Source organism: Tamandua tetradactyla, chromosome 5 (genome assembly GCF_023851605.1).
Source record: "Tamandua tetradactyla isolate mTamTet1 chromosome 5, mTamTet1.pri, whole genome shotgun sequence".
NCBI classification, from domain to species: Eukaryota; Metazoa; Chordata; class Mammalia; order Pilosa; family Myrmecophagidae; genus Tamandua; species Tamandua tetradactyla.
In genome coordinates this window covers 62,661,683-62,787,002 of record NC_135331.1, presented here as the reverse complement: position 1 = coordinate 62,787,002, position 125,320 = coordinate 62,661,683, and the positions used below count along the sequence as shown (strand labels likewise).

At 36.1% G+C, this 125,320-nt stretch overlaps 2 pseudogenes; one reads left to right on the top strand and one right to left on the bottom strand.

Annotated features, from left to right (window-relative positions):
* Positions 1-8,399: 8,399 nt before the first annotated feature.
* Positions 8,400-102,730, top strand: LOC143683118 (large ribosomal subunit protein eL21 pseudogene; annotated as a pseudogene).
* A 19,995-nt stretch (positions 102,731-122,725) lies between these two features.
* LOC143682470 (glyceraldehyde-3-phosphate dehydrogenase pseudogene) lies at positions 122,726-123,705 on the bottom strand (annotated as a pseudogene).
* Between the last annotated feature and the right edge of the window lie 1,615 nt (positions 123,706-125,320).

The window sequence follows — 125,320 nt, the reverse complement described above, 5'->3', positions numbered from 1 at the left end:
ATCAAAACAGAAAAATCCTTTGCTCTCATGGAGCTCACATTCAGTGGGATGGGCTATGGACAAAACAATAAAGAAAGAACATAATGTTAGGGCCATAAGGAAAATACAGCAAGGTAAGGAGACGGGGGTTGTGTAATGGGGCAAGCATTTCTGGTAAGGCTCCAGATGACATGTGAGAGGACCCTGAAGGAAGTGAGAAAGTGAGCCAGTGAACCTTCCAAGTACTGGGGGAAGATCAGTTCTGGCTGAGGGAACAACTAACAAGGCCTTGGAGAGGGCTTCTTCCCCATAATAGTATTTAGGGTTCAGCAAGGAGGCCTATGTTATTGGAGGAAATAAGGGAAAATGGTAGGATATTTAGTCAGAAAGTGACAGGAGTTGGAAGCTATAGCCAGGGTTCCCTCCCCGCCCCCCACCGCCCCGTGAGCAGGCATCAGGAATCGAATCCCAGATGTCCCACCCTATAGGAAGGGTTTTCACCAGACCAATAAACATGATCAAGCTGTATATTAGAAGGCTCACTCTGGCTTTTGGGAACTAGATTAAAAGTGGACTAAAGTAGGTTAAGAAAAATCAGAAGGAAGCTAATTATTCCAGTCAAGGGAGAATGATGGCTAGAGCTTGGTAGAAGTTGTAGAGGAATTAGACATTTTTTATATTCTGGGTATATTTACATTTAATAGCAAAAAGACAGGAACTGACAATGAATTCATGATTTTCTGCCTAAATACTGGTTGAATGCAGTTACTATTTTCTAAGACAGGTAAATCTAAAGGTTAACATGTCTAAAGGGAGAAATAAGAGTTTGATTTGGGGAATACTAACTTTAAGATGTTAATTTGATATCTAAGAAAGAAGTAGAGAAAGCTCTTTGTTAAATGTGTGTAGGGTTGAGGGGAAAAGCACTAGATCTAAAGATATAAATTTGGGAGATTTCAGCATAAAGATTGCATGTAAAGTCTTAGGACAGAAGGAGAGTACCTTAAAGCTGGGTGTAAATCTGGGCTGAGCAGAGGCAGGACATGCCAGCACTGAGACATAATCTGATGTGTAAATCTGTTAAGCTTTTGGGTGCTTATCACCAGACCTTTATAAAACAACTTCCCTCTTCTTAAGATTTTAACCTTGACTCACCTCCCATTCAGCCATAATTCAACTTTTTTTTTTTACTTCAGGACAAAATACAGCAAGCTTTTTCATAGCTGAGAAAATATTTTGGTTGTCTTCACACATAAATGAGTACTTGGTGAAATTTGCAACATTTCTATTAAAATATATGACCCTTAAACTGCAGAATTCTCTCCAGAAAGCAGCCTAGGGGTAATGCGATTATTGTCCCCCTGAGTAAAATATATATCTTCTGTTTGGATGCTTCCAGGATTTTATATATAAAATATATGGATATGTATTTATGGATATGAATATGGATGTGGGTATCAATAGGTATAGCTATGGCTTTGGATATAGAGGTAGATACATACTTCATAATGTGCACATTTATATAAAAATTACTTCCTCATACAAAAAAAAAAAATATATATATATATAGTGGTAGGCTGAATAAAGACCAACTCTTCCCAAATGATATTCAAATCCTAATTCCTGGAACCTGTGAATGTTACTTTATATGAAAAAAAGGATTGTGAAGATCTGATTAATTTAAAGATCTTGAGATGAAGATATTATCCTAGATTATCCAAGTAGGCACTAAATGAAATGATTTATTCTTATAAGAGGGAGGTAGAAAAAAATTTGACAAGAGAAAAGGAAAAGGAATGTGATCACAGAGGCAAAGATTGGAGGACTGTAGGCACAAGCCAAGGACTGTTGGCAGCCCCAGAGGCTGAAGAAGGCAAAGAATGGACTCTCTCCTAAAGCCTCCAGAGGGAACATGGCCCTGCAAACTTCTTGATTTAGGTTCAGTGAAATTGTCTCTAGAAAGGTGAGAGAATAAATTTCCATAGTTTGTGCCACTAAGTTTGTGGCAATTTCTTACAGAAAACATAGGAAACTAAAATATATATAATTTAACCAAAATATATCTAAATCTTTATTTATTTACCTAATTTTGCATGGACATTTTTCAGTCTCCAGGTTCAAATTATATTCCCATTTCAGTAACATTATGGACCTAGAGAACAAAATAACTCATACATTGGTCTGTGTCTTAAGAAAAATTCCTGTCTCACACAAAATTTTTTAAAAGTCTTGGTTCTGGAACTCATTTAAATAAAAAAAAAACATTACAGTATCTACAGGAAAATGCTAGAACACAAAAAGAAAAAAGTGCAGGAAAATAAAAGACAGACAGAAAACACTCTTCAAAAAAAAAGAGCTCAGGTATCAGATAAAAATTATGACCAAATTTCAAATTCATTTCCATTAAATAACAATTTTAACAGTGAAGCAAGAAAAGACATAAATCAATAGTTCAAAGCAGAGAGTCAAGAGCGCAGTGAAAATATGGGAGATGACAACGAGAGACAACCATGAATTACCAGAACATAGATATTGGAGATTGAATTATGTCCCCCACCAAACACATGCTCAAATTTTATTTGTGTTTCTTTGGGTATTAACCTATTGGTAAATAGGACCTTTTGCAGATGTTATTATTAGTTCAGGTGTGACCAAATTGAATCAAAGGAAGTCTTAATCCATATGATGGGAGCCCTTACACAGAGAGGGAATACATAGTCAATAGAAACCAGAAGTCAGAGGATGCCAGAGAGCAAAGAAGGATTGCCATGTGATGAAGGCTACCATCGCCAGAAAGGCAACTGACCTTGCCAACATCTTAATTTTGGACATCTAGCTTCAAACCGTAACCCATAAAATCTTGTTTGAGCCAATCCATTATGTGGTATTTGTCATAGCATCTCTGGCAATCTAAGAGCATAGGAAACAAGTAGAAGGAAAAAAACAAATCGCAGAAACAAAGCCTATGTTTGGAGCAAGAGAAAGAGAACAATCAGGACTGAAAACAGAACAAAAGTACGACGGAATTGAAAAGTAATCAAAATAAAATGAAAATAAAGAATAAAAAATTATATTTAGATAAAATGAATGCGTAAGTTTAAAAAGGAGATCCAGTATGACCAGGTTGCTAGGTCTGAAACTGAAGTAGCAGGACCAAATTATCTTCATTGTAATCCAAGGAAAATTATATGAAATAAAACTTTTGATCTGTCATTTAAAAAACAGCACCATTTATCAGGAAACAAATGTCACATAGGATAATGCACGTTTCCTAGGAATATCAGTAGACTTTAAGGAAACGTCTTTTTTATTAGAAAGATTTTAAAAGAACCTATATATTAACCAAGAAGAAAATATTGAAGTTACTTTGCTTTTGTTTTTTTCATAAAATGGAAAGTTTGGTGAAGTGTATCTTTATGTACTCATATGGAACAAATTATAAGAATTTTCTTTTTTAATTTGAAAACATCAATGTGCATATTATTAAAGAAGATATATTATGATTTATATTTTTTAAAAGACTGTATATATATTATACATGTATATTATACACGTTGCATGTATGTTTGTATATACATAGACTAACTTAGGAGAAACATATTGTAACAATATAATAATGAACACCTCTGGAGAGGGATCTAAATGTCTGTGATACAGATGTAAGACTGAGAATTATTTTTTATTTCCTGTATTTGAATGCATTTTATACTTTGCAACATATGTGTATATTACCCATACAAAATAAATAAAATGCAATTTTAAAAAGACAGACAAACCTGTTGTTCATTTACTGTCGGGTAAAAAAGCATCATCAACAAATGAATACGCATACCGTTTTATTTTCTTTTTTTGGCAGACATTGTTCAGCATTATAACAGATAATGGTAAATAACTCTATCCAAGAGATTAATGTTTTCAACTACGTGGGCAGCATTTTGCTGATAAATAATCCTGGAGGATAAATGAAGGCAGTGCTACTCAAAATTATATATTTCGCAAGAGTTCTACTAAAGTTACTCAATGTCTAAGGACAATGTCAACACCTGCCCCTAACATTTCCAAGCCAAAATGACTCTTTCATGCTCTGTTGTACAAAACTCTGGGATCTCAGTCAAGGTCCTGTTTCTTTCACGGGGAAAATAAATACCCAATAGGACCTCTTAATAGAAAATGCACTGTATATTTCTTCATTTCTGTAATGAAATGTGAAAATGGCCACTAAGAGCTTGCTTCAATCAATATCAGGATTTATCTGTATTCTATGCTGTTGGAAAAGATATCATAGATGGAGACCTGCCTAAAGCCCAGGCTACTTCTCCCTCTCATAAGATAAAGGAAAAGAAGCATCAAAAAGTTGGTATTATATACATACTCATACAGAATTCCTTTGACCAACATGCTAACAGTGCATATTTCTTTCCATCTTTTTCCCACTGATAAGATGTAAGAGAAGGGGATAACCAAGGGCAAAATGTCAGAATTATACGCACAAAAAGGCCTTCTACCAGATTATTAAATGTTTTCTAATCAAGAGAGACCTACCTCACTGAAGAATTTTCACTTTACTGGCTTCTGTAGCATCTGAATAAAGTAAGTGCGCCTCTTACACATAAGATATGATAGTTGACATTTTTTGTTTGTTTGCTTCATAACAAGACTTTCTCAATGATGGAAGCAGTGCATTATTTTACATTCTGGCTCGAGTTCCTTATTTCCATTCCTTGCCACTCAGAATATCTCACTTAGAAGTGAGCATTCTGACCGTGTACTCCTGGGGGATGTCCTTAGATTGAATAGTCATACTAATTCCTTGAAGCATTTATAAGTAAATCAGAGTTGAAAAGGCAAGAAAAAGACTTTCATACAAAGATTAAAGGAAGAGCGTTCTAGGCTAGTGCAAAGACACCAAGGCATAAATAAACTTCAACTTTTCTCAGTTCTCACTCTTTTGTTGGTAGTAGACATTGCATGAAAGAACACTTATTGTTTTTGTATTACATTGCACATTTTGTAATTACTAATTATTTCCTTCCATGTTGCAGATATAGGTCAAGAATCTGACAGTGATTCAGGGTATAAGCGGCAATGATAGCAGTGGATCTGGCTCAACCTTTAGGCCCTTTGTGGAGAAGGAAGGAAGCCAGCTAACTAAGTATATAGGCACTCTCTCCCTCCCTTCCTCTCTCTCTCTCTCTGCTTCTTTTTACAAGAACAGTTTGCCAAAATCTGTATATTGCTGGCAGACAAGCAAAGCCAATCAAAGCACCTGTGTTGGAAAACTCAGCAATTGTGTGATTGCCATTACTGATCCACCTGTGTGGCTGGTACTTGCCACATGCCATTTGACTTACATGAGGTAGGTTGGAAGGGAAATTCCATCGGAAAGGAGAATAACAGAATTAATGTATCACTTGCTCTTCTTTTTGACTGAAAAAAAAAAAAAGCAAGCAGGGATGGAAAGCAAGACTAAATGCTTTGCACAGATTAGTAATTGTTCTTGCATAATAATTAAGAAACCCTTAGTTCAAAAATAAAAATGAATTAATTTCACATGATTTGAGGAACAAAGCCTTTACTTTCTTTAATGACCTATTAAGTGCAAATGAGTTCCAGTCATTGGTTCAGTGTAGAGGTAAAAGAATGATAAATAACCAAAGAATACAAAACATCAGGTAAATGTCCATAATCTTAGATTAAGTAACAAAATTTCATCAACTGAGATTCAAAAAAAAAATTAGATTTCATGATATCAGATGTTACCTAAGTTCATGATATGGTTTCAAAATCAATGAAACAGAGCTTAATAAAAACATTCAATAATGTGAAACATATTTATGGAAAATGTTGAAATTTCTTTTGTGGGCAAAGTGTTTTTCACACATCTTAGTTCTGTCAATATGCTAACGATGTGCAAATCAAAAGTAACAATTATAACAAGTAATATTTATGGTGCAAGTGCAATGCACTAGATGACATGCTGCAAGTTTATTAATTTGAATCCTAAAACTTTCAAAGTGACAAAACTGAGACTAGAGAAGTTATCTGCTCATTTAAAGATGCTAATGGGATTTCTATTACTAATACTTCATTGGTCTATTTTTTTATGTGCAGTTTGTACTTGACCATTTCTGACTGTTCTCTATGTAAAATTGACTTGTCTTGAAGTAGGTATTGTCCAAAATATAGACAATACAACCATGGAAATTTTGCTCATTTATTTAGTCTCAGTTTTGCCTCTCTTTCCTATGGTAGGTAGTGGATATTTTTCATCATTCTGGAATACAATTTTTAGTGTATCTTAACTATTCAATATAGCTTCCTGTTCAATAGTTCTTAAAGTAAGTTCTATTTCCATTTTATTGTTTTTATAGCACTATTCACAGTGGTGCCCATTAGGCAATGCTTGATAAACATCTCAGTCCCTAAGCTATTGAGATAGTACAATCCAATAATATTGTATCATGAATTACATATACAATACTGCAACAGCTGAGAAAATCAATAGAACATAAAATACCCAATGAGAAATCCGAAAGATAAAAGCGAGTATTTGTCATGATAAGATTCAGATGGGAAATTATAGATGTGGACTCTAAGAAACAGGTTTCTTGCCAGATTACCAAATGACAAAAGATAATATATGCATCTCTTGTGTTTGCCTTAGCTTCTTCAACTTTTCAAAGGGCATTTATAAAAACAAAATCTGAAAGACAACACAACAAACTACCTCTGAGTAGTGAGGGTACAGGTGATTTATATTCTCATAATTTTGCTCTTCTCTATTTCAAAAACATCTATCTATTCATTGTAGAATTAAAAACTTAATAAAGGAATTTATAAGATGATTCACCGTAAAACAGTGAGATCATACACTATGAACACAAAATTGAGTTTAAAGCAATGTAAAATATGAATGGCCCTTATTTATACCTGGTGGCATCCTCTATTGTGAAGTCTACTTTGATATTAATATGGTCACAGATCAGTGTCTGCATAGTATATATTTTCTTGTCGTTTTATTTTTAAGTTCCCTGTGTTTACAATGCATCTCTTATAAACTGCATATAGGTTTTATATATTTATCTACATTAGCATTTAGCATTTAATCTACTCATTTGACAAATTACTGATATGATTGGGTTTAATTCTAATCATGCAGGAAGAGACATTCTTCTAGATTCTCCAGAACATAGAAATATTAACTGAGAAGGCATCCTTCATGTTAGGTGGTACTGATGTACTTTCTTTTTTAACATTTTATTAGGAAAATTTTCAAATATATAGAAAAATTGAAATAATTTTATAGTAAACATTCACACACCTACCACATCATTTTGCAGTGAGCATTACACTATAGTGGCTTTATCATGTATTATTCATTTAACCATTTGGATTCATCTATCTTACTTATTGATGCATTTTGAAGAAAGTTACAGACATCAGTATATATTCCCACAAATACTTCAGCATGCAGATTATTAACTAGGGATCAATAATTGTTTCTGATACTTTTGTTGTTGTTTTTCTGAAGTAAAATTCACACATAATTAAATGCATAAATCTTTAGTGTAGCTATCAATGAATTCTGACAAATACATCTAGAAGTTCATTTTAAAATGATGCAGACTCATATTAACTCTTCTTCTTAGTGTTTTCTCAATGTCTTTCCAAGTTTGTGGAATTAGGGCTGATGTATGTATGTTATAAGCATAGTCACAATTTATATTCTAGTTTTAAGTTGCAAGCAATAGCAACCAACTCAGGGGGATCTAAATCTTTTCTGCTTAGGTAGTAAAGAAATGTCTTGAACACACATTAAGTTTATGTCTCAATTGAAAAGCACAGAAGAAAGCACCAGTGAACTTGGAGAACTAGGCTTTGAAACATATGGAAACAAGGGAACAAAATATTAAATATCTAGGATCATTAAGCTATATGGAGGAAGATACAGTGAACCAGACACTGCACAGTGCCAGAAGCACTGCCATGCCACTGAGACAAGGAGCTGCTGTGGCCCACCACCAAAATGGGTATGCACAATTTCTATTTCTTGCAACTTCATGTTGCAATTCAAAGTCACTTCTGAGTGGCCCTATGGCCTGCCCAGGTCACATGTACATGCCTGAGGTGTTTTAGCTTGTGTTGTATGAGGGGAGCTTAGTTTCCAAATAACAATCATAAAAGAGAGGAATTCTCTAAATATAGAAAGAGAGTTCATTTGATTGGCAGTAAGAAAATGGCAAATAGCCAAAACATACAAAGTTTTATTTTCATCTGCTCAACAATCCTGTAGGGTAGTTAACCAGGGGCAGACAAAGTCTACTTGTTTTATGGATGAGGAGATTTTTTTAGAAAACTTGTATTTTGTTAAGTTTTCTGTGTTACCATATTTTCTAGGGGATGCCCTGCATTCTGCCTACATGGTTTCGCTTGCAAGTTCCCGTCAGATTAGAACAGAGACCCCTCCTCCTCTGGACCCAGTAATAGGGCTGCAGACACCTGAGGTAAGTGACTGACCCAGACTGGGCCAAACAATTTTTTATCAAGAAATCTAGACATTTGATCTACACTCTGTCAGTCCTCTACAATAAAGGAGCCTAAATTTGAAAGCTAAAGGCAGACTTTGTCAGCTAGGAGATAAAACTGGTCAATAGCAAGACTGAACAAGGAAATAGCCTTAAGTGATAATTGAAGTGAGAGCCCTGACAGCAATTATGGTTGGTGGTTCCAGTTATTTTCCTGGGGCCTGGTCACATGAGGCCTCTGTGAACTGCGAATTACCCTGTGTTCCATTCTAATAATAGATTTTCCTTTTAGAATAAGCAATTCCCAATGGGTTTATTATTTTCCACCAAGATTTATAATCATTATACTAATTATAGGTAGATGATCCTGATAGGAAACCTTTCTAATTCAAATTTCATCCCATGTTGCAGAAATATATCAGAATTTAATGTATGGGCCTCAAAAAAATTTTAACTATAATCTTTTATATAATTAACACTGAACTTAATCCTTCCTAAAGAATGCCTGCTTGTATTCTTAGAAACAAATGGAAAACAAAACAAAAGGATCAAAAAGTATAGAAGAGCTTTCTAATCTCCATTTAAATTATTGCTCATTTTATCTTCTCCACCCTGTTTCTATAAAACATTAATAAGGTTGTAAGTCTAGGCTCTTATGTCAGCGTAACTGTGTAGAGCTTTTGGATCTCCAAGAGATTGACTCCAAATATAGTATTTTCTTGCTACAAGTAATGTGCATAGGAGAGGCAATAACTCATCCCTGCAAGCTCTAATTCCATAATAATTTATTCCTGGGCCTTGGCAGCTAATGTTTCACTCACTATTAATAGAAAACTGTGCAAGTGTGTAGGTGGTACTTTCAGTTTAGTGATGCTGTACTTAATTTCTTTAATTTATAAAGTATTTATAAATCTCATCTATGCAATGCTGCTGAAACTGCGTAGGTAGAAACCAGTTATCTCTTCATCTCACAGCTTTACAAATTATAACCACTCTTGTACCCTACAGAATCACATATACTCCTTTCACTAATTCTGTTGTGTGACTCCCCATCTGTTACTGTGCATCCTGTGAAATAGCTGATTATTTGTATGCCTCGTGATTTTTTTTCACTACAATTTCTCTACAGCAGGTTGTGTTACAGAGAATTTAAGGGTTCTTTTGCAGTCCAGGTTCCTGGGTTCCCTCTCAGGACTGAAAGCATCACATTCAACTTTCACCTTTCTGAATTGCCCTTATTTTTATCTGGTAACACTCATGTCCTGAAGCCTACTTATCTGATGTCAGGGCAGCCATAGCAGCTTGTTTTGCTCAATGTTTGTATGGAACATCTTCTCTTATGCTCTTACTTTCAACTTTCCTGTGTTTGAATAAAACTTTACTTAAGGATGAAAGATTTTAACTTTATATAATTTTCCATGTGTCACACAATGTTTTGTTCTTCGGATATTTTCCCCAACCATTTCAAATGTAAAAAAACATTCTTAGCTTGTAGGCTCTTCAGAAACAAGCAGTGGGCTGAATTTTTGTCTGTGGGCCATAATTTGTCAATCTCTGCTCTATAAGAGAAAACAAATTCAATTGTTTTAAAAACTATGGATTCTATAATTGAAGTTCATTTTTATTTGGTTGTTGATATTTATGAATTATCTAAATTGGGTAAAGCACTGCACAATTGCAATGGTAAATAAATAATTCAGGACCATAAAATTCCAAGAGAGGAAATAATATGTATAAATATATAGACAACCCAATAATAAATGTGTTTAATGATAAAATAGCATTATGTAGAATATTAGACAGTGCGTTGAAGTTTTGTTCAACTTAGATGTGTATGCAGTAAAATGCACAGGTTTTAAGTGGAGATTTACAAATGAACATACCTGTGAAACCACCAAAAACAGACAAAAAATTTTTCATCACCCTGTAATAAAACAAAAAATACTACGTGTCCTTTTACAGTAAAATTCACACTAAGAGCAATCACTTTTCATATTTCCCTCAGATTAGATTAGTATTTGCTGCTCTGGAAATTTACATAAATGAGATCTTACAGCATGTACTCCAAGAAAAATAGTTGATTTCTCTACTCCTCCTTATGTTATCAATCAGTTATCAATCCACGATTTTTTGAACCTCTTTTATTAAGTATGTAGAAACTTAAGATTTTAAGGCTCTATTGTTAATTGACTTTTTTGTCTTTATGAATCATTCGTATTTATATCTGGTGATACCCCATATCCTGAAGTCTACTTTATCTAATACTACTATAGCCACAGCTCAGTGTTTGCATGGTATGTTTTCTCATCCTGTTACTTTCAACTTCCCTGTGTTTACAACGCACCTTTTATAAACTGCATAGACATAAATCTTGATTATTTATCTGCCTTAGTATTTAGCATTTAGTCTACTTACATTTGACACAATTATTGATATGATTTGGGTTTAATTCTACCTTCTTACTATTTGTCTTCTATTCGCCATCACCTGTTATTTTTATCATTGTTCTTTCACTGCCTTTGTTTAGGTAAATCGAATGTTTTTAGTATTCCATTTTGATATATTACTTTTAATGTTTGAAATAGTTTAACAGTGTTTATTTTAGGATTTCAAAATGCTTTCTTAATTTTTCATCTACCTTGAATTAATATCATACGATTTCACATATCATGCAAGAACTTACAGACCAGAATTATCTTCTAGTTTCATTTTCTTCAACCTGGATCACTCCCTGTAGTGACTCTTGTAGTGCTGTTCAAGTTAATGACTAATTCTTTTTTATTCTGTTTATCTGAAAGTTTTTTTTTAATTATTATTTTTCCTTCATGTGACATATAAAATTCTAGGAAAGTGAGTTGTTAGTCTTTTCCAAACTACTTTTAAAATGCCATTTTACTGCTTTTTGACCGCCACTGTTTCTGCTAAGAAGTCAAGTATCATACTTATTCTTTCTCCACCATTTGTAATGTGCCTCCCTCCCTGTTCTACTTTGCTAGCTGCCAGAATGCAACACACCAGAGGTGGATTGGTTTTTAGTAAAAGGGGATTTATTTCGTTAGTTCTTCAGGGGAAAGGCAGCTAACTTTCATCTGAGGTTCTTTCTTACATGGGAAAGCACAGGATGGTCTCTGCTGGCCTTCTCTCCAGGCCTCTGGGTTCCAACAACTTTCCCCAGGGTGATTTCTTTCTGCATCTCCAAAGGTCTGGACTGAGCTGTGAGTACTGAGATGAGGTATGCTGAGCTTCTTGGGTTGTGCTACGTTGCGCTCTCTCATTTAAGAACCAGCCGATTAAGTCAAACGTCATTCATTGCAGCAGACACGCCTCCTAACCGACTGCGGATGTAATCAGCGACAGATGAGGTTCATGTACCATTGACTTAAATCCACAGCAACAAACTAGGCACCTTCACTTGGCCAAGTTGACAACTGAATCTAACTACCACACTCCCCCACCCTTTTTTTTCTTTTTTCATTTTTTTTTAAAACTGGCTGATTTCAAGATATTCTCTTTATTTCAAGTTTTTAATAGTTTGACTTTGCTATGACCTGATGTGCTTTTTCTTGTACTTATCCTATTGGGAGTTTTTCATGCTTCTTGGATGCATGGGTTAATGTTTTAAAGAACTTTTGGAAATGTTAGCCAGTATTAAAGTTTTGTTTTTTTTTTCTCATGCTTTCTATCTTCTCCTTCCAGGACACCAACCACATAAATTTTAGGCCTTTTGTTACTATCCCATAGGTCATTGTGTCTTTCTTACTTTCTTTCATTTTTCCTGTGTATGCTTCAGAGTTCTTACTAACTGGTTTTCAAGTACACTGATTCTTTTCTTTTAAGTATTCTATATGCTATTAATATCATCCAATAATTTTATTTCAAATACTGTGCCATTTTGGTTCTAAGTTTTCTAAGATTTCTCTGTGTGTTTTTTTTTTTCGAGATTTCATATCTTTCCTGATATGATTTATAATGGCTATTTTCAAGTCCTTTTCTGATAATCCCAAAACAAATGTGCCACCTGGATATCTTTTTCTAGTCACTTTTTTTGTTGTTCTCAGTTATGGACCACATTTTCTTCCTTCTTGGTGCATCCTGTAAGATTAATTATATACTGAACTTTATAATTATACATTGTAGGAAGTCTTGATTTTCTTATCTTCATCTGAAAAATGTGAATTTTTCTACCTGGTAGTTAAATTGCTGGTGGATCTCCTTTATCTTGTAAAGGTTTTGGTTTTAGGCTTCCCAAGGGCAAACTTACAACTGTTACTATAATTTCTAGCATGGAACTTCATAACTTGAGACAGACCATTACTCCTGGAACAATGGTCTTTCCATATGTCATTGAATTCCTGAAGTGTTTATAAGCTGTTTCCATAGTACAGAACTTAAAATTCAAACTCTTAAGTCTCTGTCCAACTAAGCAGCATTCTTATTGTCGCTCTCCAATGGGTTCCTTAAGTTTGATCACTTGAATAAGATGGTTTCATCAAATTTTTGTTTTAGATTTTTTCTCCTTTGTAATTAATTACTTATCTGTGTATTCTGTTCCCCTTCTCCCAGATTTCTTTTAATGATTTTAGTTCTCTTGCTATTTCTTAATTGGAGGATTACAATGATTATAAAAGGGGTAGAAAACTGGTGATATTTTAATTCTATGGTTCTTTTTACAGTTTAACTAGTCATTCTCCTATAAAGAAGATCTTTGGAATCTCACCACCATATTTTAAATCATTGTATATAGCCATGAGGAAGATCTTTTCCCCAATAAAATGTACTAAAATTTTGTTATTATTTTTTGATAAAATTTATAGGCACCTGTAAAAAAATGATTTCTTCAATTTTGAGCATCAGTCAACGTTTCAGGGAATTCAGAGGATGGAAGAACCTTTCAAAGGTTGTCTAGTTAGGTCAGAATACCAAACCTTTGGACCCTGACATTGATTCATCATGGTAAATGGTCCCCTAAGTAAGAAGGGATGACCTTGACAAACTATATTTTCCAGCTAAGGCAATCCCGAGTGGGAGTTGGAAATTCAAAAATGTCTTACTGCAGCATCTTCAGGAGCTGGTCTTGCATTCATGAAGGAGCATCTAAGCAATTCATTGCACTAAACACTGCGACTCTGTGTAGAATGCTATCGTGACATTTATTTTCTATCAGCATATAGAAGTATAAAATCAGTACATAATAATGTCCAAAATTAAATTTTAAAATGATTGTGAGAATATGAAACATTTGATAAAGAAATTCAAAATTTTCAGAATAACATCTGTCTTTCAAGAATTATATATTTGCTCTAAGGTGAAATGTAGGGAATTCACACTGAGCTATCTAATAAAAAATAATTAATAGTTTCAAACATCAAAATTTAGTAAATTTTTTAAAGCTCTGTGAATGGAGATTTATCATGTTTATGCTTATATTTTTAAAAAATGAGTAGCAATAGAAGAAAAGTTCAAGCAAACATTTTGTATTTAAAGCAATTTTCACTCAGTTTCAGTTCAGGGAAGTTCATAGAAGCACGTGTATAGGCAGTGGCATTAGTAAATTATAATAGCACAGGGATGGAATTCAAAAAAAGACTCTAGTCTCTGGAAGGGAACAGAGGTAGAGCTTAACCATTGCAACTGGTAATGGGATGATTTATGCTGCAAATAAAGAAATCTCCTCTCACAATGAGTAAACAATAAAGAATCATACTGAGTCACATAACAATGTCTGACTCCATTTCTCTGGGATTCTCTTGAATTTACCCTTCCTCTTGTCTTGACTTTATCTTCGGTAATTTCCTTTATGGTTGTACGATGGCTACTTAATAGCAAATGTCCCTGGCATTCATATCTAGGTAGAGAGAGAAACTGTGACTCCAACAGCAAATCAAAGCACAACTGGCAAAAGTCTCTATACATTTTATTGGCTGCCAGTGGCTTAAATCAGCATGAGTCTGAGCCAAATACAGGCAAGAGGGTTGAATAGACCAAGTAGTTCACACTAATGAGTGCAAAAGAGCCAGCTCCCAAAATTTCCTTGCTACTATATCATGTACAATGTGCAAAACAAAGGTTGGGATGAGCAGGATTGTTCCCTGCACAGTAAAGCAGGTAACCCCTCGTCGATGTGCTCAGCCCTTCGTTCTGCTCTAAACCTGCTGTGAATGTTTAGGTAAAAGTGACATCTGTATCCTAGAAGTTCTGAAGCCATCTCTGAAGAGGGGAACCTCCTTCTATACAGACCAGTGCCATGTTTGACATCAGATACATTATTTTTTAGTTGGGTTCATCGATCAGCTTTCTGGACCCATATTATCCATGCCAAAAGTTGCTCCCCTGTCCTATTTGTAGAGAACAAATAAATCTCACTTTTCACATCAGGATCAAAATAATTATTTAAGAAGTTATCCATGTAATAAAATTAAACAAATATTTACTGAATAACTTCTGAGTCTAAAACACTGCTTCAGCACTTGGTTCTGACTCATCTCTGTTTATACTGCATTAATAGATTTATATGTTGCACTTAATTGGTTGCTTGCTGAGAAAATAGTTTCTTCATTTTTATTTGGATGTGTATTTGTAGATTTTTTGTCTTCAACTTAGATTTAATCAGACTTAGTGAATACAATTCAACAATATCTTTATCACAGTATCCCTCCTCTAATAAAAGATATTCACCAATATCTTTATCACAGTATCACTCCTCTAATAAAAATGCAGAAATCTTACTGAGTACATGGAAATATAGCATTAAAGTGGCTGTATGCATGATCAAAAGAGGTGGGTTTCAGAGTAAAAATTGCCTAAAACCTTTTTCTTTACACATCTCTTGTCAGAGCTCTCACTTTTCTGCATGTTAAATCTAAGCTCGATCAAAGTTCCCACATGTCAATGTTAATAGTCTTTCCTTACAGAATTAAACTGGTCCTTTTCTTTTTTTTCCTGGAAGGAATGAGATCGTGCTTTTTTCTTTTTTTTGTATTATTACTGAAGCATCTTTATTGCCCTTTCTCTCTGCCACCTAGTCCAGGCCTGCCTTAGTTCTTTGGAAAGAAAGGTGGAAAATGGTAATTTCATTGCATGTGTAAGAGGGATTTTATTAGGATTCTTCAGTTTTAGCATAATTGATGGTGGAGATTTATAAATCTTCAGAAAGGTAATGCACATGACATTTTTGGTTTCCTTGTGAGGAGCAGGCTATAATTATTGCATGTTGCCCAAATATTTCTGAACATTCAGTTTTTTAAAAACAGTAAGTAAAGATAACCCCAAAACATTCGAAAAGTAAGGAGTTAAATATGTTGGTTGTTGTTTTGAATTAGAGGTTCTAACAGTAATATAATTAAAATAATACTGGATTTTCTACATTGTTTTAAATATAATAAAAAATTAAAATAGACATTCATTTTCTTAGGAGACCTATCCCTTTTTATACAGAAACATTCTTTGTTGACTTAATAACCTGGAAGTCGCTAGTGGTCTGGTAGCAAACACAACCCTCCCCCAGGAGCATGTTAGAGGATAATAAATTGTCTATACAATGATGAGCTTTAGACATTTTTTGGCTAAGATATGGGTGTGGAAGGGAAGATCCAATTTATAAGAATCATTTCAAGAGATGGTTTTAATATCTGTAAAGGAACATAAGAGGAGAGAAGTTGCTTGCAGAGAGTGGAACTTAATGGAGAAGTGAGCCATGAAATAGGCAATTCAATTAAACCTTTTCTGTATATTGAATGTAACATGGAAACCTCACCCCTCTCCCCCACAGCATCTTCAGTAAAATATGCAATTCCAGTTAAGGCATGGTAGAAATGGATCCATTTGTTAAAGAGAATAAAAGCAGCTGATAGTAAATTTTTTTTCTGAGCCAAAGCAATGATTTCATTCGTTCCTCAAATATTATATTTTAATGTTTTTTTTCTGTCCCCATTTTAAATGAGGAATTTGAGTAATTACAGGTTACCTTATTAACCCAGGATAATCGTAAAAACATGTTTTGGGAGCAGTACATAGTTATAAGCACCATACTACTGCCGAATTCTCATAGTGCAATTGCCAATATTGTATGAAAAATCTCTCCATATACTCACACCGATTGCTCAAGGTTTCAAGATTGAAACCAGGAAGTGTAGGCATTTCATTTTCAGAGCATGAGTCTACTCTCTGCACTCTACTTACCCACAAAGCAGGGTGAAGTTTAAACTGGCATCTTTTGATTTAAGTCCTTCCCAGAAAGACTTGCACAACTGGGGATAAGCTGAAAGCACAAATGTTTCTCTGATTCTTGGTGACATAAAAATATGCTACCACAGCATATCGCTTCTATTCTTCCTTTTTCATGGCAACACTATTTCTAAGTGAGCAGCATTTCTTCCCTTCTTCGTTCTGTTTTCTTGAGGCTATCCTATTAGGGTAAACCACCTTTACTACTACTTTTTTATTCTTCATTAGATTTTCCTTTCCTTCCTATCCCCAAATAAAGACATTTCTCAATGTCTTTCCCTTTCATTTCCCTCTTCCATAGAGTCATCTTTACAGCCTCAATTCTTGCCTATAGGGATGGTACTAAACCTATGTTTCTTTTTTTTTATGTATGCTGTATGATTGGGTCATATTTCATTATTTATCCATGTGAGTATCCTGTTATTGCAGTGCCACTGTTGAATTTTTATTTGCTTGTTGTATTTTGTTTTGCTTGTTTGTTTGTTTTTGTAGAAGTACAAGAACCGGGAATCAAACCCTGGTCTCCCACATGGCAGGCAGGAATTCTACCACTGAACTGGCCTTGCACTCCCTAAATCTGTATTTCTAACTCAAATATCTCTAAAAAATATCTCAACTATATCTTAAAAATTTCAGAGTAGGCATGACCAAAACCTACTTACTTCCCTTCTCTCTCAACTCCAGGTTCTCCTCAGGAGTCCCCTTTTTCCGTAGGCTAGGCTGTCTTCTAGCCACTCTTTTGCTTCACAGATTATGCTCACTTCTTCATGGGCTGGGCCATAGAGAGGGTCAGCTGCTTATTCACAAACCTTTTGCCAAGACAGATGGATGCATGCCAGAGCACACAAACCAAGACTTTACCAGGTCGATTAAAGATAATTTTGGCCTTGGGTTTTATTCAGTTCATGTGTTTATGCCTTCAAAATTTTGGTGAAATGAATTCTTTATGGAAGAAATAGTCAATCCCAATTTGGAAGAGAAATAAGCCTAAAAGGATTTCAGAGTTTTTCCCTAGAAATACAATCTTGAGGAAAGAAACCTATAGCATTTCATATATTGGAAATAATGATAATATGGTAGCTTCTTTTAATTTCCTTAGATGTTGTAACAGATACCTCTTCTGGGCATCACCTGTTTAGATACTTTCTGCATGGCGTTGTCTCCAGTCCCTTATACCACCTTCTCAGGATTCCCATTATTGTTTAATAATCACCTCTGGGTCTTTACAAAATATCTCATAGGAAAAACACTACAGTGTCTCACACCATGCCTGGCCTGTACATCTCTTGTGTTCTGACCTGGGGCTTACCTGTTGATAGGGATGTCAGAAATGCCAGGGGACATTTCAGTGCCTACAACTGAGATATTGAATACAGGAAGGGTGGATATATACTTTTCTCTTCTTCCTTACCTGTCCTTATAAGCAGCATTTTTTTAAGTAGAAGACAGTGCTATGACATCGAGCAATCAGTTGTTCTTGATAATAAGTGGTGGCCAAATCTGTAATATACTTGTGCTGGCTCTCTGTTCATTTCATCTTCACTCCTCCTTTCCCTAATTCTGACCCCATGAGTTCCTACTTCCTAATAAAGTGGTAAGCCTTTGTCTCTCTGGGTAACTCAAGCTGAGACAGGTAGGCCACATCTCCCACAAATTGGCTGAAGTGGCTATTTAGAAGAAATTGGGAGAGAGATTGTGCCAGTTTGAAAGGATTTATGTACCCTGGAAAAGCCATGTTTTAATCCTAATCAGTCTTGTTGGAGCAATGGTTTTTTCTAATCCCTATTCAGTACTATAGGTTGGAAACTTGATTAGGTTATCTCCAAGGAGATATGACTCAATCATTTGTGGATATTAAACTTGATTAGATGGAGATGTGTCTCCACCCATTCTTCAGGAGTCGTGATTAGTTTACTAGGATCTTATAAAAGAGGAGATATTTTTTGGAGGCAATGCTTTTTGAGAATGACAAGAAAGCCACAGCAGAGGCAAGCAAAGCCATGGGGCTGAGAGAAACACAGAGTCCACCAGCCAGTGACCTTTGGAGATGAAAGAGAATGCCCCTGGGGGAGCCTCATGAAGCAAGAGGCCTGGAGAGGAAGTTAGCAGACAATGCCATGTTTGCCATGTGCCCTTCCACTTGAGAGTGAAACCCTGAACTTCATCAGCCTTCTTGAATCAAACTATCTTTCCATGGGTGCCTCAGATCGGAAATTTCTATAGATTTGTTTTAGTTGGGACATTTTCTTAGCCTTAGAACTGCAAATTAGCAACTTGTTAAATTCCCCTTTTTAAAAGTCATTCCATTTTTTCATGCATCTATGTGATGATGTTAAGAATTACTGATTGCAAAAAAAAAAAAAAAAAGTCATTCCATTTCTGTTATACTGCATTCGGCAGCTGGCAAACTAGAAAAGAGATCCAAACCATGTAAAGACAGCAAAAGTCCAATCAGAGGGGGGAGTTGTTTCAGGAAAAAAAAAGATTTATGACTAGAAATTGTGTACCTGTGTTTTTTAACTACAGTTAAAAGAGAACTAACCTGCAAATGATTCTAAAATAGTAAATGTCTGCAGAGTCTGTTGTCTAGGCCCCCAATTGCCCATTTGTTACCTCAAAAAGAAGCATCAAGTTTCATACCTTCATTTACTAAAAGAATGGCAAAGTCCAGAGATGAAGCCAGGTATTCTTTTTTGAGTCAATTCTACATCTCCAAATTATAATCAGAATATAAAACACAAGTTTACATAAGTTACCAAAATAGAGACAATTTTACTTAACACAAAACAATTGCTCTTCAATGAGTCAATGAGTTTGAAGAAGTCATGACCCAAAAACCTGTCTATTGTGATTTATTTTTCACTTATTTGTTTGAGATTTCTGACATTATTGAGAGTTTAGATATTATCTATCATATAATCACCATTTTTTCAGAAATGTTCTGAGACTGTTTACTTGTACAGGTTTTTGAGAAAATAAAATTAAGGTAACTGCAATGAAAAGTAATTCAGGCTTTTAAACTTGAGTTTTTCTGTTTACATTATATTTGAATCACATTTATCATGGTTAAATTTAGTACTTATAAATTTGTATTTAGCTCAAAAAGTATCTTTATGAATACTAATTGCCAAAATTGTATTTGGAAAATTCTATTAAAAATTTACATCAGATGGATAGAAGGGAATTGCCTTAAAACAATTTTCTACTGTCTTGTTGAAGACAACATAAAAGAAAGCTTAGAAATTCATCCTTGATTTCAGTCATTTTGAAATTAAACTTGAAATTAATTTTGACCTTAAAACTATAAGACCAAATTTGCTTTGGAAATAACGTATCAGGTAAGTTGTTTATAAAGTGGTTTCTCAAGAAATAAAAACATATAGCTTATGTTTGAATTTCCTGGCACTTCTCACTATTAACCCTTATTGAGATGGAATGTGATTTGGCAGAGACCACACATAACCTACCCTCCAGTTATATAAAAAATGACAAATACAATTAGGAAAGAGTATTTATGTTTGAGCCGTTTAAGAGTAAAATAATTATTGGACGGACACAGAAAGTACTAGTCATAAAAGAAAATGTCACCCTTCATTGAAATTCTAAAAATTTTCTCATGAGAAGACAACTGGAAGGATGACATACTCTGTCAAATATATTCACAATAATTAGATTGTTAAAAGAATTGTATATAATGTGTATATATATGTATATTTTTTCCTGAAAATAAATAATAAAAAATATGGGTAACCAAGTAATAGTTTGACAAAAGACTTGAAGAGACATGCCAGAGAGCTACAAAGACTAACGATACCAAGTGTGGTTAAGCTTGTGGACCAGCTGGAATCTAAACCATTGCTGCTGGGTGTATGCAACAGTGTGAGCACCTTGTAGAACTTTGCAGTCAAATATATCTCTGTACTAGGATCCAGCAATTCCACACTTGGATAATGACCCAAAATATATGGAATCATATTTTCCCATTTATAAAAAAATATTTTAGCAACTTTTTTCACAATAGCTAAAAACTGGAAATAATCCCTTACGTCCATCAACAGGAGCAAAGTTAAGCAAACTGGTATATCCGTACAATAGAACACTGCTCAGCCATCAAAATAAATGAACTAAATGTGACAGTACAGATAACATAAAAAAACATTACATTAAGCAAAAAACAAAAAATGCTGGGCACAAAAGATTTCCAACTCTACAGTTTGTTTATATGATATTCAAGTACAGAAAAAAAAAATTAATCTATTGTGAGAAAAATTGGAAAGTGGTTTCCTGAAGGGTGAGAGAGAAAGATTGACAAGAAAGAGGCAACAGGGAATATACTGGGGTGAGAAATATTCTTTATCTCGTTTTGAATGGTAATCACACAGTTAAACAATTGTCAGAATTCAACAAACTACACACCTAAAATCTGTGCATTTTATTATTTTAACTAGACCTCAATTGTATACAAATACATATATATATATACTTATACATATTTATATATGTATCTCTTTATTTTACATATATACATATATATTTACATATATATCTATGCATACATTTTATATATATTTTACTATATATAGTTGTGTAAGCTAGAACTGACCCCTCTAACTCCTACTGCTAAAATTCTAATATCGAAGGAAAATATTAAGATTAAAACATGCAAATCATGGTTGACATTTTCTTTCTTAAGCTTGTTTTGTAATACTTTTTACCATAGAAGTCAGTGAATTTAATGAAAGTAGCGTTCATGATTCTATAATAATGAAATTCATAAATCTGTTTAAAATTCTAAGATTCAGAGATCTTCCTTTGGGGGAAAACAAACTCTGATTTGGCAAATGCTATAGATAACTTGAAATTTAGCATGCAGAAAAGCCAACATAGGCTGTTCAGACTTTATCTGCAACATGGTTGTTGATTTATATATTAAGACTCTTGTATCAGGTAGGTCAGGCTATGCCGTGAGCACAAATAAACCGTCGATCTCAACGGTTAAACACAAGGAAGATTTACTTCTTATTAGGAACAGATGCCTGATTGGGATGCTAGGCGCTTTTCTCATCGGTGTCGTTTAGTGATGTCTTTCACAATCACCACAACAGGGGAAGTGACACTGTAGGTTCTCCCACAATGAAGTTCTCCAGTTCAAAAGGGAGGTAGGTGACTTCCACCACGTATCATGAGCCAGAGCTCGTTATATGGCCACATTCTTTTTAGAGGATGAGGAGGGACAAATCCTCACATTGCCCGGAGTGTGCTCACTATTGCTGAACGTTAGTGCCTCCCATACTTACACAAAGGGAAATGTAGGAGGTGCAAGGGTAGTTCAGTGGTAGAATCCTCGGCTGCCATGCGGGGAGAACCGAGTTTGACTTCAGGTCCATGCGCTTCCAAAGAACAAACAAAGAAACAAGCAAAACAAACAATCAAAAAATTAAACAAATGGTGCTGCAATAACAGGTTACTCACATGGAAAAATAATGAAAAGCATACAAAAACAAAAAAAGGGAAAAGTAGATTCTGATAGATTCTAGAAGTTTCCTTCCTAGCCATTAAGAAAGAATAAATATATTTGGTTTACATAGTTAGAAAGGCCTCTGTTTAGTGATTATTTGAATAAATAATTCATCAATAATTTTTTAAGAGCTAAAATGATTCGCATGAGCCCTCTTAAATCCCCACTAAAACATCAACCACACTTCAATGCAGGATAAAATTTAAAAGAACAAATTAGATAAAAGTGTATGATGTGAAATATTCTTTCTTTGACTTGTTTGAAAACTTTCAGTTGTCCAAGTATTCTAAAATAACTACCCCAAAAAGACATATTTGATAACTCATAGAGGTAAAAATATGAAATTTCATGGTCCTTTCTTTTCTACTTCAACTGCATTCATGAGAATGAATGTTAAAAAATATTTATTGTACTTTCGATAAAAATAAGTAAACTTAACTGAAAAAAAAAGAAAGAAAAGATGCATTCACACCTCATCACTTCAGCAAATATAATGGTTTAATTTTTCCATGTAGACTTTTCAGCCATTGTCTATTTGCAGAGACAGTTTTTACATATTATTAAGAACAAAGTAGATAGAGTTGATATTTTTCTCCTTCACTGAGCAAGGTATAAATTATAAACATCTGTCAATGCATTTTACTGTATATTTAAAAATAAGACTTTGGAAATCTGTAAGTCCATAAACAAAAAGGAAAAATTATAAAGCCCTAGTTTTCTACCTGAAGATTTTCACCTCCTTAGTAAATGAAAAATACATACATATGCACAAACATACATACATGCATACATACATGCTCAAGGGAGCAAAACATCCAGGTAGGATTATATTTTCAGTTCCTCCTTTGCAATTAAGTGTTACTAGGTTTTAATCATTAAGAGGGAAAATATCTTTTTGTAATATTTTCAGAAGTATCCCTAAAAGGGAAAGGCTAGTCCCTTCTTTACTCCCTTCCTGATTTGGGTTTCAGATGTGATGGCCAAGTTTAGAATACCTATCAAGTTAGAATGAATCTGTTTCCTGAAAACAATGTGTGGACTAAAATGCCTCAAAAGAAAATTAAACTAACCTAAAAAGCTATTATTTATTTTTGCTTTGTTGATTGTATTTTAGTGTTTTTCTTACATGTAGCCAAGCAATGCTGACAAATACCGATCCAGAATTCCAGCAGCGATAAACATTTATTGATGAATCTACATTTCTATAAATACTTCCATTTAAAATATTCCAGTGGTACAGAAAAGTAGAATATATAAATTAAAAGCCCTTTCATGCATTTTTCTGCTCCCCCAAATAATATCTGTTAGCTTTGCCTCATTCCTCCAATTGTTTTCTCTAGCAATATAGACAGATAAAACAGAATATCGATTGCTAAATACATAAGTACATTTTGATTGTGTTATCAATTACTCTAATAGTTATCTGAGTTGATTGATGCAGATGTTGATATATATAAGCAACTTTATGCAGATTTTTGAAGCTTTAGACAGTATCAGTTATTTCAATTTTGAAGAATAAGAGTAGCACATTTTCCTTCTCTTCTATCCTTCCTTGATCCTTTACCTCCTAAATTTCATTGTTGTTTTTTTCTAACATTTCTTTTATAACTATATATGGCTATTTACATATTTATCCCTTGCTTTTTCAAGTTTATTCAATTCTTCTTGATCCTCCACCAAGAAAGTTTAGAAAATTAATAGCATCTCATTTTCTACTCTGTTTTCACTCTGCCTCCCAATTATGTTTTTATTATGTCTGTTATTTTGTGCTTGGAATTGCCTGCCTATTTCCTTTAACAAGTTTTGAACATGCACACCTCTGTGGGACCCTCAGCATTTAAAAGTCATTGTCCCATTTTCCTCCAGAATTTTCTTTGGGTCATTATAGAGAACGTTGAGTCCTGACTCCCCACATTTCTGTCTCTAAATATTTGAAAAATTAGTTATCTTTGAAATTCAATTTTGTCACAATATGGACAATTTTGTATCAGTTTTCCCTAAATGAGGGAGGACCCTTTCAATCTGAGAAAATCTGTTCTTCCTTCATTTCAGGGAAAATTCCTTCAATTTTGTTGTCAGATTTTTCTCCATACTATTTGTCTGTTTTCTACTTCATGGGCAGCATTTTCTTTAAACTGGATCAGTTTAAATCTATCACTTACTGAGATTTCTGAAATATATAATGATATGTATTTGTTGGATAAAGTTTATGGATAAAGGAATAGCTTGTTTTGTATGAATTTTTTTCTCTGCAGTTTAAGAAGTTTATCAGATAAACAAAACTAAAACCTGAACAATTTACACTCAAAACTTTTTCTCAGTACTTGTTTTTTTTTCAGATTTTGTGTACTTGAAATGTCCTTATTTATCTGAACATCTGATATATAAATTGACTGGCTACATAATTCTAGATTATATGTTATTTTCCCTCTGAATTTTGAAGGTTTTACTTTGTCTTCTTTAGCTTCCAGGGTTGCTGTTGAGAAGTCTCATGCCGTTTTCTCTAGGAATTCATTATATAAGTAAGTGATATTATTTCTGAAAAATTTTTATGCCAGATGCTCTAAAACTTCAGGATGACCAGTATTGATGTGGGTCTTTTTTTTCATTTATTTGGCTCGACAATCCATGGCTCTTTACAATCTAGAAACTCATGTCTCTCACTTCTCATAACTTTTTTACTATTATTGCTAATTTTTAATCAGAAAGATTACTAAGAATGCATGGGAGAGGACATATGGGAACTCGTATAAAGAGGTGAGAGGGGAGAGAAGCATTCTGCTGTTATAGATTTCTGTTCCTTTCCTAATTTTTATTAACTGTTTTACTACCCTTCCCTTTTCTCTCATCTGTGCATGCTTGATCATAGATGACTCACTCAGGTGGGGTCCACTGGCCCCAGGTGCTACTTATTGCTCTTTTTCAGAAATACCTTTCTCCTTGAGCCCTGACCTCTCCTTGGGATTTGCCCTTTGTTCATCACCCAGTCACTACCCTAATCCTAACCCTGCCTCATTTCTCCCCCCAGAGATTTCTAGCTCCCTTATCTTAAGGGAATTTGGGTCAATGGTCTGTTTTCTGTAATTGCTTCAAGTTATCAGTGGGTCACCGGCCCTACTTGTAGGAGCTTAGAAGGCTCTGTCTATACTATTGAGGGTAGTTGGATGAGCATAGGAAACAGAGGCATAGCCTCTGGTGAGGAGCACTTTGTTGTGAAAAATTTCTAATCTGGAGGAAACAAACTGAGTGAGAAATTGTATACACAGTCTGAACAGAAGCAGGAGCAGAATGGAGCTCAGAGTATTCTATAGAGTTTTTAAAATCACGGTTGGTGCTTGGCATACTGTGGCAATTTGCATTATCTGGCCTAAATTTGCCAGATTTAGGCAAATTTTAATTCTGTTTGAAACTTCTTAGCCACTGAAATTTTCTTTCCCTTTTTGGTGGACCAATTCTATGATGCAAAGTCCAGTTCATTTTTGGGAGTCATGTTTCATGTTGCTAGGAAGACTTACATCCCTGGAAGTCATGTCCCATGTAGAGGGGAAGGGAATGAGTTTATTTGTAGGGTTTGCCAAGAAAAGAGGGTCTCTGGGGATGACTCTTAGACATTAATTATAAATGGACCTAGCTTTGCCATTACAGAGAAAATTTTCATGAGGGCAAACCTCAAGGTTGAGGATTTTATTTATTACATTGGGAGCCCATATTGCTTAAGAATATTTTTGAGAATAGTTTAATCTTTTAATTAAAATTTTATTTTTTAATTTTTCCTCTCTCTTCCATGTGAAATAAAGCTGAATTTAGTTTATTTTATGATCTGTTTCTTTTTCTAAGAATAATAAAACCATGGCTAACAGTATCATACTGTTGTTTAACATTATATAGATCAGTAAATATTAGGTTATAACATGGACAGTGAGAATATTATCAAACCTTTAGAAATTTTAAACAATTTCTAAAGATATGAATAAAACATTCCACCCATGCTAATTTAGCTAGCAAAATGATAAAAAAATCTTTTTTAATAATTGAAATACTTCCTAAACACTTTCCATGCACTATGTTAAACTATTTTAGCATGTCGCTTTTGCCAGGTGAACGAACAAATCCTTTGTAACAGCTTTCCTTTAAGAATGAGAGGACTTGTCATTTGAAATAAAAGATTGTAAGGTCAACATGAACTTCAAGAGGCTGTTATTCTGATATGATATAAAATCTTTGTTTTCTCAGCAGGGTACTCAGATGGTTAAGAAAACTTTTTTATAACCTTTTATTAAGAGCAGTTTAACATAGAACAGCATTGACTATAACAGAATTCATTTTCATATAATCTTGTAGTCAGCAGTGCCTATCATAAAGCTTACTTTCTCAAACTCTCCACAACTTTCCACCTCCATCTAGGGCTTATTTATTCACTAATGATTACAAACAAAATTCCCTTTCATACCAGGCATATGTTAGTTCACAAAATTAGCATATTGCAAGACCATGCTCTGTGGCATTGGAGGTTAGTAAGGTCTACTGCTAAGACATTCTTGAGATATGGGGACTACTTTAAAACCTTTGGGACAACACTGTGTAAGTGAGCAGAGCAGGAATCTTATTATGTCCCAGCTATTTAAAGTAAATAGGCATTGGAGATCAGGGCAAAGAGAGATACAGAAAAAAAAATGTGTTCTTAAGATTTAAGATTGAGAAACTGAATGCAGACAGAGGCTACTCAGGGAACTGAATCCAGGATGCCTTCATCACATATGGACTAATTTATTTGCTTAAGGCTCTTATTTGGAATGTCAAGAGGCCTCAATCTACTAGGAACCTTAGGGCAAACAAGGGAGTAACACTAGCTGGTTTCACTAATCTTAAGGTGTCCCCCCAGGAGTGAAGAAGATCCCTCCCTAAAAGGCAGGTGGGGCATTTGCGGACAATGAAAAATTAATGGGACACTACAATGTCTCCAAGCTTTCAAAGGAGGGGAGTAAGTAAAGTTTCTGGTTTTGGCTTTACCATCAACTCCTACATCTAGGCAAGTCCGTGTGTAGGTAGGTCCAGAGTGAAAATTCAGAGCAGAGTTAGTTACTCTATTATTTAAGAAATTAATAATCTTACAGGCCACACTGAGTGTCACCTGAGGATCCCCTAGTTTATGATCATATGTGAAGTCAGCAGAGCTATATGCAGCCTTGGGCACCCTCAGTCTTCTTCACTTGCTGTGAACAGGACTCTAGGAGCTGCCCCACACTGCCTTCAGTTGATGATGCATTCCCTGGGCCCCTCGCTTATGTTGGTGGCACCTGAGGCCAGGCCTTTGTGAGTCCTGAAGTCAAGGATCATCCTGAGGTTTCTGGCACTTTCTCTGACAGTGGTCCTCTGACCCGCAATTGAAGCAAGGCCCTTGAGGCTTGGAGCCACAAATCAGGTGACCTTGAGGGGAAAGGGCATTTTTAATAGTGACTGCAATAAGTTGAGTCTGCTTTCTTCTCCCCTGCTTATCTCTCTTTGCCTTCTTCTCTTCCTCAGTTTTGTCTCAATTGTTAAAGACAAAACATATAGTTTCTAATAGGTTCTTAGTGGTAGTTTACAGGCTCATGGAGGGCTTTTGAAGCTTTCTTTGAATATCAGGGGCAAATTGGCTTATGAAATAGGTACCCTGCAAAATATGACATTCCAGGGAATCTGAGCTTGCATTATATACTTTTTTTTAAGAGATTCTACTAACCTCCCCTGGAACAGGATTGTGTTTTCTTCTTTCTCCTGAGTGATTCCCCTTCACATATTATGATTAACTGACTTGGTAATGTATTTTCATATGCCTTTTGAAAAACAAATTTTAAAAGGGATCACTAAAAAGATAGTTGGCCCAATGGAAAATTGAGACACAGGCATAACACAAGTAACAAGTCCCTCTCAGGTTCTTGTCATGATGGATAGCCATACACATCTGGGCATAGGCAATTTCTGACTACTATCCTTATCTTTTACAGACTGCAATTGAGAGTCCCATTGGAGGGCTATGCTTCCCAAACTTTTAGCTTATATTGAGGCCACATGGACTTTCAGAGGGAAATGCTCCTACTTCTTTTGGAGGATACTATTGTCATTTCCTATTTTCCTGGAAAAGGAACAGAGGCACCTCATCAGCACCAGTGTGACCATGTGGCATCTCAGTGTGCACTAGAGCTGGGCATTTCCCTCTCCACCAGTCCAATCTCAGTTCAAAGGAAGTACAATCACTTGGTGTCCTCAGGTACCTTTCCTGAGAGATGTCTGGACTCCACTTCCAGAGAATTTCAGGACAATTCTCTCAAGGACTCCTTCCTCTCCACCAACCCAAAGTCTTGGGAACATGTGGAACAGTTGTCCCCAGGACATGTCACAAGTTATCTCTGGGATGTTCTTCCTTGGGAGATGTCTAAATCTGTGCTCCTGAGGTCAATGCGTTCACCCCACCTGAGAGAATTCTAGGACAATGCTCTGGGGAATACCTTTGTCCTCTAGTTTCCTGTTTCCTTTGGGCTAAAAAGCAAACATTCTCTAGAAGAAAGGGTACTTTATATTCTGCCACAATGGGTCTCAATAGAGAATAGAGACTAAATAAGCAAGGCCTAGAGAAAAAACACTCCCTTGGGAGAGAACTTAATTCTCATGGGCATAGAACAGGGATGAATCCCTAGTTTGTTAAAGATAACACCTTGTTTGGTACAAGAATCCTTAGCCCAGATGCTGGGTTACAAAAAAATGGAATGATCAAGAGGTCATTGAATGTCAGACAGAAGAGATATGGAGACTCTTATGGATGTAGGGAGAGGACATCTGTTGAAGAAGTGAAAAGAAGAGCAGATCTGGCTGGAGAAAGTGTCTGAGGGGCAAAGAAATCTTTTTAGGCAGGTGAGGATCAAGAGGTGGTTTGCAGAGGGGAGGAAAGAATAGAGTGTAGGGAAGGCTCAGAAAACTGAGGAGAGAGATAGGTAGATATTTTATCTGTATCTATCTATCTATCTATCTATCTATCTATCTATCTATCTATCTATCTAGAGAGAGAGAGAGAGAGAGAAATGAGGGACTTGATTTGACTCCCATTGGACTCCTGGTCCACAGGGGTACAAACCCTCCGTCAGGTGTCAAGGGCAGTATCGCCCACTGCTCTGAGTATCCTTGGATCTACCTGATAGGGAGACAGGCTCCTGTAACCTCCTGAGGTCAGTGCATTCACCCTACCTGAGAGAATTCTAGGACAATGCTCTGGGGAATACCTTTGTCCTCTTATAAAGCCATTCCAATATTTTTGGTGTTTCAAAAATCACAGCACCCCTCTGCTCTGGTACCAAAACCTGTTTCAGTTTGTCAAAGATGCTGGAATGCAATATACCAGAAATGGATTGGCTTTTACAAAAGTGACTTATTAAGTTACAAGTTGCAATTCTAAGTCCATGAATTGTCCAAATTAAGACATTCAGAGAAAGATACCTTAACCCTGAATGAAGACTGGGATGGTGTCCAGAGTTCCTCTGTCACACAGGAAGGCACATGAAAATGACTACTGTAACTTTGACCCAAAATGTGCCTGTGAGCATTTTGTTTCTCTCTTAGCTTCTCTTGGTCTGAGAAGTCTCCAAAATGTCTCTCCTTTAAATGAGTCCAGCAAGCAGATTAAGGATCCACCTTGAATGGGCAGGGTCACATCTCCATGGAAACAACCTAATCAAAAGGTCTCAACAACAACAGGTCTGTATCCACAAGATTGGATTAAAAGAGAATCCTTTAATCTGCCATATCAGAGACCCGGGTTCAATTCCTGGTGCCTGCCCATGCAAAAATAAAAAAAAAGAGAATGGCTTTTCTAGGATACATAACAATTTCAAACCAGCACACCTGGGGAAGGCAGATAACAGCCCCTAGATTCTTAGAGACACAGAATTGCATGAGGATATAGGAGAGGATAACAATGAGCCAAGCAAGAAGAAAAAGAAAGAGCAAGCAGTCAAGCCTCCCTATCTATAGTTGTGATTTATCAGTCCCAACAGTTAGAGAGAAGTGCCTCCTGGCTGGCTTGCCAAAATATGTTGCTGGATTCAGCTTCCCAGATTCTTGGTCATGCTGTAAGAAGACATTCAAGGGCATAGCACAGAGAGAAAGCAGGCAAAAAATTTAAGAATGCCTGTGAGAGGACATGTGGGCACTCTTACAAAGAAAAAGATGAGAGGTGAGAGAGATGAGAGGCCAGTTCTCAAAACTTTTAAGAGCTATTTATTTCATATTTTTTATCCCTCTGTCTAAGTTTTTCTTTGTTGGATTCCTGTTCTTTCTTTATATTTGTAACATACAAACTGATTCAGTTTGAAACTCTTATGTATCCAAGAACAGACAAGTTCTTTTCATCCTAATCCAATCTTGTGCAGACAAGCCTATTGTTTGGATGGGGACTTTTGATTAGATTATTTTCACAGAGATTTGACCTCACCCATTCAAGGTGGGGCTTAATTAGTTTATTGGAGTCTTTAAAAGAGCTCATGGATAGAAGAGCTCAGAACCAATATGGAGAACAGATGCTTAGATGCAGATATTTGAAGATGCAGACAGAAATACCTGGGTATTAAGCAAGGGCTCACAGAAATAGCCAGAACCTAGAGAGAGCTGACACCAAGGGTAGAGGAATGAAAACAAGAGACAGAGATGTTTGGAGATGCTAAACTAAGAAATGAAATTGCCCTGGGAAAGCTAAGTGAGGCCCTCAGATGCTTGAAGGGCCACTGGAATCAGAAGCTGACAGCAACAGAAGCCAGAGGCAATTGGCCAGCAGACATCTCCATCTGCCTTCCCATGTGACAGAAAAACCCTGGATGTGATCATGCTTTCTTGAATGAAGACATCCTGTTGTTGATACCTTATTTTGGACATATTTGTGTTCTTAAAACTGTGAATTTGTACCTTAATAAATCCCCTTTTTAAAAGCTTATTCATTTTTGGTATACTGCATTCTGGCAGCATTAGCAAACCAAAACACGACTAATTTTCAGTTACTTTACTCTATTTTCTAGAAGACTGTTTGACTTTATCCTTCATACTTTCATTTATAGTAACATTAACTTCTTGGAGTACTGTTTTATGTTACTTTATAAAGTACTTCGTCTTTGTTTACAGATGCAATACTTTCTTTTATTAATCAAAATTAATAACTCTTTTCAAGTTTCCTTAACTTGAACACTCTTCAAGATCTTTTTTGTTGTCTGCTTCCTTCAAGTTGTTTGTTGTTGTTTTTATTTGCATTCCTAAAGTCAATTTGTTATTACTGTTGGTTCCATTTTTGTCTCTTATATTGCAGATTTAACTGAAATGTCTAATAAAGTTTGTGCTTATGCCTGTATTTAACATTGGGCACTAAAAACTGATTAGAAGCTCTGTACATATAGGTTTGGCTTGTTAATTGTGAGCTTCATTTTGCAATGGTCTTCTGGGTAGTTTGATTGAGGGATCCTTATCTTAGGTTTTACATTCTTGGAAAGGTTATATTCCTCATAGAATTCTCTTCTCTGTTCTCCTGCCTGTGAATTATGAACCATTACCACGTTACTGGGAACCAATTGGGGGAGCAGAGAAAACTGGGACTCTCAGCATTAAATTTATCAACAAACTTGACTTACTCATTCCCTTTTAAATGCAATATTCAGGCCCTCAATTTCACTTAATGTCTCTCTTTTACCCTCTGTACAAAATAATACTCCAGACTTCTGATGGCATAATGTAAGAGAAATTGCCTTATTGTATAGAGTAGGGGAGGGTACATGGAAGACTAACTGCTTTTTCAATAACTTTCCAAACTATCCTGATTTACTTTGGCCTCATTTTCACACCTTCTCTCTGCGAAATACCAGATGTTAGCAATCCCTAAGACTTTGGGTTTCTGTGGTGTCAACTGGGTTGCTTTATTGCTAATACTACAGTTTCAGGATTGGGCTTCTATTGGTATGTTAATTTAGTTACCATTCATAGATCCATTCTAAAGCTCTAAAAAACTACTTTCATTTGTTTCTTTCCTGTTTTCTGTGCCTTTTAAAGTTGTCTGTGGCATCACAAAATATTAAAGCCCATTTACTGTCATTTTTAATGGGATTTGGGATATAAATAAGTTCCTTCATTTTTTTTTAACTGGAAGACTTCTCTTTTTGGGGGGTAGGGGAGGATGCTTGGTCTGGGATTTGAACCCAGGTTTCCTGCATGAAAAGCGAGCCTTCTACTACTGAACCACCTCTTACTGTTTTTAATATTTTTATTATATTTGTTTTATATTTTATAAATTATATTGATTGAAAATTTTTGATATTTATTTGTCACTGCTACCCCTGTAATGGAAATGAAATGTAGAAATGAAAACAAAAGAGAAATTTTACATACAATCAGACCTTCAAGATAATAAGAAAAGAGAAAAAAATGTTTTTTTAACATGAAGACATGCAAGGATTCTCATTTTGATAATAAAGATTGTGCGATTTAGTTTAGTAATGGCTGTTGAGTAAGATACATTAAGAATTCAGTTTTAGGATATTATATAAATTTTACTGTATATATTATAGTCATTTGACTGAATTGGACTTAAGTAAATAGTCTAATTTTCCCTGACCTAAATTAAGAAACCCTCTTCAACGTCTGAAATTTCCAAATGTGCAATAATTTTTAGAGTAGAAGTGGCTTACAGGGACAAAAATAAGCCCTGACACTAGTGCTCTTTTCTTCACATAATTTGTGAAAAGCTCAGGAGAAAATGCTCTGAGTTGGTCACAATCTGGTTGACTATTTCCCTTAACTTTTTCTCTCTGTGTACCTCTTTTTCTCAGACATAAATTTTGCATCTGATGGTGAGTATGTAGAATGTAAGAAAGAAATAAAGAACTGAATGTTATGGATTTGAAACTTCTTGACAAAACACAGCTGCTTATGTTGGAGGATATTTTATTGAAAACATAAATTCCCATAAGCAGCACCTGGAGCCCAATAGTTTTCAAGCTGACAAGAGTGTACTGTGAGCATTCTAACTGAATATTTAACAACTGTGTTAAATTTCAATTATGTAAATGATAAAATAATACACTCTAGGTTTATGTAGCCCAAAGTGAACTCATAATGGGAAAACCCATATAAATAATTACTTTTGGATATTTTGATATCTTACATGGAATGTTATAAAAAAGTCTTAATAAACTTAATCCAGGCAACTATTTTCCACTACAGCATACTTAATTAGTAGAGATAGGGTAGAGTTCAACTTCTGATACTGAAGAAGTTAAAAATGGAATTGTAGATCCCTTATCTCTAAATGATATACAGAGTATACTGGTTTGCTATATCTGCTGGAATGTAATATACCAGAAATGGAATGGCTTATAAAATGTATTTAATAAGTTGCAAGTTACAATTCTAAGGCCATGAAAATATTCAAATTCAGGCACCTTCACTTTAGAAAGGCTGATGTCATCCAGCATACTGGGAAACTGGAAAGGCACGTGGCTGGCATCTGCTCGTCCTTGCTTCCACTTCATTGCTTCCAGTTTCTGATGCCAGTGGCCTCCTCTCTAAATGCCTGGGGTCTTCACTTAGTTCTCTAGGATATAACTCTGACATCTGGCTTGCTAAGATCTCATGGGAAGGCAGATATTGACATATGCTGGGCTCTGCCAATGTCTAGGCATCTGTTCTCTCTGTCAGTACTCCAAGCATCTCCAAACATCCATGTCTCTGTCAGCTCTGAAGCAACTGTTCTCCAAGCCTCTGTATCTGAGGTTTCTTCAAAATGCTTTCCTTTTAAAAGGAATCTAGTAAGCAACCCCAACTTGAATGCTTGGGGACACATCTCCATTGAAACCACCTAATTGAAAAGTCTTACCCACAATTGGGTGGTTCAAATCCTCATGGAAACAACTTAATCAAAAAGATCCCAACCACAGCTTCTCTCTTAAAGAGTCCTCTGCTCTTGAAAAACAAATTGGGAGGATTGAGGATTTGTAGGGTTTTCATTTGTTTGTTTTACATGGGCAGGTGCTGGTAAATTCAGCAATATGCTTTCATTGTCCTACCTCAGTGGTATATCAACTCTCCAGCCCTGTGTCATAATCTTGTCTGCAGGGAATTTGATTGTTTCTCCCTCCCACAAGATATCACACTGGTCCATTATATTGATGATATCATGTTGACTGGACCTAGTGAACAAGAAGTAGCAACTACTCTAGACTTACTGATAAGGCATTTGCATGTCAGAGAATGGGAGATAAATACAACAAAAATACAGGGGCCTTCCACCTCAGTGAAATTTCTAGGTGTCCAGTGGTGTGGGGCATGTCGAGATATCCCTTCTAAGATGAAGGAGAAGTTGCTGCATCTGTCCCCTCCTATGACAAAAAAAGAGGCACAACACCTAGTTGATCTCTTTGGATTTTGGCGACAACATAGTCCTCATTTGGGTATGCTACTCTGGCCCATTTATTGAGTGACCAGAAAAGCTGCTAATTTTGAGTGGGTACCTGAGCAAGAAGAGGCTCTGCGACAGGTTCATGCAGCTGTACAAGCTGCTCTGCCAAGTAACTTGGACTGTATGATCCAGCAGATCCAATGGTGTTGGAAGTGTCAGTGGCAAATAGAGATGCTGTTTGGAGCCTTTGGCAGGCCCCTATAGGAGAATCACAATGCAGACCCTTAGGATTTTGGAGCAAAGCCTTACTGTCTGCTGTAGATAACTACTCTCCTTTTGAGAAACAGCTTTTGGCCTGTTACTGGGCCTTAGTAGAGACTGCATGCTTAACCATGGGCCACCAAGTTACCATGAGACCTGAGTTGCCAATCATGAGCTGGGTTTTGTCTGACCCACCAAACCATAACGTTGGGTGTGTGCAGCAGCACTCTATTATAAAATGGAAATGATATATATGAGATAGAGCCAGAGCAGGTCTTGAAGGCACAAGTAAGTTACATGAGGAAGTGGCCCAAATGCCCATGGTCTCCACTCCTGCCACATTAGCTTCTCTTTCCCAGACCAGAGCTATGGTCTCTTGGGGAGTTCCTTTCAGTGACTTGACTGAGGAAGAGAAAACTTGGGCCTGGTTTACAGATGGTTCAGCACGATATGTAGGTACCACCTCAAAGTGGACAGCTACTGCACTACAACCCCTTCCTGGGGTTTCCTTAAAGGATAGTGGTGAGGGGAAGTCCTTCCAGTGGATAGAACTTTGAGCAGTGCACCTGGTTGTTCATTTTGCTTGGAAGGAGAACTGGCTGGAGGTGCGTTTGTATACTGACTCATGGGCTGTTGCTAATGGTTTGCCTGTATTGTCAGGGACTTGGAAAGACCATAATTGGAAAATTGGTGACAAAGAGTTCTGGGGAAGAAGTATGTGGATAGACTTTCTGAGTGGGCTAAAAACATATTTGTGGGCGGGCCGCGGTGGCTCAGCGGGCAAGAGTGCTTGCCTGCCATGCCGGAGGACCCCGGTTCGATTCCCGGCCCCAGCCCATGTAAAAAACAAACAAACAAACAAAATATAATAAAACAAGAAAATGTTTAAAGATGTTTCCCTTTCTTCCTCCCTTCCTTCCTTCCATCCTTCCTTTCTTCTCTGTCTTTCCTTCCCTTCCTTCCTCTCTCTAAAAAAAAAACATATTTGTGTCCCATGTGAATATGCACCAGAGGGTGACTTCAGCAGAGAAAGGTTTTAATAACCAAGTGGATAAGACAACCCGTTCTGTGTGGGTATCAGTCAGATTCTTTCCCCAGCAACTCCTGTCATTGCCCAATGGGCTCATGAACAAAGCAGTCATGGTGGTAGGGATGGAGGTTATGCATGGGCTAAGCAACATGGACTTTCACTTACCAAGGCTGACTTGGCTACAGCCACTGCTGAGTGCCCAGTCTGTCAGCAGGAGAGACCCACACTCAGCCCCTGATATGGCACCATTCCCCAAGGTGACCAACCAGCTACATAGTGGCTGATTGATTACATTGGACCACTCCCTTCATGGAAGGGGCAGCGATTTGTTCTAACTGGAATAGACACATACTCTGGATATGGGTTTCCTTTCCCTGCACACAATGCTTCTGCCAAAACTACCATCCTTGGGCTTACAGAATGCCTTATCCATCATCATGGTATTCATTACAGCATTGCTTCTGATCAAGGAACACATTTCACAGCAAATGAAGTGTGGGAATGGCCACATGCTCATGGAATTCTCTGGTCTTTCCATGTTTCCCATCAACCAGAAGCAGCTGGATTGATAGAACGGTGGAATGGCCTTTTGAAAACTCAGTTATGGTACCAACTAGGTGGCAATACCTTGAAAGGATGGGGTAGTGTTCTCTAGGAAGCTGTATATGCTCTGAGTCAGGGTCCACTGTATGGTGCTGTTTCTACTGTAGCCAGGATCCATGGGTCCAGGAACCAAGGGGTGGAAATGGGAGTGACACCACTCACTATTACCCCTAGTGATCCACTAGGAACAATTTTGCTTACTGTCCCTGCGACCTTGAGCTCTGCTGGGCTACAGGTTTTAGTTCCAAAAGTGAGAGTACTTCCACCAGGAGAAACAACAAAGATTCCATTGAACTGGAATCTAAGACTACCACCTGGTCACTTTGGGATACTCATGCCCCTGGATCAACAAGCCAAGAAGGGGATTGTATTATTGTCTGGGGTGATTGACCCTATCGGGGGAAACAGGACTGCATCTACACAATGGAGGTAAAGAAGAGTTTTCTTGGAATATAGGAGATCCCCTAGGGTATCTTTTAGTACTACCATGCCCTGTGATTAAAATCAATGGAAAACTGCAACAACCCAATCTAGGCAGGACTACCAATGGGTCTCAAACTTCAGGAATGAAGGTTTGAGTCACCTCATCAGGCAAAGAACCATGACCAGATGAAGTGCTTGCTGAGGATAAAGGGAACATGGAATGGATAGTGGAAGAAGGTGGTGATAAATATGAACTATGGCCATGTGACCACTTACAGAAATGAAGCCTGTAATGCTGTTTTGTTCATGTTATACTATTCAAGTTGTAAGATATCAAGTTTAAGAATGAATATTACCCAAGGACTTGTACCTTATTCTGGAGAGATTTAATGCATTTCCAGCTATATGCAGAACAATTGAATATTGTTAGGTGAAAAAAAATGTGTGTTTTATTATTTTTTTATTTAGAAATTAGGTATGGTGAGGTGTTATGTATAGCTGCCAAGTTGACAAAGTGTGGACTGTCATGGTCAGGTTCATGTGTCATCTTGGCCAAGTGGTGGTACCTGTTTTTCTGGTTAGGCAAGTGCTGGCCTGTCTGTTGCAATGAGGACATTTCATAGAATTAAATCATGATCATGTCAGTTGCATCCACAGCTGATTCCATTTGTAATCAGCCATGGGGAGTCTCTTCTGCATTGAGTGATGCTTAATCTAATCACTGGAAGCCTTTCAAGAAGGATTCAGAAGAGATAGGCTCTCTTCCTGCTTCAACCAGTGAGCCTCTCCTTTGGAATTCGTCCAAAACCTCCATCGGAATCATTGGCTTCGCAGCCTCCCCTGCAGATTTTGGACTCTACATTCCCACGATTATGTGAGACACTTTTATAAATTTTGTATTTGCGAGTGTTCCTGTTGATTCTGTTTCTCTAGAGAATTCTATCTAATACATCCTCTATTTTTGCTTTTTAATCTTTTTTCATATAGGCATATAGGGCAATAAACTCCCCTCTTAGCTTTCTCATCCAAAAGAAGGCTTGGTTCCCATGCAGGGCATATAGACTAGCTTCAGTGAACCTGGGATAGGGCCTGAAGAAGCTCTGAAGAGCCCTGCAGTTCCCTTGCATTTTCCAGTCCTCCCAGCAGATGGCTCTGTTCGATAACTCGTCTTCAGAAGGTGTCAACCTCATTGTGCCCAGGCTGCACCTGACTGGGCAGAGCTGAAACTGCCGAGTTCCTGTGCCCTTCTGCTGTCGGCCAAAATCTGACTCAGTGTGGGGCAGTGTCCCCCACTTTACGTGTGGCAGAAGACTCCCCCAACTACCTCAGTTTTCAGCCACCCCCCAGGCAAGGATCAGACCACTCATTGCTGTTTCTCTCACGGGTGGGGTAAGGGCTTTCAGACCCAGGGCTTTAAACATAGTTTCTGTCCATATTGTCTCGCACTTTCTGTCCTTAATTTTTCTAGGCCTTGAAATGTCCTCCATTCCCCAGGTCTCCAAATGGTATAAAAGATTTTTATTGTCTGTGTCCCTCATTGGAGGTGAGAGGAATCCCAGCTGCTGTTCATGAGCCCTTCCCACGCTGTGTGATACTGAGTGAGAGGGAAGGGAGAGGACTGGCTGGTCTGGGATAGAATTTTCCTAACATATTTTTCTCTTTCCCTATTTGTCATGTGTAGGGCCCTTCTCCAGGCTAAACTTTCCTCCAGAGTTCTGAACAAGTCAAAACCGTGCTTTACTTTTTCTGAACCTTTGGGAGAAGTTTTCAGTAGCTGTTTATGTCAATACATTGGTGACATCACTCCACTTGGTTTGCTTTTAATACTTATGAATAATGCTGCCAAGAATTTGGTGTACCAATAGAGGTTTATGCTGCTGCTTTCAGCTCTTTGGGGTTTATACCTAGAAATGCGGTTGTCCACATCCTTAATTTTCTGAGGATCCTCTAAACTGTTTTCCATAGCAGCTGCACCATTTTGGCATATTTAAGATATGTACAAATATTCCTGTTTCTCCATATCCTTGCCAACACTTGTTATTTTCCTTTTCCTAATAATAGCCATCCTAGTGGGTATGAAGTGATATCTTATTGTCATTTTAATTTTAATTTTCATGACAGCTAATGATGTTGAACATCTTTTCTGCTTATTGGCCATTTTTATATCTTCTTTAGAGAAATGTCCATTCAATTCCTTTTCACATTTTATAATTTGGTAGCTTGTCTTTTTGTTGTTGAATTGTAGGAGTTCTTCATATATTCTGGATGTTAAACCCATATCAGATATATGATTTTCAAATATTTTTCCAATTCGGTAGACTTTCTTTTCACTTTATTGATAATATCTTTTGATGCACAAAATGTTTTAATCATGATGAAGTGCATGTTAGATAATTTTTCTTTGGTTGTTTGGTGTAAATTCTAAGTATTCATTGTTTATTATAAGGTCCTGAAGGAATCCCCCTATGTTGTCTTCTAAATTTGTTTAAACTTTAGTTCTTATGTTTAGATCATTGATATATATATAATTGATTATTGTAAACTGTGTGAAGTAGGGGTCCATTCTCTTACTTTTGTGTATACAATATTCTCAGCATTTGTTAAAGCAGCTATTCTTCTCCCATCAAGTACTTGGAAACTTGGTCTATAATTAATTGGCCACAAATGTGAGGGTTTATTACTAAACTCTCAATTTGAGTCTATTGATCTACATGTTTATCCTTGTGCCAGTACCACACCATTTTGATTATTGCAAATTTGTTGTAAACTTTGAAATTCGTCCTCCAATTTTGTTGTTCTTGTTCAAGAGGATTTGCCTCTTTAGGGTTACTTACCCTTCCATATTAAATTGATTATTGGCTTTTCCATTTCTGTGAAGCAGGCTTTTAGAATTTTGATTGGAATTCAATTGAATTCGTAAATCACATCGGATGGAATTGACAGCTTAGCAACATTAAACCATTTGATCCTTGATCTAAGTGTGTCTTTCCTTTTATTTAGGTCTTCTTTGATTACTTCCATCAATGTTTTGAGCTTTTCCATGTAAAAGTTCTTTATATACTTTCTTAAATTTACTCCTAGGTATTTTATGCTATTATTTAAAAACATATCTGGATTTTTTTTTTCTTGATATCTGTGCTAGTTTGAAAAGATTTTTGTGCCTTAGAAGAGCCACGTTTTAGTTCTGATCCAGTCTTGTATGAGCAACTTATTCTTTTAATCCCTATTCAGTACTATAGGTTGAAAACTCAATTAAATTATCTCCATGGAGATGTGATTCACCCGGTTGTCAGTATTAACCTTGGGTTAGAGGGGGATGTGATGCCACCCATTCCAGGTGGCTCTTGATTAGTTTACTGGAAAACTTTAAAAGAAGAAGCCTTTTGGAGAGTCAGTTTTTTAGAAAAATGTGAGAGCCAGAGCCACAGAGCCCACACAGCCAGAGACCTTTGGAGAGAAAGAAGGAAAATGTCCCTGAGGCAGCTTCATGAACTAAGAAGGCTGGAGAAAAAGCTAGGAAACTTTGCCATGTTTGTCATGTGCCTTTCCAGTTGAGAGAGAAATCCTCAACATCATCAACCTTCTTGAACCAAGATATCTTTCCCTGGATACCTTAAATTGGCTGTTTCTATATCCTTGCTTTAATTGGGACATTTTCACAGCCATAAAGCTGTAAACTTGCAATTTAATATATTCCCATTTTAAAAGCTGGTCCGTTTCTGGTATATTGCATTCCAGCAGTTAGCAAACTAGAACAATATCTTTTAGGGATTGTTCTTTGCTGGTGTACAGAAACACCACTGATTTTTGCATATTGATCTTGTACCCTGTTGCTTTATTTAAGTCATTTAGCACCTCTGTTAGCTTTCTCACAGTTTCTTTTGGATTTTTCCTAAAATAGGATAATTTCATCTACTAATAGGGAGAGTTTTACTTCTTATTTTCCAATTTGGATGTCGTTTACTTCTTTTTCTTGCCTTCTTGCTCTAGCTAGAACTTAAAATATAGTGTTGAATAGCAGTGATGAAAGTGGGCATCTTTATCTCATTCCTGATCTTAGGGGAAAAGCTTTCAGTAGTTCCCCATTGAGTATGATGTTAGCTGTGTTTTTTGTTTTCATATATGCTCTTTATTATGTCAAGGAAGTTTCCTTCTATTCTAATTTTCTGAGCGTTTTTCTCAAGAAAAGGTGCTAGGCTTTCTCAAATAATTTACATTCCTTGGATATACCATTTGATTGTAGTGTATAATCCTTTTAAAGTGCTGTTTGATTTGATTTGTTAGAAATTTGCATTAATTTTCAAAAGGGATATTGATCTGTAATTGTTTTTTCTTGGGATATCTTTATCTGCCTTTGTATTAGGATGAATTAGGAAGCGTTCCTCTTCAAAGTTTTTGGAAGGGTTTAAGTGAAGTTGGTGTTAGTTCTTCTTTGAATGTTTTCATAAAATTCACATATAAAGCCATCTGTTCCTGAATTTTTCCTTCTTGGGAGCTTTTTCATTAATGAATCAATATCTTTACATTTAATTGTTCTATTTCTTCTTGAGTTAGGATAAATAATTTTTATTCCTCTAGGAATTTGTCCATTTCATCTAGGTTATTTAGATGCAGAATTGTTCATAATATCCTCTTATAATCCTTTTTATTTCTGTAAGGTCAGTAGGAATGTCCCCCATTTCATTTATGATTTTAATTATTTATGTCCTTTCTCTTTTTTTCTTTGTCAATCTATTAATGGTTTGTCATTTGTATCATTTAAAAAAACGTATTGGTTTCATTGATTATCCATTGTTTTTTTTCTCTTCTTTCTTTATATCAGCTCTAAACTTTGCTTTGATCTGTGGTGTTGTAGTTTTCATTGCTCTCAAGTTATTTCCTAATTTCTTTTATTTTTTTCTTGAACCTTTGGTTGTTAAGGATGTATTGTTTAATTTCCACATATTTGTGCATTTTCCAGTTCACCTGCTATGTATTTCTAGCTTCATTCCATTGTTGTCACAGAGGATACTGTGTAAGATCCCAATCTGTTAAACTTTATTGATACTCATTTTCAGACCTAATATATGGTCCATCTTAGAGAATGATCCATATGCACTTGAGAATAACGTGTAATCTGCTGTTGTCAGGTGAAGTATTCTATATGTCTCCTAAATCTAGTTGTTTCACAGCATTGTGCAATCCTCTATTTCCTCATTGATCTGTCTATATTTTCCATCCACTGTTGTAGAGGAATATTCAAGTCTCCTGCTATCATTGTAGAGCCATCTATTACTTCCATCAAATTTAGCATTTATCATATATTTGGGGGCTCTGATTTAAGGTATGCATGTGTGTAAAGTTGTTATATCTTCTTGATTAATTAACACTTTTATCAATATATTATGTCTAAGTATCATTTGTCACAGTATTTTTAAGTCTATTTTGTTTGAATGTTTTGGTTACTGTTTACATGAGATACTTTTTCCTTCCTTTCATTTTCATTCTACTTGTGTCCTTGAATTTAAAGAGAGTCTCCCATAAACAGATAATATGTTGGTCATGCTTTTTTAGCTATTCTGAAAAATCTCTTCCTTTTGACTGGGGAGTTTAGCCTATTTATGTTTAATTAATCTGTTGAAAATATAGGACTTGGTTCTGCCCAAACGAAAACACAATAGGACTGGCATTTGTAATTACCTATGTATTTACCTTTGTCAGAGATCTTTATTTCTTCATGTGGGTTCAGTTTACTTCTGAGTGTCCTTACCTTTTAACCTGAAGAGCTCCCTTTGACATTTTTATAGGACCTTTCTAAAGGTGACAGACTCCTTCAGCTTTTGTTTATCTTAAAATGCCTTAAACTCTCATTTTCTGAAAAGTAATTTTGCTGCATATAGAATTCTGGGCTGACAGTTTTTCCCTTCAGCCCTTTAACTATGTCATCCCACTGGTTTCTTGCCTTCCTAGTTTCTGATAAGAAATTGGCACTGACTCTTAATGAGGCTCCATTGTACATAATGCACTGGTTCTCCTGCACGTTCCAGGATTATTTTTTCATCTTTGGCATTTGATAGTTTGATTATAATGTGTCTCAGTTAAGTTCTTTCTGAGCTTATTTTGTTTGGGGTTCAAGATCCTTGGATGCATGCATTCATATGTTTTATTAAATTGGGTAGTTTTTAGCCATGTTCTAAGAACTGTTTCCATCCCTTTCTCTCTTTTTTTCTTCTGGGACTTCATACTATGTATATTGACTTTATGATGGCCGATATGTCTCTTAAGATCTGTTCACTTTTCTTCCTTTTTTTTATTTCTGTTCCTTAGAATAGATCATTTCACTTGGCATGTAATTAAATTCATGGATTCCTTCTTCTGCAACTCCAGTTTGCTGTTCACCCCTTCCAAGGTATTTTTATTTCAGTTATTTTATTCTTCAGCTCTGGCATTTTTGTTTAGTTACATCTCATAATTTTGTGGCCTGAATTTAAAGAGACAATGTTTTCTTTCAATATTTCTTACAAATGCCTTGTTTTTATCTCAGGAGTCTCTCCTCAAAAGCAGTGTATTTTTTGACAGTAACTGAAGAGAGGCAGTGGGATGGAGAAGCATGGTGATTAAATGAAAACTTTCACCATTCCTTTGATTCTAATCTACAAAACATTTAAATCCATAAATTTCCAACACTAGGCAAAATATTTAAAAAATTTAAACAGTTTTATTCTCACACCATACAAACCATCCTAAGTGTATAATCAATGGATCTTGATATGATCATGTATTTATCCATTCACTACCACAGTCAATATGATAATATTCTAACTTCTTCTGAAAAAAGTTTCCATTCCCTTCATATCCTCCTATTATTGGCATTTAAGCTTGGTATAGTGCCTTTGTTACAATTAATGAAAGAATATTACGATATTATGATTAACTATAGACCTTAATTTGCATTAATTGTATTTTTCCCATATACCACTCTATTATTAACTCCTTGTAATTGTGACATATATTTGTGTTAGTTCATGCAAAAACTTTCTTATAGTTGTAAATTAATCCCCATCATTGATCATTCTAGGTTTTGCTAAGTTATATAGTCCCAGTTTTATCATCTAGCTTTTCCTCTGTTTAAAGCTTTCCTCTTTTAACCATATTCTCAAATTTGTTCATTTTACTAACAATATTGCATTATCAGCACATAGTATTGTGCTATCCACTTCTGAACCTTTACAGTCAACTTTATTAAACATTCTGCTGTACTTCGGTCTCAATTGCCCCATTTCTAATCTATTTCTATCTCCTGATAACCTCTGCTCTCAAATTTAATTTCCAGGGTTTTCTAATTATAGTTCATTCATATCAGTGAGACCCTTCAATATTTTTTCCTCTTATTTCTGGCTTATTTCATACAAAATAATGTCCTCAAGGTTCATTCAAATAATTGCATGCATTATAACTTCATTCTTTCCTTACAGCTGCCTAATATTCCATTTTAGGTATATGTCACAGCTTATTTATACACTCCTCAATTGATGTGCATTTGGGATGTTTCAATCTATTGGCAATTATGAAAAATGATGTAAACTATAAGCATCAGTGTGCAAATGTCTATTCATCTTGCTGCTTTCCATTCTTCTAATTATATACCTAGTAACACCAGATCATATGGCAATTCTATACATGGCTTTATACATAGGAACAACCAAACCATTGAGAGTGGCTGTTCCATCCAGAGGAATAAGTGTGCTTCTTTATCTGCATCCTTCACATCACTAGTAATTTTCTGTTGTTTTTTCTTAATGGTCATTTTATTAGACTTGAGAAAGTATCTCATTTTGGTTTTGATTTGCATTTCCTTACTAGCTAGTGAAGTTAAGCATCTTTTCTTATGTTTTTTAGCCATTTGCATTTCTCCTTTGGATAACTATTTATCCATGTTTTTTGCATTTTTTTTTTTTTTACTTTTTTCTTTTCCCCATTTTGAAATTGAGTTTTTGTCTTTTTGTTGTTGAGTTGTAGGATCTCTTTATATATCCTGGATATTAAACATTTATTGCTGTCTGATTTCCAAATATTATCTCACGTTAAGAAGGTTGCCCTTTTATTTTCTTAACAAAGTCTTTTGACAGTCAAAAGTATTCAATTTGAATGTCTGATATTCTTGCAAGTAGTGGGGACAACCAGATCAATAGGCTGAGCCTTTGATGTTGGGTTTCACCCCTATGAAGCTTATCCCTGCAAAGTAGAGGCTAAGCCTACTTAAAATTATACCTAAGGGTCACCCCCAGAGAGTTTCTTTTGTTGCTCTTTCCAGGAAGATATGAATCTTCCTGGAAACATGGGGAAAAACCCATGGGATTTAAAGGACTCAGCATTATCATCATGACCATAATGGGGAAGAGAGAAATGAGACAAAATAAAGTTTCAGTGGCTGAGATATTTCAAAAAGAGTCAAGAGTTATCCTGGGGGTTATTCTTATGCATTGTATAGATAGCCCCTTTTAGTTGATGAACTATTGGGATGGCTGGAAGGAAACAACTGAAGCTGTTAAGCTGTGTTCCAGTAGCCTTGATTCTTGAAGACAACTGTATAATTATATAACTTTCACAATATAACTTGTGATAGTGAAAACTTTGTCTCTGATGCTCATTTCATCCAGGGTATTGATATTGAGTAAAAATATATATAGATAAAACATTACATAAATTATGGGGGATAAAAGGTAAAATAAATTAAGTAGATTGAAATATTAGTGGTCAATGAGACGGTAAGGGGTATGGAATGAAAGATCTTTTTTTTCACTCTTTCTTTTTCTGGAGTGATTCAAATGTTCTAAAAGTGATCATAGTGATGAATACAGAACTATATGATGATATTGTGAGCCATTGATTGTATACCATGTATGGATTGTATGTATGTGAAGATTTATCAATAAAAATATTTTGTATAAAAATTATACAGTTTTGAGGAGATACTATTTACCTATTTCTTCTTTCACTGATTGTGCTTTGGATGTAAGTCTAGGAAACTACCCCCTACCACAAGATATTGAAGATAGTTCCTTACATTTTCTTCAAAAAGTTTTATGGTCTTAGCTCTAACATTTATGTCTTTGATCCATTTTGAGTTAATTTTTTTATAAGGTGTAAGATAGGGGCCCTCTTTCATTCTTTTGGATATGGGTATCCAGTTCTCCAAACACCATTTGTTTAAGAGGATGTTCTGTCTATTTCTAAACTCTCAAATTAATTCCCTTAATTAATGTCTATATTTAAGCCAGTACCATGACATTTTGACTAAAGAAGCTTTGTGATATGCTCTAAAGTCAGGTAGTGTGATGACTCCAACTTCATTTTTCTTTCTTAAGATGTGTTTAACTATGTGTGGCACCCAATGCTTCAAAATAAATTTGATCACTGGCTTTTCCTGTTTTTTCAGTGTAACGTGTTGGGATTTTACTTGGTATTGCATTAAATCTATGAATCAATTTGGATAGAATTAATATCTTAACTATATTTTGTCTTCCAATTCATGAATATGGTATGTCCTGCCATATATTTAGGTATTTATTGATTTCTTTTAGCCATGTTTTGTACTTTTATGTGTGTAGGTCCTTTATAGTCATAGTTAAATTTATTCCTCGATATTTGATTCATTTGGTTGCTATGGTAAATTGATTTTTTTCCTTGAATTCGTCATCAGATTGCTCTTTACTGGGGTATAGAATTGCTATTGATTTTTGAGAATTGATCTTGTCTCTTGTCACTGCTGAACTGTTTTATTAACTCGAGTAGTTTTTCAAGACTTTCAACATGCAAGATTGTATCATGTGCAAACAGTGAAAGTTTTATTTCTTCCTTTCCAATTTGGATGCCTTTTATTTCTTTTTCTTGCCTAATTGCTCTAGCTAGAACTTCCAGCACAATGTTGAATAACAAAGGTGACACTGGATATCAATGTCTTGTTCGTGATTTTAGCAGGAAAGCTTTCAATCTTTCCCCATTGAGTGTGATGTTAGCTGTGGGCTTTTCATCAATACACTCTAACCTGTAGAGGAAGCTCCCTTTGATTCCTATCCTTTGAAGTGATTTCATCCAGAAAGGATGATGAATTTTATCAAATGCTTTTTCTGCATCAGTCAAGATGATCATCTGGTATCCCCCTTTGATTTGTTAATATGATGTATTACATTAATTGATTTTCTTTTGTTGAACCATCCTTGCATATCTGGGATAAAACCCTCTTGATCATGGTGTATAATTATTTTAGTGTGCTGTGGGATTCAATTTGCAAGTATGTTCTTGAGTATTTTTGCCTCTATATTCATTAGAGAGATTGTTCTGTAATTTCCTTTTCTTACAGCATCATTGTTCGGTTTTGATAGTAAGGTGATTTGGGCTTCACATAATGAGTTAGGTAGCTTTCCCTCTTCTTCAATTTTTTTGAAGAATTTGAGCAGGGTTGACACTAATTATTCCTGGAATATTGGTAGAACTTACATGCAAAGCGATCTGGTCCTGACTTTTCTTTTGAGGAGGTTTTGGATTACTAATTCAGTCTCTTTACTTCTTATTGGCTTGCAGAGATCTTTTATTTCTATTCAAGTCAAGGTTGGTTGTTCATGTTTTCTAGGAAGTTGTCCATTCATCTAGGTTTTCTAGTTTTTTAGCGTATAGTTGTTCATAGTATCCTTTTATCTCCTTTATTTCTCCAGAGTCACTAGTTAGAGATCCCTTCCCTTTTCTGATTTTATTTATTTCTATCCTTTCTTTATTTTTACTTTGTCAGCCAAGCTAAGGGTCCCTCAGTTTTATTGATTTTCTCAAAGAACCAACTCCTGGCTTTGTTGATTCTATTGTTTTCACATTCTCTATTTCATTTATTTCTGCTCTTATATTTTTTTTATTTCTTTCCTTCAGCTCACTTTAGAGTTGGTTTGTTGTTCTTAGTCTAGTTCCTTCAGATGAGCACTTAATTCCTTGGATTAGCTCTTCCTTCTTTTTTAATATCAGGCATTTAGTGGAATAAATTTCCCTCACAACACTATCTTCACTGCACTCCATAAGTTTTGATATGTTGTGTTCTAATTTTCATTTGCTTCCAGGTATTTGCTAAATTCTCCTGTAGTCTTCTCTAATACACTCTTTGTTTAAGATTGTGTTGTTTAGCCTCCATAAACTTGTGAATTTTCCAGACCCCTGTCTGTTGTTGATTTCCAGGTTCACTCTATTATGATCAGGAAATTGGTTTGTATAATTTCAACTTTTTCAAATTTATTAAGACCTAATTTGTGTCCAAACATATGGTGCCACTCTTCAGCATCTTGTTCTCTACGGGCCAGAAAAGTTGCAGTGACTCTTAAGCAGTCCCACTCCCTCCCCTGTTTGTTTGTTTCTACCAAAGACTGCTGCCACTTTTTGTGGATTGGAATTGTTGCTGATATATCAGCCCATGGGATATAAATTCTTTCTCCCTGCTTTTATTTGGGAAGAGTCACCCTTCAGTACCCTGCGTCTGCCACCATAAGGATTACTGTGCTTCACAGTCAACCCTTCTTTCACCCCTGTCTGGGACAGTACTGCCAATAGAGACAGCCAGCTCATTTCTCTGATGGGCTGTTTATAAGAAGTGTAGCTATTCTGAGGGCTGGACTCTAGTACCCTGAGTTTTCTGTCTTTCAGCAAACTGAGCTCAACCAATTCCAGAAGATTCTGTCTTTCTGTCTGCTCTGCTTCTTCTCCTGCCGGAGCGGGGCTGAAACAGAACTCCTGGTTTCTTTCTTACTTGGTTGTGTTATAAATTTATCTATGCTCAGAGCTGGTATCCACCCATCTCAATTCATTAATCAGAAGCCACGATTAATAGCAAGCCAAGTTCCCCTCCCCATGACCCTAGGAGATAGGGCTAGTTTCCCACCAAGGAGTGACTCCCAAGTCAGCCTGTGATGCCAGTGCAGGGGGTGGGGGGGAGTTCTGACCTTCACAGCATGGAAACATTTACTCACCGCTCATAACTGTGATTTTCAGTATCTCTCATCCACTCATTCTTGGTTGATATACAATGTGCTTCTAGTCTCTGAATCCCCCTCAACAGTGTTTCAGACAATTTCTGGCTAAAATCCTAGAACCCTGTATGCTGCCATCTTAGATCCAAAATTATACCACTTTTAAAGGCATACTTCAAGTTATTAAGATTGGAAAAAGTATGAAGCCCTATATATGGTTTGCCCTGCTTTGTTGCAGCTTTTACTAATGTCAGCATTTGGAATAGTACTTCTAGTTTTTTGCCCTGAAGGCTTTGAAACCCTGGGGAAATGCAAAGTATAAGATTCGGAATTCCTGTGAAGTAGGAATTAATAATTGTAAAAAGAACAGTTGCTAATAAAAACAGGCTTGTTGCCTCCACCAGCTGTCTTCTCATGTGAATTAATTTCAGGATAGAGTGTATTTGTATTGATGATTTGAAATTTGATTCCCTTAAAACTATCCATGCTCATATATACACTTTGAAAATCGCTGTCAGCACAAGAGGTTGTATATCGCAGCTTGAAGATTGCTATTTTAAAACAAGGATCCCAAACATCAGAGGATGTAGCATAGGCAGTATTATAAATGTAATAAGCAGATGAAATAGCAACTCTGGGAATTCAAGAGAGATTTTCTTATAGAGTCGTGTAAGCTATATGCCAGGTAGGAATGTGAATCCAATATTGCAACTGGATTGTTTAAAGTAAGCCAGAATTCCAGGTTAGCTCATTTGTTTCCCAACATGAAATTTTCTAATTTCTAAATATTGGGAGTCCATTCAATATATGGGTTAAAACACTGAGTAGGGTAAATGAAACATATCTGCAGACCAAATCTATCTCAGAGCTCTTTATGTATGTGCTCTTACTCTTTCTCTCCATGTCCTCTCTGTCATTAATTTGGGTTTTTACTTTATCTTATTAACATTCCAGCATACTCCAGGGGGCATTAGCATCTGTTTTGCTCTTACCAGTTTTCTCAGCAGTTGGAGTCGCTTCTATTTCTTCTTCATCCTGGTTGAAGTCCATTTATGAATGGGCGGATTACTTTGAATAATGGATTATTAAGCACTTGTGTTAAAGGTTAAGATGCTGTGTAAGATCTTTTGGTGCTTTCTAATACACATGAAGTTATTTAATGCCATATAGAGACATTCAAAATAATTTCTGAACTTGCCTCGTCTTTGTGAACACCATGACCTGGACCATTCGGCAGCTTGCAAAAGGTATAGCCTCTGCAAGCTCATTTGCCTTTCTTAAGTACATTTCATCATCACCTTGTTTTCTTGTTTGTTAGTTTGTTTTCTGTTTCTGACTGACCTATGCGGCTGCGGACACCAAAACCTACCTCCTAAGTCAATGCCTATCTAGAGGCTTCTAATCCTTTTAGGTTCTACCTCTTGTGTCCTATGCATATGCTTCATGCATTGAAGCTTTGCACTTTGTCTATTTATCATTTGCAGGGGGCTCATTTTTTAAATTCCTGCTGCATCCTCACCGCTTTTCTGCATTCTGCTCATTTTCTACCTTTATATACCCTACTAGTCTAAGAAGTTCTTTTTCTTTTTGTCTTTTTTTGCATCAGAACCTCCTCCTATTTCAAGTTCTCCCTTTTCTGAAAACCTATATCATTATGCTCAATACTACCAGAGCGATCACAATGTTTTGAATTATTTATTTATTTATGTGTCTTTTCACCAATTATGTTTTAAATTTTTCAAAAGTGGGTCATGTTTCTAACAAATGATGAGAAGCTAACAATGATTGGCCTATATTAAGTAGTCAGTGAATACCTATTTGTGAATTCCCAGCATCACTAATAGATGCCAAAGGAGTAATTCTTATGTATTAAATATAGAGTTAGGGTTTTATGCTTGTTTTCAAAATTATTTCAATGCATACATACTGTGAAAATAATTAGAATTAGGGTGCTATTAATTAATTTAAAATATTTGCCCTTTTTTATGAATATTTTCTTACCACTTTTCTCTGAATTTCATTAGACTATTGAGACTTTTTCAATAACAACTTTTGGATACCTTAAATCACATACTAAATGTGATTTGGTAAAATGAGACAAAGGAAAAAGAGAAAACTCCTTAATGAGGGGAGACTAAGTCTATGAAATGGTCAAAAAAGAAATCTTTTTTGCAGCCATCTCCTAATCTCTCATAATTACTAGTTCTGTATAAGGGTCTTTCTAGGAAGGAAGCATTTGTAAAACGTGTGTTAGAGGGTAAGTATACTTTGGTTCAGTGTTAAGTGGAGATAAGTTTCAGTATGTTTGGGGATAAATTCAACCTATATTCCCTTACACACTTCTTCCTTCTGACTATCAAATTATCTTTCTGGGCTCTAATAAACCTTTAATCTCACTCTTATAAGTTCACTAAGTTTTTCTTGTTTTGAATTCATAATTTATAGGAACAGTTAGTGCATATCTAGGGAAAAGTGAAGACTGACATTAGATTTAAACTTATTTTATATTTCTTTCACATTCTTACACACAAATCCCTTGCCTAGTCCAAATCTAAAGTCCCCTCAAAATGTAGTCATGGGTGGTTGTAGTTGCCTGCCAGGCGGGAGTGCCGGGTTCAATTCTCAGTCCACGTACTTCTCAAAAAACAAACATTCAAGCAAAACAAACAACAACAAACAAAAAATTCAACAAAGTGGTCCTGCAATTATGGGATACTTATAAGGAAAAATAATGAAATGTGACCCCGCCATACAGTATACAAAAAAAAAAAACAAAAAATAAAATGTAGTCATGGAGGGTCCTCTTGCGTCAACACAAAGAAAGCAATCTATTGCACATTTATACTATTATTAAGTTCCCACTTAAAATGCACAATTATATGAGTATCACCAAATTTTAGAGAAAATATATTTTAGTGCATAAAATTTTTTGAAGATATTGAGAATCTGACTACTTAGAGCTGCTGGCATCATGGCTTGGTGTGACTTGATTTAGATTCTATGCAGGATTCCTGTAAACTAACCATTTATGGCAAGTTTGAATGCAGCACTCAATTTCTAGGTTCTAATACCTGGTCTCAGTGTTCCTAATAGAATTCATTTCTCAATGTCTAATTTACTGTCTGTTAGGTGAATAAAAGTATCAGGTATAAAGTAGATTTCACTGTTAATATCATATTTTTTTCTGGCCTAACAGTTTCTCTCTGGTTGTCAACATTTTCACTTTCTCTTAATGAAACAAGTTTTATGTTGAGGAAAAATATTTCCCATGTGAACGCTTACTCAAGTATATTCTGCAACTGTACAAAATGGATCTTCTGGCTTAAATCAAAAGCACATTTTTTTTTAAATGACATACAAGCTTATGCCATAAAGAAATTAAATAGCTTGACCATAATGGATCCGTAATGAGTCATTAGTGACTTAGGTGAAGGAAAAATTGCTGTAAAATAATAAATGGTTTTGCAAGTACATGAAACATTCAGTAAGAACCAAATGTCAATGGGAAACCAGGTGCCAAAGCTTCTTGTGAGTTTGCAAGCTATTCAGAAGAACACAAACAATTTATACCTTGTAGTTGAAAGTAAAACTGAATGTCTAACTCTCCAATTCTCATTAAACCTCAGCCACTTAGGTGATAGAGAGAACAGGAGAAAATTGTGGTGCATGCTGATTACTCTCAGCTCTTCTTAAAATCAGACATATGATTTTATTCTAAGAACAGCTGCCAGTAATGCTCCTCATTTCCTTGAAACCTATTCTCTTTTACTCTCTGACAGGGCAGTGTGTGTTCCATCCTTAGAAGCACTTAGTATGCTCAAGAAATATTTGTTAAAAGTGAAGTATTATTCAAACTACTTTACAGCCAAGTTAGGAAGGGTTCTGTCTACCATAGATACCAGCTATAGATCTGGAGCATCATTCCTGAGGGGCCCTACTGGGCCAGGCTTAGCATTATTTTCTGGACAATAGGGAGATCTGGGGAATCTAAGGAAAGGGCATAGAGGAAACAGCTTGGGAAGCTGAGAGGCACTCAGGACCCAGAGCAGCAACTATTTACAATCCATATCACTGGATCTATGATACTGGCTTCTCTTGGGATGCCTGCTGACCATCGGCCCTGATGGAATGAATGGTACTTCCACCAAGACTGCCAATCAGAGAATTTCCTAGTGCCGATATTGCCATCAGGGTTCTGTCACCAGATGTCTTCCATGAGGTCGATGCTTTTTTACTTTCAATTCCTGTTTTCACAGATTTGAACAAAAAAAGCTCAGTCAAGTGTAGTGACTTATCTTACAGAGTAAGCAAATGGCAGGGCAGGTGTTCAGCACATACCAGAGCTTTTTAAACTATCTTTGCTGGAGAGTATAAGGTGTCATAACACAACCTGGTACAAGGACTCCAAGTCTGAGTGAAACCATGGGAAGGAGTGTGGGGGCTGTTTGGGTGTATGGAGAGGGAAAGGAAAAACATCTTTGTTAACTTTTATAACCCTTTGTTCTTTGTAATTATGAAAAATAGAACTTCCAATATACTATATAATAAATTGCATTGCATGAAAAAAAAATAAGTAAAGCCTAATTATACAACTTGTTCAAGGGAAACAGGACTCTGAATAGGAAGTCTCCCAAATGAATGGCCAGTGGTTGCTATAGAGCTTGTTGCAGAGTAGATATTTGATATTTGTTGCATTGAGTGATCAGTAATTGAGGTCATGAAAATAATTTGGAAGAAAACAGCACTTGACTTTTCTCTTTCATGATATATAGAGTAGTCTTTTCATTTTACCAAATAACCATGATAGTTAGTGTCGTCTGATTTTTAAATTTTTCTCTTCCCTATAGGTGTCCATTTCTAGAGTCTCTTATTTAGTAGCCTGGAAGTTAATGGGCTTCAAGATTGTGCAAGAATAAAATGATAATAATTTTATAAATGATGCATTCTAAATTTATTTTACTTTATATGGTTTACCCATAATATATCACATAAATCAAAACCTAATGTAGTATAATATGGTGCTGAACTACTACCAAGTGGAAATAAGTTAAAGGCTAACTCAATTAACATACAGATGTGGTAATATCTACTACTTGATGTGTGCTCTGCAATTCAGCAAGAGCTATGGAGTACAATAAAATATGAGTTGCAATCACCACCCTTCAGAGTTCCCACTCTAGGTTACTAGATATACTCATTTGTTTATTCATTTACGTATGTGATGCATTCACTCAATAAATCTATAAGCATTTACTGGACATTTGCTGCATGCCATAGACAGTGCTAGACACTGGGGATACAATATTAACCATGCAAAGATCTGACAGAGGGAATAGACATGTAAAACAAAACAATTAAAATGAAATGTGATAAGTATTGGAAACAAATGGAACATTATTTGTTATGAGTTTAGTAAAAGCTCATAGATGAGAATTAAGTACCTAAAAGGTTGCTTTAGAGGCTTAACCTGCCCATTGGATAAACAAAAATTAAAAGTAATTGCAGATCAGGTAGAAATGCAAATTTTCCTGCAAGAAATGGTTCTAGAACAAGTCTTCAAGAATAGTATTATTTGATTAAGTAGAGGGAAAGGGCAGGGCCATTTGATACCTTAAACACATTGTTTTACTTTGAACTGTTCATTTTAACTATCCATCTGCCAAATTAACTATCATTTCCAATTACTTTGTTCTAGGAATCAAAGAATCATTTTATGGGAAGGATCCCCAGTGCTAGATGAATGACTTTGTCTAGAAAGCATTTCTGGCATTTGGTCCCTAATATTTAGTCTAGCTTCCTTTGTTTGAACACTACAAGTGACTAAGTTGCATATTTTCTACTTTCATAGTAAGGAATTTTTATATTTAGCAGAAAGTGTCTGTTTTCTATACCTCCTTGTTCTCCTAGTTTTCTCTCTAACTGCCTAGACTATTTGGTCACCTTTTCACTAGACAGCTCTTGAAAATTTTAAATACCACTGTTGTTTTCATGAAAGTCTTCTCTTTTATAAACGAGGCATCCATGTCTTCAACTATTTCTCATATGCAACAGTTTCTGGATCACTGACTATTTGAGGAAGATAAATTAATGTGCTAGTAATCTTTGTATCTAATGGCAGCGATGGATTAAAATTTTAATAAGACATTGAGATATTGCCCACATTGGTTGATCATCATTCTCTTTAGAACAAATTGTTTTTAGTGCTTCTTTGCCCTTACCTTTGATCCTTATTCTCACCATTTTTCTTATGCCTTGCTATTTTTCTCCATTTCCTATTATAATTACTTGGCCTTTTTAGGTAATTTCTCAGGTTTTTCTAATTGTGGTTAGAGCAATTTTAGTTTTTGACTGTGGTAGTTTTCTTTGGAAGAAAGGGGATTAAACTCAATTGAGTCCACTTTATTTCTTTGGCCATCTATTTCCTCCCTGTAAAATGAGGGGCTTGAATAAATAAATTATTAAATACGTTTTAGCTTTAAAATTCTGGAAAAACCAGGGACATCAGAAGTAACTCTCCTCTTTGCCGACTACAAATTATCTTCTGAAATAAAACAACAGCAGTTAAAGATAATTCCCAATTGAAGTAGTTATTTTAATCTTGATCCTGGTTGGGATTTAGTGGCATGTGTGTAACATATGATAGCAGGGAAAAGCAGTGGAGGAAAAGAGGAAGGCTAGCTTCACCTTGTGATGAAGAGTACAGCAATTGTTCTTCTCCCATGAAAGAGAAAAATAAGGACCCTAAACACTACTTCTTAGAGTAAGAGATACCAAAGAAAAGAAAGGGGACCATTGATAAATAAATGGAGCAGTACTACAATCTCTTGCCATTCTTTATTCTGTTCATGACATGAATGTAACCTCATAAGTTACTTTCTAAAGCTGAGAATGCTTTTTCTTTGAAAAGAGATTCATCATCTATGATTCTGATTCCCTGTACTGAAATGAGTGAAATCAATTGCACATCCTGTAATAATGTTGAATAAAAATTACCGTTTTGAGACCATAACCTTTTCTAAACAGCATAATAATTGAAATGCTATCCTGCTACATAACAAGTGTAAGAATCTCATTTTGCCTTCTATTCCATAAGAGACCTCAAAGTTGCTCAGTGATTCAATGAATAAATAAGGCTAATACCTGTAGCTTCATCTTCTCATCCCTGAGCAGGCCAAGATAGCTCATTGCTCAAACCCTCAGGATAATTTACTGTGCTGTTATCTGGTAGTTAAGAAAGTTATTAAGTATATATTTCTATCAAAAACTTTGATATCAAGTATTATAAATATATACATACATGAATAAACACATATGTAATAAAACCCCACTATAATACATATGTGTGTGTATATACATGCACGACTAATGTATGCATATGTAGTATACATATATATGTAATAAAAGCAAAGTTATGCAACATCCTCTGCTGTTCTAAGAGCTTTCTACAGTAACTCATTTAATCATCATAATAAGCCAGTGTATGGGGCTTATTATTATGTATGGGGCTTATTATCACCATTTTATACATGAGGAAACTGAGGCACCAAGAGGTGAAGTGAGTTGACCGAAGTCACAGAAGTAGTTAAGTGATTGGGGAAACAATTTGATTCCAGAGATATTACTTTTATGGTACTTCTCATTTCTACATGACTGTGTTGATACATTTCACACACGCCTACACCCTATCTATGTATATACTATGAAGTGAATAAAGCCAACCAAGCCTAATGCTAGTTTAATAAGGTTACATGAAATCTTTTGGAACTTCTTAGTGGTAGAGAAAGGTAAGTAGAAAGTAAGAGGCAATGAATTTCTACCAAAACTTAAAACTTGTAGTTTAAAACTACACATGACCCATACCTTTTTTTTTTTTTCTTACATATGTCACTTCTTTGCTGCAACTTTAAGGTTTGGACAGTGTATTAGTTAGGGTTCTCTAGAGAAGCAGAATCAACAGGGATCACTCACAAACATAAAATTTATAAAAGTGTCTCACGTGACCTTGGAAACACAGAGTCCGAGATACTTAGGGCAGGCTGTGAAGCCAGTGATTCCAATGGAGGGTCTGGACAAACTCCGCGGGAGAGGCTCACCAGCCGAAGCAGGAAGAGAATCTGTCTCTTCTGAATCCTCCTTAAAAGGCTTCCAGTGATTAGACTGAGCATCACTCATTGCAGAAGACACTCCTCTTGACTGATTACAAATGGAATCAGCTGTGGATACAGCTGATGTGATCATGATCTAATTCTATGAAATGTCCTCATTGCAACAGACAGGCCAGCACTTGCACAACCAGGCAAACAGGTACCACCACTTGGCCAAGTTGACACATGAACCTGACCATGGCAAACAGTAAGAAGGTTCTGGAGAAGTTAAGGACCCACCTAGGTGCCATAACCCAGGCCTACCTCCTCCACTCTCCTCTTCTATTGTGTGCAGATTTTCAATATGTTCCATACTGAACCTGGAAGAGTTGTTTGGTGGAGTAACCTGACCATATTGAACCAGAACAGGGAACAAGCAAGTTCAGCTACTCTTAGTGGTAGAGTCCCTTCCCTTGAGTTATATATATAACCTGTCTTTGGGCAGCATAGATTTGTCTCTCTTCTCTGAGGTAAAGTGGGGTGTGTAGAGCTGCCATCTGCTGAACCTAATCCCAACTGCTGGCCTCCGAGACAGACCTCGATGGGATCTCTTTCCCTGATCTCTTTGAACCCTTGTGTTGTATAAGTAATAAAGCAGGCATTTGCTGAAAATCTTTGCTGTGCCTGAGTATGTTTTTTTTGTTTGTTTTTGTTTTTGGTACAGACAGCACCAACTGCCAATTTTATTTGCAAATTTTGAAATATACCAATTCAAATTCATAAGTTACATTTTTGTCACAGTCTTGGCTAGATCTTGAACTAATGCAGAATTCAGCTGTGCTAGAGTGCTCCTGTTAGCGTGTTTACATGTGACATTCTTGTTCTTGATAGTTACATGTTTTGTAAGCCCACGATTCACCATGAATATTTTCTTGGCCAGGTGCTGCTTAGGAGAAAGAAGGGATTCTTCAGTGTAAGACAGTTAATGCTGTAGACTTGGTGTTCATTCACCATTATCAAGAATTTTCAGTGCTAGGCAAAGAGCTCCTGCTGCAATCTGAGAAGGAGAAAGTGTACTATATCATAGTCCAACATAATCAGTTTCATCAGGAATTTGGCCAAAGGAAGTTCAGGGGCAGAGGACTGGGTTCCCACAATGTATTATATAGCAACTCGCACCACAAAAGGAATAATCTGTTAGTAAGAAATCTTCCTATTAAAAATCAGATAGCTCTGAGGAGTTTAGAAGAAGATACGATACAGTTATTGATAATCTTCACAAGTCCCATTCAGTCTCATTTCATTCTTCTTAGAAGGAAGTGGAGGGTATGAATAGGGGAAGGTGAGAGTTGTATCATTCAAAACCTGGGATTAGGAAGACAGTGATGAAGGATACGTGACCTTCCAAATCTATGCGTACAGTGAGTCATCTCCAATTGAAGGAGTCATCTTTGCCCTTTTTCCTAATAAGAATATAAGCAGGTGATAGCAAAATTCCAGTGTGTTATCATGTAAAATTCACTTACTATCTTATTGCTAATTAACTTGACCTCCTTTTATTTCCCTAGTTTGACATCTTCCAGGGAACGAAAAAAGGAGGGTGTTAGGGAAGTCATAGACACATGATAAGTGTCCATTGCCCAGACCTCACCTACCCTCACTTCCTTCTCTGGGAAAGTCATGGTCACAAGCTAAGCAACCATCCTTGGCCTTCCTCTACCCCTACCTTCTTTTCTAATGTGTGCTGCTCCACAATCTGGGGGAGATGTTAAGTCTAATGAAAAGGCCAGGCCAGACCTTAGACCTGGAAACCCGGAACAAGCAGCCTCAGATACTAATCAAGACAGGACTTCTTAGTGACAGGGCCTCCTTCCCCATAAGTGAATAAAGACCAAACTAAAACAGATTTTTCTCTCTGGCATGAAGTGGGGTTTGTAGAGCTGTCAATTACTGACTCCACCCAGAGCAGTTTTTGGCCCTCTCAAGTGACCAGCCATGATGGGACTTCTTTCCCTGCTCTTTTGGACTCTTTGTGCTGTGACAAAGAAGTAATTTGCCCTTCTGTATTCTTTATGTTGTGCAAATAATAAAGAAGTCATTTGTTGTACTGTTTTGCCCTGAACCTCTGTTCTCAGGACATGCTGTTTGACAACTTGCTCTGCAGACTGGCTAATTACAAATGAAAATTCTCAAATATAAGAAATACTTTGATTGAGGTCACCTCTATGCTTCTCCAGTTCAGGTGATACCAGGGACACAGCTCAGACCAATTAAAAATGTAATCTCTAACAGTGAGGTTCAAGAATGGGATTCTTAGCATTTCCCCAGGTACTTATAATGTGCAATCAGAGTTTAGAAACACTGCTCTAAATGTTATACCTTACTTTCATAGCTTGGATTTTGAAAATAGTTAACAAAGGTGCATGGAGCTGGATACTAGTAAATGAAGGCGGCTCAGACTAGGATTTTGATGGAAATGGAATGTAATAGATGATAGGAAGACTTATTGAGGAGAAAAAATTTATGAGATCTGGAGACAGATTGACTTTAGCAGTTTTTCTCAAGATCTCTCATTTTGCACTGAAAAAGATATATTTCAGTATATCCAAAAGTCCACCGCTATTTACTATGGTTAGGATTCCATTGGCTTCTTAAAGTTATACAATTGTATAATCTCTGAGCAATGTAGAGAATAAAGTGTAAATGTTTTAAAATCATAGGTTAATTCTATGAAATATTATATACTAAAAAATTACAAACCGAAATAAATTGAATAGTGTGTTAGAAAAAATATGGTTTTATAAAACATATTCAATCACATAAGATATTTCTCTCCCTTATGAGCTAAACTAAACTATGGGACAAGGCCAGGGTATTCATTTAGTCCAGGGGATTTTTCTGTAAAGGGTCATATAGTAAATATTTTAGGCTTTACAGGTCACTTAAGGACGCATATCTTTTTGTTTAGCTTCTAGCTCACCTTGTTAGCAAGGAGCAGCAGTAGGGACTGTAACTCTTTCAGCAACTACAGGTGCCTTCTTTGGCTTCTCCAATTCTGGAATCAAGTGTGTTCTTAGCTCCATGACAAAGAGTGCCAGCTTTCCCTAAAGGTCACTTACATCACTGAAGTTGGTGATTTGGAGATGATGAGGGACTGTTGCAAGTCCTACACCCTCCTCAAACGTTCCAGTTTATCATTGCTCTCCCTACTCCACGTCCATTGTTGCTTCTCAACTTCCTGCCTTGTTGACTTCAGTAACCAACACCAGATGCAGAGAGGACAGCTTTACACAGACTGTTTCCTCACTCACACAATTGTTTAAAGTTAAAACTCCATAAGATACCCTTATACATCATCGGTAGTATTTCTGTTTCTTTAGTTGAAACATGACTGATGATCTAGTTTTTATTCTTCAACTTAAATATTCCTCTAGTGGGGATGGAAGTGGGACAACATTTTCCAGAATGTTCCCTCCTCCTCACTCCCCTACTTATAACTCTATGTCAGTACTTTGTTTATTTCAAAACACTCATAATTTATAATAATTGTGTTAATCTGTTTGCTTGCCTGTTTTCCTCACTACAATGTAGACTCCAAAAGGGCAGAAATTGTGTCTGTCTTCTTCATTACATTAGTCACCATGCCTGCCACATGCCTAGTACAGAGTGATTGTTCAGTAAATATTTGCCAGATAAATGAATAAATTAAAAATTGAATAAACTGATATGTTTTAGAAGAAGCTACATGAATAATGAATTCAAGGAGACACTGGTGGCTGGAGGATCAGGCGGGGGACTACTGAAATTGGTAAAGTCCTGAAATAAGGCAGAACCAAAAGTAAGGAGGAAAATAAAAGCAAATATGGAAAAAGAAGAAAATGGAGAATCATTTGGCCCTTTTATGTACAAGAAAATAGTAAAGAACAAATCAAGATGACAAATTTTTCATGGGTAGGCAGTAGGATGATGATGCTTCTTTAATTACTAAAAATGAAGAAGAGACTTAAGGGAGTAAGATATTAAATTTGAAATTTTCAATGCAGGTGGATATTTCTTTCTTAAGAAGAGTAAAGATTGGTGACACATTAATTTTAGAGGATATCAGATCAGAAAGATAATCTGAAGCTGTGGTAGTAGCTAAGATTAACCAAGTAGATTGTAGAAGTGAGTTAAGAAGAAGTACAAGGAATGCTTAAATATTGAGATATTTAAGGAAGATGAGTAAAAATATAAAGCTAGGATATTGAAAAGAACGGTCCATTCTTAGAGCATAAATTGAAGTTGTTTTAGATCAGCAAACTTCAGCAACATTAAAAACAAACAGGCCAACACCTTATTACTCTGAACCACCTGTCTCACAACCCTGCCAGCAACACCCTAAACACTTAACATCCTCTGTCTTCTTGCCTTTTCCCCTTCCCTTCTGCCCAATGTTCCTCATGATACTCCAAATTCCCTTTGATAAATGAAAACCTGAGTGGATAACTCTTTGTATTCTCCACAGCAATAGTTCTTACCTGGGAACAGCATTGCCCCAGGTGTATATTTGGCAACCGTTGGAGGCATTTTTTATTTCCACAGCTGAGTTGGGGTGCTATTGGCATCCAGTAGGTATGGGTCAGAATGCTGTTCAAAACCCTACCAGCAGGGCAGTGTGCTGGTGGCTCAGTGGCAGAATTCTCGCCTGCCATGCCGGAGACCCGGGTTCCATTCCCGGTGCCTGCCCGTGAACAAAAATCCTACAAGCACAGGACCACAGACTCCTCCACTCCCACACCAACAAAGAACTGTCCGTCTCAAAATGCCCACAGTAATGAGATTGAGAAATATTTTCTAGAGAGCTATTTCAGAATGGCATTTTTAGAACATTGCCCTATTTGTACAAGTTCCATGGAATAGTAATAGATTTGGTGCAGATGCATGCACTAGCAGGTACATACATACAAACAACTATGTGGTCACATTTGTTTGCTAAAAAAATTAGAGAGGTTTATTTACTTCAGTAGTCCTCAGAGTTGAATATATTAATGGGCACTTTTAAATTTCTGAAGTGGTATTCTACCTGCCTGTTTGAACTTAATGGACCTTTGCGCCAGTTTGAATCTATGGTAGACCCCAGAAAAGCCATGTCCTTTAATCCTCCTTCAATATTGCTGGGGGGTGGGGGGAGAATTTTGATTGTTCCCATGGAGATATGACCCATCCAATTATGGGTAATCACATAGCTTCCATGGAGTTGTGACTCCACCCATTAATCCTTTAAAAGACAAAACATTTTGGAGACAGTCCCTTTTGTGGAGCCACAAGAAAGCCAGCAGACACTGTCATGTTCGCCATCTGCCCTTCCAGCTGAGAGAGAAACATTGAATGTCATCGGACTTCTTGAACGAAGGTATCTTTCCCTGGATGCCCTAAGTGGGACATTTCTATAGACTTGTTTTAATTGGGACATTTTCTCAGCCTTAGAACTGTAAACTAGCAACTTATTAAATTCCCCTTTTTAAAAGCCATTCTGTTACTGGTATATTGCATTCTGGCAGCTAGCAAGCTAAAACAACCTTAGAGCCAAATACTGATGAAATATGTTAAGGAATTAATGTTTCCCATGAAAACTTTGGGAAACACAATTTTGGAGTATAAGAATGGCCCCTTAGACTATACGGGGCACAATGATTTGAATATTGCCTTCTAAAAGCTTTACTGAGTGATGCACTTAGAGACCTGTCATCTAGTTCCTCTTTGGAATCATTAATTAATCAAGGACTAAGAAGTAGTTAGTTTGAATAGGGCTTTCACTGGCACACATAGTCATTATCAAGATTTTAACCTTAGCAAATAAATACATGTAACTTTAATATTGCAGTAACAAAATCCAAAACACAATATATATGCTATAAATTTTTGCAGTAAATTAAAATGAGAATTATACGACATAAAGAGCTTAACTAGACTGAATAATTCAGGGCAGCATAGTAATTATTAAATGAAATATTAAGTATTAAACTAATATATTTAAAAGCAAAAACTTTAAAGAGATATTAAAAACTAAATTAAATCTATGTAAAACAAATAATACACTTAATAATTAAGTACATCTTATTTATTAGGCATCTCCATAAACATGTAAAATTTAATTACTGGGAAAAATAACTGATCCAATTTCAACACTCTTTACATTTACTCTGATATCAGTGGGGAAACAGAAATATATTCATTTGCATTTTCACATTTTGATTGCAGCACCACATTATCGACACTTCTTTTTGAAAACACATAATATAATCTTATTTGTCAAATGATACTTTCTCCCAGGCTTTATTTCTAGTTGGAGAAATAGTGTTAAACCATCATCTGGCAAGCGTATCAATACATATAATCTTATCAAATTTAGATTATTCTGAGGATAGTATGGCATAGATTTTAAAAGAAAGAAAATGAAAATAATCCAGAGAGTATAGAAGTGAGTGATGATAACACTAAATGGTCTGGAAAATATGATATATAAAGAGGGTTTTAAAAGATGCTTGACTTATAGAAAAGAATCCTGTGGAATAAGTTACTGAACATTCTATTTAAACCCATCACAAAACATAAAAATGTGCTTAAATTGTATCAAGTAAAGATTAAACATAAATATAAACCATGCTTCTATAGCATCTTAAGGGTAAGAGCCTAAACCCCTATGCATATTGAATTATATCGAGTGCTGCTTGGGATAAAAATAAAAGATGCTATTTTTTAAAAACATTTTTTATTTTGAAATAAAACATATATACAAAAAAGCAAAAAATTTCAAAGTACATTTTAACAACTAGACAACTAGTAATAGAGTTTCAAAGTATGATACAGGTTACAATTCCACAATCTCAGGTATTTCCTTCCATTGCTCTAAGATACTGGAAGCTAAAAAGAAATATCAATATAATGATTCAGTAGTCATACTCATTTGTTAAATCCTATCTCCTTTTTTTTTTGTAACATGGGCAGGCACCGGAAATCAAACCCGGATCCTCTGGCATGGCCGGCAAGCATTCTTGCCTGCTGAGCCACCGAGGCCTACCCAAATCCTAGCTTCTTTGTTACAACTCCTCCTTCTCCTTCTCCCAGTCTTTAGGGATATTTGGACAATGGCTATTCTAGCTTCTTTGTGTTGAAAAAGGGTGTCAACATTATGGGGTAAGGGGATGCAACTGGTTGATGCTCTTGGAGAGACTGGTACCTCTGAGTTTCAGGGCTTATCTGGCCTAGGAGCCCTCTGATGGTTTTAAGTTTCTGAAAACTAAACTTAGTGCATGAACCTTTTAAGGAATCTCGGATAGAGTCCTGGTATTCTTTAAGGTTTGCAGGAATACTGTTGGTTGAGGCTAGTATAACATGGCAATTAATAATATCTAGCTGAAGCTTGCATTAGAGAAACCTCCTGAATAGTCTCTTGACTTTATTTGAAATCTCTTAGCCATGGATACTTTATGTTGGTACACTTCTTTCCCCCCTTTTGGTTAAGTAGACATTGTCAATCCTATGGTGCCAGGGTCAGGTTTATCCCTGGGAATCATGTCCTACAAATTAGACTTGTAGATGTCATGTCCCATGTAGAGGGTGGGGAGGGTAGTGATTTTACTTGCAAAGTTGGGCTTTATTTATGTTTATCTCTATAACTACCCTCTATAAGTTTAATAAATGTATATTGTAAGAGGTGATTAAATGAAAAATACCTGCAACAAAAGCTGTCTAAGAGTTTGTCAAAAGACATTCCAAGGATGGAGGTGGATGTTTGTGTACATAAGAATAGAGTATTATCCATAAATAAATTACCATAGTACAGTTTCAGGATGTTAGTATTTTAGGCTGTAAACAATATTATACAAAGGAGAACATCATCTATATGAAGAACTAAAATTAATGAAAATAAGAAGACTGGACCATAAACTCCTAATGCCAGCATATGACCATGACACAGTATCTTTCACATATGCAGGAATTTTCATGTTGGCCTGATTTACACATTTTCCCAATAATTAGGGCTATGTCCAGACCAAAATTATATTGTTTATTTGGTAAGGATAAAATTACAATTCATTTAATTAATGCATTAGGCACATAGGCTAGTTTATACTGTGGTGATGCATTAAACCCTAAAATCTCAATGGCTTTACATCACAAGGGTTAGTTTCTCTGGGGGAATGGAGAGATATGTTCTTCAATATTTGGCTGAAAGTAACAGTCCTCACTCTGTCACTGCCCATTGGCCAGAATAATCATGTGACGTTTCCCAATGCAAGAAGGCCAGAAAATGCAGAAATGCATACTGCAAATGCAAATGCATACAAATTATGCACTATTTGGTGACTTACAGTTGAAGCTACCCTTGCGAGATGGGTTGATTGTTTAATGGCATCAGTTACGAGAGGCTGCAGCAACCATCTCAATGGCTGTATGGAATTTGCCAATGATCCAAACAGCTTAAGGAGGAAGACTAATTCTATCTTGCTAAAGAACTCTGCAATGACTGACCATAATTTAGTCTGAAATTTTCGTTTTTCTGATTCCATATCTTATCACCAGTTTTCAACTGAGGCATTCCGTTTAATATGTTTACATTTAAAAACAATTTACATTAAAGTCAATTGACTTGGATAGCCATTCTTTTTCTTTAAAGTGATGTATCATGGCTCTAGTTTTATTCATTATATTTCGATTTTATATTTGAACTGAATGGAGGAGTGAGGTGTGAGTGCAGACAAGTAAATAATGAATTATACATCCATTAAATGTTTTAACCAAGTGTTCAGCTGATTAATTACTCTTTAGAGAAGTACTATGAAAGAAAATACAGAGCTTAGTATGTAATATTTTTTGCAATTCATATTGTCCTCAATAATTGAGTCATTTTGATCAAAGTGATAAATTCAATGTTAAAAAAAAAATGCAACTGTTATACCTAAAAGCACCTTAGTAAACTGAATTGGTTGTTTAAGTGCTTTTAAGATCCCATAAGTCTGATATTTTCTAAATAATGACATATTTTATTATAGGAATACTGATACAATTTTTAAAAATGCTATTTATAATAGAAAATAGAATTAACCCAAATATCCATCAGGGGAGATGTGTTTAAAGAATATGATGGCTTATCCACAGGGCAGAATATAATATAGTAGTTGGAGAAATAATGGTTTTATCTATATGAGCTGTTCAAAGCTCATAGATAAATAAGAAAAAGAGGAAGTTTGACATATATGTATGGCATGATCCATTTTTTATTGGAAGATTAAAGAAATTAATGCATAACATGTGCTAATGGATGCATAGGAAAAAATTTCTGGTGAAATATTCACCAAACTCTGTCAGTATCTACTGAATATAATTTATTAACATATTCTTAATATTTAAATGTTAAATGAGGAATATATTTTTGTAATCAAAAATCAATAAAGCTATATTTAAACAGACACATGAAACATTTGTCTAGAGAGAAATTAAGTAAAATGATAGTAAGTATATTATTTCTGATGTGCAAAATCTTGAGTAATATCTTATAATGCCTAAAGTCAGATCACCCCATGGAACTTGATAAAATAACATACTACCATGTCCCATGAATATATTTTACATCTCATGCATTAGTAATCTGTATTTCAAAATGAATTACATCAAAACTTATTTAAATAGGGCTGCACAATGGTGACTCAGTGGCAGAATTCTCCCCTACCATGCTAGAGACCCAGGTTCGATTCCCAGAGTCTGCCCATGCCAAAAACCAAAAGTAAAACTTGCTTAAACAACAAATATTTATATAACAATTTCTGTGGGTCAGGCATCAGGGAGTAGTGTGGCTGGGTGCCCCTGGCTCAAGGTGTCACATGAAGTTGCACATAAACTATGGGCTGATACTGTATTCTCATTTGAAGGTTTGCTTGGGAAAGGATCTGCTTCCAGCTTACGCAGGTGATTGTTTATCGGTAGACTCGGTGCCTTGCTGCCTCAGCTTCTCTATAGGCTTTCATAGGGGTACTCACACAATGGCAGCTGGCTTTCTCCAGCTACAGAGAGACAGAGGCCACATCACTTTATAATTTGACCTTGGGGAGGTATATCATCATTTCTGCTTTATACTATTGGTAACAATGTACTGCATATTGTATGACATTATTGTATTGAGTTACACAATGAGTTAAACAAGTAGAGTGAGGGAGAGTCCTACACAAGGGAGTAAATAATCAGAGGCAGGGATTATTGAGTGCCATTTTCCAGGCTACCCACCACATCTCCCTTCTGCAGCTTTATTTTCTCCATAATGCTTAGCATCTTATTATAATCTGACCATATACTGGTTTATTTGTGTACTTCTCCCTCTAATGGAATATGGATGTCATGAGGGCAAAAGTTTTAATTCTTTTGTTTTTCATTAATATATAGAGGAGTACCTAATACTGTAATAGCAGTAAGTGCTCAACAAATATTTGTTGAATGATTGAATGAATGAAAAATAAATTCATGTATAACAGATTTGTTTTTGAGCTGGTAGTAGCAGGAATTCAACATATTTAATTTGAATTCATGATTTCATCATTCTATTTAATTACTTTCTGCTTCATCTAAAGCATTTATTTTAGTATATATTTGCATCTCTAGCCTAGTCAGTTAGTTTGGAAGTCTTTATTCATTCTTTTGGAGGAATTGAAAAGGAAAAATGAAGAAATCTATACAAATCATGTATACATGGATAATATATATCTTACTGAAAAGATTTAAATAGATTATTTTTTGAAAAGATAAACCACACATACATATGTACATATATAGCATTTAATCTTTATAAAAATATTTTGAAAAAAGTCCATAATCTATTTGTAGCTCCTGTTCAAAAGCAATTTGACAGGGTAGAAAAAAAACACGTTTGTATTTATTGGACCAGGCATTTTCAGCCAAAGAGCAATTATGCTTCTTAATATCACTAAGCACAGTATAATGCTGAAAATAAATATTGGTGAAAATTGTAATTTAAATTACGGTGAAAAAATCTGAAAAGTCAGCATTATTAAAAAGTGCTGAAAACTCAAAATCTAAAGTAGGTGAGTAAACACCCAGCTTAGAGAAAGAGTAGAATAATGGGCTAAAAAAAGATGGTCCTGAATACTAAGAATTTAATTTTTCAAAGAATAGACTCTGAAATTATTCCCAACATTTCTAAAGAAGTGAAAATAAAGTGGTATCTATTGGGAGGAACATGAACATATCCAGACCTAATAAAGAGTGGATATGCTCCAATAGAATAGAATGGCCTTGTCCATTTGGTCTGTTTGGTCACTTTCCATGCTGTTTTGCTTCTTGAATATTTAGAGCATCACCTCTGACTTTATCTATTAGTTTACATTTAATTGGGGGGAGGTTAATTTGAGCAATTTCTGCTTCTTTCTTACATATTTGATCAAACATATTCTTGCATTTTGATCATTCTTTACTATTAAAGACAGAACAAATATCACTACTTCTCCTTACATTTGGAGGATTTATTTTTGATATGTACTGCTATGAAGGAAATCAACAATCTCTACTAAAACTTTAAGTCTTTGGTATAACATATGTTATGTATATATGATAATCAAGATTCTTCTTTCTTTCAAATACCTCACAGTCTCACTTAAGTCCAGTTAAGGTCAACTTTCAATAAGTATTTGTTGAGTGCAGGGATAATACAGCTTCCTGGCTCTGATTGTCTCATTCTATTTTACTTGTTCTTTACATGTCTCAGGTCAGTTCTATGATCACTGTTATCATACTCATTGTGGTACATACGTTTTTTGCTTAAAATTTTCTTTTAATTTTCTCTGGGCATTCAAGTTTCATGCAAATATCCACTCCAATGCCTCACATTGTTGTGTTTACTTCATTTTAGCCTTTCTACTGAGGTAGGATCCCAGTCTTTTTCTCACATATATGCAGCTCTGGAATGTCATGCACTCACTCAAAAAACAAAAATCATTAAGCATCAACTATTAATGTGGAAGCAGGCCTGAGCTTTTACCATGGGGCATAACAATGAATGGAATGCAATTCTTACACCTTAGAGATCACTGAATCTTTGTGGAAGGAGAGTTTAGTGAAGTCACTATTATGAAGTTTAAGTTCTATAGGTATTTTGGGAGAACAGGGGAGTACTTACCTGTGTCGGGTAATATCAGAGAAGGCTTCTGGAGAAGATGTAATAAGCTCTTTTAAAAGAAGAGTAAGAAATTTCTAGATAGGAAAGAGATTAGAAGTAGGAAAATCATTTAGAGTAGTAGTTCTATTAAGGAACATCATTAAACTAATTGAATTAACGGACCTGTGAATCCTCATGACAGGGTCCCACAGCAGGCTAAATGATGGCAAAAGGAGGCTGATTTCTAGCGTGGTGTGTGCTTTTCTCCTTCCACCAGTTACATTGTATGCTTATCACATACTGCATTTATTCATTTATTGTTATGCCAGTTAAATTTTTATTAAAATATTCTAATTAATTAAATGTTATATAAGCAATGACTTAGAACTAAATAAAAGCTGTTTATATGAAAATGTACTTGAATGTTTTAGAAAGCATTGATTAAGGTTAGTCTCTAAATGCATTGCTGTCAATTTAAGTATAAATGAATAACTTTCAAATATATGAAGAAAAAAATTTAAGATTTTAGAAAAATCATTCCTTGCTAGCAGAATTTTGCCAATTAACTGACCTACTAGGTACCTTTTATCTTTTCCAATAAAACATTTCTATAAATCAGAAAAATATCAAAATTATGGTCCAAAAATGTATTTTTTTAGAAAAAAAATAAGCAATGATATTTTCCTATAATGTTGTTTTCTTAAGAATTAATTTATCATGTCAATGAAGCACAAAACCATGTTCAAAATTAAGTTGGAGGTATGGAGGTGGGCCATGGTAGCTTAGCTTGCAGAGCTCTTGCCTGCCATGCTGGAGACCTGGGTTTAATTTCCAGTGCCTGCCCATGAAAAAAAACCAAAACGAAAAATGAAGTTGGAGGTAAATATGGTAAATATTTATTTCCTTAAAGGAAAAAAGAAGATGTTATGGTTAAGTTCATGTGTCAACTTGACTACATTACTGTGTCCAATTATTTGGTCGAGCCAACACTGGCTCGATTGTTATTGTGAGGGAATTTTGTGGCTTTAAATCATAAGTCAGTTGGTTGCATCTCTGACTGATCATACCTATAATCCACAAAGTAGATTGCCTCCAGCCATGAGAGAAGACTCATCCAATCAGTTGAAGGTCTTATAGGGAGAACAGATGATTTCAGCAGTCAGAAAGAATAATTTCTATTCCTACTTCAGTCAGCCAGCTTCTTCTGGGGAATTCATCACAACCTTCATCAGAGTTCCCTACTTGTGGCCTTCCTTATGGAATTCAAATTTGCCAATCCCCATGGTTGCAAGAGCCATTTTCTAAAATACATTCCTTAATATTTATGTATCTGGTTGATTCTCTTTCTCTGGTGAACCCTAACACAGAGGAATACCTAGAGAAAAGTTCTACTGTTTGTCACAAGAAGAGCCACCAGCAACCTCTGTATCAGCCACAAAAGTTACACACAAATATAAGAGTAATCATATTTTGTCTTTGTGTACAAAAAAAAGATGTTTCCTACTATTTGTTGTTAGAAGAGAACTTATTGTTTAATTCAATAAACATGCTACTGAATTCCTATTTAAATGTCAAACATTGTGCAGGCAACACAGGGTACTTTTCTTGTTTATGAAAAGTACCTAATTTCTGGAAGTTTACTATCTGGTGGAAGGGTATGACAAGTAAAAAGAAAAATGTGAGTCAGTCTTATAAATAAGAACTAGTGCATTAATTTCCTCTTGTTGCCATAACAAATTATCCTAAAAGAAAAACCTGAAAACAAAGAGGAAAAATTAGTGAGAAAACCGTGGGTTATAGTTTTCAAAAGGTATTTGAACAAATTTAATTTTAGGTAGAATAAAGGACTTTTTTACCACTGATATCAATCACACCATTAATCATTAAGGGCTTTCTTTTTTGCAAATTTCTGGATATATGATCATTTATAGAGACATAGCCATATCTATACATTAAGTCTAATATGAATATAAATATGACACCATCGTTCTTCTTGTGGAACTTATAGTTCTTTAGTTGATGAATCAGGCATTAAGCGAATGATTACAAGCATGCAACATTATAGCATTACAACTTCCTTGTGAAGTAAGTCAAATAAGCCATAAGAGTAGAGCAATGTCTTAAAGGTTTCCCTGAGGAAATTTAACTGTGATATATAGGAAACAAACATAAAGGAGGGGAAGGTGCATTTGCATTTCAGAAGAGGAAAGGATAAGTAAGAGACCTAGTGGTGGAGATCGAGTTTGGGTTTAAGTGATTGAAAGGCCAGTATAGATAATAATAGTGATGTAAGCTCATACATGTTTTCATTAAAGCTTTTACTTAAAAATTGAAGGATTCTAAGTAAGTTTCTTGACCTGATTAGACTTGCCTAGTGTAAATACTGCCTTGGGAGAGACAGGCAAAAGTAGATGAAGAGAGACAAGTTAATAGCTGGGTAGAACAAACAGGAAATAATAGCACCTTGTTTAGGGAAAAGAATGGACTTAGAAATTTTTCAGTGGTAAGAACACAAATTTGCTGATGGATATAGAAATTGAGATAATATGAAGTATAAGCAATGATTTTTTAATACTCTAGCTTGAGAAAGGTGTTATATGTTAATACTATTCACAGTTAAGTACTACTTAAAGAGAACCAGGTTTGATAGAAGAAGATAAGATTTTCAATGTAATGAGATCAAAATCTATTTTCTCTGAATTAAGAAGATGGAGTTGGGAGTGTACTTGAGTAAAAGGCAAAAGGAGATCACTAATGGCTTAGAATAGAGATCTTGAGGTGCCCATTCTCCCCATATCCAGCAGGGTTTTACTAGGATGAGCTGAAGGATGGTAGGAAGCATTTCATATTCAATTGTACTTGGAATTCTTGGATTTATGAAACAAGAAATATTGAGATAGAGAGTGTATTAGTGAAGGTTCTCTAGAGAAACAGAATCATTAGCAGATATCCATACATATAAATTTTATAGAAGTGTTTCATGTAACCATGGGAATGCAGAGTCCAAGGTCACAAGCTGGCAATTCTGAATATATAAGGTCCTCAACAAACTCTCAGGAGAGGCTGGCTAGACAACCATGGGGATGGAAGGGTACAAAATCTGTAGGGCAGGCTGTAAGGCTGGGGATGCCAATGAAGGGTCTAGATGAACTCCACAGAAGAGGCTCACCAGCTGAAGCAGGAAGAGTTACTGTCTCTTTTGAATCCTCCTTAAAAGCTTTCTGATAATTAGATTAAGCATCACTCATTGCAGAAGACACTCCCCTTAGCTGATTACAAACACAATCAGCTATAGATATAGCCAACATAATCATGATTTAAGTCCATGAAATGTCTTCATAGCAACAGACAGACCAATGCTTGCCAGACCAGATGACTGCATACCACCAGCTGGCCAAGTTGACACATGAACCTGACCATGACACTCCACCCCTTGTCAACTTGGCCACTATGCACATCACCTTAAACCATAAAAAGTCTCTAAATATGAAACAATGACAGACACATTTTTTTCCTCGCCTAATAATACTCAGACTGTCCCACGTACAACAGGAAATGCATTAACTCACCACAGAAAGGGTGCAAGTCCTTGGGTAGTATTCACTCTTAAACTTGATATCTTGCAATGCAAATACTATAACATGAACAAAACAGCATTACAGTCCTCATTTCTATAACTGATCACATGGTCATAGTTCATATTTATCACTACCTTTTTCCACTACCCATTCCACATTCTCTTTACCTTCAGCAAACACTTCAACTGGCCAGGGTTTTTTGCCTGGTGGGGTGATCCAAACCTTCATTCCTGAAGTCTGAGAGCCATTGGTAGTCCTGCTGGGATTGTGTTATTGCAGTTTTCCATTCATTTTAATCACAGGGTATGGTAGTACTAAAAGATGCCCTAGGGGACCTCCTATATTCCAGGAAAACTCTTCTTTACCTCCATTGTGTAGTTGCAGTCCTATTTCCCCCTGATAGTCAGGGTCAATCACCCCAGCCAGTAATGTAATCCCCTTCTTGTCTTGTTGATCCAGGGGCATGAGTGGCCCAAAGTGATCAGGTGAAACTCTTATACTCCAGTTCAATGGAATTGTTGTTTCTCTTGGTGTAAGCCTTCCCCCTTCTGTAACCAAAACCTGTAAACCAGCAGACCTCAAGGTTGCAGGGACAAAAAGCAAAAATTTCCCTAGTGGATCACTAGGGGTAATAGTGAGCGGTACCACTCCCATTTCCTCCCCTTAGTTCCTGGACCCATGGATCCTGGTTGTGGGAGAAACAGTACCACACAGTGGACACTGATTCCGAGCATCCATAGCCTCCTGGAGAACACCACTCCAGCCCTTCAAGGAATTGCCACCTAGTTGACACCATAGTTGAGTTTTCATAAGGCCATTCCATTGTTCTATTGATCCAGCTGCTTCTGGATGATGGTGAACATGATAAGACCATAGAATTCCATGAGCATGTGCTCATTCCTGCCCTTCATTTGCTGTGAAGTGTGTTTCTTGATCAGAAGCAATGTTGTTGGAATACCAGTATGATGGATAAAGCATTCTGTAAGTGCACAGATGGCAGTTTTGGCAGAAGCATTGCATGCAAGGAAAGCAAACCCATATGCAAAGTATGTATCGATTCCAGTTAGAACAAATTGCTGCCCCTTCTATGATGGGAGGGGTCCAATATAATCAACTTGCCACCTTGTAGCCAGTTAATTACCTCAGGGAATGGTGCCATATTAGGGACTAAGTATGGGTCTCTGCTGCTAGGAGATTGGGCACTCAGCAGTGGTTGTAGCCAGGTCAGCCTTGGTGAATGGAAGTCCATGTTGTTTAGCCCATGCATAACCTCTATCCCTACCACATGACCACTTTTTGTCCATGAGCCCATTGGGCAATGACTGGCATTTATTCAATATATATAACTATTATTAATGGGCATGGCATTTGAATTTAGGCTTCTATCTGGTTTTGATATTTGACTTAATTTTCATTAGATTTGCAGCTATCTCCAATGGAAGTTATGTGTAATTTATGCAAGAGAAAAATTATTTCACTTTATTAAAGATTTTCCAATAGTATTCAGATATCATCAGATATTTCTAATGGAAATAAAATGATCTGTGTTGGAAATACATGCATGAGATATACATCCATAGATTTCATAGTAAGTGCAGCAGAAATTAGGGAAGATGCAAATGATATTTTTAAAAGTACACTTGTGACAGATCAAATCCCTGAAGACTAGAAAGTGGTTGTCATAACACACTTATTCAGAAAGTCATTAAGTGCTGACAAGTACATGAACAGAAAATTGGCTAGCTTAACATAAATTATGGAATAAACCATATTAGAAAGCCAAGTATGGAAAATAAATGCTTATACAGAAATGCCACATGGGAAGTGAAAAATAAAATTGCTTCAGTAACGTTTTGGTTATCATTTCAAGATACTACTTTGAGTCAAACTTAGAAAGTATACTGATATTGATTCATTAGATATCCCTTAAAACCATGCATTTTTAGTTGTCAACACTGCAAATGTGGTAATTGCTCAACACAAGGAAGCATGCACAGAATCAGTAGTTATCTTCAAATTAAATATATTAGCATGACTTTTTGCTTGATATCATCATAATACATTTGGCCATTCAGTTATGGTATAGGAAAATGCTAGAAGTATAGGCTGTATAACCAACCACCCCCCAAACCTAATGGTTTAAAACAGAAATCATATTATCATGCATCTATGCATTCTCTGAAAGTCAACTGATAGAGGTTATGCTCAACTGGGTGGCTCTGCTTTAAGCTTTAAGCTTGGTTGTCTTAGCTAGGATAGCTCTCCTTCTTAAGGTGAAGACTGGAGGACGAGGACTCAGAAAAGAAACCTAGGAGATTTCTTAAGGCTTAAACTCAGAAATGGATACTTCCACTTGCATTCTATGCATCACACTTGTATCACATGGTGTGCTGGTTTGAAAGGATGTATATACTCTAGAAAAACCATGTTTTAGTCCTAATCCCATTTTGTAAAGACAGCTGTTTCTTCTTATCTCTATTCAGTACTATATGTTTGAAACTTTAATTAGATCATGTCCCTGGAGATTTGATTCAATCAAAAATGGTTGTTAAGTTGGATTGGGTGGAGACACGTCTCCACCTAGATGGGTCTTGATTACTTTACTGGAATCCCATAAAAGGGGAAACATTTTGGAGAAAGCTAGAGATTCAGAAAGAGTAGAAACAAGCAACATAGCTATGAGAAGCAGAGAGTCCATCAACCAGCAACCTTTGGAGATAAAGAAGGAAAACGTCTTCTAGGGAGCATCATGAAATAGGAAGTCAGGAGAGAAAACTAGCAGATGATGCCATGTTCACTATGTGTCATTCCAGCCAAGAGAGAAACCCTGACTGTGTTTCCTATATGCCTTTTCACTTGACAGAGAAACCCTGAACTTCATCGGCCTTCTTGAACCAAGGTATCTTTACCTGGATGCCTTAGATTGGACATTTCTATAGACTTGCTTTAATTGGGATATTCCAACAGCATAAATCTGTTAACTTGCAACTTATTAAATTGTTCTTTTGAAACACCGTTGTTTCTGGTATATTGCATTCTGGCAGCTAGCAAACTAGAGAACATGGCCAAGTCTAAAATGAAGGGGCAGAGAATGACACTCATGGCAAGGGTGAAATTTGGGGGTTATTATTCATTATATAATAATAGAGCCAAAATTTGAACCCAAGGACTTTTGTGAGTTTTGAGATAATGTCTTCCTTAGTTTCTTTGCTAATCAAGATACTAATCACCTACAGAGTACAGAATGGATTTCTTTACATAGAATTTAAGTATCAGACATACATTTTAGGAAATTGCACTGTAAATTGCCATTTATGTCCAGAATTTAGAAGTCACTCTTAAAACTGCACTGATAGAGAATATTAAAGCAATGTAAAGATCAGACTTTTTAAAATTATACTTCACATTCTCAAAAAGAGGAAATACATTACATGCAGAAACAACGATTAGGATATCACAGAATATGGAACACTTGGAAAGCAAGAAAGAAATCTTTGGAATTTCAAATATTATGGTATAAATATACTTGTATTGAACATATGTTGAATAAATTCAGGGAAAGGCTTGGAAAATAATGTGAGTAAAATGTCTGAAAAGCAGAACAAAAGAAGGTAAGTACATGGAAAATAAGAAGTTAACAGAATTAAAGCATTGACCCAGGGAGCACAAAATACAACCATTCTGATTTTCAGAAGGAAAGAGCATAGAAAGCGGAAGAGAGGTTAGTGAATAATGTTAAAACAGTTCCTGCCCACCCCCCTCAAATTCTCAGATACCAAGGATGGGAATTCTACCAAACTTTTTAAGATAAGAACATTCCAATGCTATTTAAAATGTTCCAGAGTATAGAAAAAGAAAGAAAACTTCTAAAATATTTTTAGGAAGAAAGCACCTATACCCATCCCTGATCTCTCTCTCTCTTTTTTTTTTTTTTAGCTTGGACAGGCACTGGGACTCAAACCCGGGTCTCTGGCATGGCAGGTGAGAACTCTACCACTGCACCACCATCACCGGCCCCATCCATGATCTTTTAAATACAAAAGAAAAAAGAAAAAAATACATTAATTTAGAGAAGGTACAATGATTATGAGTTAATTAGGCTAAAGTTAGTGTGGAGGAACAAGAAGTAAAAAGACCCCGAGGTGAAAAAGGATCATGTTTTATACTGGGCACTTAAAATACTTACAGTGTTAATGTAGCAAAGACAATAAAGGTGAATATGTGAAAACAGATTGGAAAAGTAGAAGAGGAGTAGAGACTGCAAGCTTTTGTGGGCCTGTGGAGGAGATCATCATTAATTTACGTGCAGTAGGATGGCATTGGGAGGTTTTAAATAAAAGAATGAGTTGATCAGAAGTGTTCATTTGTAAAATATGTTCAATTATGGTAATTTCAAAAATTTTCCAATATTAAGGAATTCTCTTGGTGTCACAGAGAAAACATGTATTTGCTCATGATAATGAATATTTACTCCTGGATGATGACATTTAAGTTACACCTAGATAAAACAGGTGATAATCTACAGGATATAATTTCACAGACAAATAGAAACTACTTGCTCAAAGTAAATCACTTCAATTTGTTAATCAATATCTGTTAATGAATCTAACTAGAGTCACATATTACTGTTATTTATTATTCCAGCATTTCACCGTGAAGTCTTAGAAGAGGCAACACACTGTTTCAAATCTACATTGAAGAGCAAAGGACTGTAAAAATCATTTTGGGGGTTGGGTTGTTTTTCAATTAGTTTGGCAAACTATTCATTTATTTGAGAAGTTGTGAGTTTATAGAGCAATCATGAATAAAATACAGGATTCCCATACACCATCTCACCATCAACCCCATGAATTTGAATGGAACATTTGCTACAATTGATGATAGCACATTTTTCTAATTGAACTATTAACTAAAGCCTGTTTTTTTTTTCACTCATTGTGTGGTATAGCTCCATGTTTTCTTTTTCTTAACATGTTATCATATATAAAATCTAACATTTTCCCTTTCAATTCTATTTAGATATATATTTCAGTGCTATAATTTGTATTCAGAATGTTGTGCTACCTTCACCAACATCCATTACTAAAACATTTTCATCATTCCAAATATGAACCTTGTACATTTTAAATCTTAACTTCCCATTCCCTATCACCACTGTGTCCCCTGGAAATCTGTATTCTAGATTCTCCTCTATGAACTTGCTTGTTGTAATTGTTTCATATCAGTGAGATCACATAATATTTGTCTTTTCATGTCTGGCTTATTTCACTCAACATAACATCTTCCGGGGTTGCCCGTATTGTCACATGCATCAGGACTTCATTCCTTCTTTTGGCTGGGTAATATTCCATCATGTGTGTGTATATACTACATTTGGCTAATCCATTCATCAGTTAATGTACACTTGGGTTGCTTCCGTCTTTTGGCAATTGTGATTAATGACACTATGAACACTGGTGTGCAAATGCTTGATCCCTGCTTTCAATTCTTTGGGGTATATGTCTAGTTCTGGAATTGTCAGGTCATGTGGTAGTTCTAAACTTAGCGTTCTTAGGACCCATCAAGCTGTCTTCCACAGTGGTTATATCACCTTAAATTGGCACCAGCAAAGAATAAGTGTTCCTATTTCTCTGCATCCTCTCTAACACCTGTTATTTTCAATTTTTTAAGATAGTAACAGCCATTCTAATGAGAGGTTAATGGTACCTCCTTGTGATTTTTATTTCAAACCATTCTTTTAAATCCTGGTTTTTGCTTACTTTGCTGGGCTCAGGCTCATCTTCTGCTCCTTTACCCCAGGTACCCCATGCTCTCCACCTTCAAAAATATTACTTTTTCTTTCACTGAAATTCACATGCCAATTGCTCTGTCTACACTATGAGAAATTATGCTTTTTTCATCTTATGATCACTTATAAAATAAACATCTAGCATATTTTTTGTCAGAATGCATGCTTGATACCAGGGACAAAAAGATATTATCAGACAGTTTTCATTGTGATTGCAGTAGTGCTGGTCTATAGGAAGCACTAAATATATATTTCCTGACTGGTCCTTATAATTCACTAATTAATACTTTTTGAATGCACGTCAATCCCAAGTCACTTTTACAATTTAAAGCTTAATTTTGAATAGATACAACTTTATTCCAAGACAAAAAATTGGTATCTTACTTGAAAATACTGCTTAACTTTTTTCTCAAATATGGTAGACAGAATTTTGCCCCATGACCATTGACCCTGGTGATACCAGTGATTGTGTTACATTATGTGGTATAAAGGGCTTTGCAGATGTAACTAAGTTTCCTGATGAATTGGATTTAATAGAGTAATTATCTGAGATTATCCAGGTAGGTGCACTGCAATCACATGAGCCCTTTAAAGCAGAAGAGGAAAGAGAAGAAGTCAAAGAGATGTAGAAGAAGGAAAAACCAGAGAGATGTGAAGTATGAGAAGGACTTGACTTGCCATTACTGGCTTGAAGATGGAAGAAGTCAAATGGAAAATGTGAGAAAGAAACAAATTCTACCAAAACCATGATCTTGGAAGAGGACCCCAAGTCCTGGATGGAAATGCAGTCCTATGACTTGATATTTGGCCATATGAGACCCTGAACAAAGAATTCACCCATTCAAAGCCAGATTTCTTACCTACCAAAACTGGGAGATAATAAATAATGTTCTTTTAAGCTGCTAAATTTGTGGTGATGACTTATTATGCAGCAATAGAAAACTAAAACATTATCTAAATCAATATTCACTGTTATTGTGGTGTTAGTTCCTAAGGCAATACACCAATACAAAGAGATTTTAATCCAATAAAAATATTATCAAAATCCAGTTAATTAAATTTAATTGTATATTTAATTTAAAATTTCAATACTGACACCTGTATTAGTTAGGGTTCTCTAGAGAAATAGAATCAACAGGAAATATTCACAAATATAAAAATCATAAAATTGTCTCATATAACCATAGGAACATAGAGACCAAAATCTGCAGGGCAGTCTGTGAGGCTGGGAATTCTGATGGAGGGTCTAGACAAACTCCACAGGAGAGGCTCGCTGGCTGAAGCAGTAAGAGAATCTGTGTCTTCTGAGTCCTCCTTAAAAGGCTTCCAGTGAGTAGATTAAGCATCACTTATTGCAGAAGAGACTCCCCTAGGCTGATTACAAATGGAATCAGCTTTGAATATATCCAACATGATCATGATTTAATTCTATGACATGTCCTCATAGCAAAAGACAGGCCAGCATTTGCCCAACTAGACAAACAGGTACCACCCACCACCTGGCCAAGTTGACACATGAACCTGACCATGACAGTCCACCCTTTGCCAACTTGGCAGCTATACTCACCATCTTAAACCATACCTAATTTCTAAATAGAAAACAAAGAAAGACACATTTTTTTTCTTGCCTAACAACATTCTACTGTACTGCATATAACCAGAAACACATTAAATCTCTCCAGAATAGAGTGCAAGTCCTTGGGTAACATTCATCCTTAAACTTGATATGTTACAACTTAAATAGTATAACATGAACAAAACAGCATTACAGTCCTTGTTTCTGTAACTGATCACATGGTTGAAGTTCATATTTATCACTACCTTCTTCCACTACCCATTCCACATTCCCTTTACCCTCAGCAAGCACTTCAGTTGCCCATGGTTCTTTGCCTGGTGGGGTGACCCAAACCTTCATTCATGAAGTTTCAAACCCATTAGTAGTCCTGCTGGGATTGGGTTGCTGCAGTTTTCCATTGATTTTAATCACAGAGCATGGTAGTACTACAAGATACACTAGGGGATCCCCGATATTCCAGGAAAACTCTTCTTAACCTTCATTGCATAATTGCAATCCTATTTCCCCCTGATAGGGTCAATCACCCCAGCCAGTAATGTAATCTTCTTGTTTATTTGTTGATCCAGGGTCATGAATAGCCCAAAGTGACCAGGTGGCAGTCTTAGATTCCAGTTCAATGGAATCATTGTTGTCTCTCCTGATGAAAACACTCCCCCATTTGGAACTAAAACCTGTAAACCAGCAGAGCTCAGGGTTGCAGAGACAGGAAGCAAAAATTTTCCTAGTGGATCACTAGGGGTATAGTGAGCGGTGCCACTCCCATTTCCACCCCTTGGTTCTAGGACCCATGGATCCTGGCTATGGGAGAAACAGCACCACACAGCAGATGCTGATTCAGAGCATATACAGATTCCTGTAGAACATTACCCCAACCCTTTAAGGTATTGCCACTGAGCTGGCACCATAATTGAGTTTTCAAAAGGCCATTCAACAGTTCTAACAATCCAGCTACTTCTGGATGAAGGGGAACATGGTAAGAACAGAGAACTCTATGGGAATTGCCCATTTCCATCTTCATTTGCTGTGAAGTATATTCTTTGATCAGAAGCAATGCTTTTTGGAATACTATGACAATGTATAAGGCGTTCTGTAAAGCCACAGGTGGTAGTTTTGATAGAAGCATTGCATGCAGGGAAAGCAAACCAATATCCAGAGTACGTGTCTATTCCAGTTAGAACAAGTTGCTGCCCCTTCCATGAAGAGAGTGGTCCAATGCAATCAACCTATCATCATGTAGCCAACAGGTCACCTCAGGGAATGGTGCCATATCGTGGGATGAGCCTGAGTCTTTGGAACTGGCAGGTTGGGCACTCAGCAGTGGCTGTAGCCATGTCAGCCTTGATAAGTGGAAGTCCATGTTGCTGAATCCATGCATAACCTCCATCCCTACTACCATGACTACTTTGTTCATGAGCCTGTTGGGCAATGACAGGAGTTGCTGGGGAAAGAGTCTGACTGGTATCCACAGAACAGGTCATCTTATCCACTTGATTATTAAAACCTTCCTCTGCTGAAGTCACCCTCTGGTGTGCATTCACAAATATCTCCATGTTTTTAGCCCACTCATAAAGGTCTATCCACATACCTCTTCCCCAGACCTCTTTGTCACCAATTTTCCAATTACGTTCTTTCCAATTCCCTGACCACCCAGCCAAACCATTAGCAACAGCCCATGAGTCAGTATGTAAACTCATCTCTGGCCTGTTCTCCTTCCAAGCAAAATGAACAACCAGGGGCACTGCTCGAAGTTATGCCCACTGGGAGGATTTACCCTCACCACTGTCCTTCAAGGACACCCCAGTAAGGGGTTGTAGTACAGCAGTTGTCCACTTTTGGGTGGTACCTGCATATCGTGCTGAACCACCTGCAAAGTAGGCCTAAGTTTTCTCTTCTTCAGTCAAGTCACTGTAAGGAACTACCGAAAAGGTCATAGCTCTGGTCTGGGAAAGAGAAGGTAATGTGGCAGAAGTAGAGACCATAGGCATTTGGGCCACTTCCTCATGTAACTTATGTGCCTTCAGGGCCTGCTATAAAATTTCCATTTTATGATGGAATGCTGCTGTGCACACACAATTTTATGGGTTGCTGGGTCAGACAACACCCAGCTCATGATAGGCAACTCAGGTTTCATGGTAACTTGGTGGCCCTAGGTTAAGCATTCAGTCTCTACTAAGGCCCAGTAGAAGGCCAAAAGCTGTTTCTCAAAAGAAGAGTAGTTATCTGCAGCAGATGGTAAGGCTTTGCTCCAAAATTCTAAGGGTCTGTGCTATGATTCTCCTATAGGGGCCTGCTAAAGGCTCCAAACAGCATCTCTATTTGCCACTGACAATTAGATCCAGCACCACTGGATCTGCTGGATAATATAGTCCAAATGGCAGAGCAGCTTGTTCAGCAGACTTGACCTGTCACAGAGCCTCCTCTTATTTAGGTCTCTACTCAAAATTAGCAGCTTTTCTTGTCACTCAATAAATGGGCCAGAGTAGCATGCCCAAATGAGAAACATGCTGTCACCAAAATCCAAAGAGACCAACTAGGTGTTGTGCCTCTTTTTTGGTCATAGTAGGGGTCAGATACATCAACTTACTTCACATTAGAAGGGATATCTCAATATGCTTTATGCTACTGGACACCTAGAAATTTCACTGAGGTGGAAGTCCCCTGTATTTTTATTGGATTTATCTCCCAACCTCTGACAACAAATGCCTTACCAATAAATCCAGAGTAGTTGTTAGTTCTTGCTTACCAGGTCCAATCAACATGATATCATCAATATGATGGAGTATTTTGATGTCTCATGGGAGGGAGAAATGGTCAAGATCCCTTGACATAGGCCTGGAGAGTTGATATACCCCTGCGATAGGACAGTGAAAGTATATAGCTGTTCTTGCCAGTTGAAAGCAAGCTATTTCTGGTGGTCCTTACTAACAGCTATTGAGAAAAAATTACTTGCCAGATCAATAGCTCCATACCAGGTACCAGGGGATGTATTGATTTGCTCAAGTAATGATACATCTGGAACAGGAGCTGCATTTGGAGTTAACCACCTTATTGAGCTTACGATAATCCACTGTCATCCTCCAAGACCGATCTGTTTTCTGAACAGGCCAGATAGGAGAGTTGAAAGGGAATATGGTGGGAATCACCACCCCTGCATCCTTCAAGTCCTTAAGAGTGGCAATAATCTCTGCAACCCCTCCAGGAAACTGGTATTGTTTTTGATTTACTATTTTGCTAGGTAGGGGCAGTTATAGTGGCTTCCACTTGGCCTTTCCCACCATAATAGCCCTCACTGCATGAGTTAGAGAGCCAATGTGGGGGATTCTGCCAGTTGCTCAGTAAGTCTATACCAATTATTCATTCTGGAACTGGGGAAATAACTACAGAATGGGTTCAGGGCCCTGCTGGACCCACTGTGAGACAGACCTGAACTAAACTCCATCAATCCCCTGACCTCCATATGCCCCTACTCTGACTGGTGGACCAGAGTGATGTTTTGGGTCCCTTGGAATTAATGCCACTTCTCAACCAGTCTAATAATCACTGAAATATCTGATCATTTCATTTTCCCCAAAGCACAGTTACCCTGGTAAAAGGTCATCAGTCTCCTTGGGGAAGTCTTGGAGGAAGATTAACAGTATAGATTTGTGGCAGTGTAATAGGGTTCTCCCCAAAAGAGACTTGGCCTCCCCTTCATTCAAGGGGCTCTGGGTCTGTAAACTGTCTCAAGTCTGGAAATTGATTAAGGGGCCATGACTCTGTGTTTGTGTAATTCAGGTTAGACTTCTGTTCACTTGACCTAGAACTTTTTTGTTTAGCTCAAAACAAGAATTTAGTACATTGCCCTTCTATTGTATTTCTATGTGCCCCATGATTTGCTAGCCAATGCCACAAATCTCTGCAAGTCAGATTATTTTGACTGCTGCTTTGAGTTTGCTGTCTATTATAATAGCCATGTCTATCCTGTCTTTGGCGAATAAGTGCTGCCACCTGGCTTCTGCCAATTTGGGATCCAGTTATCCCCATTGTGTTTAAACATTCCAGCTCAGTAACAGCAGTTCCTACATTAATACCTGACTTACAGAGAAGTGCAACTACAGAGCTCTTCAGAGATGATGGTGCTAGTCTCACAAATTTATTTCTCACTCTTCTGGTGAAAAGTGCATCTTCCGGACATTCCTGGGGTGTTAGAGAAGGCTTTGCATGATAAATCCATTCTAACATTCCAATCTCTCTAAATCTCTGGATCCCCTCATCTACATTATACCAAGACAGTTCTGGCATTTCAACCTAAGGTAATGTTGGCCACCTTTTGATCCATATTTCAGCCAACCATCCAAACAGTCAATGCCTTTCTAACTCCTCAAGCTATAACACTGAATACAGAATCTCTGCTTAGTAGGCCCATGTCAATAAATTCAGCCTGATCCAGCTTTATATTCCTCCCACCATTATCTCACACCCTTAAAATCCATTGCCACACATATTCCCCTGATTTCTGTCTATATAAATGGGAAAACTCACGCAGTTCTTTTGGAATATAACAAAGTATCTCTTCTTTTATGATACTTTGTACCTCACCTTTAGGGATCTGTTGGGACTTTAGTTATAGCTATGGAAGATAGGAGGGGTGGTGGGCGTGGGTCATGAAAAGAATTAGAAATGTCTTCTAAGCCATTTGCTTCAGGGCATTCATTTGCAGTTTTATCTGGTGAAACAGGATTAATCACTCTATGGATAATCCCTTCAGGTGGAGTTTTGGTGACCAACTCCTCAAGGCAGGCTGCAGGTGGGGCAGCTATGTCCTCAGGGCAGACTATTACAGGGTTGTCTCGAGAAGCCTCAGCATGACCTAAGATTTCAATCTCACCACCGGCATCATTATCCATCCATATGTCATCAGCCCATTTTGCAGAATCCCACTGCTTTCCAATCAATGCCCTCACTTTAATGGCAGACACCATCCAAGATTGAAATTTCAATTTATGTTATAAAGTTACTACTCTAACAATAAGATTGAGTCTGATTTTCAGAGATCTCATATCTACAGTATAGGAAATAAGATATTCTCCAGGACACTCACAGAATCATCTATGTCTGTCAGATGGCACTTAAGCTTCCCGTTTGAAGATTTAAGCTCATCCCTTTCCCTCATTAATGCGTCCAGTGTATCTAACAACAACCAGCCAACATCTCTATACCTCCTATTTCCACAAAACTCTGTAAAGGTGTCAAAAACATTATTCCCCAGAGCCTGGCTTTGTACAAGCAAAGCATTAGAAGAATGGAACGGTGATATTTTGACTATCTCTTTTGCCAACTCACTCCATGGATTGGGAGTGTCATTCTGATTATGGGAAATAAAGTCCTTGGTGTCTTTGAGTACAGTCAGAGTAGAAAATTATTCATAAAAAACCCATTTTCAAAATTTTGTTTTTTAAGAACCACTCCCAGTACCAAGTTGTATTTGTGTTCTAGGAAAACTTTAAATGTATTTAGAAAAGTCCTTTCTCTGTATTAAATAGTGTTAGAAGGCTAATTTCAAGGCACATATCTAAACTCATTAAATGCCACTGTAATTTATATACTTCCTAAAAGAAGTTGCTCAAGCAGCAAATTCAAAGTGACACGACTCTTTATATCATACATGTGACATTATTAATTTTGCAGCATCTTCAAGAGATGCTAAAAATAGTATGTCATTACGTTACAGTTGCACAGAGTCTGCTGAGGTCTAGGTACTCATGAACTAAACTCACAATGAAAGGGTGCTGGCATTAAGGAGCACATTACTATAGATAACAGAATGAACAAAACAGATATTGCCTTAAGCAGTACAATTATTGGTCAATAATTCCTTCATATCTGTCTAGATTATCACCACTTTAATTTAGTACTTGGCTTCTTATCCTTTGATGTGATAATTTTCATTTTATATCCTTGACCCTTTTGTCATTTTCTTGCAAACTAAGTGACCCAATGACAAATGCATGCAATCAGTCAACATGTAAGAGTCTTCCCTGACTCTTTATTAGTACTGAGTATCCTTATTCTAATGATAATTATTATTATTATAATTGAAATTAGGGAGTGCTTCATTTTTGACATACTATTTTAAGCACTTAAATAATTAAATATTGACGTATTTAATTCTTGTAATGATTGCAAAAGACACAGGCAATCATCATCCTTATTTTAATAATGAGATGACCTAGGTACAAAGAGCTAAATAGCATGCTATAGGATTACAGAGGTGTTGAGTTTTGAATGCTGATTTAACCCAGAGCCTTTGAATCAATATGCTCCTAATCACTACCCCACATACACTGTCTCATGTGGGTGTGTCTATCTATCTTGCCCTTATATAAAAGTAAAAAAAGCAAATTATTTTTCATTCAGAAAATACTGTTCATCTACTATAAGCCACACAGTGTATGAGGCTCTAAGCACAGAAAAGAAATACTCCTCATGACCTTGGTGACTTAGTCTATCAGTCAGAACTCAAGAACCAAATGTGAAAATATGAGCAGGAAATGGGCCTTGCCCAAAATAAAAATAGGAGTAAACTTATACGAGACTGTACGACTTATTCATATCTTGATTATGACTATTGTGAGAACAGGAAAAGAAATCTCAATTATGACTACTATGAAATTAGAACAAAGAAATAGTCAAATTAAGAAAATGGGGTTTAGAATCACTTATCACCATTAAAACATGGGCTTAAGAGACAAAAGGTTTTAAGAAAGAAATTGTCATGTTAAACTTCTCATCTCTATGGTAACTAAAATGAATATTCTTTTTAAGTATAATTTTGTTTAAATAGTTTTATTGCCACCTACAAAAAGGAAGGTGGAAAATATGAATTCTACTTCAAAATATTAATTTGAATAAGGAATCTAACACTTTTAGCACTTCTAAAAATGGGGAATAGCTATGGAAATTATTTACAATTAAGAATGTGACATTTATTTAATCACTAACACAAACGTGAACATGAACATAGACATAAAAATTTCTATACGCCCACATAATTATTTAAAATAATTTAATTACTATTAGACATAATATGAAGATGTCCAAAGAACAGAGAAAATTCCTAGTAAAAGGAGAAAACACGACAAAGCTTTTAGAGATGTTCAAAATTTCATATAAGAGGAACGCAAACTAAAATTACACCATTTTTACTTATTAGACAAGCAGCAATTAATATTATCACATAGAATTATACAGAAACAAACATTTTCATATAAAGCTGATGGAAATGTTTACTGGTATAATCCCTGTGGAAGGATATTGGGCAGTATTTATCAAAAATGCAGGGAAAGAAAGACAGAAACACAGTAACAACTTTGGAATCTAACACACCAGCCTCAGGTGGGTCAAATGCACAAAATAATAACTAATGATATAGTAGACTTAAACACCACAACCAATAAGGTAAATTACATATACATTCAAGTGTATAAGTATATATGTATGTGCATGTGAATTGCAAATGTATAGCACGGCCAAAGAGTATAAATCTTGTTCTCATGTAGAAATGAAATATTCACAAAAAATTGACCATATATTAGGTTAAGAATCAATAAATTCCATGAAATAAAAGAAGACAATATTCTCTGGCACAGAGAAATAAAATTTCAGTAAACTAATTCTATACATTGATACAAAATATTCCAGAGGAAAAATGTCAGAAAGAAATTTAAGATTGTCATTTGAAAGGGGTAATGATGTGGCATGTGTGTATTGAGTAAGTAGGTGAATGTATTTATGATACTTGTAACTACAGATTTCACTCTGGAATAAATACAGATACGATGTTTGAACTGGAAATATAAGGACAAGCTCATTGTTTAAAAATCAGTTTTATTGAGGAGTTCTTTAAATACAATGAAATTTACCAATTTGAAATGTACAATTCAATGTTTTGAAAAATGTGTGGTGGTTTATAACCACCATAACAAGCAAGAGCTAGAATATTTCCAAGATTGTATCATATCTCTCATTTTTTTAGATATTTTTAAGTTTCTCTCTGTACTGTTTTATAGTTTTCATTTCCAGTCTTGCACATATATTGTTAAATTTATCATTAATTCAATATGGTTCATATTCAGATGCTATTGTAATTGACATTTTTTACTTTCAATATACAAATTTGTGACACTGGCATATAGAAATAAACTTTATTTTTATATATTACTTTGTGTTCTCTGGTCTTGCTAAAGTCAATGATAACTTCTGGTAGTACTTGCTATCTATATATTTAGAATTGTCTATTGGATGTGAATAAAGAATGTTTTATTTAATCCTTTCCAATCTGTATGCATCGTCTTTCTTTTTATTTTCCTTCCTTCTTTCCTTTACTACTTTCTTCTTTCTCTCTGTCTTTCTGGCCTTCAGTACAATGTTGCACAGTACAATGATAGTAAACATCTTTGTCGTTCTCTTGAGAGCAAAAAAAAAAATTCAAGCTTTCAGCGTTAAGTATGGCATTTGCTATATATCCATCCTTCTACTAAGAATTGCTAAGAATCAGGCCTTGTGATTGAAGTTTTATGCCCTAAAAGGCAAGAGGTCATATTTACCTTATTTGCTATGCCAATATTTGTGCTTGTACCAACCCTGTCCCTAACCCCTGGAATAATAATGCAAACATGGAGCCTGGAAGTTAACTCAAATTGATTGCTTTAATTGCTGAGCCATCCTGGTTTCCATGGAACTTGGCAGGTGACCACCTTCTTTCCTGGGCAGTCAACCTGCAGGAGATTAATCTCAGAAAAAGTAACTCCTACCTCTCAGGCATTCAACTTTATTTTTCTTTAAGATAAATGTATATGCTATTGCATGTATTCTTTTTTATGTATGATCTATTTCACAATGAAAAAATTCATGTTAAATGTATTTCATAACTTTGGCTCAATACTAATAATCACCTTCTAAAAAATTATATTTTAAAGACATAAATCATTACTTTCAGGCCTAAAGTATTTAGAATCAAGGTGCCAACACAAAAATTAAAAAATCGTTTAAGACTGATTTCTCCCTATCTTAAACATGACATTTTAATCAACATTATAGATACATTTCAGATTTCTATATGATGTCGCTTAGGACAGAATATCATTGTAGAAGAATACCTCCTATAATTCAATAATTGATGACATTTTCTTCTTGACCAAGTAATTAGAAGTCTTCGGCCCAATTGAGTCATGTTATTTTTATTGTATTCAATGCCTGCACTATTTTTCTGTCTTTGTTTCTTAGTTTCTCCTATTTTCTCTGTGCAATAGTTGTCTTTCATTCCTCAAAACCAGGTATCAGGCTTCAAAAACATAATTCTAATTATTGGCTTTCCATAAGACATGGAGCACTGATCTAAAATAAATATACTCCATAAACATCTCTTCTCCCTCAGGCCCATCCTTAATTAAATAAAAGATGAAACAAAATAGTTTAGGTTCTCCACCCTCTGTTCTGCAAAAATTGTCAGAGTTTGGCAGTGTTACGATGTCAGAATTACGCCTGCCATGCCAGAGACCCAGGTTCAATTCCTGATGCCTGCCCATGCAAAAGGAAAAAAAAAAGTCAGAGTCATATGATACACTCTGTATCTCATAATGTGATTCTGCCTCTATAGAGTGAAGAATCTACATGAGTAGTCCAACTTTCTTCCCTTACTGGTCATGCACAATGCCGTATTAGACTTGGAAGAAGCAAAGTCCAGTTGTGCGAGATTGGGAACCAAAGAGGGATCAATGAAAATTTTCATTAGTTCTATGATTCAAAATGGAAGGTTGGGCAGGGCAGTCCCCACTGAGAAATGGTAATTTACTGGGAAGCATCACGTGCTGAGTACAGCAGGTGCCAGGGCAATAGCCCAGGATAGAACTTGAAGGTCAGTGTCCAGACACAACAACCGAAACCTGTGAAGTGGAGCACAGTTACAACTTAACTCTGCTAGGAGGTGTTTCTCTGAAGCTGACTGGCTCAGAAAGAGCTACGATATGCATGCTTTCATTGCTTTTGTAACACCTTAATGTTGTCTCACTCTTGACACTGCCCCAGAGGAGAAAATGTTCTTCATTTCTTTGCTCCAGGAATAATTCTCAGTTTATTTGCTTTGTTTAATTTTAGTTTGAATTAGCTATTTAAAAGGTAAAGAGTAATTGGAGTTAATTTTAAATTATGGCTGTTGGAGATGTGGAAAAGATTTGTTGCTACCATATGCAAGCACACTAAACGTATTTGGCCTGCCATTGACCTGGACACTGATGATAAAGGAGTGAATAAGCATGGCCTCTGCTACTGGGTCTTATCACTTCAAGGTTGAGACTAAAGCTAGGACTAGCTAAGAAATGAATGCCAGAAAGAAATGAGCCCACAATTTTATCAAACCAAAAATGCACTTACCTAAACGAGCCTAGGATACCTGAAGTGTTTTCCAAACCGTCATAAATAATAGCAGGGAAAATAGAACCAAATTTCGTAAATGCAAGGTGAAGTAAAAACAAAAGCTAAATAATGAACAATGTGTTTTGTGTTAGCTGTTGAAGATAGAATCAAAGAAGGATCAGGTAACATCTTTGAATTGATGTGTAAAACTAGCTGCTTTCAAACTGGTAATCTCCAACATGCCCCTGGGACCAGCATGCTGGATCAAAGGAGTAGTTCAGTTCTTACCTCTATTTCAGATAAACTATTTTACAATTTTTTAAAATATATTATTTCATTAGAAAATGTTTGAGCATCTTTGCTGCTCACAAAACCATGTAAGGCAGAAAAGAGAGAAGCTACCCTTAGAATGCAGTTACTCAAATTGAAGAGAGTTGATACTCTATAATGGGAGTAAACAACTTGTTTTATGATTTAGACCCAGAAAAAGGAAAATTGTGAAGACTAATTGGGCCATCCTAAAGACAGTGATAATCCTTACTGATTTTAAAGTCTGGGCTCATGGAGGTAATAAAACTGCCAAGGTGTCAGAGACAAAGAGGGAAATGAAGGTTTTATTAGTGAATGAGAGAAAGTGATCGACTCTCTCAGTTTGTATTGGATCCTTTAGAAATGAAAACAGAAAAAAGGTTTTAGGTCTTTCATGGGTCATGTAGTCATGGAATGGAGTGCTTCTCAGCAGGACATCTGGTCTTGAGAGTTAGGAAAATGCTACTTATAGCAGAACTTGACATGTGGGCTGCAGAGAAGACAGCATAATCTACTGACTTGGGGTGGAAGCTCAGCAATTAAAATGCACTTCAGATGGAGTCTTAGCACCAGAGTTTTTGACAACAGCATTGAATGACTGTGAGGAAAAAGACAGCTACAGTAACCACATCTGGAAAGCCATGTGTCTCCAAAGAGGACCCTTTATATATACCTAGGGAGGGGTCAAAATGTTGGCATCAATGTTCTGTATTTTTGAGGATGGGTGTTTAAGTTAGATTTAATTTGGTTTCAGACAAGATCTTCTCAGCTGAGGCTTCATGAGAAAATTTTCCTAATGTCCCAGGCATCCATTTAAAATAAATTAACTCATTTTCCTATACATCTAGAATGGTACTGGCTTGGCACCTTACCTAGGAGAACTGAAAAAATAGTACAGAAAATGTACATTATCCATTAGTGAATTAGGAGTATTTAAGGCTTTTGAATAGGGTGCCAGGAGGCTCCTCTAAAGCCATAGGATTCCATTTCACTATAGCCACTTCTGTTTTCTCTTTCATGGCAAATTCCTCCATGCCCCATCGTGAACTCTGCAGTACAGTCACAGAAAAATCAATTATAAGAACCTGATAACTCTAGTTCTTGAGTTAATATGATATTTTAAATACTAATAAGTAAATGCAACTGATGGTTCTTTGCTTTAAAGTTCTTAGAATCCAAAATTACTCGTTGAGGTACCTCTCACACTAATTACCTGCACGGCTAATTCCCTGCTCTGACAATTTAAACAGATGATGAGATGTGGCAGGGAATCTGACTGTGAATTTAGCCTGATTTTACATGTATTAACTCCTTGCCCATTGTTTATCTGTGGGGAAATGGCATGGACCTTAAACAGTACTCAAATATAAATGATGACCCTTCTCTGTTTGACCCAGCATCAGAATTAATTGGTTCAGAATGCCACTTTAAGCAGACAACCTTGATGTGATGAAGACTGGAGGAAGAGTAATTATAGATGGAAACATTTAGGAGAGATATGAACACTTTTCCATGCGATATTTATAATCAAGTTAAGAACACAAGATGCACATACAAACCAATTAATGAATAAAACGTCATAAAATTTTGAAGTTCACATATTTGATAAGCATTCAACAGAAAAATTTTAATTCCTTTGAGTAAAAAAAATCATTGAGAATGCACTTTCAAAGCCTGAACATGGTCTAAAATGTTCTCCTTCTCTTTTTCTCTGGAAGCAAATAAATTTCTCCAGTCTAGTAGCATGGCTAAATTAAGGATTTTGCAGGAATTGATTTAGTTTTCCTTTGTGAGAACAGCATATCATTTCTTTGTGGTCTTCTTTCTTTGTATGTTCCCATTTTCAAATTTTTCTTTCCAGAAATTAAGTGGTTTCCAATGTTAATTTAGAGCCAGTGTTGCTGTTTCTTCTGGTCAAATTTGATAGGAATAGAATAATTCGTATGAATTGGAAAATGGACTGGGGTTTTCTCTTTTGTTCTTGGTATCCATCTTTATTAGGTTAGGCAAAAGTGTTGGAAATTTGCAAGTTCCTCATATGCTGCAAAAACCCTGAAGGTCAGCGCACCAATATATTTTAGTTAGCATTAAATGTCACAGTATCTCAGCACAGTGGGACTTTCCATTCATATATTAGCTCATTATCTGCAGGCAGTTCTGATGGTGAATTTGCTCACAAACAATCTAATAGTGTAATTTAAAAATATTCAAGGGCTTTGAAACTAAATTAAGCAGTATATATAGTAAACTTTCTAATTTGAGCTATTTTAAATGAATAAATTAAAATTCCTCCATCTCAAATAAAACAGCGTTTGAAGTCAAATGGGAAATTTGGTGTAGATTTAGTATATAAATGTATGTATGTGTGCTTAAATGAATCAAGGCACTTAATTCAAAACAAAGCTAACTTCAGACAAAAATGACTTAATAGACTTTAAGTAGCCACTCACTATTTCATTTATGTTGGTTAAGTGTTAAGAATTCTATTTTTTTTATTTTAATCTGGCATCCTAGACTGCTATATAAACTATAAGTATCAAATTAATACCAATTTGATTGAAAGCCAAGAACCAAATTAAAGAGGTAGGAAAGACTCAGCTGGCATCTCCTTGCTGTCAGAATAAGCACTGTGTTTTGTTCTCAGAGGCCCTGAACATAAATAGATAGAAAGTCCTGGAAGGGGCCTTGGCAAATTATACGTGATCATCTTCTACAGAAACTCCCAGGAGATAGTAAGCATGGGTTTCTTGATTCCATGTGGTGACTAGCCTTTGGCGAGTTATAGTGTTATCTCTCTGGTTTTATACACTTTTATGACCTATAACCTCCACCCCAACTCTGAGAAACAGGAAAAACCTAAGCTTTTCAATTAATTTCCATAAGAATATCTCATAAGTAAGATCTGATGATTTTTCATTTCAGATACTTTTCTACTAATATTCTTCTGTGAAAATTAAACCCTGAGTAAAAGTTGCATCAACTTTATAATGTAAAAATATACACTCTACTAACTCAAAGTACAAACTGATTAGCTCACTAAAAAGTAAAGTCTACAGGCTAATATTTTACATGAGAATCTGGCAGGCAGACATGACCACTGACAATTCACCAAGGGTGTACTTTCACTTACCTGCTAATCATAACTCAGGAAAAAATGCATACTGTAGTTTGCAGTTTTCATTTTCTTTTCTTACCAGTTGCCCTGGTGAACATTTTAGACCATAAAACATTTTAGATCATGCATGAGTTCTTTATAAGTGGCTTGATACTAATTCAGAGAAAAAAAACTGCACATTACACCACTGTTCTAGTTTGCTAGCTGCCAGAATGCAACACACCAGAGATGAATTGACTTTTAATAAAAGGGGATTTCTTTCATTAGTTCTGCAGAGGAAAGGCAGCTAACTTTCGTCTGAGATTCTTTCTTACGTGGGAAGGCACAGGACGATCTCTGCTGGCCTTCTCTCCAGGCCTCTGGGTTCCAACAACTTTCCCCGGAGTGATTTCTTTCTGCATCTCCAAAGGCCTGGACTGAGCTGCGAGTGCTGAGATGAGATATGCTTAGCTGCTTGGGCTGTGCTATGTCCTCACTTAAGCACCAGCCAATTAAATCAAACATCATTCACTGCAGCAGGCATGACTCCTAGCCACTGCAGATGTAATGAGCAACAGATGAGGTTCACGTACCATTGGCTTATGTCCACAGCAACAGAACTAGGTGCCTTCACCTGGCCAAGTTGACACCTGAATCTAACTACCTCACACCACTGAATCAGAATCAGTAAAAATGGTCTGTCAATGTGTTTTAATTTCCATTTTAAAATATGCATTTCTTTGACATCAAGCTACAGGTTTAATAGAATGGATTGATGACCTTCAACTACAGACAAATGATAGTTTTCTAGATGTGGAAAATGTAGTTTTAGAATAATAGTAATACGAGATAGCCTGATTTCATAATTACCTAATTGTAGCAAGGGATAGTTTAATAAGGGCAATGCAAAAATAAAAACAAAGTTTTCATTTGGGACAGACAAATGACAGTTCTTTGATTGATTTGTAATCAGTGAAACTCTGGCAGATCAAATTATTTCATTATTTGTAAGTATATTTTGGAAAATTTTTATCTTGTGAGTTTGACAAATCTACATGCATTTGTTTTATTTTTGTTATACTTTATTGATATTTGTTTCACCATTCATAACCTCAGTTTATATGGTATTTAATTATTATGGCAAGATTTATATCAGGTAATAATATACTAGACTAATTCTCTGAAAAATAATGTATTCCTTGAAGAGTCTTCTCTCCACCCCCATCCCAGCATTGCTCTAAAACACATGTGTTTTGCATCCTTTAGTTCATTTGGAAGAATTAATGCCACTAACCTGCAGGAAAGAATGTTGTAAGAAAGTCTGTATATTTTATATTATATATTTCTACAGTAAATAAGCTGTTGTTGGCAGTAGAACACGTTATATAATATCTTCTTTAGAAGTTATTCCCTGAAAGTACATTACCAGTGTATTATATTAAACAGGTGATCTTATGTTAAATAGGTGGTCTGTGTTAAATATATATTCACTACGAATATTCTAACAGATTATATTTACCTCTTCACTTTAGCTGTAGCCACTTTGAGAAAGTTCCAGGACCTTATGGTACATATATTTTTTGAATTAACTTGACCTTTAGCCTATTCATATGATGATATTAACTTTTCCTAATGCCCTAGAATTACCATGCTAGCTTTTTTAAACTCCTGGAAGGAATTGTGAACAGTATCAAATCTCATGAATTAATCATAATACTTTTTAAGTTTTAAAACCATTCTTAAGATATAATTGACATATAATTATTGTTCCTATTTAAACTATACAACGTGGTGGCTTTTGATTTATGTATATATCTGTGAAACTATTACCATAATCAAGATAATGAACCTATCCATCACCCCCTGAAATTTCCTCATGTGCATATGTAATCTCTATTTCCCACCCTGATTCCTTAACATTCTCAGACAATCCCTAATCTGTTTTCTGCAATTACTCATTTTCCTAGAATTTTATATAAATAGAACCACATGGTATATACTCTTTTTTACCTTGCATCTTTTATTCAGCATGATTATTTTGAGATTCATATTTGTTGCATGTATCAGTAATTGATTACGTTTATTCCTGAATAGTTTTCCATCATTTGTATATACCATAGTTTTTTATCCATTTACTTGTTGATGGATGTTTAGATTTTTTCCAATTTGGGGCTATTACAAATAAACCTTCAGTGACTATTACAAAATCATCTTCATGTACAGATGTGTGTACATGATATTCATTCTCTCCATCAATGAGTGAGGCACAGATTGGCTGAAACACATGGTAGGTCTAGTTTAGACTATTTAACATAGTGCCAAACTGTTTATCAAATGGCTATACTGCTTTTTGACATTCCATCATTATGTATGAGAGTTTCAGTTCTCCACATCCTTGCCAACACTTGGTATAGTCATTTATATCTTAGCCATCTATTAAGTAAGTGGTCATAAATGGCTAAAGTTTAATTTTTATTTCCTCAATTACTAATGATGTTCAGCATCTTTCCAGAAACAAATTTTCTTTGGTGGATTTTCTTTTCAAATATTTTGCCCATTTTTATTGTGTTGTCTAAGTTACTATAGAAATTTGAGTTATTTTAATATATTCTGGATATTAGTGCTTTATCAGACATATGTTTTGCAAATAGTTTCTCTCAATGTGTGGTAAACTTTTCATGCTCTTACCAATATCTTTCAAAGAGCATTCATTTTTATGTCTGCTGAAGTTCAATATATCCATTTTTTCCTTTATTGATCATGTTTTTGGTGTCCTACCTAAGAATGTTTGCTTATTACAAAGTCACAAATATTTTCTCTTATATTTTATTTTACAAACATGTTTTTTTAAATTTTTTTTCTTAATCAAAAAAAAGAAAAGAAATTAACACAACATTTAGAAATCATTCCATTCTACACATGCACTCAGTAATTCTTAGTATCATCACATAGATGTATGATCATCATTTCTTAGTACATTTGCATCGATTTAGGAAAAGAACTAGCAAAACAGCAGAAAAAGATATAAAATGTTAATATAGAGAAGAGAATTAAAATAATAATACTAATATATATATATATTAAAAAAGGAAAAAGAAAAAAACAAAAACAAAAGATACAAACAAACAAACAAACAAACAAAAAACTATATTTCAGGTGCAGCTTCATTCAGTGTTCCAACCTAGTTACATTACACTTAGGTATTATTGTGCTGTCCATTTTTGAGTTTTTGTATCTAGTCCTGTTGCACAGTCTGTATCCCTTCAGCTCCAATTACCCATTATCTTACCCTGTTTCTAACTCCTGCTGGTCTCTGTTACCAATGATATATTCCAAGCTGATTCTCGAATGTCGGTTCACATCAGTGGGACCATACAGTATTTGTCCTTTAGTTCCCGGCTAGACTCACTCAGCATAATGTTCTCTAGGTCCATCCATGTTATTACATGCTTCATAAGTTTAGTCTGTCTTAAAGCTGCATAATATTCCATCGTAGTTATACGCCACAGTTTGTTTAGCCACTCGTCTGTTGATGGACATTTTGGCTGTTTCCATCTCTTTGCAATTGTAGATAATGCTGCTATAAACACTGGTGTGCAAATGTCCATCTGTGTCTTTGCCCTTAAGTCCTTTGAGTAGATACCTAGCAGTGGTATTGCTGGGTCATAATCCATTCTGCCAGTCTATGTCTTTTGATTGGGAAATTCAGTCCATTAACTTTTAGTGTTATTACTGTTTGGATAATATTTTCCTCTACCATTTTGCCTTTTGTATTATATATATCATATCTGATTTTCCTTCTTTCTACACTTTAGTCCATACCTCTCTCTTCTGTCTTTTCATATCTGACTCTAGTGCTCCCTTTAGTATTTCTTGCAGAGCTGGTCTCTTGGTCACAAATTCTCTCAGTGACTTTTTGTCTACAAATGTTTTAATTTCTCCTTCATTTTTGAAGGACAATTTTGCTGGATATAGGAGTCTTGGTTGGCAGTTTTTCTCTTTTAGTAATTTAAATATATCATCCCACTGTCTTCTAGCTTCCATGGTTTCTGCTGAGAAATCTACACATAGTCTTATTGGGTTTCCCTTGTATGTGACAGATTGTTTTTCTCTTGCTGCTTTCAAGATCCTCTCTTTCTCTTTGACCTCTGACATTCTAACTAGTAAGTGTCTTGGAGAACGCCTATTTGGGTCTATTCTCTTTGGGGTGCGCTGCACTTCTTGGATCTGTAAATTTAGGTCTTTCATAAGAGTTGGGAAATTTTCAGTGATAATTTATTCCATTAGTTTTCCTCCTCCTTTTCCCTTCTCTTCTCCTTCTGGGACACCCACAACACGTATATTTGTGCGGTTCATATTGTCATTCAGTTCCCTGATCCCCTGCTCAAGTTTTTCCATTCTTTTCCTATAGTTTCTGTTTCTTTTTGGAATTCAGATGTTCCATCCTCCAGTTCACTAATTGTAGCTTCTGTCTCTTTAGATCTACCATTGTAGGTATCCATTGTTTTTTCCATTTTTTCTTCTTTGTCCTTCACTCCCATAAGTTCTGTAATTTGTTTTTTCAGATTTTCTGTTTCTTCTTTTTGTTCAGCCCATGTCTTCTTCATGTCCTCCCTCAATTTATTGATTTGGTTTTTGAAGAGTTTTTCCATTTCTGTTCGTATATTCAGCATTAGTTGTCTCAGCTCCTGTATCTCATTTGAACTATTGGTTTGTTCCTTTGACTGGGCCATATCTTCAATTTTCCGAGCGTCATCCATTATTTTCTGCTGGTGTCTGGGCATTTGATCAGATTTCCCTGGGTGTGGGACCTGGCGGGTTGAAAGGTTTTTCTGTGAAATCTCTGGGCTCTGTTTTTCTTTTCCTGCCCAGTAGGTGGCGCTCGTGGCACTCGTCTGTCTGCGGATCCCACCAGTAAGAGATGCTGTGGCTCCTTTAACTTGCCAATCCGAATCTCGCAGTCGGCCCAGGAAACCGCGCGTGGAGGGGGGGTTGCCAGCCACCGCGGCTTGGGGGAGTGCCGGTCCAAATTGCCCAGCTGTCCCGAGACGCCAAGCGTGGCAGGAGGGCCCCGCTACCCAACGTTCCCAGTCAGACCAGGGAGCCACGTGCTTGGAGGGGACCCCAGTTGCCAGCTGCCCCGGCTGGGAAAACGCGTGCCCCTCGGGTATCTCACCACAGCGGATTCTCCCTGCCCGTTCAGCTGTTCCAGAATGGAGTACGCTGTCTTTTTGGTCTCTGTCATGGCTCTGGGAGCTGTTTCGTATTGTTTCTGTTTCTTTAGTTGCTGTTCTGGAGGAGGAACTAAGACCCGCGCGTCTTACTAAGCCGCCATCTTCTCCGGAAGTCCCAAACATGTTTTATAGTTTTGGTTTTACATTTAGTGCTATAAACCAGTTTGAGGTAATAGTTGCATATTGTGAGAAGAATGGATTGAAGTTTGCTTGTTTTTTTTGCATATGGATAGCAAGTTGTTCCTGCAGCATACTTTGAAAGACTGTAGTTTTGTGACAGAATTTCCTATGAACATTTTTTGAAAATTAGTTGCCCCTGAATGTGACCATATGAGTCTATTTCTGGACTCTCTAGACTCTTCCATTGATTTATTTGTCTAGCTTGATGCCAATTCCATGCTGTTTTGATTATTATGGCTTTATAGTAAGTATCAAAATAAAGTAGTGTTAATCCTCCAATTTTTTTTTTTTTAACTAAAGTTTCTTTGGCTATTCTACTATTTTTGCATTTCCAAATGAACTTTAGAATCAGATCGTCGATTCTACATAAAAGGCCTGCTGGGACTTAGATTAGAATTGCATTGAACATACAGATCAATTTGTGGAGAATTGACATAACAACAATATGAAGTCCTACGGTGTTTCTTTATATTTATTTAGATTTACTCTTATTTATCTGCACTGTGTTTTGTAGTTTTCATCATAGGGGTTTATACAGATTTTGTTTGATTTATTCCTTGGTATTTTATTTCTTAATGCTATTATAAATGGTATTATTTTAATTTTAATTTATGATTGCCTATTGCTAATATATATATTATATAAATATGTATATATGTATCCTACAACCTTGCTAGCATTAATTATTAGTTCTAGTAGCTTTTTTATATTCTATCATATTTTCTACAAGATTCTTTCTTTTAAATCCAGCCAACCCATACATGCATCACACAACTGACTCTTGATTTAAAGAGTTATGGTTGGTTCCCACTTACACACAATAAATATCAAGATTCACAGGCGTCATTCACACCTCATTTTAAAAATTCAGCCACTTTATTTTTGAATTGATATGATTCAAACATTTTGTTTTCAATTCCATTACTGGTGCTTTACTTATTCCTTTGGCCCTATAATGAATTTCCCTTATTTGGTATGATGGTTATGTTCATGTGTCAACTTGGATAGGTTATGGCATCCAGTTGTTTGGTCAAGAAAGCACTGGCCTGATCTTTACTGTGAGGATATTTCATGGACTTAATTCACCAATGTTATTTGCATCTATGACTGATTGGATCTATAATCAATTGAAGAGATTGAACTTGACAACGAGAGAGGACTCATTCAATCAGTTGAAGGACTGAAAAGTAGAAATTATAATTTCAGCACTCAGAAGAGAGAATTTCCATCTCTACTTTGGCCAGTCAGTTTCCCCTGTGGAACTTATCAAAAACTTTCATATGGTGTTCCACATCTCTGTGTGTGTATGTGCATGTGTTTGTGTGTATATATTTCCTGTTGGTTCTGTTTCCCTGGATAAATCAAGCTAATATACTCAGTGGTTAACATTATTCAATATGCTTCCTCCTCCTTCACTCATTTCATACCAGTCCTGGGGAGAAATTACTAATCAACTTCTGTCTCTTTTTTTTGTTTTGTTTTGTTTTGCTTTCATAGATTTTACAGGACCTGCTTCTGCCCTTAAAGGGAAATTTGAAGAACATACCCAACTAAGACCATGCAAAATATTCTCCAAATTCTCCCAATGTTTATTCGATTATATTTATAAATTAGCTTTCTTCATAATAATCTTCCTTTATTCTCTAATCATTAACCAGAAATCAAAGGCAAGGGCATCAATTTCTCCTGCCTTGTGGCTTGTTGTGTGGTTTCAGACTGCTTCAGCTAACTAGGATGGTTATCTTCTTCACTACTCTTTAGCTTTTGTTCTGAAAATAAGAGATTGGGCAACATTTTCAGCTAGAAAATACTGATTTTTTTCAGTAACCCTATTGAACTAGTGCTCAGGCAAAAGAAAAAATATGTCTTAAAGAATAGGAAGAGTTATAGGATAATATATGGGAAACTCAGAGAAACTTGAACATAGATAAGAGGCTATCCACTGGAAGAGAGAGAAACTAAGTATATATAAATTATAATGGTTTGTATTAGAAAGAAGGATTGGAATTCAATTCATACAAAATTAAAAATGAGGATTCAATATAAGAGTGGAAAGAATAAGGATGAAAGTCACAAAATGGTTGAAGTTTAAATGGTGGGACATTATAGGATGATCAATAAAGCTTTATAAAGAACATTAATTGTCTTTGAAAATAGGTCATTCTCTTAAATAAATTCATGGAATTATATAAATGTGTATGGCCTTTCAGGTGGGGAACTGCCATCTTGCAGTAATCTGCCAAAATGATGAACACAAAGGAAAGAGGAGAGACACCCACTATATGTTTTCTAGGCCTTTCAGAAAACATGCAGTTGTTCCTCTGGCCACATACATGCGAATCTACAAGAAAGGCAATATTGTAGACGTCAAGGGAATGGATACTGTTCAAAGAGGATTGTCCCAGAAATGTTCCCATGGCAAAACTGGAAGGGTCTATAATGTTACCCAGCGTGCTGTTGGTATTGCTGCAAACAAACAAGTTGTGCTGATTTGAAAGGATGTATGGACCTTAGAAAAGCCATGTTTTAATCAAAATCCCATTTTATAAAATGGCAGAATAATCCCCATTCAATGCTGTATGTTTGAATCTGTAATTAAATCATCTCCTTGGAGATGTCGCCCAAGCAAGAGTGGTTGTTAAACTGGATTAGGGGAGATGTGTCTCCACCCATTTGGGTGGGTCTTGATTAGTTTACTAGAGTCCTATAAAAGAGGTAACATTTTGGACAGTGAGAGATTCAGACAGAGCAGAGCAGAGCGACATAGCCACAAGAAGCAAAGTCCACCAGCCAGCAAACTTTGGAGATGAAGAAGGAAAATGCCTCCCGAGGAGCTTCATGAAACAGGAAGCCAGGAGAAGAAGCTAGCAGATGACGCCATGTTCACCATGTGCCCTTCCAGCAGAAAGAGAACCCCTGACTATGTTTGTCACATGCCTTCTCAGTTGAGAGAGAAACCCTGAACTTCATCAGCCTTCTTGAACCAAGGTATCTTTCCCTGGATGTCTCTGATTGGACATTTCTATAGACTTGCTTTAATTGGGACATTTTCTCAGCCTTAGAACTGTAAACCAACAACTTATTAAATTCCCCTTTTTAAAAGCCATTCTGTTTCTAGTATATTGCATTCTCGCAGCTAGCAAACTAGAATACAAGTGAAGGGCAAGATTCTTGCCAAGAGAATTAATGTGCATATTGAGCATATTAAGCACTCTAAGAGCTGAGATAGCTTCCTGAAGCGTGTAAAGGAAAATGATCAGAAAAAAAAGGAAGCCAAAGAGAAGGGTACCTGTGTTCAACTGAAGCACCAGCCTGCTCCACCCAGAGAAGCACACTTTGTGAGAACCAATGGAAAGGAGCCTAAGCTTCTGGAGCCTATTTTCTATGAATTCATGGCATAAGAGGTGTAAAAAATAAAATACTTGTGAATTATAAAAAAAAAAGTGCATGGTAGATGGACACAGTTTATTTAAATAATTCAAAATACTTTTTAAGTCTCTTAACAAAACAAATAGCTTTTTAATTTTTGCTCTGTATTTGATTTATTAATATATATTTTGTGCTTTATGGTGGGGTCATGTTTCATTATTTTTCCAGGTGTGTATCCTGTTATTGCAGCACAATTTGTTGCATGTTTTGTTTGTTTGTTTTGCTTTTTGTTTGTTTCGGGGGAAGTTCATGGGTTGAAAATCGAACCCAGTTCTCCCGCATGACAGCAAGAATTCTACCACAGAACTACCCTTGCACCTCCCAGTTAAATTATATTTTGGAAATTCTGCTTCTGGCCAAGATGGAATGATAAGTTTAGAATAAATACTCCACCTGAAACAACTTTTAAAAAAAGAGAGACAAAATACATGAGACAAAATACAGTGAACAATTGTTTTCAATATACTGGATATTCATCATGAAAGAACTAATAGAAGATGGGAAACAGGTGTGTTGATTCTTATCGGGCCCCATCTCACTGCCTTGAGAGACAATATCTGGAGTGTTTCAGATAGGGGTAATCCAGGAAAAGCTTGGTGATCTCCTGTGTTGGAAAAATAAGGCTGAAATTGCAAGGAGACCAAGGTATTAGAGTTCACTATGAGGGATACCAAAAAGTAGAGAATGGATAGAGCAAGAACTCTGGGGATCTTCAGAGGAGGCTTCACTGGTATTCAGCTGAGTACTGATTGATGGATGAATGTTAGGAAAGTCCTGAAGGCCAGGGATAAAACCACTTGAAAGTTTTAGAGAAAACAACCTGAGAACTTGCAAAATTCCAGATATGGAGCCTATTCCCCCTTTCCAGAATGGAAAACCTCAAAATTTATGGGGCATCAGGTAGAGCACACTAACTAAATTAGCATTAGGGTAATCTTTTTCTAGACTTGCTTAATAAGTCTTAAAATAATACCCAAAAAGATCGAACTCTTTCCAAGTAACTTAACCTTGTACAACAAAGCTAAAGAATAGTTATAAACAAAACTTCTTAACTCCCAACCAGGTAATATTGAAAATATCTAGCATCCAATTGTCAGACTATCAGTACCCTGTTCACTGTGCCAAGCTGTTGGTCAGAAAAGAGACATCGAATTCCACCTCCAGGGGAGGGGCCACACATCATGGAGAGTAGCAATGCAACCCTAGGGACTCAACCATGGCTTACAAGTGTCTGGGTGGCCAGCAAAGCATGACTCACATAGGCACTGGATAGAATATATACTCAAATAGATAAGCGATAGAATAAGTTCAGTTGTAATAGTGGATGGTTATCATTAGCCTCCCATAACTAGTGAATATCAATCTGCTGGCTGACACAAGATGACCTCACTTTGCCAGAAAACAAAGGACACTACTCCCTACCTTCTGGGAACAGATATAGCTATAAGTGTGGGCCAGGTACCTTAAGATTTACATGCTTAATCTAGAAACGTTTGCATGTATACAGAGCAAAGACAGAAAGAATGTGTACATAGAAACTATCTGACAAGTCCCATAAAGAGGGTCAGCCTAGATTTATCATTCTGTCCTAAAAGTTAGGCTGTCACATCTAGTCACAGGTAAGATTCCACACCAGTAAAAAATGACCAGGAATGTAAAGAAGCAGAAAAATAAGATCCATAAAAAGGGGGGAAATGAATCAATCTAAACCAACCCAGAAATTAAATAGGTGCGAAGAAAGACACTGCAGAAAAGAAAACTAGAGATTACTATCTGTCGTAAACATAGACTAAAAATAATTTTAAAATTTTATAAAAGCTAATTCAGTAATATATAAAAAGGATAATCTTCATGACAAAGTGAGTTTTTACCCAATTATAGTTATTTAACCAAGAAGGTTTTATTTGGGAATGAAATTTGAATTATCATTTGAAGATCATTCAATGTAATTTGGCACATTAACAGACTGCAAAAGAAAAAAAGCATTCTTTCATCTCAGTAAATTCAGAAAAAGAAGTTAATAAAATTCTAAGACAATTCCTAATAAACCCTGTCAGCAAGCTAGGAACAGAAGAGAACTTAAGCAACCCATAAAGGAGACACAAACATATTCACAAAATGAATAAGTGAATTCTAAAACTCATATGGAAATGAAAAGGACTGCACAAACAAAACAATAGCCAAAACAACTTTGAAGAAGAAAGAATTAGGAGGACTTAGAAAACCTGACTTACCTACTTTAGAGAACTTATATTGTTTAAGTTCAATACTATTATTATATTGCAGGGTTTATATTTCAGTGATCCAAACAAAATGGTATTATCATAAAGATGGCCAACAATAGGTCAGGGGAACATAACAGGTCCATAAATGGACAAACACGTGATATTTGAATTTTTAAATTTTTATTGTAGCAACAACTATACTACAAACAATTTCACATTTTAACTACTTTCAAGTTGGCAATTCAGTAGTATCAATTACATTCACAATGTTGTTTTGTCATTATTGATATCTATTACTCCTACTTTTACATCAGCTCAGAAACTCTCTACTCATTAAGCTGTAAGTCCCTCTTCTCACCCACCCATCCATTCCCAGCCCCTGGAAATCTGTTAATTGTTATCTGTCCCTACAGATTTGTTTCTTCTTGGTATTTTACATAAGCAAAATCATACAATATTTCTGATTATGTGCCTGGTTTATTTCACTCAATATTATATCTTTAAGGTTCATCCATGTTGTAACATGCATTAGAATTTCATTCTTTTTTTTTTTATTTATTAGAATACTCAATAGTATTCTATTGAGTGTATATACCACATTTTCTTTTTCCATTCATCTGAGGATGGACTCTTGCATAGCTGACATCTTTCCACACACTGATTTTTTTTTTTTTTTTTTTTTTTGCATGGGCAAGCACCAGGAATCCAACCCAGGTCTCGAGCATGGCAGGTGAAGACTCTGCCTGTTGAGCCCTCATGGCCCACTTGACACACTGATTTTTGACAATGGTGTCATGTAAATTTAGTAGAGTAATGGCAATTTTTACTACAATTCATACTTGAACTATTGAATATCTATTTATAAAAATAAACTTTGAACTTTTCCTCACTCATATTAATGAACTAAAATTGTATTATAACTCTAAATGTAAAACCTAAACTCACACAACTTCTAAAAAAATAAAGTAAAACACCTTTCTGGCTTCTGCTCATGCAAAGATTTATTAGTGTGGAAGGCAGAATAATAACCATTCCCCTTAAAAAAAATTCCCAAGCTCTAATCCCTGGTATCTGTGAATATGTTACATGGCAAAGGGGAATTAGCTAACAGATAGAGTTAAGTTCCTAATAAGATGACTCTTAAGTAGTGATATTATTTTGGATTGTGTAGAAGAGCGCAGTGTAATCACAAGGGTACTTCACTGTGGAGGGAGGCAAAGAAGAGTCAAAGTCATAGTATATGATGAGAGAAATACTCTACTGGCTATTGCTGGCTATGAAGATGGGAGGGATCTATGAGTCAAGGAATGCAAGAAGGATTTATAAGCTAGAAAAGTCAAGAAAATTGACTATTTCCTTGAGACTCTAGGAAGGAATGTAGCCTTGCCGACACCTTGATTTTAGCCAAGTAAGACCCATTCTGGACTTCCGACACCCAGGTCTGCAAGGTAATAAATTCAAATTGTTATAAATCATCAGGTATGTGATAATTTGTTATAGCAGCAATAGGAAACTAATACAATTATATATGACAACAAAAGAACAATCTATGAAAAATGTGGAAAACATGATAAATGGATTTCATAAAAATTCAGAAGTTCTACTGCCTAGCAATCACTAAGAGAATAAAAAGTCAAGCTGCAGACTGGGAGAAAATATATGCACATTGCATATTAATATTGGCCTTCTATCCATAATACATAAAATACTCTTGAAATGCAAATATTAAAAAGCATACAACATATTTCTTAAAAGAGAAAAATATTAGAACAGACATTTCCACAGAGAAGATACATGGGTGTAAAATATACGCTTGACTGGATGCTTTTAGCTTTATTATTAGGGAAATGCAAAATAAAATCACAGTGAGTTACCACTACATGAGTATTAGAATGTCTACAGTTAAAAAGACTGACCATACCAAATATTAATAGGGGTGTGGAGGAACTAGGCCGATGATTATAATACACACCACTAAAGAACAGCTATGAGTGGCAAATAAGTACATGAAAAGAGGCAGAACATCCTTAGCTATTAGGCAATGCAAATGAAAACCACTGCCATTTACCACTACTCACTTACTAGATCATCCTTGTTGGCAAGGTTGTGGAGGAATTGAAAATGTCACACACTCCTGATGGGAAAGTATGTTGGAAAACAGTGACACTTTCATATGCAGTTAAGTGCATTCCTATCACTTGACCCTAGGTATTCTACTCTACATATTTATCTAAGAGAAATAAAAACACATGCCCATCCAAAGACTTGTACATGAACATAGATTGCAACTTTATTCATAATAAGAGAGAACTGGAAAGAACAGAAATGTCCATCAACAGGTGAATGGATAAACAAATTGTGGTACATTTCATATAATGGAATACTACCCTGCAATAAAAAGAAATGACGTGTTCGGTGGGCTGGCTCAGCAGGTAGAGTTCTTGCCTGCCATGTCGGAGACCCAGATTTGATTCCTGGTACCTGCCTGTGTCAAAAATATAAAAACAAAAAAAAGAAATGAAATGTTGATAAATGAAAAATACAGATGAATAACAAATAATTATATTGAGTAAAAGGTACCAGAGAAAACACAGCTTATGTCTCCATTACCATACAATTCTAGAAAATTCAAACTATTCTACAGTTACAGAAAGCGAGAAGTTGTTGTCTGCAGGAGAGGAGGGTGGGAAGCAAAGAAGGCCAAGCGGCTGAAGGAAACTTTTTGAGTGATGAATATATTCATTATCTCGTTTGTGGTGATGGTTTCACAGGTTATGTATGTATCAAAACTCATCAAATTGTAACTTTCACTTATGTTCAGCTTAGTGTATATGTCTGTTATATTTGTTACATTTATTAAAGTTGTTAAAAAAAAGCAAGAATCTTAATAGTTAATATATTTGTGCAAAGAAGGCTTGAGAAAAAGCAGCTTTCTATTCTGAAGCCAATTTGCTGTTATATATTTTCATAAATTATGTGAAATTTTTTAAAATATTGGGAAATAGAAGCATTAATAATGAAGAAGTGAAAAAGAGGGGAACAATATAAAAAGGAATGCTTTGAGTTTACTAGCTATTCCTTTTGATGAAAACATTAAAAGAAGTATGAAAAAAAGGCAGTTCACAGAAAGGCAGCACAGTACTGGAGTTAAGAGTGTGACTCCGGACTCAAACTACCTGGGCTTAAATCCTGGCACATCCAACACTTCCTGTGTTACCTTGAAAAAATTACTTATCATCTCTGTGTGTCAAATTCATCTGTAATATGTGGAGAGTAACAGCACCCATCTCAAAGGTTTATTTAACAAGATTTTAATATATACAAAACATTTAGAACACTTCTAAAACTAGGTAAGTACTATCAAATAGGCCTAGGGGCAGTACAGGGTTCACTCAGTGGTAGACTTTTCACCCACCATGCAGACCCAGGTTTGATTCCAGGAGCCCGCACATGCCAAAAATAGAAAAAAAAAATCTTCCTTTATTGGTGGTGTAATGGTGGCTCAGTGGCAGAATTCTTGCCTGCCATGCCGGAGAACTGGGTTCAGTTCCTGGAGCTTGCCCATGCAAAAAAAATCAGAAATTGTCTCATTATTCCTGGGATTTTCATTAAAATATTTTCTACATATAATTCAAAAACATTTATCATTGTTATTTTACTCAAACATATATAAGGGATATAACAATTGAAATACTGTGAAAAGAAAATGTATGATAATCATTTGCCTCCTGAAAATGCACATCACATGGGCATTTCATATTACTTTCAGACACCTACCAATGCAAAAGATAGTAACCTAGAAAAAAAAATGGTGATATGCAATATCTCTGTCTCTAGATAATAGATTGATTCTGAGAGGAAGAATAGAAGTTTTTCCAAAACAGTTTTAGAAGTAAATAGGAATAAAGGAGGTGGAATATGCAAAACAAAGATAAATATGTGAAAAATAAGACTCACTTTTTTACCCTTTTTAGAATTTTTTTTGTATTATTTAACTTTCCATAAAATTGCAAACATGACTTTAATATTGTGGCTCATTCTTGTAATTAGTTTTTTGAATGACACAATTACAAAAGTGCAGTCATTAAAGTATATAAGACGATGTATATGCACACTTATAAACCATATACTACTTACAGATTAACTGAATACATTTGCTTCATTTTTTTATTCAAATGAAATTTATCTTTTTCCTGATAAACATTGTAGCATATAATCCAAGAGATCTAAAAGAGAGGGATTTTAATTAAATTGAGATATCACTAATAGAAACATAATAGAAATAGAATAAATTCAATCCTTTCATTTTGCTATGATGTTTTTACCACTTAATTATTTGGGAATAAAAGGGAAAATACTTGCCTAAGTTTATTACCTTAAAACCATTGAGAATTCTCTAAATTCTGCTCCGTGGAGAAATAGAATCAAATGAAACTCCTTTCATTACGGAACAGATTTTCTCAGGTACCGCTTCATATGATTTCTGCTCTTAAGTATTTTCTTCTTTAATTGGACTGGGTCTTAGAAAGTTTTCAGTAAGACTTCATATTTGGTAAGGTATTGGAAAAGACTGACACTTAGATAAACATTTCTATCAGTCACAATTTATAGTATTAAATCCACATACACCATAAATGCTTAGAAAAGCAGGGGGGAAAGATCTTTGAAACTACAGCTGAGTTATGTATATTTTAAACATTTAATAATATGTTTAGTGATATATTTTAATTTCTGTTATTTCTTGTCTAACATATTTTAACTTGGAAATTTTAATTTATTACTTTCAATAAATTATTAGACAGAAATATTTATAGATGGATATAGGCTTTAAGAAAAAAATTACTATTTGACTTCAAATAAGTATTTTCAGAACTCACACTTCTCAAAGAAATATAATAATTTTGTACAATTTTCAGTCATAAAAGTGAAGAAAACATCAGTGATCTTACCACATATTCTTAGTGTATGCTGAAAAATAAGCAAATAAATATGAAAGGATGTGAATTAGACTGTATCTTAAGGTTCTAAATATACTTTGAATGATTTTGCACTCATTACGTGAACTTCTAGAATTATCATTAAGATGATTCACTTTTTCCCTTTTTCTGTTGTTCAAGAAGCTACTAATATAGTACAGACCTCAAAAATCATGTGCTGTATATTTTTTCTTCTCTTCTGCTGCCAATTGCTCATGAAGTCGTTATCAGTTAGGGTTCAGTAAGATACCTACACATGTACACACATGTACCCATGCATGTATATGTGTTTAAATATATATATATATATATACATATGTGTATGTGTGTATATTACATACATGGATGCACATGCATAAAAAATTTTATTTCAAGGAATTGACTCATGCAATTTGGGTGCTTGCAAGTTCAAAACCTGTAGGCCAGGTCAGCGGGTGGGAAACCTTGGACAGAAACTGTTACTACAGTCATGAGGCAAAATTTCTTCTTCAAGGAAACTTTGATTTTATATTGGAGTCTTCAACAGATTAGATAAAAGTATCAAAGATAATCTCCTTTGCTTAAAGTCAAGTAGATATCACCACATTTACAAAATACCATCACAAAAAACCTAGATTAGTATTTAATTGAATAAGTGGGTACTATTATCCTAGACAAGTTGACACATAAAAATAGTTATCACAATATCCATCTGCCTGGAATTTAAACTTTTAACCAACATTTCTCAACAATAATCTATATAAATATAGTCTGAACTATTAACCATTACCAGTTATCCATTTTTTGCCTAATATTTTTTGTATGGCTTTGTGTGTTCTGTTACAAGCAATTCTTCCTTGCAGGTTTATCTCTCTCACTAATGTTAAGTACATGGATGGCAGGATATATATTTTCATCTTGGTATTTTCACTGTCACATACTACCTATGCCACAAAATATAATTTCTATAAATGTTATTTAATTAAATAATAAAAGAACAGCATGTACACCTAAATATCTTGTCACTTTTCTTAATTAAAATGAACAAAAATTGTTGCCATGTTGACAATGTAAATATATTTTCTTCAAAGAACAACATGTAATTTGCTTGCCTTGTTAACTACTGTATTCATTGCACATAGGATAGTAATTGTCATATAGCAGGTACTAAATAATTTGTTAAACAAATAAATTATCTACTATTTACTGTGTATATCAATTGTATATGCTAGTCTACATAATGCTATTTCTAATCTTTAGGAAACTAATAGATATTTTGCATCTGAGTCACAGAGCAAAACAATAAATAGTTGAAGATTATAAGAATGGGTGGGAAATATGAAATTAAAACTCAGTCTTTCTCATTCTAAGACTTATTCTTTCGATTTTCATGTTTCATGTTCTGACCACATAAACTAACCTTCGAGAATTATGGAAATGCAGATGAATCTAAAGAAAAATGAATCTTACTGTGATGGTTTGAAGCTGTCATATACCCCAAGAAAGGTCATTTTTTAAAGCTAATCCACTCCTGTAGGTGTAAGCTATAATTGTTAGGACTTTTTGATTTGGTTATTTCATTTGAGGCATCTCTTAATCCTCTTACTGGAGTCCTTCATAAGAGGGTGGAATTCAAGGAAAGAGATGGAGAGAATGCAGCGGAAGCTGAGAGAGAAACCAGAGAAATGCAGAGGAAGTCACTGAAGCCAGAGGCTGGAAGCAATGAAAGCTGGGAGAGAAAGGAGAGACCAGCAGACACATGTGTGCTTTGCCATGTGATAGAAGAGTGCAAGATGGTCAGCAGCCAGTCTTCGGAGAGAAAATATCACCTGTTGATGCTTTGATTTGGACAGTTTCACAGCCTCAGAAATGATAGCTTGTAACTTAATAAATCCCCACAGTAAAAGCCAATGCATTTTATGTAATCAGCATTTCAACAGCTTTAGCAAACCAAAATACCTGCCTATAATTGTGCCATATTTCCTGAATTATGCAATCTTCATAGTTGTATTTTATTGGCATATTTTTTCTCTAAATATGGTTGAAATATGAAATTATAGAAGGATAACTCATATGATAATTCAATGTCATGGAAATTTCTGTTAAGCCACTTATGGAAACACACCCTGATGCATATTTTTGCATATGCCAATGAGATCCTTGATCATAAAAGAGTATAATGAGGGCCTAGATGTAGAGATGTTAAAGTGTATGTATACAAATGATAGAATGGGGAACAAGAGGAGCAAGCTAGGGGCAAAAGTCAAAGGAAAAAGGAGGGATTTAGCCATTAATGAAAGAGCACAAAGCCCAGATTTATTTAAAATAAATAGTAGTAAATCGCTGTGCTAAAAAAAGGCCAACATAGTTTTGGGAAAGGGTATTATATATTCAAGTTTATGATTATGGTGCATTTATAAATAATGATCTTCATTGCCCTCAAATCTTCAGAAATTAGTATTTACAAAAACAGCCTTACGTTGTTGATACTTTGGAGAGTGAGGAAGGTATCCACTTTGTCAGTGGTATCCACTGATAAAGGCTGGTGTGGGAATGTGGTAGTTTCATAGGAAATGAAACAGTATTTCAACAGAAATAAGAACCCTTCAGCAGAAGCAGCCAGGAAAAGCAAGCTTTTCTTCTTCTCCCAGACCCATCTTTTTTTATTCTCTTGCCATAGTGCCACAAAATAAGGTGTCAGTCAGTGCTATGGTCTTCTGAAGGCTTGACTGGGGAAGAATCTGCTCCCAAGGTCACTCATGTGGTTGTTGTCAGGATTCAGTTTCTCATAGGCAATTGGAAAAGAGGCTTAGTTCTTCTCTGGCTGTGACAAGAAGTCTCCCTCAGTTCCTTGCTTCATGGGCCTCTCAGTATCACAACTCATGACATGGTAGCAGGATTCCTCCAAGAAAGCAAGAAAAGAAGAGATCAAGATGGAAGCCATAGTCTCTGTTAACCTAATTTCTGAAGTGGTAACATTATTTTTTGTCATTTTCAGTTCAGTTGAAATGAATCATATGTCTAGCCCATTCTCTAGGTGAGTGATTACACAGGGGATAAGTATTAGGAGGTCGGAATCATTGGGGACTGTGGTGATTTGAAGCTCTATGTAACCCTGAAAATCATACTTTTAAAATTAATCCATTCTGATTTCATTTATGCCCCCAGCCCTCCTTCCTCTATCATTCTCACATGCAGCTTCATTCAGTGTTTTAACATAATTACATTACAGTTAGGTAGTATTGTGCTGTCCGTTTCTGAGTTTTTATATTCAGTCCTGTTGCACAATCTGTATCCCTTCAGCTCCAATTACCCAATACCTCACCCTATTTCTATCTCCTGATGGTCTCTGTTACCAAGAAAATATTCCAAGTTTATTCACTAATGTCGGTTCATATCAGTGAGACCATTCAGTATTTGTCCTTTTGTTTCTGGCTAATCACACTCAGCATAATGTCCTTAAGGTCCATTCATGTTGTTACATACTTCATAACTTTATTCTGTCTTACAGCTGCATAATATTCCATCTTATGTAAATGTCACAGTTTGTTTAGTCAACTGTCTGTTGATGGACATTTTGGCTGTTTCCATCTCTTGGTAATTGTTAATAATGCTGCTATAAACATTGGTGTTAAAGATCAAGATGGTATAATCTAGGAATGTCTAGAGTGTATAATAATAGTGAAATGTACAATGTACAAATTTTAAAAATGTTTTTGCATGAGGAAGAACAAAGGAATGTCACTGTTGCAGGGTGCTGAAAATAGATGATAATTAATACTTTAAAATGTCACCTTATGTGTGAGACTAAAGCAAAAAATGTTTGTTACAAAATTTATATTTTGCCTAGAGCATTTCCTAATGTAATTCATGTAGATAGTTTGACTGAATGTCATAAGTACTTGGAATCTCAGGTAGGACATGAGATTTTGTTGGTTTGTCCAGAGTGATGCCCCAATGAATCCCAGAGTGATTTGATCAGTGACTGGAAAAGTATTTGCAAGCCCCCTTTGGGGAATGGTGAGAGTGGGGAGAAATTCAACTTCCCCAAGTTGAATTCTTGATATTCTCACAAGCAGTGTGGACAACCAAAGCTATATACTGAACCCCCAGTCTTGAGGTTTGTTCATATGAAACTTAACTCCACAAAGGATAGGTCAAGTCTACTTAAAATTTTGGCCTAAGAGTCACCCCCCAAGAGAGCCTCTTTTGTTGCTCAGATGTGGTCTCTCTCTCCAGCCAACATGACGAGCAGTCTTACCACCCTCCCCCTCTCTGCATGGGACATGACTCCCAGGGGCAACATGGGACAGAGATCCTGGAATGAGCTGAGACTCAGCATCAAGGGACTGAGAAAAACCCTAGAATGAGCTGAGAATTAACATCAAAGGATTGAGAGAACCTTCTCGACCAAAGGGGGAAGAGTGAAATGAAGACTAAGTGTCAATGGCTGAGAGATTCCAAACAGAGTTGAGGGGTTATCCTGGAGGTTATTCTTATGCATTAAATGGATATCACCTTGTTGTTCAAGATGTAGCAGAGAGGCTGGAGGAAACTGCCTGAAAATGTAGAGTTGTGTTCCAGTAGCCATGTTTCTTGATGATGATTGAACAATGATATAGCTTTCACAATGAGACTCTGTGAATGTGAAAACCTTGTGTCTGATGCTCCTTTTAGCTACTATATCAACAGAAGTGTAGAACATATGAAATAAAAATAAATAATAGGGGGAAAAAATGTTAAAATAAATTTAGTTTGAAATGCTAGTGGTAAATGGGGTAAGGGGTATGGTATGTATAATTTTTTTTCTCTGTTATCATTTTATTTCTTTTTCTGTTGTCTTTTATTTCTTTTTCTAGATTGATGCAAATATTCTAAGAAATGATGAATATGTAACTACATGATGATATTAAGAATTACTGATTGTGTATGTAGAATGGAATGATATCTTGTTTTGTTAATTTTTTTTAATTAATAAAAAAAGTTAAAAAAAATTAATCCATTCTTATGGGTGTGGACCCATTGTATGTAGGATCTTCTGATGAGGTTACTTCAGTTAAGGTATGGCTCATCTCAGTCAGAATGGGACTTAATCCTATGATTAGACACCTTTAAAAGCAGAATGAAATTCAGACAGAGCACAAGAGAAAGCCACAAAAGTAGCAGTCAGAAACTGAACATGAATGGAACCCAGAAGAGAAGGGAGAAACCAAGAAATGACATCATGTACCTTACTATGTTCCTAACATTAAAAAGCCAACAGCCCCAAAATGGCACAGTCTTTGGGAAGAAAGCATCCCCCTGAAGATGCCTTGATTTGAACTTTCTTTTAGTCTCAAAACCATAAGCAAATAAATTCCCATTGTTTAAACCAAACCACTGCATAGTATTTGCTTAAGCAACCAAAGGAAACTAACCCAGGGACCATCTTAGAAGCTACCTACTAACTTCTTCATGCACTCCCTTCCCAACCTCAGAGATAACCACTATCCTGAAGCTTGTGCATACATTTGCAGGCAATGATTTTTACTTTTACTTCATTAAATGTATTTATAAATAATATAAATTACTGAGGTTTTAAAAATTAATATATACGTATATGTATTTGTGTACACATACATATGCATGTATATATGTATGATACACATATGTACACACACATTTAATATTTGCTTTTACTCCTCAACATTATAAGTATGAGCTGTACCTAGGTTTTTACTAGATTAGCTAGTTCATATAAGTTACCTGCTACATAATATAGCATTATGTGATTAAGCCACATTTTATTTATACAGTCCTCTGTTAAGGAACATTTAGTCTTTTTTGTCTCACTTATGGTATGACACACAGTGCTGCAATGCACACTTGTCTAAATAGTCTCTGCATTTATGGGAAAGTCCCTCTTGACCTCGATTTGGATGTAAAGTGTATACAGCCTTCAAATTTATTAGATATTGCAGTTCTATAGCAGTTTGTGCTCTCACCAGCAAAATTTTAGAATTCTTTTCTCACTAATGTTTGAAATTATCACAGAAACCAGATGTTGATAAGCTGGAAACTGTAGCATCACTGTGCTATTCCCTTTCTGTCTCCCAAGATCATGGTGGCGTTGCATTAACTGGTCCCATTATGACCATGTGGGCACAATGACTTATTTTAGCCAATAAGTTGTGAGGAGAAGTCATACGTATTATTAGGGCTAAACATTTAATTGCAACATCTCCAGATATCTCTGCCATAGCAACCAGCAAGGTATTCTTCATCTATTTGGGTCCAGAAGTGAGAAGACCTCATAAAAGAAAAAATGAACTTTTCTAAATATAAGTCATTGAGGTTTTGGAATTTATTAGCACAGTCTCTCATGGTAATATTGATTTTGGTTCAAGAAGTGGGGTGTAAACTCATGCAGCTTTCTGCCCATAGCGTCAGGATAGGCTACATTATAATGTTCTAACAAACAGCTTGATAAATCAGTAGCTTTAAACAACAAAGGTTTATTTTTCTTTCATGCTACACATCGAACATGGTCTAACTGTTGGCCTTATTCCATATTTTATTCACTCGGCCCCAGGCGAACAGAGCAGTCACTATCTGGAATATTGCTGGTTGCCAGGGTAGAGGGATAAAGATTGAAAGTCATGCACAAGCTCTCAAGTCTTCTGCCTGGATACTACACATATTGGTTCCAGTACATATTTTCTTTTACTTCGGATTCCCTAGTAGTAGCTCCTGAGCTGATGATTCAAATGAAAGTGATTTAAATATAAATGTTCCAGTTAAAACCGTTAGTTAGGTGGGGAACTGGGACTGAAAAGGAAAAGAACCCCAGTAAGTTTGCAATATTAAGTAAAATTCCCTGTTTTCATCATCAGGTTAGCTTGGGAATCTGGACAAGTCAAACCTGACAGCTGTCCTGACCAGGGGGTACAGGCTTGGCATTATTATACCCCACTGCTTGTCAGTTACTTGTTTGGGACTTTGTGAAGGGTACCAAAAACTTCTACAACCTTAATTTTTTCCAACAACAGCTTCTGAAGCCCATTACAAATATGACAGAAATTCAGTCAATTCAGGTCTAACTTTAACTACCCAGAGTTGGGCCAGACTCCACAGGTTATGCCACACACACTCCTGACCAACTAGCTACACATAAAATTATCATGTTTGATAATTTGCTAGAACTCATAGGACTAGCTAAAAGTGTTATGCTTAGAATTATTGCTTTATTATAGTAAAAGGATACAAATAAGAAGAAGGTAAAAGAAGAGACACATAGGGCACAATCTTTGAAATTCAAAGTTCCATATGGAATCAGAATGCAACATCAATCTCCTGACATAGAGATGTATCTTCTCAGTTGCGGAAGTTGCCTTGGACTTTGAATATCTAGGTTTATACAGGGTTCCATTACATAGCATGATTGATAGACTCAACATCTACAATGGACTCAATCTGCAGCCCCCTTCTCTACCAGCAGTCAGGAGGTAGGCTGATATGATGTGGCTCAAAATCCCAAATCCCTAAACATCTGGCTGTCCTTTCTGGCATGACCAGCCCCTACCAAAGGACTGCAGGTGTGGCTGTCCCCTACCTATTATTTTGTTAGTATATGAACTTTCAAGTGTGATCCAGAGCCCACTGGAATATCAAAAGATGCTTTTATCACAGAAAATACCAAAGATTCTGAGGTTGCTTCCCCAGGAACTGGGGACAAACAGTAGCCAAGATTTTCATTATACTGCTTATTCTCACTGTTATTATGCAATACTCTAGGTGCTTAGATTTCCAAAAACAGTCACAGTTGTGAGTGTTAGGTGTGAAAGCCTGTGTGCACAAAAAGGGTAAAAGGGGTGCACAGGTTGTTCAGTGGTTAGAATGTTCGCCTTTCATGCAGTAGACCTGGGTTCGATTCCAGGGCCATGTGCCTCCCGAAGGAAAAAAAAATGGTAAAAGGATCCTAGGTTTTAGGATGGTTGATGCACCAAAAACTTCTACTGCACATAGAATGGCCAAGGCCCAATACACCTAAGTTCTAGGAGGCAAAAAAGTACAAATCTACTGTATTTCCAAGAGGGAAACTGGTCAAGCGCTAGTGAATAGCGCTAATGACAACCACAAGGAAATGAGAGATAAGACAATAGAAAGACTTAGACTTGTTTTCTTTGAGAAATTTACATTACTGGGTAACGAGATGTTTCTAATGGGAAGTAGAATAGGGAGGAAGAAGACAAGAGGAGAGAGGACGAGGAAAGAGGAAAGATGAAACGGAAGAATGTGCAAGTTGAAAGAGTTTTTTTTTAAATATTAAAAGTTCTTGAGAATATGTAAATCCTGATATAAAAAAGTCAAAATGGCAGGTGAGTTTGAAGATGCAGTTAAAAGATACATTGGATAAGAGAATGTCTTCCATGAAATATAGTAGGATGGGACTATTGTTACAAGCTAAAACTATTTCAGCAAGCTAAGAGAGATCATTTACTAAAGTTAGAAAAAAAAAAGGTGGTAAGAATGATTGGGTGTGCAAATAAACCTGCAGGTGAGGGATCAGGGAATCGAGGGTGTATTAGTTAGGGTTCTCTAGAGAAACAGAATCAACAGGGAACACTTGCAAATATAAAATTTATAAAAGTGTCTCACGTGACTGCGGGAACACAGAGTCCAAAAGCCACAGAGTAGGCTGTGAAGCTGACGATTCCAATGGAGGGTCTGGATGAACTCCACAGGAGAGGCTCACCAGTCGAAACAGGAAGAGCCTGTCTCTTCTGAATCCTCCTTATGAGGCTTTCAGTGATTAGATTAAGCATCACTCATTGCAGAAGACACGCCCCTTTGGCAGATTACAAATGGAATCAGCTGTGGATGCAGCTGACATGATCATGACTTAATTCTATGAAATGTCCTCATTGCAACAGACAAGCCAGCACTTGCCCAACCACTACCTGGCCAAGCTGACACATGAACCTGACCATGACAGAGGGTAAGCTTACATGTTGGCCTCTCTTTCTCTCTGAAATAAAATAACAACAGCAGCAGCAAAGCACACCAATCCATCTCCTGAAAAAATAGAAAGGTAAGTAGAGGAAACCTAGAAGTAAAGCTGAGTTTGGGGCAAATACTGAGGGGAGTAGGAGAAAGGTGGCCCTAAATATACCACGAAGTGTGTATGGAAACAGTTGGTTCATCCCTACACCTAATAGATCTGGTGTTGGCATGAAAAGAGTTCTGCAGAATGGTGACACAATATTGCAAGGAGGAAAATGTATTCATACTTTTGACAGAGAGTGACTAAAGAGAGCCATCATGTGGCATCATCTCAGGAAGGAAATAAGGAAACTAGGAGAGGGCTGAAATATAGGGAGAGAATGTAGGATTAAGGACTTAATGTGGACAAATCTGTGTCAAAGTAGAACTAATGAGGAAAGAGAGTTTTAAGGAAGAAAATTGAACTTCTGGATTTCAGGGATTTTGTCTTTAAGGTTTAAGGTGACATAAAAATTATGGTCAAGAAATCATGAGGTTAGAGTCTGGTATTGTTTACTTTATCAAAATATAGAATTTGAAATATTGATTTTTGGGAGAGGATGACCAGGAAGATAATATATTATGGCACCAAGTGCAGAATTAATTGTTGCAATGCTCCAGGTGGAGTCCTGGATCTCTAGAACACAGTGTCCCAAGCTATAAATTGTGATTAATACAATCTGCCCTACCTACTTCGTTAGTTGTTTTTACTAATGGTATTCTTTATCCTGAGAATTAAATGCAATAACAAGCGTGATGTTCTATCTAATATGCAAAGTGTTAGGCAAATATTATGTTGCCTAACTAGATGGCACACTCAAAATCTCACAGAATGGCAAGAATAGTACAAGACATCAGAGATGTCCAGTGTGTGCTAAATTGAATTGAGCCAATAATTGAAAATGCCAGATTTCTTTCTCTTCCTCAAATGCAGTGTGATTAGGCAAAAAGAGGTAGCTGGCCTCAGATGATAGGGTATTGATCAATGTTCTCCTTAGATAAGCAAGAATAATTTGATATAAGCTACTATCTATCTTTTTCTAGGAAATACAATTTAATAGTCAGCAGGAAAGCCAAATTGCAACTCTGGTTAAGTAATAAGACCCAGCAGGATACGTATTGTTACTTTAAACACCCTGAAGTGAGTTAATGTGATTATAATGTGGCGTCTTTAAACAAACCAATTAAAATATGCCCAGGTAATACATTATTATCAGTCAGTATATGAAGCTGAAATTTACACTTTCCTGTTTTCACATTTATGAAAACTTAAAATGCATCTACTTCAAACATGGACAGTCTTATTTTAGTGCTGTAGAGTTCAACTGGCCAAAAATGTTTTACTTTTCATTCAGTTATTGTTTCTTTCACCTATGTTTATTCTTTCACTCACTTATCTAAAAATACTTAGCGCTTAAGGCTCTATTGCGAATTCAAATATGATACACACTATACATGTGGTATGTGTGGATCTCATAACTGTTTTGTTGAAAGAAGGAGGGTGTTCAAATATGACAACAGCACAGCCTGCTGTGCTTTTGTACTTAAAAAGAGACATCTTCAAAGATTTTATAATCTGATAGAGGAGAAAACATATTCAGAACAATAACTCAAATGTCAGGAAAATATGTATTAGCTGAAATATATACATGGCTGTTCAGGGCAAAGTTGGCGACAGTGGATGGGGGAGTAACATTTACAGTGTACAGTGTACAGTGCTAGATAAGTTCATTAAGTAATGGGAACCCCTGTTTAAATTATCTGTACAAAGAAAATAAAACAGGAGCATTTTTCACATAATCTCTCTGTGAATACATGCATATCTAATTTCTTTTCTATTGCCCAGGAAATTTTCTTGGACATTTTGTATGTTCTCTGCCCAATGCAGAGATCCAGGTGACTTCATTTGAGTGTTGGTGGTAATAATACCGGGAAATAGTTAAGTGTATAATCTATTTCAAGTTAAAACTGAAAGGCATTGTTGATAGATTAGAAGGGTTTGAGAGAAAACAAGAATAAGTGGAAAGATTTGCCTACTAAATAAATGGGCTGCCGTTTACTAAGAAGGAGCCCTGTCCCTTGACAGGAATCAAGAATTTTTAGGCATTTCAGTCCAAGATACTTGTGACCCATCTTTTATTTAAAAATGCTGCAATTAATATCTTTGTGCAGTGATGTTTTTCCATGTTTAGGGAGCTGGAGACTTGAGTCTCTCTTTTGACCTCTCAGGAATTGGGAACTTAAGTGGGTAAGTTCTTAAACCTTTGGATAGACATTCCTGAAATCCATTTCTCTCTCCAGTCTCTTTGGCCCTGCACCTACACTAGCAATGAGGAAAGAGAACATGTCATTTTTCTCAACAAATATTGAACCACCTGAAAAGCTACTAGCCATCTTTCTTAGAAATCCGAGGAAGGAGATCAAGTCAACATTTCTCTTCCTGACATATCTATGGGGAGAGATAGCCTCCTTTCACAAGGAACATTTTTGCCAAAAAGTGGTTTATTCTTTCTCCTTAATTTGATAACCAACTTGGCCATGCTCACACCAGGAAGAAAATTGATATTTTTGTTTTGAGAAATCAGTCTTGAAGAGTTCAATAACTGTGAATTTCACCCAATGCTCTCTATTATAAGCATTTTACTATCGAGGAATTTCTAGGAACAGGAAAATACTTGTTATGCTGTTCAACTGGGTACATTTTGTTGCTTTTAGAAGAAAGAAACACCTTTCAATAGCTCTCTATTAAAATTTTTTCACCATTACCTATTTTTTTCCTGGCTAAATCAATACCTCATTTATATAATAAGCAAAGTTTTTACTCTTCCCCTAAGGGCCACTGGAATCCATGGTTGTAAAGCAAAGTTAGGGTTTGGGCCTCCAGTTCCATTTTCCTTTTTCACATCTAGAGTTAATTATCGGTTTGGTTTATGATGTTTGGATATACTCAGCTCTGCAATCTCAAATATTACTGGTTTCTTTGAAGAATCCCATCTTAGTAAGATTTCAATTTTCCAGTAACTCCCATAGAGTGTGCTCTCAGAAACCTCCCTTTCCTATGAGTTGTAATACCCCTCAACAATGTATCAATTTAGTTTCGTAAGCTTTGGTCTTATTGAGAAGTATGGACTTACTCATAATAGTATTAGAAAATTAGAGATGAATGTTAAGCTAAGGAGTGGCATGGGATTTAATGTTAGAAAAATTCTGATTCAATATATTAAAAACATAAGCCTAGAGATATGGGAGACCTTTTGAATTGCCCAGGGGAAAGATTATTGTTATTATAATTAATGTAACAGAGGATGTGTGGAAAATGGAAGTTTTAAAAATATAATTGGAAAGTGACATTAATAAGAATTAGAGAACAAATGAATGTGTGCAGTGAGGGAAAGAGAGACACAAAGATGATACTGTGTTTCTGCCTTTGGCAAGTAGATAGATCATAATGGTGTTCTATGAGATAAGGAAGGCAAGAGGAAAAGCAAGGGATAAAATTATGTCAATTTTAAACACATCGATCCTGATCTACCTTTTATGTTTTCTTGTCTTTGTTTTTTTTGGGGGGGTGGGTGGGTGTACTTTATTGATGGTACATGACAAGATAGGGCCCTCAGCCCCTCCCCTTCTTCAGGGGGTCTAGGGTGGAAACTGTGGAGGATGGGGGATTCTCAGTACTGGGGGATCAAGTGGGGCCAGGACTCCCCAGCAGCTAGCAGCCTCTCTTCCTCTCATGCTGTCTCTGGGGCTGATTTTCCAGGGGCTCTTACTCCTCAGATGCCATGAAGACCATAAGGTCCACCATTTTGTTGCTGTAGCCAAATTCATTGTTATACCAGGAAATGAGCTTAACAAAGAGGTTGTTGAGGGCAATGCCAGACCCAGCATCAAAAGTGGAAGAGTGGGTGTCACTGTTGATGTCGCAGGAGATAACCTGGTCCTCAGTATAGTCCAAGATGCCTTTTAGGGGCCCTCTGGTGCATGCTTCACCACCTTCTTGATGTCATCATACTTGGCTGCTTTTTCAAGCCAGCAGGTGATATTGGGGGTTAGGACACAGAGACTGTGCCAGTGAGCTTCCTGTTCAGCTCAAAGATGACCTTGCTCACTGCCTTGGCTTTGCCAGTAGATGCAGGGATGATATTCTGGGCAGCCCTATGGCCATCATGCCACATTTTCCTAGAGGGGACATCCTCAGTCTTCTGGGTGGCAAAGATGGCATGGATGGTGGTCATAAGTCCCTCCATGATGCCACAGCTGTCATGGATGACCTTGGCTAGGGGGCCCTGGCATTTGGTGGTGCAGGAAGCATTGCTGATGATTTAGATTTGTCATATTTCTCATGGTTCATGCCAATCACAAACATGGGGGCATTGGCTGAAGGGGCAGAGATAATGACTCTTTTGGTGCCACCCTTCAGTTGAACCCCAGCCTTCTCCATGGTTGTGAAGACGCCAGTGGACTCCACAACATATTTAGCACCAGCATCAACCCATTTGATGTTGGTGGGATATCGCCCCTGGGAGATAGTAACAGAATTCCCATTGATGATAAGATTCCCATTCTCAGCCTTGGCAGTGCCTTTGAACTTGCCATGGGTGGAATCATGCTGGAACATGTAAACCATGTAGTTGAGGTCAATGAAGGGATCCTGATGGCAACAACCTGCACTTTGCCAGAGTTCACAGCAGCCCTGGTGACCAAGTGCCCAAAACAGCCAAATCCATTTATTCTGTCCTTCACCATCATGACTTAGAGATGGTGCTGACACTGCATGAAAAGATGAGGTTGTCTGCCAAGCGGAAAGCAGCAGAGAGTCTACTTTTTATGTTTGATGCTCACTTGGACATAATGAATCTGAAACTCAGCAGAAAAGTGGGAATTGATGGGAACTGAGTCATAAGACTACATGAACTCACTAGAGAGCATGTATAAAATTCCTGAAATATGATGAGAGATGAGAGAAGGAAGATGATTCTACAAAGAACCTGATAAAATAGAGATAGAGAAGAGAGACACCAGAGTGTATAGTACTGTGGAAGTCATGTTCTATAGGAAAGATACATTGTCAATTGCTATAGTAATTTAATACAATAGAACTAAAAGTGTCCCTTGGATTTCTTAAAAGTAAACAAGGTTTGGAATATCATAGTACTAGTTTCCAGGGGAAAGGGTGAGAACTGCTGGATAATAGTGAATTCTGGCATGGGTGAATGTGCAGAAGAAGGGACCAAGAATGAACAATACTTTGTAAAGAGTTTGGCTATAAGAAGGAAGACAGAACTAGGGTAGAAGCTAGAGGGAATGTGGGATTTAAAAAATGTGAAAATACTGAAGATATGAGCATATTTAAATGCTTATGGAAAAATAAAGTAGCGAGAGAAGTTGAGAATTTAAAAGACAGATTAGTAATAGAGTGAAGTCCTTTAGGGATAAAAAGGTAATAAATTCCAGTGACCCGTAGTAGAATAGGGAAATCGTTATCTATTCCAATTGAGGGGGCAGAAAAAGAAAAGGTGCATGAAATTACAGGCAGTTTTTCAGGTCCAGTTTTTGAATTTGGGGGACAAACCTATCTAAAGTCTTATTTCTAAATGAGTAGAAGACAAGGCCATCTCCAGACTTTGACCAAGGGTAGAACTGGAGATTTAAGAGGAATAAAGATATGAAACTGCCTTTCTGGAAGAAAGGGGAGGGGGTACTGATAAGTTGATCCTAGTGGAATTTCCAGGATATATTGCGGAACTTATCAAAGTTAGATAGCATGGATTTATAAAGGAAATAAACAGTTAATTGATGTGTTTCTTTTTTTTTTCTCTCCCCACCCCTTACCCCCCATGGTGAAAGGTAACCTAGTTACTGATTTACTGGACAATTGAACTGATTTGGTGATGGGAACTTCCAGAAAGTGTTACAGAAAAACAAAACAAAAAACAAGACATGCTTGACCAAAAGGGGTAAAGAAATGTAGCAAAATAAGGTTTCAGTGACTAAGAGATTTCAAATAGAGTTGAGAGGTCATTCTGGAGGTTACGCGCATACAGGCTTCAGCCAGATATTACAAATTGCTAAAATATGTTAAGAAACAATTAACAGTATTCTTGAAATCCCTAAAGAAAACCCAGGGCTCTATCCAAGACTCTATAAAAGTTTACTTATTAAGCTTATTTTTTAGAAACTTAAAACCTCCAGATTGTCCCTAAGACAGATAAGCCCTGAAACCCAGAGGCACCAGTCTCTCCCAGACCATCAACCAGTTGCATTTCCCCACCCCATAAAGTCGACACCCCTTTGCAACACAAAGAACTTAGAATGGTCATTGCCCAAATAACCCTGCAGATGGAGAGAGTGATCAAATGAG